The sequence below is a fragment of the Pipistrellus hanaki genome (genome assembly GCF_964339955.1).
Source record: "Pipistrellus hanaki genome assembly, chromosome: 1".
Classification (NCBI taxonomy): Eukaryota; Metazoa; Chordata; class Mammalia; order Chiroptera; family Vespertilionidae; genus Pipistrellus; species Pipistrellus hanaki.
The window spans coordinates 73,544,884-73,689,062 of record NC_140503.1 but is presented as its reverse complement, the minus strand read 5'-3'; the positions used below and the strand labels follow the sequence as shown (position 1 = coordinate 73,689,062).

Sequence of the window (144,179 nt, the reverse complement as noted above, 5' to 3'; positions counted from 1 at the left end):
TACTGGCTCAGCCTTGAATGAAAATCTAGGCTAACAACAGTCAAAGTAGGGGGACTTAATAATGAGAGAAGAGATAGAGCTTGTGATCTGAGACCCTGTCAACTGAGCATTAAGGCTTAATCCTTAGCATCCAGCTGAAGGGGACCAAGGTGAGGATCAGTTCTCCCTCACTAGAGAGCTGAACTCAGAGTCACCAGGACTTAGAGATCTGAGCAGGTCACATTGTAGACATCAGCCAAGTTATATATTTATTCTGACAATGTTTACAACAGATCTCAGTTGTACTTGACCTAACTTCACCCAGACAGTGTGATAATTTTCAGAAGGAAGAAAACTATTTTGATGGAGGAAGACTAGCTGACAAGATCAGTGAGAGGGGCTGGGCTTCCCAAGAAGGCTGCTCAGGGTAGGGGCTTCTCTGCGCATGAGGGTTTATCCCCAGAGGTGGAAGTAGAGTGAGACCTCAGTGCCCACAGCTCTCCCAGCTCTAATATCTCACTGCTCCTTGCTATATTATTCTTGCCCTGCTGTCTTTGTTGGCAGAAGCAAATAATGAAAGAAACCAAGAGCTTTGTTTCCAAGGCAGTGCAATGACCAGGTTGAGAAGCCATGGGAGGAGTCTGGAATCTGTCTGAGTTAAACTACAATAGGTGAGTTTGGTGGTATAAACTATGAGGGGAGCAGTAGTGATGTGGTAGCTTTTTATCTGGTCTGCATTAAAACTTATAAATAATTCTATTATCAGCCATCTGCAACATTTTTATTATTCTCCATTTTAAAAATTGTGTTGTTTAAGCGGCTGCCAGGCTGGGAGCGGCCAGGCCCGGAGCAGTGGCTGCCAGGCTGGGAGTGGCCAGGCCTGGAGAAGCGGCTGCCAGGCTGGGAGCGGCCAGGCCCGGAGCAGCAGCTGCCGGGTCTGGTGCGGCCAGGCCCGGAGCAGCGGCTGCCAGGCTGGGAGCGGCCAGGCCCGGAGCAGCCGGGTCTGGTGCGGCCAGGCCCAGAGCAGCGGCTGCCAGGCTGGGAGCGGCCAGGCCCGGAGCAGCCGGGTCTGGTGCAGCCAGGCCAGGAGCAGCGGCTGCCAGGCTGGGAGCGGCCAGGCCCAGAGCAGCAGCTGCCAGGCTGGGAGCGGCCAGGCCCGGAGCAGCCGGGTCTGGTGCGGCCAGGCCCGGAGCAGTGGCTGCCAGGCTGGGAGTGGCCAGGCCCGGAGCAGAGGCTGCCAGGCTGGGAGTGGCCAGGCCCGGAGCAGCCGGGTCTGGTGCAGCCAGGCCCGGAGCAGCGGCTGCCAGGCTGGGAGCGGCCAGGCCAGGAGCAGCAGCTGCCAGGCTGGGAGCGGCCAGGCCCAGAGCAGCAGCTGCCAGGCTGGGAATGGCCAGGCCCGGAGCAGCCGGGTCTGGTGCGGCCAGGCCCGGAGCAGTGGCTGCCAGGCTGGGAGCGGCCAGGCCCGGAGCAGCCGGGTTGGGTGCGGCCAGGCCCGGAGCAGCAGCTGCCAGGCTAGGAGCGGCCAGGCCCGGAGCAGCAGCTGCCAGGCTGGGAGCGGCCAGGCCCGGAGCAGCCGGGTCTGGTGCGGCCAGGCCCGGAGCAGCGGCTGACAGGCTGGGAGCGGCCAGGCTGGGAGCGGCCAGGCCCGGAGCGGCCGGGACCGGAGCAACCGGGCCCAGAGCAGCCGGGTCGGGTGCGGCCAGGCCTGTAGCAGCAACAGCCAAGTCCAGAGCAACTAGGTCGGGAGCGGCAGGGACCAGACCCGGAGCAGCTGGTTGTGGAACGAACCAGAGCAACAGAGGCCAGGCCCGGAGCAGCCAGGCCCGAAACAGCTCGCTCCTCGCCTGTACCTGCCCACGGCTGCCTCTCAGACATGGCTGGAAACTTTTGCGGGAACTTGAAGGTCTGCTGAATCAAGTGATGAAGGCTTAGATCTGGATGTGTTGAGTTAGTATAGCGCTGGGGTGTTGATCTGTGAATGCCTTGGGTGGGGCCTGGATGAGGCTGGTTGACCTATTTGAAAATGTCTTTTGTGTGAAGTGTATCATTGGGCATGTGGAGGTATTATTGATATGAGAAAATGCTAAGTAACAGATTTACTATCTGAAAAGGGATTTACTATCGGGGAAAGGGAGGGAGGAAGAGACTGAACATAAACTGTGCACCTATGGATGAGGACAATGGGGGATGGGGAGGGGGCAGAGGGTGGGGTGGGAACCTGGTGGAGGGGGGAAGAAATGAGGAACCTTTGTAATAATATGAACAATAAAGATTGATTTAAAAAAAAAAAAAAGAAATGGATTAAACAAAAAATAAAATAAAATAAAATAAAATAAAATAAAAATTGTGTTGTTTAATATATTTACTTGATGCAAAATTTAGGTTCCAAAAGCATAAATAAACAAAAATACTTTTATCACCTCTGATTCATAGTCATCCTATTTTCCTCACTGGAAGAAACAAAACAATGATATATTTTTTTAGTTTTAGCCATCTAGATACATGTAGCAATAATTCGTTCATTTTAATGGGTGCATAATATTCCAATATATCCAGACAACACAACTTATCCATTCTCGGGTAATTTAGGTTGTTTCCAATTTTTTATAATAAAGAACAATTGCAGTGAGCATTCTTTATCATACTTCTATGTTTATATGTACAAGAATGTCAGTTGGGTATATCCTTAAAGTGAAATGGCCAGGTTATAGAATACACGTGCCTTCAGTGGTCTTTTATTGTTCAATTGTTTGACAAAGTAATTGTCCTCGTTAATACTCCTAACACACTTAGTATTGTAAAGCTTAATAATTTTGGTCAGTCTACTTGCTGTGAAATGGAAAATCATAGTGGTTTTTATTACCACTTCCTGACTACCAGTGAGGTTCCTTATCATTTCAGATACTTATAAGATATTTGAAATTGTTCTGAGAATTGTATGCCACATCCCTGTTACATTTACAATTGATTTTCCTTAAGGTTTTTAAAGACTTCTTTATATATTTTAGATACCAATTTTTCAACAGGTTATTGAAAATATCATCCACCAAACCAGGCTTTTTGCATTATTATTATTATGATGCCTTTGGTTAAATAGAAGCTTTAAATTTTTAAAGACTCCAAATTACTAATTTCTGCCTATTGTCTTAGAATTATGCATGTTTTCTGGAAATACAAAAGTTAATTGTTGCCAAGATTTCTCATTATTTCTCATAATGCTCAGACACTCCAGTCCTCCAAGTGTGTGATTGCCTTATGATAAATACCTGAACATATAGGGAACATTTCCATTTTCACCTGTATGTTTGCATGACTGGCAAGTGTTGCCTCCTCAGCAAAGTATTCCCCAAACCCTATGACCAGTCACATTCTCTCATAATTATTTCCCTCCAGAGTACTTGACACCATCCATAATCATATACACATGTGTTTATTTGGCTAATGTGTGTCTCACTCCTCAAGACTAGGAACTAAATCTGTTATTGCTTACCATCTAGTTCCCACTTGTTTGGTAGAGTACCACACACAGAGAAAGTACTTAATACATCCTTTTTAAGTGAAACAACTGTCCAGGCATGGACTTTCTATCTCTACCTGTATTATGTAAAAACCCCTCCCTTAGGGACTCTTCCTCTGGTGTTCCTACGATTGGCTCCCTCTTGTCAGTTCAAACCATGAAGAGTGTCAGAATTTGCAGAAAATAACATCTCTGATTTTGATCTCAGGTGCACAGTCATCTCTCAATGAGGTTCTCACCATAGCTATAATGCCAAGAAAACAAAGATTCTTAGGAAACAGTGAACAAAGGAAAGCTGGTTTGTGGTGAGAGCAATTAATTGCAAGTCTATGGTGATTGACTAATCAAAATGAGTTCTAAGCCTTAACTCATCCCCCAAGCTTTTCACTTCTTTTTTCAATGTCACGGACTATTTTGTTTTTTATTCTATTTAAGGCAATGAAAGGACTGTCAAGGTTATAGTATGACTAAGTCAAGTTGGAATGTCCACTTCTGGAAGCCATGGCACAGGGTTATCACGTTGGATCCAACCATAGTGCTCCCCTTGTTTGCCTGTCCCAGATTTCCCTGAGTACATCATGTGTGCCTGCCTCCCCTCAACTGGCTACAGTTTGGGTTAGAGGTGGGATGTCAGATGATAACATTGGTGGAGAGCATGAGGTATGTGGTGTACTATCATTTATATATATACATCTGTATATATAAAAGGCTAAGCAACTGATCGACTGGTCAACCTGTTGACCGATCACTATGATGCACACTGACTACCAGGGGCAGACACTTAATGCAGGAGCTGTCCCTGGTGATCAGAGAGCTCCCACAGTGGGAGTGCCACTCAGCTGACCGACCCAGCCCCGAGGCAGCCACTCACTCCCTCAGTAGTCCTGCAGATCCAATCTCCAGAGAATGGGCCAGGCATCCAAGTACCTGGCATTGCGGGCACAATTCCAACAGTGCCACCAGCCTCTTGGAAGTCAGCCTTGGACATCATGGCCTTATTTCCTCCATAGATGCTCTGCAAGGAAGAAATGATATAAAACCGTCTGTCAGGTGGCTCCCAACAACTAGCGTTAATGTCAGCAGGATATCCAGATCCCATGCCAGCAGGGGCATCCCACCGCCTGCCCAGAGGGCTGATTGTGTCCTGGTCCCCCCACCTGCAGGATGGGTGCCAGATGCATGGCTCATGGCTGGTGAGTGCCACTGCAGTACAGGAAAGCCTCTCCTGATCAGGACTGACTGGGTGCAAGCCCAGGGCAGGTACAGCTGGGCCTGATGAGCAGGAGTGGCAGGCAAGAGCATCAGGCAATATTGGACTGCTGGTTTTGGCACAATCCCCACAGGCCATGGCAAGGGACCCCACCCATGCATGAATTCATGCACTGGGCCTCTAGTTTTATATAATGAAGGAAAAATTAGGATGCAAATCCTAGAGAGAAAGTCTTGTGAGATTCCTAAGGATGAAATAATTCTTCATATGAAAAGGCATCACCGAAAATACAAAGTTATCCTCCACTTTTAGAATGCCATGTTCCTAGAAAGGAAACTTAATCAGGGGAAGGTAGTGATATGCAAGAAGGGGCATAACACCACTTTAAAGTAATTTTTGAATGATTAAGGTGATGTGAGCAAAAGCCAGAAATGAAATATAAAGACAAAAAAAAATAAGAGAGAAAGCTTTTCATTGCATTGACAAAAGTGTACTTGGTGACAACTGATCAGTTCTAAAAAAAATTCCTCCAAATCCCATTCCCTGGAGATCCCAAAAAGCTCCTGAAAAACCATTATCTTTTCTATCCTTGATTCTTCAACAGTCTCCTATCTACTAAGTCAGTGGTCGGCAAACTTATTATTCAACAGAGCCAAATATCAACAGTACAACAATTGAAATTTCTTTTGAGAGCCAATTTTTTAAACTTAAACTATATTAGTAGGTACATTGTTATTAACTTAATTAGGGTACTCCTAAACTGGCCTTTGCTAAAAACTCAAAGAGCCAAAAACTGCATGTGGCTGTCAAGCCGCAGTTTGCCAAACACTGTACTGAGGAATTTATGAATTATCAGTTTATGTCTTACAAGGCTTCTCCTTATACCTCCATGGTCATTCATGCCCTAAAGACCGCACCTTCTCTATTTTGCACCATGTCTTATCATCCCCATCACTCCCTGACAGCGTTAAATGAAGCTCTATGTGCTTATTGTCCCCAAGGCTGTCATTGAGCACATGACAGTGCACATTCAGTTCTCCTTTGGCTGTGTCACTATCTGGTTAGATCACCACACAACTATAAAACAGGAAGAAGGGCGTATGTGGAAGAGTAAAGGAAAAACCACTCTTCTGAGGCCAGCAGTTTTTCCCGGGGATTTTGTAGAATTGAGCCCCAGGTTTTCCTTTGTTACTAAAGGATTTGCCATGTGCACATCTCATTTTCCCCATGAGGTGCTTTGCCTTCAGAAGCACGGAATAAGCCTTCTACCCTCTGGGGAGCTGAGAATCTCAGATTGCTCTTTATAAGGCTGCCATGCCAGCTTTACCAACAGAACGTATTTAGGTGAAATTCCTGGTCAGTCCCCCAGAAATTCATTGTAAAAAGCAAGGAAAGGCATCATAAACCTTGATTAAACCAAGGAGAGAAATATCCAAAGGTGGCCAAAAGGGAATACTATGAGAAGAAAACATTTCAATGGACAAATATCCAGGAAGGTTATCTTGTTTGTAATTTCTGAGAAGACTCTCTGAGCATAACTTTCAGCCTGAGATACAGGAGAAAAATATCCCAAATCCTACTTCCCTGCTCTGTCCTATTCTGACTCCTATAGAAACAGAGCCTGAAGCAAGGATTGCAGTGCCAATGATTTGTTAGGAGGTGCAAGCCCAAGCAGTAATAGAAAAGAAAGAGAAAATAGTTCAAAGTCAGATGCAGTGCATAAGATAGTGATATTATCCCAGTTGGCCACTACTTCAAGCAAGTTGCTAAGAGACAAGGCAAGTGGCTCAGCAAGCTTGGTCACTCAGCATATGGGACTTCTCCAGAGCCATTGTGAGGAGTGTCACGGGAAGGGGAGAGCATTCAGTGTCTGACACAAAAATCTGAATGCATTGTTTGCTAGTAGGAGAGAACTGTATTTGTGAAGAACAGTGTCTCTCAACCCAGCAAGAGCTAGTCTTATATAAGATCTGGGAAATGGGAAATCCAGAATTTTGTGGAGTTTCAGAAGGGGGAATGTTTGGGGGTTGGCTGAATTTTAGCTGTGGGATTATGGGAGATCATAGCTGTTTGGTTGTTGTCATCTGACCTCTCAGGAAGCCAAGTTCCATGCCTCTGAGTCCAAACTGGAAGGGCAACTGGAAAAAAAAAAGAAAAGAATTTGTAGCCCCTGCCAGGTTGTTCAATTGGTTGGAGTGACCTCCGGTATACAAAAAAGATTGGGTGTTCAATTCCAGGTCAGGGTGCATGCCCGAAATTGCAAATTCAATCCCCCATCAGGGTGCAAATGGGAGGTAATGGATTGATGCTTATATAATATCTCACTTTCATGTTTTTCTCTGTGGTGTGTGTGTGTGTGTGTGTGTGTGTGTGTGTGTGTGTGTGTCTGTTTATGTCTCTCTCTCAAATCAATAAATACATCCTTGGGTGAGGATTAAAATAAGGGACTTGGAGGGTGACTTAGAGAGCCTGGCTCTGGACAATGAGGTAATAACATCCCAGAATAACAAATTCTTTTTCAGCTTTTTTTCAAAAGTAAGTAGATCTCTTGAGCCCAAATGGCTACCCCCATGCTGTCCTCATAAATTTCTGATTCTGGTTGTCTAAAGCGTGGGGGAAAAAAAAAATCTATCTTCACAGTCAAGCTCAGTGAGGGGTCATCACAACAACCTCTCTCTCTCTCTCTCTCTCTCTCTCTCTCTCTCTCTCTCTCTCTCTCTCTCTCTCTGTCTCCCTCTCCTTCCCTCCCTCCCTCCCTTCTCGACCCCCACAGAACAGCTTTTTTCAGGAGAGAATATCAGAGCAAAACTCAGCTTGGCTTCTGTGCCCTGATGATCTCCCCTGGACAAGAGAACCCTAGGGCCCGAAACAAGAGCAGACATCAGTTAGAGGACCTTGTCCAGGGACCTGGGATTAAAAGTAGAAAGTGCCCATAGACCTGCACACCTTCTTCATCTCCGCCCACCCTGGGTTCCCCTTGTATCTACTCCTCATCACCTACTCCTTTCATCTGTGTACACGGATGCCATTTCGGATCATTTCCAGACACAAGCCTCCCAAGGAGCAGAGCTGGGAGAAGACTATCTGTATCACACATTTCCTATGTAAGGCACCTGGAGAGAAGGGATTTCTAACTTTCTCCTGGAAAACATGGAAACGTTTTTTTTGGTTTCCATGGAAATCCTAGATGAGGATTTCATTAAATCATTTTCATGGTTATACAGATATTGTTTCATACATTAAGGAAATTTCTTTCCCTTTTGAACTACTAAAAGGTTATATTTATTTTCATGTATGAATATTAAATTTTACCAGATGTTTATTGAGACATTTCTGACTTATTTTCTCTTATTGAGATAAGATTTTTCTCCAGTTTGTGTAACAAATTACTTGATCTTTCTAAAGTTAAATGAGATCTGCATTCATAGTATAAACCTATTTTACTCATATTGTATAACCTTTTTTATATATTGATGGGTTAATTTTGATAGTTGATACATTGTACAGGGTGTTTGTGACTATAAATGTGATGAAAATTTCAAGATTATGTCAGCCTTATAAAATGAGATAGTGTCTCTTCTTTTTCTCTTTCTTACAAGAAAAATAAGACCATTTAGGTCAGTTCTCTATGTGGAAAATTATTGATTGCCAATACAATGTCTTTGATAGTTCTAGTATTACCGAAGTTTACATTTTTTCCCCCAAGTAAGTGTTAGGCAGTGATGTTTCTATTTTGTCTAAATTTTAAATGTATTAATGTGTGTTTTTTAAAATAATATTTTGGCTAAGCTTTTAATGGTCTGCAAAATTTTTAAAAATATTCACTTTTTAGTTCCTAGTTCCTAATAATAAATATTTGCACCTTCTCTTTTTTATCTGGATTCTCCAGAGGTTTGTCAATATCATTAGCCTTTTCAAGTAATTAATCTTTGCTTTATTAGACCTCTCTGTTGTATGTTTGCCTTTTATTAACCTCTGTTATCTTTTATTATTTCTTCCTTCTACTTCACTGAGTTTATTTCACTTACAAATTTCTAACTTCTTGGGCTATATAATCATCTCAATACTTTCAGTTTTTGTCAAAAATAAGTTTTAAGACTAAATTTTTCTCTATATGCTTTAGCTGCATCCCACAATTTTTAAGTACCATTATTGGTCTTATTCAATTCAAAGTATCTTCTATTTCTTTTTAAATTTTGGTTTACTTGTGGGTTATTTCTACCTTTTTAATTACCATTTTATTGATTTCTCATATAATTATTTTTTGGCCAGAAAGCATTCCAAAGATTTACATAAATGATAAATTCATTTATAAAAATATGTATTCTGCATTTGATGGGTGCAATGTATTGATACTAGCTATATCTAGTGGGACCAAATCTGGAATAGAAAGAGAGATAAAAACCCCCTCACCAGTCCTTTGAACTTACAAGGATAGGTTAAGCCTCTTATTTCTCTTCATAAATTGCTAGCACTTGAAAGGAACTCTGGCTCTATTTACCCATGTAAAGTTAAGGTCCTAAGGATGAGAAATGCAATGGTGCAATGGTATTGCACTGTAGTAATGACTGGTAAGAAAAGAGAGTGTTTGATGGGCCATGATCTTAGATGTCTTCTTTCCTTCATAAGTTTCTCAGCAGCAAGAAGAAACAGTTAAATGACACATATCTCCATTACTGGGAGGATATTCCAAAAACAGAACTCAAAGCAAACAGCAAATACACACATACACTCACACACACATACACACACTATATGCAATAAACAATATACTGTGAGCATAATGATGTTCATCTCAACATTATTTAAAATCACCAAAGTTGGAAACACTTTAAATAATAAACTGATATATCCACATCAGAGTATAATGTGATATATCCACTTCAGAGTATAATAAAATATGATATAATATACCCACATCAGAGTATAATATGATATGTCCACATCAGAGTATAATAAATATGATTTTTGGATCCCTATAGAAAACCAGGTTAAAAATATCAACTGGTTATTTGCATCCTCTCATTGCCAAAATAGAAAATCATTAAAACATCAAGTAACACTTTAGCCTTTTGGACTGGCAATGATTTAAAAGAATAACAGTTTTCAGGATAGGCATAGGTGTGAAGAAACTGCCAGACACATTTTCTGAGCCGGGACCTGTTTGGCTCAATGGATAGAGCGTCAGCTTGGGGACTGAAGGGCCCCGGGTTCGATTACGGTCAAGGGCATGTACCTTGGTTGCGGGCATATCCCCAGTAGGGGGTGTGCAAGAGGCAGCTGATCGATGACTCTCTCTCTCATTGATGTTTTGAACTCTCTATCTCTCTCCCTTCCACTCTGTACAAAAATCAATAAAATATATTTTTTTAAAAAAGAAAGAAACTGCCAGACACATTTTCTGAAATGTAATATATAAACTGGTAAAAACCCTTTCAGCTAGTAATTGCTAATGTGTCTAGTAAGTTGTTAAAAATCTAAGTATGATTTGAACTAGCAAACCCACTTTAAGTATTTATCCTCAGAAAAAATGGGATAACTACATAAAGGTTATTCACTACAGTGCTATATATACCAGCAAAAAAAGAAAGAAAAAATGGTAACAATCTTCATATGAAACAAAAGAAGAGTCATTAAGTAAACTGTTGTACTTCACATGTTACCTACAAATTACAAAATAGCAGTGGCCATTAACATAATGATTAATATTTCCTGATAGTCATATATAATTAAGTAACAAAAGCAGGTTACAAAATCTTATGTGTAGAAGAGTGACATCACCAAGATGGCACACAGGTCATCCCCACTTTTTCCCTATCACAAGAAGAACAACTAATGACTGTGCATTAACAAGACACCACACAAAAAATCCTCAAACACAGGGGTGAGGTTGAAGCATCACATGCACCACAGAGAGCAAGACAAACCACTGCAGGGATGACGGCTGCTAACTAAACCAACTGTAGTAAGCACTTCACAATATATGCAAGTTGAGTCATTACACTGTACACCTTGGACATACACAGTGTTATATGCCAATTATACCTCAAAAAAATTCAGGAGTGATCCTACATGTGGCATTCTCCCATTTTTATTTTGCTAAGTATATGTATTTACATAGGGGAAAGTTCTTATTAAAATACACACTAGACTATGGCTGGGACCTCTCCAGAGATACAGGTTCAGACAGAAAACTGCTCCATCTTGCAAAGGAAAGTGGATCTTATCAGAGGCCTGAAAACCCACAACTGGGCAACCACTGAATAGCTGTGAGTCCCCAATCAATGCAAACATGCGGATTCAAGGGAGCTCTTCACTCCAGCACTCAAAGGTCAGATTTTGCCAGGGATAAGGAGAGAGAGACTACATAACTAGACATCCTGAAAAGAGAGGCCATGGGAAGACAAATAAACAGCCCGCTGATGAAAGAAGAGCAGGCATCACCAGAAAAGGAAGTAAATGAATTAGAGGCAAGCAACCTATTAGACCAAGAATTCAGAGAAATAGTCATAAGGTGGCTAAAAAGAATGGAAGACAAATTCGACAATATAAGTAAGAACCAAGAGGAAATGAAGAAGAACCAAGAAGAAATGAAAAATGACACCACTACTGTAAAGAACTCAATAGAAAGCATCAAGAGTAGACTAGAAGAAACAGAGCACCACATCACTTAGCTAGAAGACAAGATGGAAAAAAATACCAAATTAGAGCAGTTTCTAGGGAAAAAATTAAAAATCAGGAGGAGAGCCTAAGGGAACTTTGGGACAATACAAAAAAAAAAAAAAAAAAAAAAAAAAAAAAAAAACACTATTTGCATAATAGGGGTACCGGAAGAAAAGGAAACTGAGCAAGGAATAGAAAACCTGTTTGAAGAAATAATGACAAAAATTTCCTGGTATAAGGAAAAGTGACAAGCAAAATGAACCCCAAAAGACTAATGCCAATGCACATTATAATTAAATTGGCAAACACCAACAACAAATTCAGAATTTTAAAAGCAGCCAGAGACAGAAAGTTACATACAAAGGAACCCCCATCAGAATATCAACTGATTTCTCAACAGAAACTCATCAGGCCAGAAGGAAATGGAATGAAATATACAAAGTCATACAAAAGAAGTGTCTAAATCTATGAATACTGTACCCAGCAAGGTTATCAAAAAAAATTGAAGGTGAAATCAGGAGCTTCACAGATAAAAAAAAGATTAAGGAAATTTATCACAACCAAACCAGCAATGCAAGAAATGCTTAAGGGCCTGCTATAAAAATAAAAGGAAAGAAGAAAAGAAGGAAGGGAGGGAGGCAGGGAGAGAGGGAGGGAGGGAAGCAGGGAGGGAGGGAGGGAGGAAGAAGAAAGGAAGAAAGGAAGAAAGAAAGAAAGAAAGAAAGAAAGAAAGAAAGAAAGAAAGAAAGAAAGAAAGAAAGAAGACAAAGTGAAGAAAGAACACAGGGGTATAGAATAAAAGTGGCGACAAATAAGTACCTATCAATAACAACTTTAAATGTAAATGGGTTAAATGCCCCAATCAAAAGACATATGGTAACAATTAGATAAGAAAACAACACCCATATATCTGTTGTCTAAAAGAAACCCACCTCAGAAAAAAAGATGCACACAGACTGAGGGTGAAGGGAAGGAAAAAAGTTTTCCAGGCAAATGGAAATGAAAAAACAGCTGGGGTAACAATACTTATATCTGACAAATTAGATCTCAAAGTGAAGGACATAACAAGAGATAAGGAAGGACACTTCATAATACTAAAGGGAACAATCCAACAAGAAGAAATAACTCTGGTAAACATATATGCACCCAATACAGGAGCACCCAAATGCATAAAAAAAAAAAAAAACTCCTGGAGGATAACAAAGGAGAGATTAACAGCAATACAATCATAATAGGAGACTTTAATACCCTACTATCACCATTGGACAAATCCTCTAAACAAAATATCAGCAAAGAAACATCAATCCTAAATGACTCACTAGACTAGATGGAATTAATCCACATCTTCAGAATATACAAAACAACAGAATATACAAAGCCACAGAATATACATTCTTCTCAAGTGCACATGGTTTATTTTCAAAGATAGACCACATGTTGGGACATAGGCAATTCTCTGCAAATTCAAGAAGATAGAAATCATATCAAGCATCTTCTCAGATCACAGTGGCAAAAAAAAAAACTGGAAATCAACTACGATAAAAACAATCCAAAGAAATCAAACACATGGAGACTAAACAGCATGTTATTAAACAATGGGTGGGTTACCAGAGATCAAGGAAGAAAAAAAAAGCATCATGGCAACAAACAACAATGAAAACACAACAATCCAAAAATCTATGGGACACAGCAAAAGCAGTCTTGAGAGGGAAGTTCATAGCTCTACAAGCCTACTGCAAAAAACATGAAGCAAAGGTAATAAATTACCTAACCCAACAACTCAAAGAGTTAGAAAAATAGCAACAAGAAAATCCCAGTGTAAGCAGAAGGAAGGAAATAATAAAAATCAGAGCAGACATAAATGACATAGAGACCAAAGAAACAATACAAAAGATAAAAAATAAAAGTAAAATAAAATAAACAGGAGCTGGTACATTAAAAGGATAAACAAGATTGATGAACCTCTATCCAGGCTCACCAAGAAGAAAAGGACCCAAATAAACAAACTCAGAAATGAAAGAAGTGAAATAACAACAGACCCCACCAAAATACAAAGGATTGTTACAAAATACTACAAACAACTCTATTCCAACAAACTGGACAACCTGGAGGAAACGGACATATTTCTAGAAAAATATAAACTTTCAAAACTCAATCAGGAAGAATATAAACAGCTCAATAGGTCAATAATTATGAAATAAATTGAAGCAGTCATCAAAAAGCTTCCAGCAAACAAAAGCCTGGGGTCAGATATCTTCACAGGAGAGTTTTACCAAACATTCAAGGAAGAACTAAAACCTATACTCCTCAGACTATTCCAAAAAATTCAAGAAGAAGGAACACTTTCAAGCTCCTTCTATGAAGCCAGCATCACCCTAATACCAAAACCTGATTAAGATAACACAATGAAAGAGAATTACAGGCCAATATCCCTCATGAACATAGATGCAAAAATCCTCAACAAAATTCTAGCAAATTGGCTCCAGCAGTACATCAGAAAGATCATACACCAAGACCAAGTAGGATTTATCCCTGGAATGCAAGGATGGTACAATATCCTCAAATCAATGAACGTGATACATCACATAAACAAATTGAGAGATAAAAATCACATAGTCATATCAATTGATGCCAAAAAATCATTTGATAAAATACAACACCCTTTCCTGATAAAAACTCTCAACAAGGTGGGAGTACAAGGATCATACCTCAACATAATAAAAGCTATATATGATAAACCCACAGCCAACATCATACTCAATGGGCAAAAACTAAAACCATTTTCTCTAAGTACAGGAATAAGACAGGGATGCCCACTCTCACCACTCCTGTTTGACATAGTACTGGAAGTATTAGCCATTGCAATTAGACAAGAAGAATAAATAAAAGGCATCCAAATTGGAAAAGAAGAAATAAAACTATCTTTATTTGCAGATGACATGATATTTTACATTAAAAAAAAAAATAAAAGACTCCATCAAAAAATTAATAGACTTAATAAATGAATTCGGCAATGTAGCAGGATACAAAATTAACACCAAGAAATCTATGGCCTTTCTATACACCAATAGTGAACGTACAAAAACAGAGACTAAAAAAGCAATCCCATTTACCATCACACCAAAAAAAATTAAGGTACCTAGGAATAAACTTAACTAAGGAGGTAAAAGACCTATAAGTGGAAAACTATAGGACACTAAAAAAAGAGATAGATGAAGATGTAAACAGATGAAAGAATATACCAAGTTCGTGGATTGGTAGAATCAACATCATTAAAATGTCCCTAGTACCCAAAGCAATCTATAGGTTCAATGGACTCCCCATTAAAATACCAATGGCATTTTTCACAGACATAGAAAGAACTCTCCAAAAATTCATCTGAAATAAAAAATGACCTCGAATAGCCACAGCAATCATGAGAAAGAACAAAGTAGGTGGGATCTCAATATCATATTTCAAGCTGTATTACAAAGCCACTGTTCTCAAAACAGCCTGGTACTGGCACAAGAACAGACATATAGGTCAATGGAATAGAATAGAGAATCCGAATATCGACCCAAACCACTATACTCAATTAATTTTTGACAAAGGGGGTATGAATATACAATGGAGTCAAGACAATCTCTTCAATAAATGGTGTTGGGAAAATTGGATAAATACATGCAAAAAAAAAAAAATGAAACTAGATCACCAACTTACACCATACACAAAAATAAACTCAAAATGGATACAGGACTTAAACATAAGACGGGAAACCATAGAAATACTAGAGGCATCCATAGGCAGCAAAATATCAGTCATATGCCGAAAGAACTTCTTCAATAATATTGCCCCTAGAGCAATGGAAGCTAAAGAGAAAATAAACAAATGGGACTACATCAAAATAAAAAGCTTTTGTACAGCAAAAGAAACCTTCAACAAAACAACAAGAAAGCCCACTGTATGGGAGAAAATATTTGCAAATATTATCACTGATAAAGATTTAATCTCCAACATATACAGACAGCTTATACAACTAAATAAATGGAAGATAAATGATCCAAATAAAAAATGGGCAATGGACCTAAATAGAATCTTTTCAAAAGAAGACAGAAGGAAGGCTAAGAGTCACATGAAAACATGCTCAAAGTCACTAATTATCTAAGAGATGCAAATCAAAACTACAATGTGGTACCATCTCACACCTATTAGAATGGCTATCATCAACAAATCAACAAACGACAAGTGTTGGCGAGGATGCGGAGAAAAAGAAACCCTCGTGCACTGCTGGTGGGATTGCAGACTGGTGCAACCACTGTGGAGAACAGTATGGAGTTTCCTCAAAAAACTGAAAATGGAACTCCCATTTGACCCAGTAATCCCACTCCTAGGAATATATCCTAAGAAACTAGAAACACCAATCAGAAAGGATATATGCACCCCTATGTTCATAGCAGCACAATCTACAATAGCTAAGATTTGGAAACAGCCTAAGTGCCTGTCAGCAGATGATATGATCAGAAAATGATGGTACATCTGCACAATGGAATACTATGCTGCCATAAAAAAGAAGAATTTCTTATCATTTGCAGCAACCTGGATGGAACTGGAGAACATTATGCTAAGTGAAATAAGCCAGTCAGTCAAAGAAAAACACCACATGATCTCACTCATTTATGGATAATAGAGAATATTATAAACTGATAAACAAAAGGATAGATACAGAGACAGTAAAGCAACAAATAGACTGTTGAATTACAGCGGGAAAGGTGGGGAGATATGGGGGCAATAGAAGATCAACCAAAGGACTTGTGTGCTTGCATATAAGCATAACCAATGGATGCAAAACTCGAGGGGGGGTGCATGTATGGGAGTGGAGGGGGCAATGGTAAGATATGTACACATATAATACCTTAATTAAAAAATTAAAAATAAAATGAAATATACACTAGCTCAAGCCTGTTTGGCAAAATGAATAGAGCATCAGTCTGTGGACTGAAGGGTCCTTGGTTCAATTTCAGGTTAAGAGAATGTTCCTTGTTTGCAGGTTGGATCCCAGGCCCTGATGCTAGAGGCAATCAATGTATCTCTCTTACATCATGTTTTTCTGTCTGTCTCTCCCCCTCCCTTCCACTCTCTCTAAAATTCAATGGAAAAGTGTTTTCGAGTGAGGATTAGCTATATATATATATATATATATATATATATATATATATATATATATATATATATATGGAGAGAGAGAGAGAGAGAGAGAGAGAGAGAGAGAGAGAGAGAATCCAAGATGGAGGCATAGGTAAACACCTAACTGCAGCCTCACACAACAATTTCAATAAAATACAACTAAAATACAAAATGGACATTACCCAGAACTACAGGAAAGTTGACTGACTGGAAATTCTACAAGGAGAAGGAAAGAGAAAACCAGAAGGAAAATCAGAGGAGCTGTAAAAGCCTAAGGTATGGAGACACATTGCATGCGCGGAGAGGACCGAGCCAGAGAGGATGGGGTGGCTGATTGCCTGACTGGCATTCCCTAGCGGGAAGGAGATAAAAGCTCCGGAATCCCAGATTCAAAAGCACTGAACCCCAGTTCTAGGCCAGACCCTGGGGACCCAGGTACATACAGAGGGAGCCTGGGCAGTAAGGTGAAATCTCAGGGGAACTGCAAAAGGCAATCCCAGAGGTGCGTACACGTGGAGGACGGACTGCGCAGAGGATGGACCGTTGACTCTGCTGCTAGATTGCCCTGGTGGGAAGGAGACAAAAACTCCAGACTGTGCTGAGCCCCAGTTCCAAGTGCACTGAACCCCACTTCTAGGCCAGACCCTGGGGACCCAGGTTCATACAGAGGGAGCCTGGGCTATAAGGCAGAAACCTAGGGGAGCAGCGAAATGAAGTCCCGGAGGTACACACATTGAGCACAGAGAATGGACAGTTGACTATGCCGCTGGATTGCCCTAGAGGGAAGGAGACAAAAGCTCCACACTGCTCTGAACACCACTTCCAACCCCACTTCCAACTGAACTGAACCCCAGTTCTGGGCTCATTGGGGGAGAGCCTAGAGTGTTTGGTAGCAGGCAAAACTCGAGGGCACCTTTCTCGCAGAGGTGCTTGCAGTGAGTAGCAAAGGACACTGAGGAACACTGAGTCTCAGGAGCCTCATAGGGCGGGGCTGACGGAATCCAAGGCTGTAGGCTCCACCCTGAAACTCCACCCCATCCAAGCTTGACACAGAGACTTTTAAGGCTATCAACTCAGGGAAGCTTCTAAAATGCCGAGACAAGTAAACAGATCACAAACAAAAGAAATGAAGGACAAAAAGCAACTGGATATAGAGTTCAAAACCACGCTTATAAGGTTTTTCAAGAATTTCCTAGAAAAGGCCGATAAAATAAATGAGACCTATGAGGATATGAAAAGGGATCAATTAGAAATAATAAGGGATCAACAAGAAATAAAGAATACATTATCTGAAATAAAAAATATTATACAGAGTCCTAAAAACAGAATGGACGATCACAAGAATCAAGTCAAAGAATTGGAACATAAAGAGCCAGAAGACACTCCTCCGCAGAAGCAAGAAGACAAGAGAATCCAGAAAGTTGAAGATAATGTAAGAAACCTCTGGGACAACTTCAAGCGAACCAACATCAGAATTATGGGGTCCCAGAAGAAGAGAGAGAGCAAGATACCAAAAACATACTGAAGGAAATAGTGACAGAAAACTTCCCCCACCTGGGGAAAAAATTAGACTTACAAGTCCAGGAAGTGCACAGAACCCCAAACAAAAGGATTCCAAAGAGGACCACACCAAAACACATCATAATTAAAATTCCAAGAGCAAAAGACAAAGAGAGAATATTAAAAGCAGCAAGAGTAAAGCAGTTAGTTACCTATAAAGCAGCACCCATACCACTATCAGCTGATTTCTCAACAGAACCATGCAGGCCAGATGGGAATGGCAAGAAATATTTAAGGTGACGAATAGCAAGAATCTACAGCCAAAAATAATCTACCCAGCAAAGCTATCACTCAGAATCGAAGGCCAGATAAAGAACTTCACTAATAAAAAAAAAAAAAGCTATGCAGTCCATCACTGCCAAACCAGAATTATATGAATTGCTGAAGGGGGTTCTTTCGGAAGAGAAAGAAAATAAAGGTAAAAATTATGAACAACAAATACGTAACTATCAACAAGTGAATCTAAAAACCAAGGGAATTGAAAAAATCGGATGAACAATATTAACTGGTGAATATAATAGAATCAGAGGTATGGAACAGGAGTGAACTGATAATTCTCAGGGAAAAGGGGAGTGAGGGGTATGGGAAGAGACTGAACATAAACTGTGCACCTATGGATGAGGACAATGGGGGGTGGGGAAAAGGCAGAAGGTGGGGTGAGAACCTGGTGAAGGGGAGCAATGGAGGGGGAAAAAATGATATGAACAATAAAGATTTATTTTTAAAAAAAAAAAGAAAAGAAAAGAAGGAAGCTTTAGTTCAATAAACAGAAAAGGGATTTGTATATATATATTGGCAAATATATATTGGCAAATATATATTGGCAAATATATATATACCAAATAATTGGTTTAACTAGGAGGTGAATATCAGGTGATATTAATTTTTGCCTGAATATTGGATTATTGGGGGGGGGGGGGTTCATTTTATTTTTTTATATTTTGAAGATGGAGGAAGAGGCAGTGAGCCAAGAAATGTAGTTCCTGAAGCTGGAAGAGGTAAGAAACTGATTCCACTTTTCATTCCCAGAGGGGAAACGACCAGCTGACACCTTGATTTTAGTCCCATGAAACTGGGGTCAGACTTCTGGCCTCTGGAACTGTGAGAGAACCAATTTCTGTTTTTTTAAGCCATCAGGTTAATGATGACTTGTTACAGTGGCCACAGGAAACTGATACACCACCTTATCTGGAAATTACATTGAGTCCCGAAAGGTAGTTGCCTCAGAAAAAGCCACATCCTCTTAGAGGACAAAATAAAGATAGGCACTCTCCATCACTAGTGTGGCTACTGGTTATTGAACTAAGGTTTGGTGTGCAGAAAATTGGGCCATCCCTCGAGCTCTGCAGTTCCAAGCCTGGATTCCCAGGGAGAGCCAAGGTCAAGCTCACACTTGTGTGAGACCAGGGCCTGCACAAGCCCAGGTAAGCAGCTCCGGATACCGCGAAGCACAAGCTCTGTGGGCAGGGCCTCGGCCATGTAGATTTGGAAGAACACTCAAGGCCAGGACCCCAGGACTTTCCCTGATCCCCACACAGCCCCCTAAAAGAGGCACCCACCTGGAGAGTCAGGGAGAGCAGGACCACGAGCAGGCCCGCTCAGTCTTGCTCCTCCCTGCCTACAGGAGGCTCTGAGGCCCCTTGTTTTTATCAACATGGCCCAGGCATGGTCTTCTTTGGATGAAAAGTGGAATAGCTCCAGGTCTTCACCAAGACCTGAGCTTCCTGTCCTGGAGAAAGAGATCAATCAGAGCAGTGGCTGGGCCCTCTGTGGCTGACCATTTTCCTTTAGGGAAGCGTGTAGACTGCCCTGTGTGGAGGCTGCCATGGTCATAATAAATATCCATTTCTATATAGAAACCACTGACTTCTCTCCTTTATTTATTAAACAACAGTCACTGGGTACCAGCTGTGGGCAGGCCTGCCTCTGTCCTCTCTGCTCTCATTTCTCCCAGTTTCTATTTTCTGCTCACCTCCACCTCCTACCCTCTCCTCACAAACCCTTGCTGCGTTATGACCCAGCTTGACCCTTCTCCACACCTCCTGTAACTGAGCCCCTCACATCCAGCCCCATGTTCCCCAGGGGCTGGGAGTCCCCTGATAAGCCTTTCATTCCCAGCCACAGCCCCTTGATCATCCATGGTAACCTGGCTTCTAGTCTGAGACCCGTGCTGCCCACCTGGGCTACAGCTACCAACAGAGTAAGGAAAGGAGTCTTTGCAGCAGGACTGGATGGCACTACTTTGCCATCAATTAGCAAACAAGTAGATATTGAGCACCCACTATGTTCCAGGCACTGGAGTCTCAGAAGTGAACATGGCAGGCACTATCCTTGCCCTCATGAAACTCACAAACTAAAGGACTTCCATCAGAGTTTCCCCAAGTCACTGACACCAAACTCATTTTCATACAAGTTGGTCAGATGGCTCAAATCTGGGTGGAAATCCACACAATAAAAATCATCCTGTTAGATGATGTTACTCTTTTGTGTTACCACTTCCAATTTTCCTGTGCATTGTCACTTTTACCTTCAGAACATCAATGTTTGGGACTGAAAATCCCTTTCCAGTTCTGTGGTCAGTGGAGCCCCATCTCTGGATAAAGGGGAGGTACAGGGAATTAAAATACAACCAGGTCAGCCATTTCTTTATGTTTACATAAAAGGTAGCCAATGGGGATAAACTTCACTCTAAACTCTGACATGGAAGAGATGCCGCATTTCCTCACATCACATCAGATCAGGCTGGCTCATGTGCTGCCAGAAAAAAAAATGAAAAACAGCCTCCAACCACAGGCTATCGTGGTACAGCCACATCCTTAGATTCCAAGCCCATGGTGATCCTCAAAGTCATCCAGCTCTTAGCTGGAAGGCTTCATGTGTGGCATAAGATGCTTTGTTGACACTGGTCCCCCTGTGGCTGGGTCAGTCTAGCCAGGCATGCCCAGCAGCCATTCCTTCCCAGGTCTTGATGCCGAGCTGGGTGTGGCTTTGGAGTTAAGTTCAGTGACAGTTATAGATGAATACGCCCCAATCAAACACACACACACACACACACACACACACACACACTGATACCAAACTCATTTTCAAACGCGAGAAATATCTCTTTCTGGGTTTGCATCACCCTCGAGGGTGTGTCTTCTCAAGTCTTATTGCCCACAAAGACCTCTGTAGCAGAATATCTTAATGATCTTGGCCACTTTTGTAATGAGGAGAGAACAGATGACTTCACACAGCTTCTATCTGGATGCTGAAAGTCCTGAAACAAAGATGTACCAAGATCATGCTCAGAAAAAGAAAATGAAGAGATCAAAGCAAACAAAAATATACAACCATGACCACAAGCACACACAAATATACATATGTGTGCATGTATTCATATAAAATGTACACATATGTAAATATATAAATATGTCTGCCTGTGCCCATGTATATGGCTATAGATATAGGTATAAACATCCTATATAATAAAAAGCTAATATGATAATTAGACCAGATGGTGGAACGACCTTCCCAATGACCTTCCAGGTGAAGCCCAGGCTTTGAGGGCCAATCCTCTTGCATGAATTTCCTGCATCAGGCTTCTAGTACAGTGGTCAGCAAACTTATTAGTCAACAGAGCTAAATATCAACAGTAAAATGATTGAAATTTCTTTTGGCAGCCAAATTTTTTAAACTTAAACTATACAGGTAGGTACACTGTTATTAACTTAATTAGGGTACTCCTAAGCTGGCCTTTGCTAAAAACTCAAGGGGCCAAAGAACCGCATGTGGCTCGAGAGCCCCAGTTTGCTGACCACTGTTCTAGTAGATATATGATTTCATAAAGCTACATTGACTCAAATATAATCCATTCAAGGAAAGGTTTCTATGGTTAGCAATGTTTTGAAAGCCTCTGCATAGCCCAATCTCCTTCTCATAGATGAGGACAATGAGACCCAAAAATTAGCAACTGAGCCACCTAACAGAACTGGAGCCCTGGGCTCCTAATCCCCAGGTCAGGTTTCCTCTAGCAGGCTCAGAACTGTAAGGGGTCTTAAAAGTCATTTTATGCACACACCCATGAGAAAGTTTCAGGGCCCCTAAGAGGTTTTCCAGCCTCAGTTACAACAGGTGTCCAGAAAGAAAGCAACTGGGCTACCTGAGCAGCCATTCCAAGAAACACACTTTTTGCTGAGCTAAAATCTGCCAGCTATGGCTCCACCACTTATTAGAGTGGAATAAGGATTGTTTGCCGTTTGGCAGGCACGTGTTTTTTTTGTTTGTTTGTTTGTTTGTTTGTTTGTTTGTTTTTGTGTGTGTGTGTGTGTGCACTTTCTATAACTATGTGGCCCTGAGCACCTGACAGTATCTCTGAGTCTGTTTCATTTGAAAATATGATTAATGATAATGCCCATGAAGAAGGTGGAGATTCAATGAGATAACATATAAATTACATATGTTCTGGAACATAGTAAGGTACAGATTAATATTCATGCCCTTTGAGTTCCCTCTTTCCCCCACACTGTACTTAAGTTAAGAGAGAGAGACAGAGAGAGAAAGAGAGAGAGAGAGAGAGAGAGAGAGAGAGAGAGAGAGAGAGAGAGAGAGAGAACAGCTCCCAAATGACAGACTCAAATTACTTAAATACAGTTAAGTCTTCTCCCTACATGAGTCAGCGGGGAGCTAAATTGTCAGTGGAATCGACTAGAACATCGACTAGTCTCCTCTGGGACACTCAGCGGACCCCAGGGTGGACTCTCTTGAGACAAGACTTTTCTCCTGTTATCTATTATATTCTCTATGAGGTCAAGAAAAAAGCCTAACCTTCCGTTCCTGTGACACTGTGACAAGGATGAAATTTCTGAAAGAAAGGGGCCAAGTCATAGACACAAACCAGTGCTAATTTCACTGATTCTGGTCCCCATTATCTCCTCGGGAGTTAAAGGACCACTTATGAGTTAGCACTATGTGTAGACAATTAAAATGCTTGTAGCTTACAGCCTAAATATTCATATAGGATGCCAAAGGGGGGCCAGAAAACAAACTTCTAAAGACTTAGTGAATTAATTATGGTCCAGTAACAGGTTCAGGCTTCCAGGCTTAGGAGCCTGAGACAAGGGAACATAAAAAATGTCTAGTTTTGCCATCACACACTAGAGGTTCTGGCAAAGGATTGCACATGGAGAATACAGAGAGAATAGTATAGTCATTGGTATCACAGTCAATCCTCCTGCCACAGTTTCACTGGTAAACGGCTTTCAGAGGCCCAGCAGTCACTGCAATACCTGAGTTCTGGGCGGACTCTGAAGAGCTGGCTGGGATGCTCCAGCTCTTCTGCTTTGTTCACATCTGGCTCCAGTGTGGCTTCCTGGAATTTGGTCAGAAACAGAGGAACTTACCAGCAGGGGAATATCTACAACTAAGAGATGTCAAACCAAGACTCAAGGACAGATGGGGCTGTGACACATGCTTCTATAAGGGTAAATTAGATTTTCCAAACATGACACTTTGTTACATCTGCCCTAAACTGTGAAATTGAAAGAAACACCTATCAGTTTTTCAGTTATATACTAGAAATGATTCAATAGCATCCCTCTTACCTAGCCAAAACCAAAGCATTGACCACATCCAGTATATATGTGGTAAGAAACAGTACACCCTGAGTGAGATGGGAAGAGAAAGAACCCATTCAATCCTGAATGGTGTGGTGTGATCTTTTGGCCTTAAGGAAACTACTGTAAATGTTTTGGGGGAAAGAAATGGCCCTTTGGGCCAAGTTTCTGGATAGGTAAAAAAAAAACCTCATGTAAGGAATGGGGGTTGGAGGAGAAGTTGATGCAAGGTCACATCATAAGCAACAGCATAACCCAGAACATGGCTCCATTTCAACTCTCTCTAACCCAGAAGTGCAATCAACACCAATTGATTTGAGGGGTTTCTGTTGTTACACTTATCTTATTTAGGTAGGGGTAGGCATGCAGTCTTCATCAAGCTCACTTCCCCTTTTCTCTGTAGTCCCCTCTTTACTCATGACCCAAAACATTTGCTCACTCCAGAGTTTCATTGAATTATCCCCAACCAAGCATTCCATCCTTGCTCTTCGTTGCTGGCTGGGCCATAGGAAAAATTAAGGAGTATTCTAGTGGATGCCAAAACTCTGGGAATGTCACCAATGTGCATCTGTCCTATAGACCTTTTTCTCTCCCCATCTTCACTACTACAGGGGCCAGATAAAAGCACAATCTTCTCCACACCAACATATAACCCAGGTTCTCCTTCACTGACTGGTCTCTCCCTCAAAGCTGTTTTTGATGTCATGTAAACACTCCAGAAATTCTGAATGTCACTCTACTCTCCTAATAGGAATGTATAGATAACCTCTAACTATGGGAAGAATCTCTTTTCAGCACCACAGTGGAGTCTGATGGACAGATCAGATCAGTCAAGTTCTGGTCCCTTATGCCTGTAAGTTCAATTGTAGCATAACGTGAGAATGAGCAGGCTCAGGGAAATTGGTTTATAGCAGCAGCCTCAAATGCTATGTGTGAGTGTGGGAATGTCATGTCATTGTGCCATTGTCATTGCTTATAGGAAATGACCCTGCCCACTTGCAATAGGAACTAGATGTAATTTGGTGAGAGGGTAAGGCCCAAGGGGATTGACTGACCATCATGGGCTGAACAGAACATTCTCCTGCATGTTGAGGAAGATCAAGGGTGCAAGCATGTCAAACTCACGGCCTAAACAAGGCATGCAGCTTGCCACCCAAGGTTGGAAAGGATAAGAGCAAAGGGAATATGTGATATAAATGAACGTTTCCATCACAATATGGTAGCCACTGAGATAACTTCCTTTTCTAAAAGAACAAGAGTCCCACATTAGACATATAGACAGAAACTTTTACTCTTCACACCCTTTTGTTTTCCCCCACATTCCTGGAACAATATAAGAAATGATGATATTTATAGAACTATGGATAAGATCTCAGACTATGGAACCACATGCCTGCATTCTAATCAATGTTCCCCTTCACTCTTGTGATCTGAGTGATATAGAGCACAACCCCTACCTTCTAAGGGTCTTAGATTTCTCATTTGTACAATGAAGGAAATAAAGTAGATCACTCAAAGTGTGAAGTGAGGATCTATGGTCAGATATTAATCAGTATTAGCCACTATTAAGTTGTTAGGTACTATTTTCATATCTTCTCTTCCAGATATATGATTATTATTAAATTATACTTGGACTCAGGTTCTTAAGATTACAAATCACAGATGAATTTCACCATCTTTTAGTTTGACCTAACTTTGGACACATCTAGAAAGAAACAGTCTCTGCAGTGAAGTTCTTCCTAGGTGTGGTTCTTTCTTAGGAAGGTGCCTGTTTCACACCCTTTTCCAAGTGTCTGCCACCTCAGTAACATCCTCTAACTTGGTATCTCTACTTCAAAATTTGGGAGAACTTTTCTACATGGTCTTGGCCATTTAACTATCCATTGAGGTTAAAAGAAAAGTTTCACTGAACTCCCCACCCTTGCATTTTCAGCCTAATCGGCATAGCGTGTCAAGGTGTCTATGTTCAAGATTCCAGAACAACTCTTGAAAAACCAACCCAAATAGTGAGGGACACAGGAATGGGGATGGTGAGAAAGGTCAACATTTATCCAAAGAAGATACACAAATGACCAGAAAACCCTGGGAAAGATGCCAAACCTCATTAGTTTTTAATAATATGTAAACCAAAACCTCAATGAGATACCATTCCATACCTATTTTAGAATGATGGCTATAATAAAAACAATAATAATAATAATAATAATAATCAGTGTTGGTGGGATGTGAAAAAAATGGAAGTATTTGTATGTTGCTGGTGGGAATATAAAATGATGCAACCACTGCAATGAACAGTTTAGCGATTTCTTGAAAACTTAAATCTAGGATTACCATCAATGACCATCAATTCCACTCCTAGGTATACAGCCAAGAGAAATGAAAACATATTCACACTGAAGTATTTTGCTTTCTTTGCGGGAAGGGGAGGGTGTTTATTTTTTAAGTCCTCACCTGAGGACATATTTTCCATTGATTTTCACACAAATAGAAAGGGAAGAAGGAAGGGGAAGAGAAAGATAGAAACATTGACGTGAGAGAGACACATGGATTGGTTGCCTCCAACACACAACCTGACTTGTGCTGGGGATTGAACCACAGCTGAGGTACATGCACCTGTCTGGGAACCAAACCTAAGACCCTTTGATCCAAGTATCAATGCTCTAACCATTAAGAAAACTGGCCAGGGCCAAACGGAAGTTTTTACACAAATATTTATAGCAGCATTTGTCATAATAGCCAAAAGGTGGAAATAATCCAAATGTCAATTGACAGATAAAGGGGTAAATTGTCACACACACACACACACACACACACACACGCAGAAAATTATTAGCCATAAAAAATACTGATATATGCTACAACTTGTATGAACCTCAAAATCATTACCCTAAGTGATAGGAGCCAAACACAACAGCTCACATATTTCATGACTCCTTTAATATGAAATATACAGAATTTGCAAATTCATAGAGACAGCAATAATATTAGTGGTTGCCAATGGCTAGGAAGAGGTGTTGTTAGAAGAGGGAGAATGGAAAGTGATTAAGTACCCATTAATTTGTGGATACACACAACTTAATGGTTAACAACTTAATGGGTGTGGATGAAATGTTCTTCTGGCATGAGAAGGCTTGGAAACCAGAGAGAGCTGGTGGTCGCACAACGTTTTTAATACACTAAATGCCACTGAATTATACACTTTAAAATAATTAATTTCATGCTGTGTGAATTTCATCTCCATATTTAATAAAGGTTATAATAAAATCTTATATTTAACATAATCCGCAGTTTTTTAAAATGCAGATACCCATGAGAGTAAAATATGTTAGTTGATACCTCAATACAGTAAAGAACAATTCAAAATCATGATCATTTTAGCTATTCCTCTTAAATTGCTTTTAAAATTTTCCAATGATTACAAAAATTAGTTGCATGACAAATTTTTAATAACTAGGAAAGAAAAGTTACAGTGGTATTGAATAATAGATTTTTAAGAACATAGGGAAAATTCTTATGTTGTAGGGTTAAAAGAAGATAAAAGAATATTGTATTGTATGTATAACGTGATCCCAAGTATTTAAAATGCACTTCTTGCGGAAACTGGTTTGGCTCAGCGGTAGAGTGTCGGTCTGTGCACTGAGGGTCGGGTTCGATTCTGGTCAAGGGCATGTACTTTAGTTGCGGGCACATCCCCGGTAGGGGGTGTGCAAGAGGCAGCTGGTCGATGTTTCTCTCTCATCGATGTTTCTAGCTCTCTATCTCTCTCACTTCCTCTCTGTAAAAAAATCAATAAAATATATTAAAATAAATAAATAAAATAAAATGCACTTCATATGGTAACACTGTCTGTTCGCGATGCACAAATGAGTAAAATTTTTCGTTTCTACTTTCCAAATTTTCTTTCTTTTTTAAATCAAATTACTGGTATTTCGTTATTAAATGAGTCATTTTATATAATATGAGCATCAATATAATTATAATTATAAAAAAACTATAACAAGAATGATCTGATTTTCATATTTAGAGTCAACTGTACATTTACACAGAACTGTCTTTCCCTGAAGCCCAAAAAGTCACAACATAAAATGAGTGATCCTGTAGCCCCTGTACTTTTGCTGATTAACAGTTTTTTAGAAAAGCAGCTTCAGGTTTTCACCTAAGGTCTGAGACTGTAGAAGCAGACGATTCAGTCTCAGCAGAAAAATGCCAAAACAGGAGCTGGACAATAGAAGAAACAAGGACATGACCAGAGGCTCCTGCCAAAGCTGCCTTAATAGACACCTGCACTCTCTGCAGGACAAAAGGCCAACTTTCTTAATGAGCATATTTACCACTGTCATCAGAAAGGTTCTTTATTTTGTAAAGGTCTCCTACGAGGCAGGCTGACTTAATCAAGGAGATGTTTGGAATATAGGTGGTATGACAGGGAAGATGTTTACACTGAAATTATGTATTTTGATACATAATATTCTTCATAGAAATATTGTTTAAAAAAATCAATAAATAAACACAGAAAATGTAAACGTGGACATTTAAATTACCAGACTAACCACTCAGAGAAGCTTAGTCAATCTTTGAACAGAATTGGGCAAAGGCCATTTAGAAGCAACAGTCCTTCACAGAATAGCGAGCTCATCAGCATAGTTTGCTTAGCAGGTGTGAGCCTATAATGTGCCAAGCCTGCTCTAGCAGAATTGTGTCTCTGCACAGAGCACAGAGGATTCTGAAAGGACAATTATCGGTCTTTGGTTGACAAGCACGTTTTCTCACTTCACTCAATAACAACAACTTAGAAACCTGAACTTCCTTTGGGGAAACTGCTCTTTCCAGTCCTGGTTCATGTGGTTTGGGTGGGACTGAACCCAGCCAACCCAAAGTAAGGATGACCTAGGATAAGCCAATCAGTGGGTTCAACTACAAGGGCCACAGTGATTCCTTACTCTAGGCCAATGCATGTCAAGGACAGTACTTTGGTTAAAAATGTTGACAAGACACATGGATTCTATCACTGAGCATTTGTAAATAAAGTCCCTTGGGACGAAACTGTGATGATGAATGGGTTGCTATGTCAGTTTGGTAGATGGTGGTGATGCTCTGTTCCTCCCCTGTGTACCATTCTACCATGGCCCTTCCCACTCAGTACTCTGCTCCCTGATGTTTCTGTCTCCCCCATCTGATGGTCAGCTCTTTCTAAAGCAGCGATTTTCAACCAGTGCCCCAGAAGAACCTTTAAAACATCAATACCAGACTATTTAGTCAGGGTCACTAACCTATTTTCCCTTAGGTCAGCAAATAAAAATATACCAACAACCTAGCTGGCGTGGCTCAGTGTTTGAGTGCTGACCTATGAACCAGGAGGTCATGGCTGAATTCCTGGTCTGTGCACGTGCCCAGGTTGTAAGCTCAATCCCTATTGTGTGGCCTGCAAGAGGCAGCTGATCAAAGATTCTCTCTCTTCATTGATGTTTCATGTCTCTCTCCCTTTTCCTTCCTCTCTAAAATCAATAAAAAATATATATTTAAAAAATAACAACTGTTATCTGGTATGAATGTCATGCCTTGCCCTATAAACAATGGGTCATATAATAAAGTTGTATTTTATTGACCACATTGCATAATAAGGTTGTGTATGATTAGTTAATTTTTGGTACCAGAAATTCTTATATACAAGGATAGGCAACTGATATTTTTTGTCACTTTGGATCAAAAAGGGTACTTAATTACTTTTTATAAATTAATTAAAAGTATAACTATGTTATGAGAGATCTGCAAAATATATATATATATTTAATGTGCCACTGGATTTTAGTAATTAGTTAATGTGCTACGAGATGAAAAAGTTGAAAATCGCTGCTATAAAGGAAGGAGACATATATCTACTATGTTTGGCCATTGGACACAGAAGGACCAAAACAAACACAAGCAAAAGAAATTACCCTGATGGATTTAGTTGCTTGGAGATGAGGCACTGGGGGTTCTCTCACTAGGGACTCAGGTTTCTGGGCTCCAGTACCTCTGCTGGTCAACACCACATCCCCACCTGCACCCTTGGGTTCCTGCTTAAAGGTGGAGTCTGCTCTTCTCTAAGTTATCTGCTGTGGGTACTGATGTGGTCACTGCATATTTCTCACACAGCCACACAGAGACCATCATCAGGCAGGAGGTGTGGGGGCGGAGATGCTTAATAAAAAGCCTTTTGGGATGAAGCACTGCAAAACCAAAGGGGACTCAAGTCAAGGAGTTCACCCACACCTCCTTCCTCTTTTGGGTGCTACCATAAAAATTCTCTTTCCTTGTTGATGTTTCATTTCTCTCTCCCTTTTCCTTCCTCTCTGAAATCAATAAAAATATATATTTGAAAAAAATGACAACAGCCAACACAAAAGTTATCTTGTATGAATGCCATCTCTTGCCCTATAAACATATAGGTCATATAATAGAGTTGTTTTTGTTGGGTTTTTTTTGTTTGTTTTGTTTTGTGGTTTTTTGTTGTTGTTGTTGTTTTGTATTTTATTAGCCACATTGCATAATATAGTTGTGTGTGATTAGTTAATTTTTGGTATCAGAAATTCTTATATACAAGGATAGATAGGCACCTGATATTTTTTTTAAGCTACTTTGGAGCAAAAGGGGTACTTAATTACTTTTTATAAATCAATCAAAAGTATAACTATTTTTTGTGAGATCTGTAAAAACTATATATTTAGTGTGTCACAGGATTTTAGTAATTAGTACATGTGCTATGAGATGAAAAGGGTTGAAAATTGCTGCTATAAAGAAAGGAGACAAATCTCCACTATGTTTGGCCATTGGACAAAGAAGGACCTAAACAGACACAAGCAAAAGGAATTACATTGATGGACTTAGTTGCATAGAAATGAGGCACTGGGGGTTCTCTCACTAGGGACTTAGGTTTTTTGTTTGTTTGTTTGTTTTTGTTTTTTAATATATTTTATTGATATTTTACAGAGAGGAAGGAAGAGAGATAGAGAGTTAGCAACATTGATGAGAGAAAATCATCTATCAGCTGCCTCCTGCACACCCCCTACTGGAGATGTGCCCACAACCAAGGTACATGCCCTTGACTGGAATCGAACCTGGGACCTTTCAGTATGCAGGCTGATACTCTATCCACTGAGCCAAACCAGTTTCAGCAGGACTCAGGTTTTAGGGCTCCAGTACCTCTGCTGGTCAACATCACATACCACAGGCCCCACCTGCACCCTGTGTTCCTGGTAAGGGCTGAAGTCTGCTCTGGTGTCTACTCTGAGTCATAAGCTGTGGGTACTGATGTGGTAGCTGCATACTTCTCACACAACCACACAGAGACCATCATAAGGCAGGAGGCGTGGGGGTGGGGATGCTTAATAAAAGCCTACTGAGATGAATCACTGCAAAATCAGAGGGGGACTCAGGTCACAGAGCCCACCCACACCTCCTTCCTCTTCTGGGCGCTAACAGACAGCACAGAGAAACAGCAGCAGCTCCCATCTGAGCAGCCTTCCTGGGAAGATGCAGCCACCCCTGCTCGTGCTCCTGCTGGCCTTTTTCCTACTCCCCGGGGCGGAGGCAGGTGAGTGACCAACCCCACCCTCACAGGCACAACCCATCCCACAGTGGGCACAGACCTGATGGCCCTTCTGCACATCCCTGATCCAGTCCTCCACCAGGAATGCTCTGAACCCCAGCTCTCATCCCACCTTAGACCCCACACATGATGCTGGATGAGCCACAGGCAGAAATGACAGGCAGAAGCCTATTCTCAAGAAAAGCCAAAGGGGACGATTCCCTTCCCAGGCCCTACCTGTGCCACGTGGAGAATGGAACTTCCTAGAAGTGCATGGCGGAGGCTAGGAAACTGCAGAGGGCAGAGCAGTCCTGGCTTCCATGCCTGTGATGAGACAGGTGCTGTCCTCAGGGTCTGCTTGGGAGAAAAGCCCAGAGCTCAGCACCCCACAGTTGGTGGGGTCACCATCCCCATAAGACTGCTACTTCCTCTGCTCCATCTCAGTCCCATTATTCAGCTGGGCTTTTGTTCCCAGACCTTTAGCAGTTCCTCTCCTTAAAGGATGAGCGAGTGAGGATGGCAACCCCAAACTTCCCTGTTTTTTAGAATCCCAGAATCCCACAGCACTGGCTTACCAAATCTCCTCCAGAGGCCCATTGGGAGCAAGTTCTTCCAGGCAGTTAACAAACACTGGGAACTTCTCATGTGTCAGCATCTAGATACATAAACTTAAATCCTGGGCACTGCAAAGTGCACTGCCCTGGACATCATAGCACCACCGGGGCCTCAGAAGCTCACCCAACACTAAGCGAAGTCAGGAGAGGAATTTTCAGGAGCCTTCAGGCCTTCCCTGTTCCTAAGACCTGTATTCTCACCTGCAACTATGTGGCAGACCTAGTCATGGACCCAGCCTGTTGCTGTTTCCTTTTCCAGAAGAGAAAGTTGAAGCCTATCACTACCTACTCACAGCTCTATGCCACCATAGGCTCCCAAGTGCCCAGCCACATGAGTCATCAAGCCGATGCCAGTCTGGTGAACTCATTGGGTGGTGAGCAGGCGGGTGGGGGTGGGGGGAGCCTACAAAAGTACAACAGGATTTTCCTATAGGTGAGATCATCGGGGGACATGAATCCAAGCCCCACTCCCGACGCTATATGGCCTTCCTTCGCTTTAGAAATCAGAAGGGGGAGTTGCGTAGGTGTGGCGGTGTCCTTGTGAAAAACAACTTTGTTCTGACAGCTGCTCACTGCAATGGAAGGTGAGAGGTTGCAGCCAAGCTACACCTCCTAAGACCCCTACAGGGATCCTGTCCTTCATCCCAGGAGCTGAAGTTCAGGGCAGATCCTCAGGCTCCTGGTAACCTATGCTCATGAGACCTCATCAGAGGAACCCTCTGAGATCATGTCAAAACAATGAGAGCCTGAGAAATAGGACAGGTAAGCTTTGGACTCAGAGGATCAGAGGTGAAAGCAAGGAACACAATTGAGAAGAGAACAAACACACTGGCCAAAAAAGCAGCTGTGGACTATAAACACATGCATTAGGGTCAAAATGCAACCGCAAGTAATTTCATGACATTTCCTGAGGGCAATAGAGAGCTCCCTATCCCTGACCTCAGTATGGTTGAAAAGCAGAATCACCAAGTCCCTGGCCCCATGCCCTTCACCAGCTGTCACCTGCCATTCATAATCCTTGGGATGCATCTCCTATGACTCTACCTCCCCCCTCCACCACTATCAAACTAACCCACTCTGTTCTCTGTGCAGATCAATCACTGTCACCCTGGGGGCCCACAACATCAAAGAGAAGGAGAAGTCTTGGCAGAAAATCCCAGTGAAAAGAGCCATCCCCCACCCAGACTTTAATGGGAGTAAAGCCTCCTGTGACATCATGTTACTGAAGGTAGGAAACCTCTTGCTGCTCTTGCAGTTTTGAGATCTCATTGTTTCTCTTCTGACTGTGGCCTGCCCCTTCCATTTCTTTCACTTCAGTCACCTGATTAGTCCCAGGAACTCAGGTGTCCCATCATGGTCTCCAGGCCCTGATGCACTGTCTGACCTGGGCTCCTTTGTCTCTTCCCCATCAGCTGGAGAAAAACATCAAGCAAACTTATGCTGTGAAGCCCCTCCTGCTGCCCAGGAGAAAGGACCTGCCAAGACCAGGAGATAACTGCATTGTGGCCGGCTGGGGGCAGGTCAAAAGGGAGGGCCCTTGCTCAAACACTCTGCAGGAGGTAAAGCTGACCTTGCAAAAGGATCAAGAGTGTGAAATGCGCTTTGAAGTTTACAATAAGACCATTCAACTGTGTGCCGGGAATCCAAAAAAAAATAAGGCTTCCTTTAAGGTAATACTGAACATCTGCCTAGCTTGGCTATGGGAAGAGGGATGTTTGGATACAGACTGGGATGTGAGGAAGGAGGGGAATCCTTCACCCTCTAGGCTGTGATCTTTCTCCCCAAGAGGAAAAGAGGGGAGCTGCCAGAGCTGTGAGGAATTGGCTCTCTTAGAGGCTACAAGGGCTATGGTCACTCTAAACATGGTGCTTCTCCAGATGGTGAATTTGCAATACTGGCCCACGCTGGGACACAACAGTTAGATAACTATTCCCTGGGTGTGCAGAAGTTATGCCTGGTGTCTCCTTCTCCATGCTAAGTGTCAGCCTAACCTGCCTGCTCCTGAGTCCTTATAAAGTAGATTGTAGTCACAGCCCACAGCACCTTCATAGCCAAAAAATCAGAGATCTGGGGGAGCAGAGGGAGCCACCACCTGAGGTGAAGTGAAGCAGTGACAATGTCCAGGCTTAGGGGACCACAGTGACCTACCTTTTCGCTTATCTCCAAGGTAGAAACCATGCAAGGCAGCCTTCTCTGAGAGGGGCTTGGGGGTGAGGGGTCAAGGGCAGGGCCAGGAGAACTGGCTCAGTTCTTCACTCTCTGTCTACAGGGGGACTCTGGGGGACCGCTCCTGTGCAAAAATGAGGTCCAGGGCATTGTCTCCTATGGAAGCAAGGATGGGAAACCACCGCAAGTCTATACCAAAGTCGCCAGTTTCCTTCCCTGGATAAAGAAAACCATGAAAAAACTCCAACTGCAGGACCAGACCATCTTCTCTGGAGTTAATCCAGGATCACACTGACGGGAGGGAGGTGGTGCCAGCAAGTTAATAAATGTCTCTCAGCTGAAGGAAGAGCTGGATTGTTGTTTATTCTTGGACCCTCATTCGCAGGCACCAGCTCTGTGCTCAGAAGGTCAATAGCACAATTCTCTGTTCTACTTCCTCCTCTTCCCCTCCTCCCACCCACCCCACCCCCCCCCCCCACACACACACACACACACACACCCAACCACCACCACTAAACCGCATGCAAAGCTGTTACCAGCTCCTTCTTGGCCACATCTGTACCTGCACAGTCTGCCCTCTGCCAGGGCAGAAAGGAGAACCATTAGGAGAAAACAGGAATCTCTCTGGTCCTGGGCTCAGTATGAAGGTCTTATTTCTTCCTCTGTATTATGTGCTGAGAGGAAAGGACTAGCACTGTGCATGCTGGGCACCAAGCAGGCACAGCCTGGGCTGCAGCACAGGAGGCCCCACTACACTGGGGAGAGGAGGGCCTTCCTGAGCAGGACATTGTTCTCCCACAACCAGGGAATGGCAGGTTTTGGGGGCCTGCTGAGGAGAGATGGGGATGGAGGAGGGAGGGAAGCCCTGAGAAGCTCCTCATTCCCTCCTGGGCTGAATTTCTCTCCCTCCCCTTATCTTCCCTCCTCTGAGCTCAGGGCCTAGCTTGGCCTCCAGTCTCGTGGATGCCCCTTCTTCTCATTCCTGCTGACCATTGAGCATCCTCAGAGTCCACCAACCCCCGCACCCCACAGACCACACTGATCTGAGCTCCTTGCTTTCCCATATCCCCCCCACCTAGGACACCCAGAGTGCCCAGGTTTCAGCAGGGCCTGGTCACTGAGTTTCCACCCAGCTTATGCCCTGGCACAGGGTGTCCGGGGGACCAGACCTGTGCTGGCCCGTTGCAGGGCACTGGAGTACAGGGTGGCAGGGTGTCTATAGAACACCTGGCCCCGTCTCTCACTGGGCAGAGCCAGCTCCACCCTCACATCCAGCCCAGTGACCCCACCATGTACTCAGAGTCCGCTGACTGCTGGTCACTCAGGGGCCTGAGTCCCCTGCAGCCTGTTCCTCACTGCTGACCTCAAGGCTCAGGCTGTGGGGAGGGAGGCCACATGGGCTCCACCTGCCTTTTGAGTAAGAAAGTCACCTGAAGAGTTGAGTTTGGATATCTCCCACTTTAGACATTAGTCCTTCTCTGTATTGGGTTCAAATCACTCAGGCCTTCAGGAAACAAACACCAGCTCGATTAGAAGAAACATAGACCTTGATAGAAACAAAAAGTTCCTGAGCAGGAAGAACTATGAGTAGGCCAAAGGGAACCTAAGAACAGGGCTCACCCGTCCAACCAGGGATGTTAGGATAGAGTGGCCCCAGGCCTTAGGAATCACCAGATATCAGCAGAAGGTCAAGACATCTAACAGGTTTTCAGTGAGTTAAGAAAAGAACAATTTTCTGGGGAAGAAAGATGGCTGCTGACGGGAAGGCAGGCTGCAAGATAATGTGAGTGAGACAACGAAGGGACAGGGTGTGGACCCATGGGGAATGTTTGTTGTGAGTTGAGAGACAGTTATACTCCAGGGGAAAGTGGAGGATCTCTGGACAGGGCTCCCCTGACCGGGCAGCCTCCACTGCTGCTTGAAACCCTCCATAGCAACCAGCTCTGACGTGGAGACACACCATCTTGACAGAAGCCTGAAATTCCTGGGAATATACAACAATTGCACATAAAGACCAATGGAATAGAATAGAGAACCCAGATATCAACCCAAACCACTATGCTCAATTAATATTTGACAAAGGAGACAAGAACATATAACTGCACCCAGGGAACAGCTGTGAACCCGGGAACACTGGTCCCAAGTGGTGTGAGCACTCGGATTCGGAAGAGCTCTACACTTCCTCACAGAAAGGTCAGATTTTGCCTGGGATAAGGTGAGGTCTGTGGTCCAGGCAGGAAAAGAAAAATGCATGCGGGAGCTGGAGGATTCGGGGAAGTCTTCACCAAAAAAAATTCACAGCTATTGGGGCTGGCATGATCTGAAAATGTGGAAGGGGATCTGCAAGGCTGTCAACAGAAGGGAACTCTAAAAAGCAATCTATAGCTGAACTGGGGCAAAAGGCCAGTCTAAAAATTTTAACACTCTGCCGGCTGCTTAGACCCAAGGAGTAAAAAGACTGCAAAGACTTGTGCCACCACACTACTCTGGCTTTTTCCTTTTCTTCTTTTTTCCTCTTAAAATCCTTGGTTTTGATTACTGAGCCCAATATATAGGATCACCCTATTGGGGAAACTCTAAGAAACTGCAGGGAAAATTGTTTTCGTGGAACCTGGGGATCATAGAGGGTAATAAAGATCAGAGAACCTGCCATAGGGCAGCCCATTACCCACGCTGGTATTAAGTGCCAGGGAAAACAAAATCTAAACACTAGCTAAAGAGGACCTATAGACCCAGAGGTTAATCCAGAAACACTGCCACCTAGGGGTTGAAGCACAAATTGACTCTTGTGTAAACACAAAGGAGTATAAGAAACAAAGTATTGACTGCTTGAAAATCAGGAAGGATTGTGGCCTACAACACTGAGGAACAGTGGAACGCAGGGTACTTCAATACTGTCCTGACTAGAAAGCAGGTGAGCCAAAAAGATCAATAGAGGAAGTGAATGACCTTCACAACTGAACATTTTTATTTTTATTTTTATTTCATCTTTTATTTAAGAAACTAATTTTTTTTGTCCTCACTTGATTTTACCTTTTTAATTATTACATTTTTATTTTTAATCAGTATTATTACTACTACTTTTTTTTTTACCTTTTTATAAAAAGTGTCATTGTATTTTTCCTTTTTAAGAAAAATGTCATTTTATTTTCTCTTTATTTTATTTTGGGATTAGTGTTCTACATTCCATTTTCATATTTCCTTTAGCATCATTTTACTCTATCTCAACTTTACCTTTATGCCAACACTCTCTTCCTCACTTTTACCATTTTGTTGTCCTGCTTTAGATTTTCCCTATTCCTCCTTTTTACCCCCTATTAAAATTTCACCGTACTTATATATCTAATTTCCAACCCCCCTACGTTAAGTCCATACACACCTCTCTCTTCTCTTACTTCATTATCCAAATTTTTTTCTCTGTGTCCTTTTGTTGTTGTTTGCTTGATTATTGATTATATTGATTTTTTATGCTTGTTTGTGAGGTTGTTTCACTTTTTATTTTTGTTTTATTTTGTTTTCTTTTTGTTTGTTTCTTGCTTCTGTTTTTTCTTACCTCACTTGATATTAGTTGTTGTTTGTAGTTTGCATTAATTTCTAGGTCTTTGTTTCTGGCATTTATTGGGATTAGTGGCTGTTCTATTGGCGTTTTCTCCTCATATAAATAGTTCTTTCCCTCTTTTTTTCTCTTTCTTTTCTCTCTTACTTTTTTATCCTTTTCCCAATTTCATTTTTACACTCTTTTTTTGTTTTTGTTTTTTTTCTCTTATTCTTTCTTTCTTATCCCCTAATTATCTTTTTTCTGGTGGTCAACTTTATTTGGGCTTCTTAATATCGTGAATAAATTTGTGTTCAGTGTCTTGTGTGTTAAGCCTTGTTGTGTTGTATTTTGTGGCTTTAAATCAATGCAGGAGAGAGAGAACTACATAACCAGACATCCAAAAAATAGAGATCATTGGGAGACAAAGAAACAGCCCACATATGGGGGGGGGGGGGGGGGGGGGGGGAAACAGGCATCACCAGAAAAGGAAGTAAACAAAATGGAGGCAAGTAACCTGTCAGAGAAAGAATTCAGAGAAATGGTCAAAAAGGTGGATGAAAAGAATGGAAAACAGATTCAACAATATGTGTATGAAACAAGAGGAAATGAAGAAGGACCAAAAAGAAATAAAAAATGACATCACTACTATAAAAAAAAAAAACTCAATAAAAAGCATCAACAAGTAGACTAGAAGAAGCAGAGGACCACATAAGTGAGCTAGAAGACAAGGTAGGAAAAATTACCCAAGCAAAGCAGCTTCTAGGGGAAAAAAAAAATAACTAAAAAACATAAGGAGAGCCTAAGGGAACTTTGGGCAACATGAAACAAAACAACATTTGCATAATAGGGGTGCCAGAATGAGAGGAAACTAAGCAAGGAATAGAAAACCTGCTTTAAGAAATAATGACAGAAAACTTCCATAATATAGGAAAGAAAACTCACACAAATCCAAGAAGCTCACAGAGTCCCAGACAACATGAACTCAAAAGACTGATGCCAAGGCACATTATAATTAAATGGCCAAACACCAAAGACAAAATAAGAATCTTCAAAGCGCCAGAGAGACACAGAAAGTTACCTACAAAGGATCCCCCATCAGACTAGCAACTGATTTCTCAATAGAAACACATCAGATAACAAGAGAATGGAATGAAATATACAAGGTCATACAAAGGAAGGATCTGAATCCAAGAACACTGTACCTAGCAAGGCTCTCAATCAAAATTGAAGGTGAAATCAGGAGCTTCACAGCCAAAAAAGGACTAAAGGAGTTTATTACCACCAAACCATCAATGCAAGAAATGCTAAAGAGTCTGCTGGGGAAAAGAAAGAAAGAAAGAAAGAAAGAAAGAAAGAAAGAAAGAAAGAAAGAAAGAAAGAAAGAAAGAAAGAAAGAAAGAAAGAAAGAAAGAAAGAAAGGAAGGAAGGAAGGAAGGAAGGAAGGAAGGAAGGAAGAAAGAAAGGAAGGAAGGAAGGAAGGAAGGAAGGAAGGAAGGAAGGAAGGAAGGAAGGAAGGAAGGAAGAAATAAAGAAAGAAAGAAAAGAAAGAAAGAAAGAAAGAAAGAAAGAAAGAAAGAAAGAAAGAAAGAAAGAAAGAAAGAAAGAGGAGGAAGTGAAGAAAGAAAGGAGGAAGTGAAGAAAGAAAGAAAGGAGGAAGTGAAGAAAGAAAGAAAGGAGGAAGTGAAGAAGGAACACAAGGATAAACAATGAAAATTACAACAAACAAGTACCTATCAATAATAACTTTAAATGTAAATGGATTAAATACCCCAATCAAAAAACATAGGATTACTTAGTAGATAAGAAAACATGACCCATATATTTTCTGTCTACAGGAAACACACCTCAGAAAAAAAAAAAAAAAACCACACACACAGACTGAGGGTGAGGGAATGAAAAAAGGTTTTTCAGGTGAATGGAAATGAAAAAAAGCTGGGGTAGCAATACTTATATCTGACAAATCAGATCTCTAAGTGAAGGACATAATAAGAAATAAGAGAGGCCACTTCATAATACTAAAGGGAGCAATCCAACAAGAAGAAATAACTCTGGTAAATATATACACACCTAATACAGGAGCACCCAAAAACATTTTTTAAAAACTTCTGGAGGATATTAAGGGAAAGATTGAAAGTATACAATCGTAGCAAGGGACTTTAATACCACACCATCACCAATGGACAAATCCTCTAAACAAAAAATCAGCAAAGAAACATCAATCCTAAATGACTCACTAGACCAGATGGAATTAATTGACATCTTCAGAACATTTCACCCCAAAGCCACAGAATACACATTCTTCTGAAGTGCACATGGGTCATTTTCAAAAACAGACAAAGTCTCTTCAAATTCAAGAAGATAGAAGTCATATCAAGCTTCTTCTCAGATCACAGTGGCAAAAAACTGGAAATCAACTACAATAAATCAATTCAAAAAAATCAGACACATGGAGACTAAATAGCATGCTATTAAACAATGACTGGATTACCAGAGAGATCAAAGAAAAAATAAAAAACATCATGGCAACAAAAAACAATGAAAACACAATAATTCAAAATCTATGGGACACAACAAAAGCAGTCTTGAGAGGGAAGTTTATAACTCTACAGCCTACTGAAAAAAAAAAAAAAAAAAAAAAAAAAAAAACAACGCTAATAAATTACCTAACCTTATAATTCAAAGAGTTAGAAAGAGAGCAACAAAAAAAAAGCCCAGTGTAAGCAAAAGGAAGGAAATAATAAAGATCAGAGCAGAGATAAATGAGCCACTCATAGGATTATATCCCAAGAAACTAGAAACACCAATCAGAAAGAATATATGCACCCCTATGTTCATAGCAGCACAATCTACAATAGCTAGAATTTGGAAACAGCCTAAGTGCCCTTCAGCAGATGATTGGATCAAAAAACTATGGTACATCTACACAATGGAATAAAAAATGCCACAATGCCATTAAAAAAAAAGAATTCTCATCATTTGCAGCAACCTGGATGGAATTGGAGAACATCATACTGAGTGAAATAAGCCAGTCAATGAAGGAGAAACACGACATGGCCTCACTCAATTATGGATAATAAAGAACATTATAAACTGATGAGCCAAAAGATAGATATAGAGACAGTAAAACAACAAGCAGACTGTCAAATTACAACGGGGAAGGTAGGGAGATCTGGGGGGATAATAGATCAACTGAAGGACTTGTATACATGCATATAAGTATAACCAATGGACACAAAACTCTGGGGAGGGAGGGTATGTATGGGGGGGCAATGTTAAAATATGTACACAGATAATAATTTAATTTAAAAATGTAAAAAAAAAATACAAAAAATCAACAAAATTAAGAGCTGGTTCTTTGAAAGGATAAACAAATTGATGAAGCTCTAGCCAGGCTCATCAAGAAGCAAAGAGACAGGACCCAAATAAACAAAATCAGAAATGAAAGAGAAGAAATAACAATAAACCCCACAGAAATACAAAGGATTGTTGAAAAATACTATGAACAATTCGATTTCAGCAAACTGGGAAACATAGAGGAAATGGACATATTTCTTGAAAAATACAACCTTCCAAAACTCAATCAGGAAGAATCTAAAAATTTCAATAGGCTAATAACTATGGAAGAAATTGAAAAGTCATCAAAAAGCATCTATTCACATGATCTCACTAATTTGTGAAATATAATGAATAACATAAACTGATGGGAGAGGGGAGAAATATATATATATCCAGAGACAGAGAAATGCCATCAGAACGTATAACCTCAGGGAAGAAATTGTGAGGTAACCAGAAACGCAAGCATGCCTGAGAACGCCTGTCTAGCCATGCTAGCAATCATCAGATGTATGGTAATATTACCTGGGGCAAATAGAGAAGTATTTTGGACTTATGCTCCTGACGCTTTGCAGGTAAGACTCCTTACATGGGCTGATCGCCCACCTAATGTAGTCACCAATAATACCAAACACCTTAGTCATCCAGGAGGACAATGGGAGAGGCAAGAAACTGTAAATACATAGGGGTCTCCACCCAGCTTCCCTTTTGTATGATACAAAAATCAAAACATTTCCCTTTTGTGTGTAAAATTAAAGAGCAGTTTCTGGCTTATGTGGACACCAAAGAAAGGGTGTCAGTACTATCAGTACTAGCACCTTGGAGAGGTCCAGAAATGTAACTAAGACCTGGTCCATAGAAAAAGAAATGGACAGCCAGTATGAAATGGAATTGCCATGGCCTAGAACAAAGAATATCCTTACATAATATTATTCTACAATGTCATTAAAATTTTTCCCAGATATGTGTTATCCTGATTACTTATAGTAGTACCTGGAACCCTTGGGGATCAATAAAAAAATCATCTTTTTGGTGCTTGGAGACAAAGGTAACACTTCTCTTAATATTCTAAAATTACAAAAGCATAATATACAATTATCCCAAGCAAACTTACAAACCAATTCTTTGAATGTCTGGTAGCAATTTAAAAGAGACATGAAAGGATTTAATCCCTTCCATTGTGTAAAGGGCCTCCTGAGAAGGCACCTGAGCATTCTATATTGGCCCTTCTTGCTCCTTTGGCCAAGAGGGACCCTCTTCTCACAATCCAATTGCCCACAGCTGATGCCTGAGCTTTCTGTTCATGTCAAGGTTGAAGCCTCATGATTACTGGTACCATGGATCTGTCTCTCACCCAGTGGGGCGAGCTAGGCCCTCCCTGGAGAAGAAACCTGGGTTCCCCAAGAAATGTGATCAGTGCTGGGGCCCCGCCAGCAGCCATGGGAATCCTAAGGCAGGAGCTGGATGTGGAAGCCACAAGGGCATTGGATACCAAGGAGACAGAAGTGAACCACACATCATCCTGTTTGGCCCCAGAAAATGGCTGGTTAGCCAGTGACAGGTAAGATTCCTCAAGGAAGGAACAACCTAAGACGGGCACAGTCGAAGAGGGGCCATCAGGAGAGAATTTGGGGGTCAACTGAGGTGGAGCACAGACCCTCACTCCCCCAACTTTGCAGGGGCCTGAAAAGGGGGTCTCACCCCTGCTGAGGGGGTCTCCTGCCCCCATGGCTGCTTAGCTTCCCATGCCCAGCTCAAATGGGGACCCGGGTAAAAGACAGACACTTGGCTGATAGCAGCTGCCCTCGCACTACAAGAGTTGTTTGAGTTGTCTTGTAAACATGGTGTGGGGGAGTGGGTTTTTGATATCTAAATCCAGCCTACCACCAGGAATGCTCAGGGCCTACTCAAGAAGGCAAATAATCCTTTGCCCTAATATTTACATGGCAAAATAAGATTGTTTTAGAGTAATAAATTTGTCAGTAAAATAGTAGAGAAATTTTCAGGCTAATTTAAATTGGTTAATTGAAATAAGCGAATATCCTAGAAAAACTAATTGCACTTGACAAAAAGCTGTTCCTAAAGTGTTAATAAAATTTTTATTGATAGTTCATCTCAGGATAAAATCTCACAACAGGAAATGAACCTAAAGTAGTCACACTATATATATGTATAACTGATTTTTTTACAGAGAGGATCAGAGAGGGATATAGAGTTAGAAACATCGATGAGAGAAGAATCAAGACCAGCCGTCTCTTGCACACTCCCTACTGGGGATGTGCCCACAACCAAGGTACATGCCCTTGACCAGAATCAAACCCAAGACCCTTCGGTCTGCAGGCCAAAGCTCTATCCACTGAGCCAAACCTGTTTCAGCAGCAGTCATATTATAGTGCAAAAAATTAAAATTCAAAAGCTATCAAGACTACATTATAAAATTTTCAAAAGCTTCCTAATATTTAAATTAAAAAAGGGGGAAAGTAAAAAAATATCATGTAAGGAAAAATATCCTGAAAGTAAATTACATCTAGAAAATTTATACGTTAGAAAATTAATTGTAATGCTATCAGCAAGACACCCATGAAAAACACACATGGTGTCAAAACAAGCCAAAGGAAAATCATTTGGGCAAAAAATGAAAAAGGATACCAAGTCAAATTTATAGAAAATATTTCTTTATTAAATTTTGGTCGAGAATATGTTTGTATATTTTCAGAAAACAACTCTGAGACAATGTGGATTCTGGCAACAGAGAGCAATTGACAGGACTGCTCCAACCATGAAGACAGAAGAGAAGCAGTCCAGAGATGAAAGTCGCTGATGACACCTTACCGTAATAGCAGTCAGCAGCTGTGTATCGCTGCAGGGTGCCCAGGACCAAACCAGAGAGGGTTGGACCTGCATTACCACCATTTGCCCACCATCCAGAGCTGAAATATCATTGCTGACATGTACACATAAGGAACTGTTTGACATTGAAATTGGGTCTCAAAAGAACTGGTGGCCCAGAAAGAAGCTCACTACAGACTGACTCATATGCTTTTAAACATAACGATTATTGCTTGTCTCAGTTTTTATTCTTTATGTGTATTTCCAGGAGGACATGATCTCACTCATCTAGAGGAAATGATGAACAACATAGACTGATGAACAAGAATAGGCCCAGAGATAAGGAGCCATGGGTCAGACTGTTGGACCTCAAAGGGAGGGTGGGGACAAAAGGGAGAGATCAACCAAAGGACTTATGTGCACACATATGAGCCTAACCAGTGGTCAAGGACAATAGAGGGTTGGGGGCATGAGTGGAGGTGGGTGGGGGAGTAGAATGTGGGGGTTGAGGACAAATATGAGATACCTTAATCAATAAAGAAGACATTCAAATTGGAAAAGAAGAAGTAAAATTATCATTATTCACAAATGGCATGATATTGTACATAGAAAACCCCAAATATTCCAAAAAACTACTGGACTTCATAAATGAATTTGACAGTCTAACAGGAAACAAAATTAATACAAAGAAATCTAGGGCTTTTTATATACCATAATAAACTCACAGAAAGAGAAATTTAAAAAATATTCTATTGCACTGAAAAAATTAAGATACCTAGGAACAAACTTAACTAAGGAGGTAAAAGACCTATACTTGGAAAACTAAGGACTTTGAAAAAAGAGGTAGAGGAAGACATTAAGAGATGAGAGAGCATACTGTGTTCATGGATTGGTAGAATCAACATAATTAAAATGCCCATATTACCCAAAGCAATCTATAGATTCAATGCTATCCCCATTAAGATACTAACAGAATATTTCACAGACCTAGAACATACTCTCCAAAAATTCATCTGGAATGAAAAAAAGACTCCTAATAGTTGTAGCAAGCCTGAGAAAGAAGAACAAAGTTGGGGGATCACAATACCAGATATCAATCTGTATGACAAAGCCATGTTCTCAAAACTGCCTGGTATTGGCACAAGAATAGATATATAGACCAATGGAACAGAACAGAGAACCCAGAAATTGACCCAAGCCATTATGTTCAATTAATATTTGACAAAGGAGGCAAGAGCATACAATGGAGTCAAGACAGTCTCTTCAATAAGTGGTGCTGGGAAATTTGGTCAGATACATGCAGAAAAATGAAACTGGATCACCAACTTGCATCATACACAAAAACAAACTCAAAATGGCTAAAGGACTTAAACATACAATGGAGAACCATAAAAAATCTTAGAAGAATGTAGCAATATCTTTACTGATACGACTCCTAAGACAATGGAAACTAAAGAGAAAATAAACAAATGGGACTACATCAAAATAAAAAGCTTCTACAGAGCAAAAGAAACCATCAACAAAACAAGAAATCCCACTGCATGGGAGAACATATTTGCCATTGTTATCCCTGATAATGTTTTACTATTAATCTCAAAAATTTACTAGGAACTCATACAACTTAACAAAAGGAAGATAAACAACCCAATAAAAATGTGGCCAACGGACCTAAATAGAAATTTTTTTGAAAGAAGGCAGAAGGAAGGCCAAGTGACAAATGAAAACATCCTCAAAGTCACTAATTATCCAAGATATGTGAATTATCCAAGAAATGCGGTACTATCTCACATCTGTCAGAATGGCAATCATCAACAAATCAACAAGTGACAAGTGCTGGCGAGGATGCAGAGAAAAAGGAACCCTCATGCACTGCTGGTGGGAATGCAGACTGATGCAACCACTGTGGAGAACAGTATGTAGTTTCCTCAAAAAACTGAAAATGGAACTTCCATTTGACCCAGTAATCCCACTCCTAGGAATATATCCCAAGAAACTAGAAACACCAATCAGAAAGGATGTATGCACCCCTATATTCATAGGAGCACAATTTGCCATAGCTAAGATTTGGAAACAACCTAAATGCCCATCAGCAGATGAGTGGATTAGAAAACTGTTTTACATCTACACAATGAATACTATGCTGCCATAAAAAAAAAAAAGAAGGAATTCTTACCATTGCAGCAGCATGAATGGAAGTGGAGAGCATTATGCTAAGTGAAATAAGCCAGGCAATGAAAGAAAAATACCACATGTTCTCACTCATTTATGGAAAATAAAGATCATTATTACCTGATGAACAAAAAGATAGATAAAGAGGCAGTAAAGCATCAAACAGACTGTGAAATTACAATGGGAAGGCAGGGGAGTTTGGGGAGAGAGGGAAAGGCATCAGCCAAAGGACTTGTATGCATGCATATAAGCACAACCAATGGACACAGACACTGGGGGTGCGGGGATGGAATGAGGGCATGTGACAGGGGTTAGGGAAGGCTGGGGGAAGGTCAATGGGGAGTGAAATGAGATATATGTACTACTATGTGTAATACTTTAAACAATAAAATAGATTTAAAAAAGAATAATTTTCTTCTCCATCAGCTTCTCTAAGAAGTTTGAAAATTGCATCCAAAGTAAGGGAAAATCGATGCTAGTAGGAGGACTTAATAGAGAGAGAAGAGATTGAGCTTGTGATCTGAGACCCTGTCAATTGAGCATTAAAGTTTAGTCCTTAGCATCCAGCTGAAGCAGAAAGGGAAGGGTCAGCTCTCCCGCACTAGAGAGCTGCACTCAGAGTCACCAGGACTTAGAGATCTGAGCGGGTCACAATGGATAGAGCATCGGTCTGCGGACTGAAAGGTCCCAGGTTCGATTCCGGTCAAGGGCATGTGCCTTGGTTGCGGGCACATATCTCCAGTAGGGGGTGTGCAAGAGGCAGATGATTCTCTCTCATCGATGTTTCTAACTCTCTATCCCTCTCTCTTCCTCTCTATAAAAAAATCAAGAAAATATATAAAAACAGTATTCTTAAAAAGAAGAAAAGGCATCATAAACCTTGATTAAACTGAGGGTAGGCCAGGAGAGAATACTATGAGAAGAAAATGTTTCAATGGACAGATATCCAGGAAGTTTATCTTGTTTCTAATTTCTGAGATGACTCTCTGAGCATAACTTATAGCCTGAGATAAAAGAAGAAAAATATCCCAAATTCTACTCCCCTGCTCTGGCCTTTTCTGACTCCTATAGAAACAGAGCCTGAAGCAAGGATTGCAGTGGCAATGATTTGTTTAGGAGGTGCAAGCCCAGGCAGTGACATGGAGGACAAAGAATGGGTCAAGGTCAGACGCAGTGCATAAAATAGTGATATTACCCCAGTTGGCCACTGTTTCACAGCAAGTTGCTAAGAGACAAGGCAAGTGGCTCAGCAAGTTTGGTCACTCAGCATATGGGACTTCTCCAGAGCCACTGTGAGGAATGTCACAGGAAGGGGAGAGCATTCAGTGTCTGAGACACAAATCTGAATGTATTGCTTGCTAAGTAGGAGAGAGTTGTACTTGTGAAGAAAAGTGTCTCTAAACCCAGCAAGATCTAAATGTATATAGGATCTGGGAAATGGGAAATCCAGAATTTCGTGGAGTTTTAGAAGCGGGAATGTTTGGGAATTGGCTGAATTTTAACTGTGGGATTATGGGAGATCATAGCTGTTTGGCTGCTGTCATCTTATCCCTCAATGAAGGGGCAACTAGAAGAGAGAGAGAGAGAGAGAGAGAGAGAGAGAGAGAGAGAGAGAGAGAGAGAGAGAGAGAGAGAGAGAAGAGGAGAGAGAGAGAGAGAGAGAGAGAGAGAGAGAGAGAGAGAGAGAGAGAGAGAGAGAGAGAGAGAGAGAAGCCCAACTTGTTTAGTCATAAAAATGGGATTTGGAGCCTCGGCAGGTGGCTCAGTTAGTTGGAGTATCGCCTGGTACACCAAAATGTTAGTAGGTTGGATTCCTGGTCAGGGGAAATATGTAAGTTGCTGGTTCAATCCCCAGTAGGGTCATTTAAGGGAGGCAATCGATCAATGTTTTTCTTTCACATCTCTCTCTCTCTCTCTCTCTCTCTCTCTCTCTCTCTCTCTCTCTCTCTCTCTCTTTCTCTCTCTCTCCATCTCCCTTCCCCTTCTTCCTTCCCTCCTTCCCTCCTATTCCTCTTTCTCTCTCAAATCACGAAATATATCCTTCAGGACTTTCAAAAGGGAAATGCAGCTCTGACCTGTGTGCTGAGTGGTTAGTAAGTCTGCACTGCACCAAATGGTCATGGGTTCAATTCCCAGTCAAGAGCAGGTAAGGACAGTATTTGAGTTGCAGGTCAACCCCCATTTCTTGTCAGCATGGGTGCAGGAGGCAACCAATCAATGTGTCTCTCTCACATCAATGTTTCTCTCCTCACTCCTCTGTCTCTCTCTGTCTCTCTCTGTCTCTCTCTGTCTCTCTCTGTCTCTCTCTCTCTCTCTCTCTCACACACACACACACACACACACACACTTCCTCCCTCCTTCCATTCCACTCTCTCTGAAAATCAATAGAAAAAAATATCCTCATGTGAGATTACCAACAAAAAGGGGGGTTAGGGTTAGGGTTAGGGTTAGGGTTAGGGTTAGGGTTAGGGTTAGGGTTAGGGTTAGGGTTAGGGTTGACCTGGAACTTAGCTCTGCACAGTAGTGATAAGGCAAAAACCTTTCCTAGTGAGAGGACCAAGAAGAAATTATTAACAGGTAACATCCAAAAATAACATCTTCCTTTTCAGTTTTTCGAAAAAATTAATAGATCCTTTGAGCCCAAACAGCTATCCCCATGCTGGCCCCATAAATGTCTGACTCTGTCTAAAGCATGGGGAAGAAAACAAAGCTTTTTCACTGTCCAGTTCAGTGAGGGGTCATCACAACAACCTCTCTCCCACCTGGACCCCCCATGGAACAGCAATTTGCAGGAGAGCCTATCAGGGCAAAACTGCAGCTTGGCCTCAGGGCCCTGATGATCTCCCCTGGACAAGAGAACCCTAGGTCTCCAAACACAGGGCAGACATCAGAGTTAGAGGACCTTGTCCAGGGACCTTGGATTAAAGGCAGAAAAGTGCCCATAGACCTGCACACCCTCTCCATCTCTGCCCAGCCCTGGATTCCCCTCGGATCTATTCCTCATCACCTCCCTCTTTCATTTGTAGTTTTATTTATTTATTTATTTGTTTGTTTGTTTATTTTATTTTTTTTACAGAGAGAAAGAGAGAAGGAGAGAGAGTTAGAAACATCGATGAGACAGAATCATCGATCGGCTGTCTCTTGCACACCCCCTACTGGGGATGTGCCCACAACCAAGGTGCATGCCCTTGACCAGAATCGAACCAGGGACCTTTCAGTCCACAGTCTGACTCTCTATCCATTGAGCCAAACCGGTTTCGGCATCCCTCTTTCATTTGTGTAGACGTCCCTGAAAGGATCACATTTTGGATCATTTCTAAACACAAGCTTCACAAGAGGTATCACAGTTTGTGTGTAGGGCATGTGGAAAGAAGGGATTTTTAACTTTCTCCTGGAAAACATGGAAACGTTGTGTTCTTTCTAGATGAGGGCTCCATTAAATAATTTTTGTAGCTAATGTAGTCTTTTTTTTTTTAATCCTCACCTGAGAATCTACACCAATAAAAGAGAAAGATACAAATTGATCATACCTCAGTGATGACCCATCAGCCAAACAGAAGTGAGTATGCAAATTAACCCAACAAAGATGGCATGTTAATTTGTATACACAGGCACCAAGCAGCCAGGAGATGGGTGCCAAGCCCTCAGCCTCTCAGGACTATCGCTCCCAGGGAGGCGAGAGCGGCAGTGCCAAGCCCTGCCCACAGGGCCCTGGGACCATTGTAGGCTATGGGGTTGCTGAGACCCAGGCTAGGCCTCTGGCCACAGATCCACAGCTTCATGGAGACTGTCTCTACCAGGCTGCCTGGAGGCCTTGTGGCTGGTACGGATGGTGCCCATTCAAGATGTGACACAGAGAGGAGGTATGCGAGGGAATCCAGAGAATGGGATATGGGAGCAAGATGCACTTACTTTGGGCTTTGTCTTTCTTGGTCTTGGTCCTTTGCTTTTGGGCCTGGAGTGCAAGCACTGCAGTAGAGAGGAATGGATGGAGGCAGAATGTAGAAGAAGGGAGATGACCTAGGTGAAGGTGGATACCTAACAGAGACACGAGGCCTGACTGATCTCTGTCCCTCTATGAGGACACCCCACACAGCCGCTGCCTTCACCAGCAGACTCTGGGTCACATCTGCAAATGCTACTGCAAACTCTAACATTCTGGGCAAAGAACTGACCCTGTGCCCCTCTGGGTACCAGGTTTGCTGTCATCAATGCCATAGATCAAAGCAAAAACCTGGAGAGGTGAGGTGCACTGGAGGGGGCCCCGGCAGGGGCAGGGGCCTGAGGGCAGGGATCTGCCTCCCCTGTAGAGAGAGAGGTTCTGCAGTGGCTCCAAGATGCTGGTGGGCCTGGTGGGGGATCAATGGGCATGAAAGGACACCCAGGCAGAAGGACAAGGAACCACAGCCCTTAGGCGCAGATTGAGGGGTGGTACCACCTCAGTGGAGGGGTGCCACACTGCAGGGTACCTGATGGAACCACACAATTCAGAGAAGCTACAGGTTCTAATCAGCTAACCAGGCCTCACCCAGGTGGCCTTCGCACTTCAGAGGCAGTGACTCCTGCTCCTCCCTCTGCCCAAAAGCAAGTGCACTCGGACCACCTATTCCGGAGAAGGGGGGAGCAGTAAAGAAAGTGGGCGGGGGACCAGGGAGAGGAAAGAATATGGGGCATCCACATGAAGAGGTGCTTGAGAAGAGGCTCAGAAGCCTGATGGGAAGGTTTGTTCTGTTTGTCCAGCGGCTGTCCCTTAGGAAGGCCAGAGAGCATGGTTCTGAGGGCTCCCTGGGTGCTGAGTCAAGATCCACAGCCAACTCAGTTTCCTGGTCTGTAAAATGGATTAAGCGTGTCCCAGTGCCTTCACTGAGCTTTGATGGCCAATTGAGATACTATATAAGGAAAATGAGGGAAGAAGTGAGAAAGAAAATAAATGAACAACACAAAAGAAAGACTGGAAGGAACCTGCAAACCCATTGTCACTTAGAGAGGGAATATAGTCAATAGTGTTGTAATGATGGTATGTTGCCAGGTGGGTACTGGAAATATTGGGGAACTTTGTAAAGTATATGATTGTCTAAGCACTATTCTGTAACTAATATAAAACCTGAACATGATACAAAATAATATTGAATGTAAAGAAATGAAAATAGAATTGAAATTTTTATAAATTTCAAAGTTTAAATATAGGTTGTAAAGTAAGAAAGGGGGAAAATAAGAATGGGGTTTTCATTTTACCACTGTATTGTCTTTTTAGTATATGAAAGAGACAGTTGTCTTTATATGCTGCTTTTACACTTTTCTAAGTCACTATCTCATTTGAATTTCAGGGCAACTTAAAGATAAGATAATTATTCCCCCAACTATTCATAGAAGGGAAATCTTGGTGTCTGGCCCCAATGATTTAATCTTCAAGCCCTTATTGTAAAGCAAGGCTGGTGAAATTTTCTGTGAAGTGTCATATCTATACTAATAAAAGCCTTGGGGGTGATCAAGACAGCAGGGGAGGTCAGTTGGGGGCAATCAGGCTGGCAGAGGAGCAGTTAGGTGTCAATCAGGCTGGCAAGGGGGCAGTTAAGGGACAATCAGGCAGGTAGGCAAGCAGTTAGGAGCCCGTGGTCCCAGATTGTGAGAGAAATGTCCAAGCAGTCAGACATCCACCCAAGGGTCCCAGATTAAAGAGAGCGTAGACCAGGCTGAGGGACACGTCCCCTCTGTGCATGAATTTTGTGCACTGGGCCACTAGTATGTTAATGGTTTTAGAGAGAGATGAATGGGGTGAGGGAAGAGAGAGAGAGAAACACCTAGCAGTTGCTTCTGTGATTTTAGGGAAGATGGAACCCTCAACCTAGGTTTGGGTCCTGACCAGGAATGGAACCCACCACCCTTTGATGTATGAGTCAATACTCTAATCAACTGAGCAACCCTGCCAGGGTTATACAGAAATGTTTATTATATTAAGGATATTATTTCCCCTTTTGATCTGCCAAAAGGTTATGTTTGTTATCATGTGTGAATGTTGAATTTTTTTTCTTTATTGATTAAGGTTTTACATATGAGTCCTTATCCCCCCAGTGAATGTTGAATTTTAACAAATGTTTATTGAGATAAGTTTCCTCTCTTACATCTCCCTTATTGAGATAATAAGATTTTTCTCCAATTTGTGTAGCAAAATATGTTACTTGACCTTCCTAAAGTAAAATGATATCTACATCCTTAGTATAAACCTAACTTGGTCATATTGTATTAACTTTTCCTATATTGATGGGCTAATTTTGACAGTTGATACTTTGTGTAGGCTGTGATTATAAATTATCATGAGATTGGGCTGTAAATTTCCTTTCTTATTCTGTTGTTTGAATCAAGGTTACACCAGCCTTATAAAATGAAACAGTGTTCCTTTTTTTTCTTTTCTGCAAGACGTTGTAGCTGAAATGTTTTCCTTTTTGAATTTCAGTAGAAATTAACAGTAGAGCCATCAAGGTCAGTTCTCTGTGTGGAAAATTATGGATTGCTAATGCAATTTCATTGATGGTTCTAGTGCTACCTAAGTTTGCAAATTTTTCCTGTATAGGTGCTAATCAGTGATGTTTCTGTTTTGACTAAATTTTAAATGTATTAGTATAAGTTTTTTATAATATTCTTGGCTTAGCTTTAAATGGCCTATTCCCTTATTAGTTCCTCATAATAAATATTTGCACCTTCTCTCTTTTTTCTTGATTGTATTCTCCTGACGTTTGTCAATTTTATTAGCCTTTTCAAATAACCTTTGCTTTACTAAAACTCTCTGTTGTATGTTTACTTACTTCATTAACTTCAACTACCTCTTATTACTTCTTCCTCTGACTTATCTGCTAGCATAGTAAATCCTCCTGCCACAGCTCCACTAGTAAATGGCTCTCTGAGGCCCAGAGGTCACTGCAATGCCTGAGTTCTGGGCAGATTCTGAAGGGCTGGCTGGAATGCTCCAGCTCTTCTGCTTTGTTCACATCTGGCTCCAGTGTGGCTTCCTGGTATTTGGTTAAACACAGAGGAACTTACCAGCAGGGGAATATCTATAACTAGGAGATGTCATACCAAGACTCAGGGACAGATGGGGCTGTAACACAAGCATCTGTAGGTGTGAATTAGATTTTCCAAACACAACACTGCTACATCTGCCCTGAACTGAGAAATAGACAGAAAGAAAGACCCACCAGGTTTTCAGTCATATATTAGAGGTTCTGGTAAATGACTCAGTAGCATCCCTCTTCCCTATCCCAAAACAAACCATTGGTCACATCACATATAGACATGGCAAGAAATTGCACACTCTGAGTGAGATGGGAAGACAAAGAACCCATTCACTCCAGAAGATGAGGTATGACCTTCAAGCCTTGAGGGAACTAAATGTTTTGTGGGAAAGAAATGGCCTTGATGGGCAAAGTTCCTGGGGAGATAAAGGTCCTCAAGTGGGGAATGGGGGTTGGAGGGAGTAGGTGTTGTGATCCAAAGTCACATCAAAGGCAACATCACTACTCAGAACATGGCTCCATTCCAATTCTCTCCCGCCCAGAAAAACAGTCAGCACCAATTGATTTGTTATACTCACTCCAGATTGGTGAGGATGAGCACACTGTCTTCACCCGAGCTCATTTCTCCTCCCCTTTTCTCTGTAGTCCTCTCTATTCATCGCCCCAGACATTTGCTCACTCCTGAGTTTTACTGAATTATCCCCAACCCAACATTCAAGCCTTGCTCTTTGTTGCTAGCTGGCCATAGGAAAAATTAGAGTGTTCTAGTAGATACCAAAAGTCTAGAAACAAACAAATATCTATTGAAGATAAAGAGATAAATTAGGATATATACACACAAACACAAAGAATACTATTTAGCCATAAAATAATACTGATATGTGTGACAGCTTGGATGAATCTCAAAGCCATCATGCTAAGTGAAAGAAGCCAATCACAACACTCACATATTACATGATCCCTTTCATATTAAATATCCAGAATATGCAAATCCATCAGAGATAGGAATGAGACTAGTAGCTGCCAGAGGTCAGGGTGGGGTGTTGCTGGTAGAGTGAGAATGGAAAGTGATTAAGTACCAATTAATTTGTGGGTACACACAACTTCATGGATATAAACAAAATGTTCTGCTGGGGTCATGAGAAAGCTTTGACACTAGAGAGTGGTGGTAGTTGGACATTTAAATACTACTGAATTGTACACTTTCAAATAGTTAATTTTATGTTATGTGAAGTTCACCTTAATATTCAATAAACATAATATTAAGTTTAACATAATTCTCTTTTAGTTTTTTTTTTTAATATATTTTATTGATTTTTTACAGAGAGGAAGGGAGAGAGATAGAGAGCTAGAAACATCGATGAGAGAGAAACACCGACCAGCTGCCTCTTGCACACCCCCTACCGGGGATGTGCCTGCAACCAATGTACATGCCCTTGACCGGAATCGAACCTGGGACCTTTCAGTCCACAGACCGACGCTCTACCACTGAGCCAAACCGGCTTCGGCCTCTTTTAGTTTTTTAAAATGCAGATATACATTAGAGTAAAATGCTAGTGTGTTAGTTCATAACTCAATACAGAAAAGATGATTATCAATGAAGAATCTGAAATCAGGTCATTTTGATTATTTTCTCTATGATTAAATTGTTTTTAAATTTTTCCAATAACTTCAAAAGTTAACTGCATGTTAAAATTTTTAATAACTAGGAAGCAGAAGCTACAGTGGAATTGAATAATAGATTTTTTAAAACATGGAGAAAATTCTTACAGCATAGGGTTAAGATAAAAGAAAGTGGTCTTGTATACATAACATAAATATAACAGTTTATATATAACATAATCCCAAGTACTTAAAATGCATGTCTTATGGTAACACTCTATGGGGGAGGTGGGTTGGGCAAATGAGTGATATTTTTCTTTTTTACTTTCCAAATTTTCCTTGTTTTATAAATCAAACTACTGCTTTATAAAATTAATCATTTTATATTATATGAACATTAATCTATAATAATAAAAGCATATTATGCTAATTAGACCAGAGAGCCCAATGACCTAGAGGAAAATCTGGATGAAGCCAGGGCTGTGAGGGCCAAGGCAACCACCACAGCTACAAGGGTCGAGCCCCTTGCATAAATTTTGTGCATTGGTCCTCTAGTACTATGTAATAAAGATGTAATAGCAAATTGATCCTCACACCCTTGCACAAGATGGCCACCCCCATGCAGTCAAAGATGGCCACCACAAGATGGCCAGCAGGGGAGGGTAGTTATGGGCAATCAGGCCAGCAGGGGAGAGTAGTTGGGGGCAACCAGTAAGCAGGGGAGGACAGTTTGGGGTGACCAGGCCAGCAGAGGAGGGCAGTTAGGGGTAACCAGGCCAGCAGGGGAGGGCAGTAAGGGGTGACCAGGCCAGCAGGGGGTTTAGTGAGGAATAACCAAATGACTGAACAAGTAGGCTGCATGGGGTGACCAGGCTGGCAGGGGGTTAGTGAGGGACAACCGAACAACTGAACTTGCAGGCTGCATGGGGCAACCAGGCCAGTAGGGGTGGCAGTGAGGGGCAACTAGGCTGGGGTGGGAGGCAGTTGGGGGCAATTATGCCAGCAGGGGGAGACAGTTAGGGGTGACCAGGCCTGCAGAGAGGGGCAGTTGGGGTGACCAGTCCTGTGGTTGGAGGAGGGGGGCATTTAGGAATGACCAGGCCAGCAGGGAGAGTGATTAGGAGCCAGCGGTCCAGGATTGTGAGACAGATATCCCCCAAGGAGTCTCGGATTGGAGAGGGTACAAGCTGGGCTGAGGGAACTCCCCCCAACCTCAATGCACAAATTGCATGCATCATGTCTCTAGCTTGTAAATAAAACCCTTCGGGAGGACACTGTGATGATGAATGGGTTGCTATGTAGATTTGGTAGATGGTGGTGGATACTCTGTTCCTCCCCTGTGCATCACTCTACCATGGCCCTTCCCACTCAGTACTCTGCTCCCTGATGTTTCTGTCTCCCCCATCTGATGGTCAGCTCTTTCTAAAGCAGTGATTTTCAACCAGTGTGCCACAAGAACTTTTAAAACATGCAATACCAGACAATTTAGTCAGGAGCACTAACCTATTTTCCCTTAGATCATCAAATTAAAAAATGACAACGGCCCAGCTGTTGTGGCTCAGTGACTGAGCATAGACCTATGAACCAAGAGGCCACAGTTCAATTCCTGGTCAGGGAGCAAACTTAGGTATCAGGCTCCATCCCCAGTGTGGAGCATGCAGGAGGCAGCCAGTCAAGGATTCTTTCTCATCATTAATGTTTCATTTCTCTATCTTCTTTCCTCTCGAAAATCAATAAAAATTATATTTTAAAAAATTACAACAGCCAACACAACAATAGTCATCTGGTATGAATGCCCTTTGTGGAACCATAAATATATGTTATACAATAGAATTGAATTTATTGGTCACGGTGCGTAATATAGTGTCTAATTGTTTAATTCTTGGTACCAGAGGTACTTAACTACAAGTATAGGCACCTAATTTTTTTAAGTCACTTTGGAGCAAACAGCATTTTGCAAAACAATCAAAAGTATACCTATTTTTTGTAAGATATACAAAATATATATGTTTTAGTGTACCACAGAATTTTAGTAGTTTATGTGCCATGAGAATAAAAAGCTTGAAAATCAGTGCTCTAAAAACAGGAGACATATCTCCACTCTGATTGTCCACTGGATAGAGAAGGACCTAAACAGACACGAGCAAAAGAAATTACCCTGATGGACTTAGTTGCATGGAGATAAGGCACTGGGGGTTCTATCACTGAGGACTCGGGTTTCTGGGCACCAGTACCTCCACTGATCAACACCACATACCACAGGCCCCACCTTGTGCCCTTGGGTTTCTGTTTGGGGCTGGAGTTGACTCTAATATCTGCTCTGAGTCATCAGCTGTGGGTACTGATGTGGTAGCTGCATGCTTCTCACACAATCACCCAGAGACCATCATCAGGCAGGAGGCCTGGGGGTGGAGATGCTTCACAGAAAGCCTTCTGAGATTAAGCACTGCAAAATCAGAGGGGGACTCAGGTCACAGAGCCCACCCACACCTCCTTCCTCTTCTGGGCGCTAACAGACAGCACAGAGAAACAGCAGCAGCTCCCACCTGAGCAGCCTTCCTGGGAAGATGCAGCCACCCCTGCTCGTGTGCCTACTGGCCTTTTTCCTACTCCCCGGGGCGGAGGCAGGTGAGTGACCATCCCCACCCTCACAGGCACAACCCATCCCACAGTGGGCACAGACCTGCTGGCCCTTCTGCACATCCCAGATCCAGCTCTCCACCAGAAATGCTCTGAACCCCAGATCCAATCCCATCTCAGACCCACACACATGAGCTGGATGAGCCACAGGCAGAAATGACAGGGCAGAAGCCTATTCTCAAGAAAAGCCAGTGGGCACAATGTCCTCTCCAGTCCTACCTGTGCCTTGTGGAGAGTGGAACTTCCTAGAAGTACATGGCAGAGGCTGGGAAACTGCAGAGGGCAGAGCACTCCTGGCTTCCATGCCTGTGATGAGACAGGTGCTGTCCTCAGGGTCTGCTTAGGAGAGAAGCCCAGAGCTCAGCACTCCACAGTTGGTAGGGTCACCATCCCCATAAGACTCCTACTTCCTCTGCTCCATCTGAAGGTTCCTCAGTCCCTTTCTCAAACTCTGATTTTCTTCCCAGGCCTTTAGCAGTTTCTTTAAAGGATGAGCCAGTGAGGATGGCAGCCCCAAACTTGTCTGTTTTCCAGAATCCCAGAGCACTGTCCTTACCAACCCTCCTCCAGAGGCCCATTGGGGGTTATTCCTTCCAGGCAGTTAACAAACACTGGCAACTCCCCACCTGTCAGGCCCTAGGACAGCTCTGCAACATCTAGATCCCTAAGCCTAAGTCCTGGATACTGCAAAGCACACTTCCCTGGACGTCACAGCACCTCAGAAGCTCACCCAACACCAAGCAAAGTCAGGAGAGGAATTTTCAGGATGCTTCAGACCTTCTCTGTTCCTAAGACCTATATTCTCACCTGCAATTATGTGGCAGGCCAAGTCACAGACCCAGCCTGTTACTCTTCCCTTTTCCAGACTAGAAAGTTGAGTCTCCCCCATACCCGAACTCCCTCCCAGCTTGAGGCCATCCTAGGCTCCCAAGTGCCCAGCGCATGAGCATCAAACAGATGCTTGCCTGATGGACTCCGGGGAGCACTCAAGTAAAACAGAATTTTCCTTCAGGGGAGATCATCGGGGGACATGAAGCTGAGCCCCACTCCCTGCCCTACATGGCCTACCTTCACATTAAAGATGAAGAGGAGGAATCCTGGTGTGGCGGTGTCCTTGTGGGAGACAACTTTGTCCTGACAGCTGCTCACTGCAATGGAAGGTGAGAGGCTGCAGCCAGGCTACACCTCCTAAGACCCAGGGCAGCTCCCCAGTTTCCTGGTAACTCAAGCCCATGAGAACTCACCAGAGGAGCCATCAGAGATCATGACTGAGCAATGAGAGCCTGAGAAATGGGGCAGGTAAGCTTTGGGTCCTGAGAGTCAGAAGTGACAGCAAGTAACACCATGGAGAAGAGAAGTACCACACTCGGCAAATACAGCAGCGGTGGATCATGAGCACATGCATTAGGTCAAAATGGAAATGCAAGCAATTTCATGACATTTCCTGAGGGAAAAAGAGAGCTCCCACAAGCCCTACTCTGTGTGTCAGTGGGAACCAGAGTCACTCAACCCCTAGACCCTATGAACTGATATCCCTAGTCTGTAGCCCTGCTCTGCCCAGATGCCACTTGCCCTTCATGGCTCCTGGGATGATCTGCTGTGACTCTACCTACCCTCCCAGGCCTCACACACACACACACACACACACACACACACACACACACACACATGCACACTCATCCACTCTGTTCTATTTACAGGTTAATCATTGTCACCCTGGGGGCCCACAACATCACAAAGCAGGAGAAGACCCAACAGGTCATCCTGGTGAAAAGAGCCATCCCGCACCCAAACTATAATGAGAGGAAAATCTCCTCTGACATCATGTTACTGCAGGTGAGGAAACCTCGTGCTGCTCTTGCAGCTCTGGGATCTCATTGTATCTCCTCTCTCTGTGAATTGTTCCTTTCTTTCCTCCCATTCTGGCCACCTGACCAGTCCTAGTGACTCAAGGGTCTCTAGGTGTCCAGGCTCAGAGACCACTAGCTGACCTGGACTCCCTTGCCTCTTCCCCATCAGCTGGAGAGAAACGTCAAGCAAACTTATGCTGTGAAGCCCCTCCAACTGCCCAGGGTCAAGGACCTGCCAAGTCCAGGAGATAACTGCATTGTGGCCGGCTGGGGGGAGGTCACAAGTGAGGGTCCTTCCTCAGACACTCTGCAGGAGGTAGAGCTGACCCTCCAGAAGGATTTGAAGTGTAAAAGGCATTTTAACCATTACAACAAGAACATTCAACTGTGTGTGGGGAACCCAAGAGAAAATAAGGCTTCCCTTCAGGTGATGCTGAACATCTGCCCAGTTTGGTACTGGGTGATGGGTGTTAGGGTAGATTCAGGACCTGGGGACCCAGGCAGGGCAGTGAAATCCTTCTCACTGTAGGTTGTGATCTTTCTCCCTGGAAAGAAAAGGAGGAGCCACCAGAGCAGAGAGAAATAGGATCTCCAAGAGCATACACAGGCCTCTGGTCACTCCAAACACAATTCTCCACCCAGGGGCGGGGGCGGGGGCGGGGGGATTTGTAACACTCTGGAAAGCTGGGGCAATGCAGTTAGATCACTATTCCCTGGGTGTGCAGAAATTATACCTGGTGGCTCCTCAGAGCTGGTAAATAGTGTCAGCCCCACCTGCCTGTCTCAGGTCCTTACACAGTAGACTGCAGCCACAGCCCTGCAGCACCTTCACAGCCATAGGATTGGGGTCCTGGGGGAGCAGAGGGAGCCACTACTACCTGTGTAAAGTGAAGCAGTGACAATGTCCAGACTGAGGGGACTACTGGGGACCTGCCTGCATGCTTTTCTCCAAGGTGGAAACCATGCTAGGCAGCCTTATCTGAGAGGGACTTGGGGTGGCAAGGAGGGCAGGGCAAGAAGAACTGGCTCAGACCTTTCCTCTCTCTTTCCACAGGGGGACTCTGGGGGACCGCTCCTGTGTAAAAATGAGATCCAGGGCATTGTCTCCTATGGAAGCGAGGATGGGAAACCACCAGAAGTCTACACCAAAGTCGCCAGTTTCCTTCCCTGGATAAGAGAAACCATGAGAAAACTCGAACTGCAGGACCCAGATGTCTTCTCTGGAAGTAATCCAGGATCACACTGACCACTGACAGGAGGGAGGTGGTGCCAGCAACTGAATAAATGTCTCTCAGCTGAAGGAAGAGCTGGATTGTTGTTTATTCTTTGACCCTCATTCTGTGCTCAGAAGGCCAATAGCACAATTCTTTGTTCTATATCCCCCTCTTCCCCTCCCCGCCACCCCAAACCTCATGCAAAGCAGTTACCAGCTCCTTCTTGGCCAAACCTGCACTTGCAGGGCCCACCCTTCTGCACCATTAGGAGAAAACATGAATCTCTCAGGTCCTGGCCTAGGTGTGAAGATCTTACTTCTTCCTCTGTGTTATGTGCTGAGAGGAAAGGACTAGCACTGTGGGTGCTGGGCACCAAGCAGGCACAGCCTGGGCTGCAGCTCAGGAAGCCCCACCACACTGGGGAGAGGAGGGCCTTCCTGAGCAGGACATTGTTCTCCCACAGCCAGGGAGTGGCAGGTTTTGGAAGCCTGGGGGATGGTGAGGAGAGATGGAGTGGAGGAAGCAGGGGAAACCCTGAGAAGCTCTTCATTCCCTCCTGGGCTGAATTTCTCTCCCTCCCCTTTTCTGCCCTCCTCTGAGCTCAGGGCCTAGCTTGGCCTCCAGTCTCCTTCTTCCCATTCCTGCTGACCATTGAACATCCTCAGAGTCCACCAACCCCTGCACCCCACAGACCACACTGGTCTGAGCTCCTTGCTCTCCCATATCCCCCCCACCTAGGACACCCAGAGTGTCCAGGTTCCAGCAGGGCCTGGTCACTGAGTTGCCACCCAGCTTATGCCCTGGCACAGGGTGACCGGGGGACCAGACCTGTGCTGGCCCCTTGAAGGGCACTGGAGGACAGGGTGGCAGGGTGTCTGCAGAACACCTGGCCCCATATCTCACTCTCACATCCAGCCCAGGGTCCCTACCATGTGCTCAGAGTCCACTGACTGCTGTCACTCAGGAGCCTGAGTCCCCTGCAGCCTGTTCCTCACTGCTGGCCCCAAGGCTCAGGCTGCGGCGAGGGAGGCCACATGGGCTCCACCTGCCTTTTGAGTTAGAAAGGGCTGCTATCCGCAGTAGAACTAGAAAGCACAGTTTTTCCATCCATCAGTGAACAAATTCTGTGAATAAGTGCCAGGCATTGGGAATGTACAGTGAACATAATACAGGTTCTGACACCTGAACACGAGTGAAGCTGACAGTGTTGATTTCTATCTGAATGGAATTTCCTCTCCCTCCTTCACAGGAACCCACAGAGCCCAGAGCCCACAGGAGTATTTGTGTTTTATTTTTATTGCTCATTACACTCTGTTTTAATTGTTTTAATCACTTGGGTCTCTAGAACAGCAAGCAGCATGCGGGGTTTGGAAAATGACTTTATTTCTTTCGTTTCTAGACGTGCAGCCCCCAACTGTTCACTGGCGCATCCTCTTCACCTCGGGGAGAGGGCAGCAGGTGGGGAGCAGGCAGGACGGCAGCCTCATTTCCATGAGCCATAAAAGCAGCAGATATAATCGGTGACAGCATGGATGGACCTAGGGGTATTATGCTCAGGGAAATAAGTCAGACTGAGAAAGACCAATACCATATGATTTCACTTATATGTAGAATCTAAAGAACAAGTTAATAAGCAAATAAAATTGGAACAGAACCGTAAATAAAAAGAACAGATTGATCATTGTCTGAGGATAAGGGACTTGGGGGACTGGGAAAAAACTGAAAAGATTAAGAAGTACAAATTGGCAGTTAAAAAATAGTGACTAGGATGCAAAGTACAGCAAAGAGAATATAGTCAATAATATTATCATAACTATATAAGGTGCCAGATGGGTAATGGAAATATTGGGAGCAACACTTTGTACAGTATATAATTTATCTAATCACTATGCTGTACACCTGAAACAAACACAAAATAATATTGAAAGTGGACTGTAATTGGAAAATAAAATTTAAAATATAGTCAAAGTAGCAGACATGAATGTCATTGTAATACTGTTATAATTATACCAGTTGTTAATTAATTGACAGGGACGGAGCAAAGGTAAGGCTTGATAATATAGGCATGCCACGTGTGCCAGAAAGCTGTAGTTTCGCACTCTCCAGGTCTGTTTACCACAGATCCTAGGGGAAGGAACTGGACCATGAAAGAATAGAATCATGCCCAGTGAGGTCTAAATGCAGGAAAGGTGGTTACTGTCAGTCACACCTGGGAGCAGATCATTAGCCAGAATAGATGTGGCCCCTTCAATGGCACCAAATCTGAGCTACATAAGTTCCCAGGAAAACAGAGTTCCTTCTCCCGCCCTCTTTTGCTCCTGGCTCTCTTGTGACAGAGGGCCTGCTCCCCTGCATGGCCCCCATGGCCCACAAACAGCGAACTGATGGATTACAACTAGCCTGGTGCTCTGTAGGACTTCACTCTGCCGTGGAATGCAACCTCTGGGCACTGGCTTTGCTTCTAGCTCTGCTGAACCCCCAGCTGCACCTTTTCCAGGACCAGTTTAAAGGAAATGAGAACTTTGCAACTGAGGGATATAACTCCATGCAAATAAAATTCACTCATTTGCCCATGCAAGTCTTAGAAAATTCCTTTTCTAAAGCTATCATAAGAACCCTACCCCCAGCACCCAGTTGGGAAAGGTATCCTCCACTTCCGCCATTGGACATCCCATTTTCACCAATTCACAGTTGTACAGAATCAAATGGTAGGACAATCCTACAATGTATTTGCTAATTGCAGTTAGAATCTGCCTCTGAACACCCATCCGATTGGACAGACGATCCCATGGTCCCTATTGTTACCAAAAGCTCCTGCCTGTGCATACTCCAATACAAATTAGGGAGGCTCACGTGGTCAGGAAAGTGGAGACTTGTAAAAATTACTTTTTCATATCAACATGTATTTATCAATCACTTCTTTTAAAGTTTTTGTAGACTCATTGCTAGAAAGGCTTTACTGCTTCTAAGTTTATAAAGAAATTCATCCATGTTTATTTGTTGTGCATGTATGGTTTCATTTTGTACTAGAGGCCCAAAGCAAAAAATTCATGCAAGAGGCTCAGCCCTCACAGCCCCAGCTTCATCCAGGATGTCCTCTGGACTGTTGTTCTGCTGTTTGGTTTAATTAGTATATTAGCTCTTTATTATATAGGATATATAAATGTCTTATCTATTTGTATTTCATTTTGGTGGTTTATATAAATATGACTCCAACTTAATATCTTTTAAAAGAAACTTTGTCAACTCTGATTGGAAAATAAAACAAAGAAAAAATATTTTCTGGTTGTTCCAATATCATTGATTAGAAAGTCTATCTTTTTCCCAATGATTTAAAATGTCACATTATAAATTACATATCTTTATGTACTTGGAAATGTTTCTAGGTTTTCAACTCTGTTTAATGGTCCTTTGTCTACTCATGAATCAGGAGAGAGGTTTTATTTATTTGTTTGTTTGGTTTTTTTTGGGGGGGGGGGGGTTGGAGTTTACCATTTAAATTTATTTCACACATGTAGTATGGCCTTTACAATGTGTTCTTTTTTTTTTCTTTTATCTTTTGTTTTGTAAATTTAATTTTTAACTATAGTTGACATACTGTAATACTGTAATACTGCAATATTATATTAGTTTCAGGTACACAATATAGTGATTAATCATTTGTATACCTTATGAAGTGATCACCAAAAGTGTAATACCCATCTGTCACTGCACATAGTGATTATAGTACTAGAGGCCTGGTGTATGAATTTGTACATGGGTGGGGTCCAGCCAGCCTGCCCTGATTGGGCCAATTGGGCTGGGCTGGTCAAACTTCTGGCCTGTCAAACTCCCACCCAAGGAGACAATTTGCATATTAGCCTTTTATTATATAGGATTAAGGAAAGAGGTTTTATATAATGTTTTTAATATATAAGGCTTACCCTCTCCTTTACTGTCTTTTTTTTTTTTTGTCAAAATTCTCAGAGCTATTCAAGCATGTTTATTTTCCACATATATTTTAGAAATTGTCTAGAACTTGTGTAACACTGAAAGAAAAAATGATATTTTTATTGGAATCAAATTTAATGCATATATTAGCTTGGCATAAAGATATTTGAAATGTAATAGTCTTCTGGACAGTGCTGGGAAAATACTATTTGGCTTCCTGGTATTCATTACCACTTCACAAAAGAGTGATTGTTGGGAGAGTCAACCCTCCTTCATCCTCATACACGTGGTTTGGACAGAGAAGACCCCAACTCTCCAAAGGCTGTCACCGCGGCTTACAGGGGTCCGTGGTTTCAGCTCCTCTCACTGACTCTACATGTGCTTCAGCAGAGGGCAGACTGTGCGCTGCTTTGACTGCAACCCATCCCAAAGACTCTATTACATGACTGCAATGCTCTTTCTTTTTTAATCTAGGTGAGGGCTTTTGATTGCCCCCAAGGTGTAGAATAAGGCAGAAAATATACCATATGGCTACAAAAGCCTAGAAAAAGAAAAAGAATATGTCTTCCAGGTTTAATTTGGAAGAGAGGTTCACTCTGCGGAAGCCACCATCATGCTGCAAAGAACACTGAACAATCCTATGCAGAGACTGCATGGCAGGCCCTCACAGAGGGGAATGGGCATGCCCACAGACATCTGGCACCAACCACTGGGCAGGCTCAAAGCTTCAAGCCTCCTCTGCCATCAAGGGGAGCTGAGGGGAGACATCCACACTAAACCCAGCCCAAATGCAGATTTCTGAGCAAAATAAATGTTTTTGTTGGTTTTGGTAAGCCATCAGCTCTTCTGTCACTAGAACAAGCCCACTTCGGCATCACTGCCATACCATTCTGTCCATCCCTCCACCCACAGCCCTCACCATCATTATCTGATCACTGATGTTTTTGTCTCCTCCAGCAGAAGCAAGAAATCTTCATCGGCAATACTGCTGACCCTCACAAAATGGAAACCTCAATAAACAATTCCCTCACTGTCAAGAGAGAGCCAAGGAAACGTGGGATCCTTGCATGTTATGAGATTTGGGTTCCTGGGGCTCAGACTCCTCCTACTGGCTGATGCAGCATCAGGAACCACCCTATCTATAGCCTGTGGTTCATGTTTCCAGCTGGCATAGTCACCACTGAGTCAATGGTGACCATAACCAGTGCTTATGTGGTTACTGAGAGAGCCGTGTGTGATAAAGGCCACAGAGAACCCTGGGCTCAGCAGACCAGGACGAAGCACCAGCAGCTCTGACCTGACAGCTTCCTGAGGAGATGCAGCCACTTCTGCTCCTGATGGCCTTTCTTCTGGCCCCCATGGCACAGGCAGGTGAGTGACTGACCACCACCAGAAGCCCAATGGCACGTGACATGGGCACCGCCCAGCTCACATGCTACACTCAGACACACCCTGGCCCTGGTCCACCCCCAGGCACTTTCTCAACACTAGATCCCATCTCCCACAAAGACCAGCAAGACTGATGCTGAATGAAAACGCAACAGGAATAGCAGGGCAGATGGCTGCTCCTGAGGAAAACACATGGGTACTCTCCCCATTCCTTGATATCTGGAAAGTGGGCTTTTTTTCAGACATTTGAAAGAAGGTTGGACGCTTGAAATGAGAAATAATTCCACAGTAAATCGCAGCTAGGCGAAAGGGGCAGGCTTCTGTAATCAAAGCAAGGCACACTAACGTTTTAACTCAATATCTTAAAATCTCCCTCAATCTCCACCCCCTTCTCCAAGTTTTGTAAAGAAGCTGGGGAGCCAGTTGATCCCAGAGTTGGTGGCATCCTGGTCCCCTGAGGCTGGTTTGATCTCAACTTCTCTCTGGTAATTTTTCAGTCACAATATTTTGAATGGTACAAACCAGTAATGGCTCTGAATTTGGGGGAAAGAAAGGAGAAAGGCCCATGGAGCATGGCAGAAAGAATTTTCCAGGATGTACAGGCATGAAATTTCTTGTTCCAGACACAAGTCCCACTGTCCACATGCACAGCTGCAAGAGGAATGAAAGGATTGCTCTTCTCTTTGTCAGAGGGAGTATCTCAGTTGTGGGTCAGGTCATATAGCAAGCCAGGAATGTTGCCCAAGGAACCTGTAGGACGTCTTCCTGGTTATGGCTGATGACTATAGAAATCACTATCTGCCATCCAAGTCCTACCCACCCCTTTCTATCCCAGTCTCCCCCTCTCCAGCCTCTGGCTCCATGGGCACAGCAGGCAGAGTAGATTTTTTCTTGCAGTAAAAATCATCGGGGGTCATGAGGTCAAGCCTCACTCTCGTCCCTACATGGCATTTCTTCGGATCAGGAGTTCAAACAGAAAACGATGTGGGGGTTTCCTTGTGCGTGAGGACTTTGTGCTGACAGCAGCTCACTGCTGGGGAAGGTGAGGAGCACAGCCTGGGCCCACCCTTCTGCAGACACCTCACAGGGAACCGTCATCTCAAAGGCTAAAGACCTAGGGGCACAGAGGGGAACTTCAGAGGACAGGTCAGTTTTGGGCAGAGGGACCAGTCAATGCAAGTGGCTTGTTGAAGACTGGAGGGACTGATCAAAGGGGCTTAGGAAGAAGACCGAGGTTGTGCCCTGAAGACCAGGGTACAAATGTGAGAAATTCACAATTTTGCTTAGAGACAGGCAAGCTCAGGGTGTGACTGAGCACCGAAGCACTGCTCCAGGAAATGACACCTGGCCTGAGCTGCCAAAAAGCACAGGGCACAGGCATGCTCAGTTCCCCGCCCCATCCCCTAGAATCCCTCTCCACTCCAATCCTGCACTGCCCCCAGCTGCCCTCTTCCCTTCCTGGCCCCTGTACTGTATCTGCTGTGCCTCCACATCCCTGGCTATTGATGTACAGGTCCATCACAGTCATCCTGGGTGCCCACAACATCAAGAAGCGTGAAAGGACCCAGCAGGTCATCCCGGTGAAAACAGCCATCCCCCACCCAAACTATCATCCCAAATTCAATGACATCATGTTGCTGCAGGTAGGGCTCATCTTTCCACTGGCTCTTGCACACCTTCAGCCTGGGGTTTCTCATCTCCTGTGACCTCCTTCCTGTTGTCTCTCCTAGTGTGAGCCCTTCCCTTGTCCCAGGGCTATGACTATCCTGGTGTCCTGGGCCCTTGCTCAATGAAAATTCCTGTCCTCTGCCTTCAGCTGAAGAGGAACGCCACCCAGACTGCCGCTGTGAGCCTCCTCAGGTTGCCCAGGAGTGGAGAGCAGGTGAAGCCAGGGACGGTGTGCAGAGTGGCCGGCTGGGGGCGACTCAACCTGAACACCTCCACAGCCACACTGCATGAGGTAGAGCTGGAAATCCAAGAAGACAAGCAGTGTGTCTCCTGCTACAGACACCGTTTCAACAGAGCCAAAGAGATCTGTGTGGGGGACCCAGGAAAGGATCAGTCTACTTTTAAGGTAAGATCTCCAGCATTGTCCAGGCCCGGCCCTGGCCACAAACAAGCTTGCAGGCAACCTGAGGCAATGGGAACTGGCCGCAGCCCTATGTCCTCTGCCTTTCCACCGTCCAATCTCTGGTTCTGTCTCTCCCGGGAGCAGAGAAGCTGTCCCACAGCTATGGGTGGGCAAAGGCTTTCTAGAGGGGGGAAAAGAGACCTTCAGAGTCAAATGGAAAACCCCAGACCTAAGGAGGGGATAAGGCCTACCCTGACCTTGATCTCCCATACAGCTCCTAACAGGGACCACACACCCCGGGGACAGCAGGGAGGACAGGGCCAGGAGAAGGCCCAGCTCAGTGTTTCCTCCCTCTGCCCACAGGGCGATTCTGGGGGCCCCCTCGTGTGTGACAACATGGCCCAGGGCATTGTCTCCTTTGGGAGGAAAAATGGAAAACCTCCTCGTGTTGAAACTAAGATTTCCAGCTTTCTGCCCTGGATAGAAAGAACAATGAAACGTTTCCAGAGTGAAGCACCACAGTATTGACCTATTCGTCTCCTCTGGGGCACAGGCCAGAACTGCACTCTGCAGAGGAGTTAGGGGAGGCTGCCAGACACGTAATAAACTTGCATCCTCTAGAGTGGACATCACTGAATCCTCCTGTATTCACCAAAACATGTCTTAGTTACCTGCTGTGTGTATGACAGCCATCTGTTCACATTTCCCAGCTGTTAGAACTTCCCGCTTCATGGAACCGCACCTTCAACCTCTTCCCAGCTCCTTCTCAATACTCCTCCCAGTGCCAGCTCCTCTGCCAGGCCTAATGTAAGCTCTATCGGAAAAGAGATGACATCTGTCCCCCAAAACTGACCCTCTTCTAGAAGACCCTCTTATCTCATCCATATTGCCCTCCTTCAAGCCGCACTTGTACCTTACCCCCGTGGTCTGCAAACTGTTGCTCGAGAGCCACATGTGGCTCTTTGGCCTCTTGACTGTGGCTCTTCCACAAAATACCATGGCCTGGGCGAGTCTATTTTGAAGAAGTGGCATTAGAAGAAGTTTAAGTTTTAAAAAGTTAGCTCTCAAAAGAAATTTCAATCATTGTACTATTGATATGTGGCTCTGTTGACTAATGAGTTTGCAGACCACTGCCTTACCCCATGCAGCCCCAATGCTAATATGCAGCATAAAGGAATCCGGAAATTAAATGGAGGATCCTATATGAAGCCACTTCTCCACCCAAAGAGCAATGGGTGGGAAGGTTATGGAAAGATATAGCTCATCCCGTGCAGCCCTCCCCCGCCAATCAGAGCAGATTGAGAAGGTCAGGTCAGCAGGCCTTTCATTACTCCCAGGCCCAGCTCCAGTGCCTGGCACAGCCCTGTTGGGAACCCAGAGCCCAGTGCAGCCCCTGGTGTCCTGGCAGCCCACCCACCTGCAGCCAACACTGACCTTGATGCTGCTCTTTCATCTCGGTCTCAGCCAGTCTCTCTTCACCTCCCATTGTGTGTGGGTGTGTCTCAGTATTGAAAGGAAATCCAAATCTCTATTATATGACTAGATTAAGAACAGGAATTTCATGTTAAAACATTCAACTTCAGAAGGACAGGGGAAAAAGCAGTACTTTGTTACATCTGTCATTGATAGGTGTGCTTTGACTGTGGAAAAATGTCTTTTGGGTATAAAAAAAAAAAGTAGTACATACTCATCACAGCAAAATAGTTAAACATGGAACATGTAGATAAGAAAATGAAAATTACCAAGACCTCCACCACATAGAAATCATCATCCCTGATCCTTCGGCATGTTTTCCCACAGTTCTTCTATGTGCTCATCAGGTGCTGCTCCTTGCACAGAACTGGGGTTGGGCTGTTGAGAACTCCTAGTGCCTCCCTTTCCATTGCTCTTCCCTCTGTGGTCACACTGGTGAGAGCGTTGGGATAATGTGTTTGCAGATATATGTAACTGCTAGGCTAGGGACATCAGAGACAGGGTTCTCTGAACTCTGGAGCCAATGAATAAAATTCCAGGACTTCTGTTCAAAATTGTGCAGTAATAAAGGCCCCCTATGTCATACAATATTTACATCTACAAGGGAGAATGCTAAATATTCCAAAAATAAGAAATTGAAGTGGTGGTAATAGAGGAAAGGGAACTACTGTTTGGGATATTTAGGTGTGTGCAGGCCATCTGGTCCTCAGGCAAGTCCACCCTCTACCTCACACCACCGAGCAAACCCCTCCCCACATAGCCCTTCTCTTCTCATACATGCATATGTGCCTAGCCATTGGCCATGGACTCTCAGTGGACTGCAGCCGATGTCAGCTTCTCAAGGACAGGAGCCATGTCTCCCATGTGCCTGGACCTGGCCTGTAAATGATTATTCATGATTTCATCAGCATGGTAAAGAGCCAAGAGCCCAGACATGGAAACAAGCTTGGTTTAGTCACTGAGGGATTCTGAGGTTCCAGCCCCCTGCTGGCTGACCCAAGGCCCTCACATTCTTACTCCTTCTTGCACCTTGTGGCTTAGCAGTGGGAGTGAAAGTGTGGTGGCAATGCTATTGTCACTGAACCAAGCCTGAGAACTTCCCCAAACACCTGGCATGATAACACCCAGCAAAACTAGAAGGGTGCGGTCCAGGAGGTGCAGGAAGTCACTGAGCCACACTTCCCTGCTCCCCTCAGGGGTTTGTGTCTAGACACCAGAAATATCAGCAGCTCTGACCTGGGCAGGCATTTGGGGAAGATGCAGCCACTTCTGTTCTTTTTTTTTTTTTTAATTTTATAGATTATGATATCACATAATTGTCCTCATCCCCCCATTCCCATCCCAAACCCCTCCCCACACATGCCCGACCCCCTTATTGCCCATGGCCACTAGCTAGGCCCATATGCATGTATACAAGTCCTTTGGTTGATCTCTCCCCCTTTCCCTCACTCTCCCCTACTTTCCCTCTGGGGTTTGAGAGTCTGATCGCTGCCACTCCTGTTCTTGTTGGTCTTTCTCCCGCCCCACTCCTGCCTCCTAGGTATGACTGGTAAGTGATCATCCCCATTCCAGGGCCTGAGCCCCACCACCTCCAACAAATTCTGACCCTTCTGCCCAGCACAGGCAGGAACTTTTCCTCCATTTGTACCCAGGAACTTCCTAAATGCCAGGTCCATCCCACAGATTAACAAGTCTGATGCTGGATAGACACTCAACAAGGATGGCCATGTGAAAGGTGTGCATTAAAAGGTCTAACAGTTGTTAGCTGCTCTCTTATCACCAGAAAATAAGTTTTCCAGAAAAAGGCATTGTGAAACTACAAAAGACAAGTTTTCTTTTTTTGTTTGGTTTTGTTTTGTTTTGAGGATTTTTTTTTATTATTACTAATCCTCAGGACCCAAGGATATTTTTCCATTGATTTTTTTTTAAAGAGTGGAAGGGGATTAGTCCGAGTGGAGCGAGCGAGCTGACTGGTTGTGTAGTTGCGTCTCGGAGACCGGTAGCGCTTACAGCATGGCTGACCAACTGACTGAAGAGCAGATTGCAGAATTCAAAGAAGCTTTTTCACTATTTGACAAGGATGGTGATGGAACTATAACAACAAAGGAATTGGGAACTGTAATGAGGTCTCTTGGGCAGAATCCCACAGAAGCAGAGTTACAGGACATGATAAATGAAGTGGATGCTGATGGTAATGGCACAATCGACTTCCCAGAATTTCTGACAATGATGGCAAGAAAAATGAAAGACACAGACAGTGAAGAAGAAATTTGAGAAGCATTCCGCGTGTTTGATAAGGATGGCAATTGCTATATTAGTGCAGCAGAGCTTCGCCATGTGATGACAAACCTTGGGGAGAAGTTAACAGATGAAGAGGTTGATAAAATGATCAGGGAAGCAGATATTGATGGTGATGGTCAAGTAAACTATGAAGAGTTTGTACAAATGATGACAGCAAAGTGAAGTTATTGTACAGAATGTGTTAAATTTCTTGTACAAAATTGTTTATTTGCCTTTTCTTTGTTTGTAACTTATCTGTAAAAGGTTTCCCCTACTGTCAAAAAAATATGAATGTATAGTAATTAGGACTTCATTCCTCCATGTTTTCTTCCCTTATCTTACTGTTATTGTCCTGAAACCTTATTTTAGAAAATTGATCAAGTAACATGTTGCATGTGGCTTACTCTGGATATATCTAAGCCCTTCTGCACATCTAAACTTAGATGGAGTTGGTCAAATGAGGGAACATCTGGTCATGCCTTTTTTAAGTAGTTTTCTTTAGGAACTGTCAGCATGTTGTTGTTGAAGTGTGGAGTTGTAACTCTGCATGGACTATGGACAGTCAACAATATGTACTTAAAAGTTGCACTATTGCAAAATGGGTGTATTATCCAGGTACTCGTACACTATTTTTTTGTACTGCTGGTCCTGTACCAGAAACATTTTCTTTTATTGTTACTTGCTTTTTAAACTTTGTTTAGCCACTTAAAGAAAATCTGCTTATGGCACAATTTGCCTCAAATCCATTCCAAGTTGTATATTTGTTTTCCAATAAAAAAAATTTTACCCAAAAAAAATAAAAAATAAAAAAATAAAAGAGTGGAAGGGAGAGGGAGAGTCAGAGAGAGAAAAACATTGATGTGAGAGAGACACATCTATTGGTTGCCTCCTGCATGTACCCGACCGGAGCCAGGGATGGAGTCTACAACCAAGATAAGTGCACTTGACTGGAATTAAATCCAGGACTCTTCAGACCACCGGCTGATACTCTATCTATCCACTGAGCCAAACCGGCTAGGGCAGTGGTTGGCAAACTCATTAGTCAACAGAGCCAAATATCAACAGTACAAAGATTGATATTTCCTTTGAGAACCAAATTTTTTAAAATTAAACTATATAGGTAAGTACATCATTATTAAGTTAATTAGGGTACTCCAAAGCTGACCTTTGCTAAAAACTCAAGGGGTCAAAGAGCCGCATGTGGTTCGAGAGCCGCAGTTTGCCGACCACGGGGCTAGGGCATACAAAAGACAAGTTATTAAAATCCCTCACCACACCTGGTCTCCTACTCATCTTGAAAGTGAATGTAAGCCATGCCCAGAAGAGGAGCAAGGCGAGACTGACCTGAGATGTGGCTGGAAGACTGTACACAAGCACCTGGCTGCCTTGGCTCTGCCCCAGCCTGAGCTGCCCAGGTCCAGCCCCACCTCCCCTGCTTCCCAGGCCCTCTGCTGCTCCACTCTCTTGGCTGTGCCCTCTCCTCATCCCTGTGGCCTTGAATCCCATCAGACATCAGGCAAAAGCTAATTGGAGTCCATCATTCATGCAGCCAACAAATGTTTACTGAGAACCTAGGATGTATTAAGCACTAGGACAAGAGGACTTTAGAAAATCCAACTCCACACCCTGATATATCAAATCATTATGTTGTACACCTGAAATAAGTCACTAAGAGATTTTTATTAAAATTTTATGCAAATAACATTTGAAAAAAAAAAGAAAAAGAAAATCCAACTCCATGAGCTCATGGATAGATTATTAGAAACAGCACAAATCAGGTGTCAATACAGGTTCATAGCATCAAGGAGACTGAGTCCTGTTCCACCATCTGCAAGATAGGCCTTGTGTCTGAGGAGGACTTGGAGAGAAGCACTGTACCCCCATTCTTATAGGGAGGGCAGTTCCTGAGGCCTGAGGTTCAGAGAAAGTTTCTGGGCTAAAGGAGGATCTAAGAGATCCTCCCTCCATTGTCTCTAGGGCACCTAGACCATCCACTTCAATCATCTCCTTTCTAAGCCTTCCCTCCTGACCACAGACACTGCCAGTCACCTGCCTTCAAGCTTTAACCTTCAGGGAAGATCACTGGGGGACATGAAGCCAAGTCCCATTCCTATACGGCCTAAATGGGGTGTTTCCTTTTGTGAGTGAATTTGGTCCTGACAGCTCATCACTTCTAAGACCATTACAGGGAACCTATCCTTTCCTTACAGGATGCAGCCCAGGGCAGCTCCCCAGAGTCCTGGTAACTCAGAGAAGCCCTCTGAGATCATGACTGGGGCAATGAGAGGCTGGGAAATAGATAAGATTTGGGCTCAGAGTTGAGAGCAAAGTAACATAGTTAAGAAGAGAGGAAGGGACCACACTGGGCAAATAAAGCAACAGTGAACCAGGAATGCATGCATTTGGGTCAAAATGGAAATTTAAGCAATTTTGTGATGTTTCTTAAGTGCAAGAAAGTGAGCTCCCAGCTCCCTAACCTCAGTGTCAGTGAGAAGCTGAGACACTCAGCCACCATTTCCCCTAGCCCAAGCCCTCCCTCTGTTGTCACCTGCCTTCATGACTCTGGGGCTATATCTCCTATGACTCTGCCTCCTGCCCCACTCATCATTCTGCTCTCTGTGCAGGTCAATCAGTATCTCCCTAGGAGCCCACACCATCAAGGAGCAGGGAAAGACGAAGCAGGTCATCCTGGTGAAAAGAGCCATCCTCCACCCTCAGTATAATTCTAAGAACTTCTCAAATGACATCATGCTACTACATGCTACTACTGCTGTTCTTACTCTTATGAGTCCATATTGTTTCCCCTCAACTGCATGAAGCGCTTTCCTTCCTTCCTTTCCATCCTGGCCACCAAACCAGTCCCAGTGATTCAGGTATCCCTCGGTGTCCCGGTCCAGACACCACTGTCTGTGAAGCCCTTCAGCCTGCTCAGTGGTGAGGATGGGTGAGGCCAGGACAGAGGGCATGGTGGAGATGGCACTCTACCAACCACTTTGCAGGAGGTGGAAGTGACCACACACAGTGATGGGCAATGAATGCCATGCTTCCCCAGATACTACAGCAAGGTCACCAGATTTGGGAAGGACATATAGAGAAGAGAAAGACTGGCTTTGGGATCAGGTTTCCAACATTTACCTTGGCAAGTCCCAGGAGATGGAACTTGGGGAATAGCCATCTCTTTGTGCCTCATCCTGAGAGTTTGGACTTTGATATTTTCACCTGGGTGGGTCAGGGGTGAAGGTAAGGAAGAATCAGTCACCCACAACAGTGTTATCCCCAGAGTGTCCCTGAATATTCAAGAGAAAATCTTGGCATGGGTCAAGCTGGAGCCAGGGACCAAAGAAGACAACAATGCTGGCCCTGGCCCAGATCCCCCCACAGCCCAAACACAGACCACCCGCCCCTGTGCGGCAGAAAAGGCAGGACCCCAAAGAGTCCAGAGGGAGTTCAGCTCACAGCGAGACTCCAAGGCCCCCTCATGTTTAACAACAGGCCCAGGGTATTTTCTCCTGTGGAGAAAAGAACCTCTAGGAGTCTTCATGAACGTCTCAGACTTCCTCCCCTGGACACAGAGAACACTGAAGAGCCTCTAACAGCAGGCGTGAGACTGGCCTTCCTCTTGGCTTGACCATCCATCTGTGGGCAGAGGCAAGAATCCCATGGGGCGGGCAGTGTAGAGTACAGGGCCATAATAAGCACATCTCTAGAGCCAATGCCACAGAAGTCTTATTCAGTGAACTCCTTTCAATAGTCAACAACACTGCTCCACACGCCCTCTGCTGGCAATTCTGGGCTTGCTTCCTCCTTTCTCCCTGGAGCCTCCATCCTCCCTAAACCCCACACAGTTTAGTTTCTCATTCACTTTGCAAGCACACTTCTCTGGTGTTTAACCCTCTGGAAGGCCTGATTCTAAGCTCCATTATTAAAAAAAAAAAAAAAAAATCTCTCCCAAGAAATGGTCCTCTTTGGGCCTCGGAAATTTCTTATCTTCTTTAAGCCAAATACTATCATTAATCCCCCTCTTCCCCAACAAGTTGGCTGAAGGAAAATAACTCTAGGATCTAGAAGCCAGAAGGCCATGCCATGGGCACTGTTTCCTGTTTCCAGGGTCTCTCTCTCCTGTGGGAGCAGGATTCTCAGGAGGCTCAGATGCTATGATGGTCCCATTTCCCTCCCCGGCCCTGGGACAGCACTGAACTCAGTCAACCTCCTTCCTCCCTGGCCGACCTTCCCAGCTCTGTTTTCCTTCTGAGTGACCAGACACCAGATTCTTCTCCCACCACCACCCCCCACCCAGACCACCTATTTTGAGCAAGCCTCTCTCACACCTACTTACCACAGTTCTGAGTATCCAGCTTGAATTCTCCTCTATTGTTTCCTCACCTGAACTGCCAGCCCACCTGATACCTATCAGAAGACACAGAATCTACTTCCCACCTGGGCAGGATCAGCTCTGTGCCTTCCAGCCCAGCATCCCCCTAGAGCTCAGCCCTTTCATCCTGGCCTGGCCACAAGTCCTGCCTCCCCCTGCTGGCAACCTGGGTTATGGCACCTTTGTGAGCCAGAGGGCTTCAAGCTGCATAGTTGTAAAGTACCACTTTGCCATCCAACAATAGATCAAATGTCCTTCTATCTTTTGTGGCAGGAACAAAAAGGCTCTGTCTCTGCCATTGGGACACTTGCCTTGATGAGAAATTTTCTCTAAAAATTCCTGGTTCCTCTCATTCACCAGCCAGATCGGTTTAACACAAATAGGTCTGTATTTGGAATCCACAGGAAATTTTGTCTTTAAAATAATTAAACTCTCAGTGCTTTTTCTTTATTGCACATACAATTTCACATGCCTGATTGTGTTTGATTCCAGAATGACAGTGTGAAATGAACATCTACCTGTCCTGAGTTTTCCAATCCTACTCAGTGCAGTTCATGTCAGGCACTGAGGGAGGAGGCAGCCAGGGCAACCTTATCTTTAGTTACAGAACATGTAGGGGGCATTAGACTCAGCCCGCAAACCCACAAAATGCCACATTTCAAGTGCAAGGCAGTTCATTGTGACCCAGATGTCCCTCTGTCAGAGCCTGTATCCTCCAAACAGCACCACCGATGGCTGGAGTGACAGAACACAACAAATTCACAGCAGCTGCACAAACAAGGAATCAAGTGGGGCCCACATCAAAAGGAAAAACAACTTCCTTAAAAAGAATAGCAAATGAACCACAAGTATATGAGGAACAAAAACCAGCATACTTAAGTGTAAGCTGGAAAGTTCATTTTTCACTAGACCAGGTGTTGGCAACCTATGGCTCCAGAGCTGCATGCGACTCTTTTGAAGCTTTACCACGGCTCCTACAACTTGCAAGCCTGTGTGAAAATGAAGGTAACGTCTTACAGCCCTGATGTGCTGACACTGTGCACTGAGGTTCAGGAGCAAATATCCCATTGACCAGGTAAATTAAATATCTTAATTAGCTATTAATTTGCAAAAATATATTTTACATTGTTAAGTAAAAAAAGTCCTGTTTTTCTTCAGATTGACAGCTAACTGCACGATCCGGTATATAGCATAAAGGTAAGAAACAATATATGCAGTGTTATATTTGTTTTAAATGTCGCAATGGTTTTGCGGCTCCCAGGTTTTGTTTTTTTTTTCCTTCGGAAATGGGTCCAAGTGGCTCTTTATGTCTTAAAGGTTGCAGACCCCTGCACTAGACCATCCCTACAGCCATGTGCCATGTGTTCCTGGGGTTCCAGCCCTGGCAGAAGCACAGGTGAGAGAAGAGCTGAATGCATGTGTGAGCAGAGCAGGTGAAAGGGTAGATGGAGCTAAGGGGCCACTTCAGTCTAACATGACCGCCAGAAGGAGCCATCACACAAAAGAAATGGAGCCCCAGGCAGTCACCCATGAGGAGCTCCCTGGGGCCCAGGTGTAAGGCAGAGCCAGCAGCAGAGAGTCCATGGGTACCCAACCCCAAGGGCAAGGTGTGTGGCCTTGAAGGACAGCACTTAGTGGGTATGCCTTCCCCTGACATCTGATGAGAGTACTTGACATAGGATGATATACATTAGGAAGAAAAACTATTATAATGACTGAGCATAATGAAGACAGGGCTGCTCTTGACAGTATATGTTTCCTTAAAATGATCTCTAAGTATGTTTGAATTTATTCCTCCCTGTATGATGTAATGATTTTTATTTCTAGAACCTTTATTCTATGGAAGATCTAAAGTGTGTGTGTTTGTGTATGTGCGTGCATACAGAGGGACTTATCACATAATCTATATATATAAAAGCCTAAGCAACCAAAGAACAGGAAAAACCAGAACCACCAGAATGACCGGTCACTGTGATGCGCACTGACTCCCAGGGGGCAGACGCTCAATGCAGGACCTGCCCCCTGCTGGTCACTGTGCTTCCACAACAGGAGTACCGCTGAGCTGACAGACCCATCCCAGCAGCCCACAGGCCTGGTAGCAGCCATTCCCTCAGTTATCCTGCAGGTCCAATCTCCGAAGAACAGGCCAGGCACCTATGGACCAACACCATCAGCACAATCCCAACAGCAGTGCTGCCAGCCTTCTGGAAGTCGACCTCAGGCACCACAGCCACTTCCCTTCCTTAGATGCTCCGCAAGGAAGAAAGGATATAGAAGTGGCTGCCAGGTGACTCCCAGCAACCAGCACAAATGTTAGCAGGACGGATCCGAATTCCAGGCCTGCAATGGCATCCCACCACCTGCCCGGAGGGCCAATCATGTCCTGGTCTCCCCCACCCACCTCAGAACCCCACTTATCCATGAATTTTGTGCACTGGGCCTCTAGTTATTTAATAATAGACTCCAAATTGGAATCAATATAGGGAATTGGTAAAACATGGCACAACGTATTATGTATGTACTAGAGGCCTGGTACATGAAAATGCATGCACTGGAGGTGGGGGTCCCTCAGCCTGGCCTGCCCCCTCTCACAGTCCTAGAGCCCTTAGAGGTGGGAGGAAACCCGACAATCAGGGGAAGGCAACACTCCATCACACTTCTGCTGCTGCCACTGCCGGCAGTGCAAGCCTCAGCCAGCCCTGGTTACCTGAGTCTTGGGCTGGCCCTGGGAAGCTGGGCAGCTGCCATCCAAGGCTTGCCTATGCCTCAAGTCAGCCATGGGCAGCTAGGGAGCTGAGGAGACTGGAGGACTCTGAAGGCAGGCGCCCAGATTGTCTGAGGGGACTGGGCCGCCATCTTGTGGCTGTGGGCACTACCATGTTTGAGGGCGGGCAGTCAATTAGCATATTTCCTCTTTATTAGATAGGATTATGCAAGCCATTCACAGCTGTATTACCCACTGCTCTAGAGAACTAGGCTAAAAAAATTTTAAAAAGAAATAAAACTAGGCTAAGAATATTAACTAAAGAAAAACTAAATAAACATTGGAAAAATCAAAGCACACCAACTAATCAAAGCAAATTAAAATAATAATAATAATATTTTACTTTTCTGGTTAGGAAGAATTTACAAAAGTAATTACACTCAAATTCAGTTGAACATTGAGAAAATGGCATTTTCATATCTTGTATATAAATCTCCTTCTTAAAAAAAGTATAAAGGAGTCTTTTACCTAGCTATCAACCACACCAAGAACTTTGGACCAGATTATTTCTTATAGATTTGTTTAAAAATAAAATCTTAGAAACAATGCCAATGTCTAGCACTAATTTGGGGATTCGCTTAAAAAGTTACATATGAACCCAGCCAGTGTTGCTCAGTGGTTGAGTGTCAACCCATGAACCAGGAAGCCACAGTTTAATTCCCAGTCAGGGCACATGCCCAGGTTGCTGGCTCAATCCCCAGTAGGGGGTGTACAGGAGGCAGCCAATGGATGATTCTCTTTCATCATGGATGTTTCTTTCTCTCTATCCCTCTCCCTTCCTCTCTCTGAAAATTAATTAAAACCTTTTTTTTTAATTACATATGATCAAACACTATGGGAACTATAAAGTTATGACATAAATTACATTTTGTCATAGGGAAGAATGGTATATTTAAGGCAAAAGCAGGTTAGACATCAGTATAGAGTTATATGTCACTCAGTGACAGGGATACAGTGACAGAGATTTTATTATCTTAGTGCACTTACACAAACCTTGCCCACCACACACCTCACAAAACACAAGACTGAATAAAACACCAGAAAAAAAGGATGCAGACAAGAGATGTGGTACATGTGAGAGGTATAAGGCTGCAGGCCTAACATGCACACAGTTTTATAGAAAACTTTTTTAAAGGTAGAAAGAGCACACTCAAAAAATATGACTATCCAGAGCTTCCAAAATGTCCTTCAAAGAGTGATATTAAGGCAGTTCTGAGGATGTACAGGATCCCTCAGAAGTACACAGCCTCCCACTGAGCCAAGGGCAGCTAAATGACGGTTGACTAGAGCAGCATCAAAGGGGAAGTGACCCAGCATCAGCTGGCAACTGCTTTCCGAGAAGAACTGCATTGTTGGTGGCATGTGGGCCACAGGGAGGAGGTGGGAAACAGCCTATGTTAATGTCCCAACATCCCAGAGGAGAAAAAAATTGTAACTGACAGAAATGTAATGAATTAGTCCAACCTAGGCATAACTAGCTATGGGTATTGTGAAGCATATCACATTCTTACTAGTACAAATATTATAATTTTATTAAAATAAAAATAGAAATATTAAAAACTTGCTTGCCCCATCTACTCTCATACTGCTCCTCCCATCTAATTTTTTCTCTATCTCTATTCTTTGACAAACAGACTTTTAAAAAAAAAAAATTATTGCAAAATATCCTATATAATAAAAGTCTAATATGCTAGGTGTCTGGTCATCCAGATGGCTATTCAGCCAATCAAAGCATAATATGTTAATGATATGCTAAGGCTTCTCAACCACTCGCTATGAGGTGCACTGACCACCAGGGAGCAGACGCTCCAACCAGCAAGTTAGCTTGTTGCTGGGGTCAGGTCGATCCCAACTGAGTTAAATGGGCCAGACATGCCCTGGAGCCCTCCCACAATCCCTCCCTGGCTGACCAACCTCCCATGTTTCTACCCAGCCCTCAGACTGGTCTGCACCCTCTCACAATTCGGGACCACTCTGGGGATGTCAGAGAGTGGGTTACAGACCAATCCTACAGGCCAGGTCAAGGGACCCCAATGGTGCATGAATTTGTGCACTAGGCCTCTAGAACACATATGAAAGTGCACAAAACATAAAGGTACAGTTTAAAGAATAATTATAAGGCAATCACTACAATTAATGTCAAATAGACCATGTGATATTCCAGAAATTGTCCATATGTCTCCCCTGGTTAAAATGCCCTCTCTGCTCTCCAACCTGACTTAACACACTGTATTATTCTGCCATACTCTACTGGATCTCATTCTCAGTGTTGAATGAGTGGCTTCAGTTCTTTAGATTTATGTTATTATAGGGAGCACAGCAAGGATGTACCTTCTAAATCATCCCCATCCCTGGATAGAGAATGGGGATTTGGATCATGGGACTCATATCCTGGATAAGATCTTATAAGTTTCAAGCCAGGTTCAGACAGCTCTCAAACAGAGAACCCTCTGAGACACAAAGGTTCTCACCTTGAGGAGGAAACAGCAAACAGAAGACCTCAACTGTCCTACCTTTTACTGAGAGTTCCTTCAGGCTCAAGTGACCTAAGAAAGTTGCCATCAGGGGCACAGCCTTGTGCTTCCATTTTCCTTCTCTGCCAGCACCCTCCACCCACCCACCACAGAAAGCTACTCAATCTGCCTTGACAGCTTCTAGAAAGAGGTGGGAGCAGCCAGGGTTTCAGCAGGTGGCCAGGGCCCAAAGGGTGAGTTCAGGCAGGCTTCCATCCCAGAGGGATAGGAAATGAGGTCGTAGGCAGCTAGCAGCTTCTGTGCCTTCTTGGGATATTATTGAATTAGATGGGTTTAGGGTCCTGTGATGCCATGCCCAAAGCTTCTCTCCTTGCGCCCTGGTTCCCATTTCTGCTGAACATGACTCAGCGGCTGTGGGAGATCCAGTGTTGCCTTCCCTCAGGTCACTGGTGGTTTGTAGACGAACCTCCTGCCAGTCGAGGGTGATGAAACCTATTACACCAACAGAAAAATTGGAATGGGAACCCTCAAGTTCCCACCCTATCCTTCCTTCCTCTCTTGGGGATTAAAAGCCTGGCAGGAGGAAGCACCAGCAGCATCTGACTGGTCAGCCTTCCTGGGAAGATGCAGCAACTCCTGTTCCTGGTGGCCTTTCTCCTACCCGCAGGGGCTGGGGCAGGTGAGTGACCTTCCAAACCCACAGAGGCCCAATCCCATCCCATAGACTCTGGGCCCAGACAGCCTCAGCACTTCCTCACTGTGTGTCATTGGGCACAGTAACTGCATTCACGGTTCCCAGGTATTTCATCTATAAATAGAAATAACAGCAAAGCCACCTCGTGGAGTTGCTAAGATGGTTACATTAGTTAGTGTACATGGAACTCTTGGAATTGTCCCTGGCATGTAGAATGTGCTCTGTAACTTTGCTCTATGAATTTTTCTGCAGCCCTCTGCCAAAGCCAAGGAGACAAGGATATGCAATAACAGTCCCCTCAGGTCATATCTAGATTCCTAAAAGGCAGTCCGTGCTGCTCATGAACTGGTCATGAGCTGGACTTAGAAGGATCAAGAAGAGAAAATACCAGGAAACCTCTGGGAGAAGCCACTCCAGAAGGCTCTGGTTGCAGACAGCAAGCTCTCCCCCACCTGAGAGGCTCAAATGGCCTTGCCTGGAACAAGGGTTGTTCTATTTTGGAAAGGAGGGGAGCTAAGTTCTGAGATGAGGACCCAGCAATGTTTCCTATAAAACCCTGAAGCCTCTCCAATAATGTGGTACCCTGCGAACCTCAATTCTCAATATCTAATCCTAATCTTCCTTTCCCTGCATCATCTCTGCAGCCTCCTCAAATCTTGCCTTTCTGAAGTCACCACGCTAGTGCCCTCACCCCACGCTAGTGCCCTCTCAGGGAGCACAGAGATAAGTGTTGAATACTTCATTCCAGGGGAGATCATCGGAGGCCAGGAGGCCCGGCCCCATTCCCGCCCCTACATGGCATACCTCCTGATACAATCTCCAGGGGGACGGAGCGCTTGTGGGGGGTTCCTGGTGCGAGAAGACTTTGTGATGACAGCAGCTCACTGCTATGGAAGGTGAGCAACTAAGGAGCTCTCCGGCGGATATTAAGCAGCCCAGGAATTAGTGTTCATGAGAACATATGGCTGAAAGCAAAGTTCTAGCATTGGCAGTGAGGGAGTGGGGGGTGGAGAGGTGTGAGAAGAGGTTGGGATAAGTCCTGGGGGACAGGTAACAGGCTAGTATAAATTCTGGAGAAGAAAATGACACAAAAAGCATGCATTAAAACTCAGAATATGAGTTAAAGCTATTTATTAATTTATCCTATTTATCAATTTATCCTTTAGGTCACTGTGTCCCCTACCACCACCAGTTTAAGGCTTTAGAGAAGCAGAGGACACAAAGATCTCAACCCCAAAGACTTCCTCTCCCCTCACTTTCTTCAGCTGCAGTTTTGCTACCCTGGGTTCTCACCTGCCCTGCACAGCTGGTGGACTTTAGCACATGCAGCTCATACCTACCCCTAAGCCACCATTTCTTTGCAGAACTATAAATGTCATCCTGGGGGCCCACAACATCAGGAGACAGGAAAGGACCCAACAGCGCTTGTCTGTGCTCAGAGCCATCCGCCACCCTGGATATAGTGAGCAGAGACTCCAGAATGACATCATGTTACTGCAGGTACCACCTGCCTGACCCTCTGGTCCTCCACCTGAGCTGGCTCCTTCCCAGCATTGGGGGGGGTGGGGGGCTTCATGGAGGAGGAAGCAGAGGCAGAGTCCCAGGGGTGGTGGGTGAGGGCTGCATAGACATTCCCTGAGTGCCTGCACTCTTCCCTCCAGCTGAAAAATAGAGCCAGACGGAATCGATTTGTGAGGCCAGTGGCTCTGCCTCAATCCCAGACCAGACTGCGTCCTGGGTCCTTGTGCACTGTGGCTGGCTGGGGCCTGGTCAGCCAGAACAGGAGGACAGACACACTTCAGGATGTGCAGCTGAGAGTGCAGAGGGATCAGGAATGCAGCCGTCGCTTTGGGCCCTTCAACGGGCAAACACAAATTTGTGTAGGCAACCGGAGGGAGAGGAAGTCTGCCTTCCTGGTAAGGTCACTGGCATCTGCCTGAGACCGGGGGCGGGGGGCGGGGGGGGGGGTGGCGACTGGACAGAACAGGGCAGTGGGAACAGACTACATCCCCACAGCCTGTCTGGGGGCCAGACCAGAGTAAAGTGGGGGAGGTTCCCATCAACCCAGTCTCTGAGGGAAGGGGAGGAGCATGGGACACACAATGGATACACCTACAGTGTTTTCGTGGGAAAAGGCAAGGTACCTTAACCTGGGTTGAGCTAGAGACAGTCACCACAGCCAGGGTTGAAATCTAACAAGTGAGAGGCCCAGGAGCTTGACTTCTTCACCTGCACCAGCCTCCCTCCTCTGAGGGCCAGATCTTAGGGCCCCAAGCATGGGAGGTATGAAGTGCAGGGGCCTGGCTTAGTGTCCCTCCCTCTCATCACCCACAGGGGGACTCCGGAGGCCCGATGGTGTGCAACAATGTGGCCCAGGGCATTGTCTCCTATGGAAGTAATAATGGGACTCCTCCAGGAGTCTTCACCAGGATCTCCAGCTTCCTGCCCTGGATAAATAGAACAATGAGACGCTTCACACAGCAGGGGAATCAAACTGAGACCTCCTATGACTGACTTTCTTCTGTGGGACAGCCGAGGTTGGCATAACTTAATAAATGACCATATCTAGAGTCAAAATAACTGACTTTGCATCATTCTGTACAAAACAAATGTATTCAGGACTGGGTCTGAGCTCCTTCAGGAAAATGGGGTCTTTTCTTCAGGGCAAATGGACCTCCCACAATCCATCCTGGCGGACAGGATGAGCCACTTCCCAGCCATCCTTTCCCCATCTCTCCTCCCCACACAGCTTTGGGGAATGTGTTCAAATGGGACAGAGAGGCCTGGACATTTTGTCCTCTGCCTTTTCTACAAAACTCAATGTCCTGAGAAGAATGGTTGGTGCAATGGAAATATTAGGGCATTGGTAATGGTTGCAAAACAATGGGAATGTATTTAATGCCACTGAACTGTACACCTAAAAAATGGTTAATAGGTAAATTTTTATGTTGTGTATACTTTACCACAATTTAAAAATTAAATTTCAACACAAAAGGGACAAATCTCTAATGATAGTAGACTTGTTTGGGAAAAGCGGGCAGCAACCTCCTCTGCCATGACCAGCAATGTTGGAGCAAGTTTCCCCTTCTGAGTTCTCGGGTATCTGAGTCAAGAAGAAGAGGCACCACATCTAGCTAACGTCACAGACTCCAGAAGTAGCTCCATCCCAGCATTTTCCTCCTGTGAGCATGACCCTAAAAGCAATAACAAATTACAAACTCATTAATAACAACCTCACAAAAGCAGCCAAGCTTCTGTCCCTAAGGCTAAGCTGAGGCACAGATGCCTTCTGCCCTTGGTCAGAGAAACAGAATTGTGATGAGCAGGTGTGAGGTCAGGTGAGATAGAAGTAAAGTGGGGAGAAAGGAGACCAGAGAGAGGCAACTGCCTGCCAATATTTACTGGATCCATGGGGAGAATGGGGGCCTGAGCCATGTCCGGGGATGGGGGGGTGGAGGGAGGGAGGGGCAGGGGGGGTAGCCAAAAGGAGCATCCCAGTAACTCAGAGGAAATAATCTATCAGAAAAATGTGATATCTTAAGCAAATGTACAAGAAATTAGCTAAGGAAGTTGCTAGAACTCATGGTTCTATGTGACAAGATTCACTTAAATACACATTTGCTTTGGGCCAAAGGTATATCTTCTTATCTTTTATATTCTATGCTTCTAGAACTTCATAAATATTATTTAATAGTACTTATTATCCCACATTTATTTCATAAATCACTACAACATTGCAGAACATACTTGTGGTTTCCAAACTGAAGTTGGGGAAGGGGCATAAATCATCAAAGGTAAGAAAGCAATGACAAACCCTCAAAGGAACTGTCATGCATGAAAATGAGAAGACACTTCACATGTTCCACCTCTGGGGAATACTGTCCAAAAGATGCAGAAGCAGCAGAAGCATTTTGTCCAGTTGGAGATAAGATTTCAGAAGTCTTCTTCTATCCATTTTATAAAAGAACAAAGAGAAGTCATCCAAACTCTTAGGCTGATTGCTTGTATTAAAAGTAGAATCAGTCCTTGAAACTTTGCCCTCCAAAAGCCCTTGAGTACCTCTGTGAGGAAAACTGTGTGAGCAGCAAAGCTCAGTTCCTCACCAGGGACAAGGAGCCTAGGGGACAAGATCTCTGCATACATTACAGTCTTCACTGATTACTTGGTTTGGAGGACAGGAGTGACCTGAGTGTGAAAGCCACACAGCGTGGCTTTCAGATTCAAAGGCTTGGAGAAAAGGTTGACGCACAAATTGAAACACAAATCAAGAAATAATAATTTCGAAATTATGGGGGAAGCCAGGGAAAACGTAACTGTAGTTGTCAAGTTCCCAGCTGCTTTTATTTACTAGAATGCACAATTGCCTTTTAGGAATGCAAACAGATATATCAAAGGTAATTATTTAGTAAACAGTAAGATTATCGGGTTAGGAGAGAGTTTGCTTTAGGCCATTGTGTCAGCAGTAGGTAATAAAATGCAAATTTACCCTATGAATATCAAAGGAGCCCAGGTCAGCCTTCTGATGGACTTCTCACATTTATATTAATTACTGTTGATCTTGGTTTCCAGCAACTGAGAAACTGAAAGTGAGTGGCAAAGCTTTGTTTTTTCTCTTTCAGTCTCTACCTGCATGTCCCACAACTACTTTATTATTAGGGTCTTTTTTTTTTTTAATACTTTATTGATTTTTTACAGAGAGGAAGGGAGATGGATAGAGAGTTAGAAACATCGATGAGAGAGAAACATCGATCAGATGCTTCCTGCACACATCCTACTGGGGATGTGCCCACAACCAAGGTACATGCCCTTGACCGGAATCGAACCTGGAACCTTTCAGTCCACAGGCCAACGCTCTATCCACTGAGCCAAACCGGTTTCGGCTATTAGAGTCCTTTAAATCTTTGAAATATCAACAATCTGAAATAACATTGGCTTTAGTGGGATGACCAGAAATCACAAAGTGAACTCAAGAACATTTGTTTGTCAAACTCCTTCTCTCAAAATCTCATTCTGTCATTTCCTTATCTTTCTAGTGCTCTCATCAACATCCCACCTCCACTTCATCCCCAATACTGATCCTCACCCCCATCTCCAACAGTTTGCAGTTGCCTGAAACAACCAAGAACTTGATGGATGGCAGGGCTCTTGGTTAGTGTATTTTAGGCAAGATCAGTGTTTGGCATTTTTGCATTTATACCTCCTAAAAATGGGGGTTATAAAAAAAAAAATGACATTTAGCAAAGAGTAGGATTGGATAGCTGCAGGCTCCTCCCCAACCTGGGCCCTGGCCGGAACTTGTGCAGGAGGCAACCAATTAATGTGTTTTTCTCACATTGATGTTTCTGTCTTTTCCTCTCTCTTCCATTTTCTAAAAAGCAATGGAAAAAAGAAAAAGAAAAAGAAAATGAGGACTATAACTCCTCATTCTGCAAGCTAAGAGTGGTTATCTATTCCAGATGCTATTGTCTGAGCCAAGAATGAAAGAGCTTATATCTTAGATGTCACCTTCTCCCTGTGTCCACTCTCACGAGCCTCTCATCTCTACCAGGGCAGATACTCAGAACCTAACCAAGCCATTAAAGTGGTGCCTCAGCACTTCACCCACGGCCCTACTGGAGACTGGCTTCCACCCAGTCTCCTCCAGTTCATTGCCCCCTCTCACTCTGATTTCTAGTCCTTTGTACTCTTTCCTCTTCATCCTGAGGGTAAGTGCCCTGGAATGGTAAATCGAGTTGGGGCTCAGATTACATTAGGCCTGCCCCTCTCCAGCTGCTAGACAAAGCACATTTGAGGACGTTCATTCACATAGTCATTTGTGGGTGGTTTACTACCTGCCTGACTCAAGATGGGGGAAAAGAATCCAGTGTGTTCTGCTCAATGAGCTCAAATCATTGAGGTCTTAGATCAGACCCTTCCTGGAAGTAAATGGGACACAGGGGTCTGAGAAGCTTGGGAACAAAGAAGCAACCTGGGTAGGTCAGAGAGAGTAATTAATTTCCAGGTCTTCTAGGACAGTCTATCCCTTAACATTGATTTGAAGTGTGTTTGATTCAGAACAAGGGCTAGGCTCTTCCTCTGTAGGGGGGGGGGGGGGCGGGGGGAGAGAAACACACCTGAGAACTAAGCAAGGCAACAAGTCATGCTGCAGCCTGCCTTGCTGCCCACAGAAGCCTGAAGACCACTACAGACTACCCCAGCCTCTGGTCATCCCACTGTCTCAAGCCACCAGGCAGTGCCTATGAGCAGAGATCCAGGGCAATTTTCTCTTTCAGGGGAGATTAAGTGGGGCAGAGAGGCCTGCCTGCACTCCAACCCTACATGGCATCTGTATGTTTCTATCATAACAAACAAGGCTGGAGCAGATGTGGGAGTTTCCTGGTAGGAAATGACTTCATGCTGGCAGCGGCTCACTGCAGTGGAAGGTGAGACGCACCGATGAGTCTCTGTCTTCCTGCGGACCCCTGATACTATCCCAGGGCCTGTAAATCAGGAAGGTCTGAATATGCAGAGCCAATGTCTAGTCAGAGGAGCCATTTGATCTGCCAAGGGGGCCAGGGCAAAGCGAGTGTGGATACAGGGGTGGAGCGAGTGGAGAGAGGCCTGGGTGACAAGACAGGCTGCTGAAGAACTAGGCCTGGGTCACCACTGCAAATCAAAGAAAGGCCACACTGTCCACTTTTCCCTGCTCCTAATCCGGCTCGCTGTCAGTCTGCCTTAGGCCTGCCTTTCAGGGATTGAGTTATAGCTCCCGTGACTTGTCCTACCCCCCTTTCCTTTACAGCAAACATGGGAAACCTCCCTGGTTCCACACTAGGATCTCGAGCTTTCCACACCAAATAAAAATAAGAAGTACTTCAAACTGCAGAGACCAGACTGAGGCACTCCAGGATTGACTCACCCATCATCACTCTTGAGGCAAGGCCAGAACTACACTGGGAGCGGGAGGGTTCTGCCAGAGATTTAATAAGCTCCCATTTCTAGAGTAGAAATCAATGGTCCCTTCTTTATTCACTAAATAGCCTATAGCTAATTGAATGAATTTTTCTATAATCTCTGAATCTTTTTGAAAAGATTGGATTCAGGGCGGTAGCCTCATATTTTAAACACCCACCTTGGAGAAGTCTAGGCTGACAAGAAGCGGCTTGCTGAATGTCTGTCATTGATGAGTGTGTTTAGACTATGGAAAAGTGTAGGTTGGATATAAAAGTAATTTATATTCATCATATAAATGAAATTAATCCAGAACATACAAACAAGAAAAAGAAAATTACTGAGAATTCCACCACCCGGAGATGATCATCACTGATGCATTTAAGCATGTTTTTCTATGTGTTCATAAGGTGCTGCTTCTTGCACAGAATTGGGATTGGGCTATTTAGAACTCACTGAGCCTTCCTTTCCATTACTCTGCCTTCTGACATTACACTGATAAGTGTTGGGATACTCTGTTTTCAAATGATGTAACTTCTAGGCCCAGGGACATCAGAGACAAGATTCTCTAGACACTGGACCAGCAAAATGTCACCCACAATATAAACTGGGGGACATGCAGCAGGTCACCTGTGCTCAAAGCCTTCCCTCTCAAGGATTATAATTATAAAGGACAGCCACAACCTACTACTGAAGGTACCACCTGGCTGAGTTTCAGGTGCACTTGTACAAGATCAAAGAATTTCTCCAAGGACATCACGTTACTGCAGGTAAGGAAACCTCCTGCTGCTTTTACTCTCCTGGGTCCTCATTATTTCTCCTCCCACCAAGACCTGTCCCTTCCCTCTTTCCTGTCCCGGCCATGTGACCACTGCCAATGGCTCAGCGAGGAGAAAGACAATGCAGCCCCATTTCAGTATCCAGGCCCAAAGGCCATTGGCTGACCTGGACTCTTTCCCCATTGGCAGTTGAGAAAGGCCACAAAGACCAAAGGCGTGGTGTCCCTGCCTGTTCAGGAGGAGACCGCAGTAAGCCCAGGACAGAAGTATGGGGAGCTGGTGGTGGGTCACAATAGGCACTTCAGGCACTTTGCAGGAGGTAGAGCTGACCGAATAGGAGGACCCTGAGTGTGAATCCCACTTCTCCAGGTGCTAAAGATTTGTGTAGGGGACACAAGGAAGATGAAGACCAGCTTCAAGGTCAGGTCAGGTTTCCAGCGTTTACCTAGACAGGTCCCAAGAGAAAGGAATTTGGGGAGCTCTAGGATATGGGAGTGACCATACCTTCATGCCTCAGCCTAAAAACAAGCACAACCTGGGTCCAAGAATCTAGTATTTTTTTAAATATGTATTTTTATTGACTTCAGAGAGGGAGAAATGAAACATCAACGATAAGAGAGAATCATTGATCAGTTGCCTCCTGCATGCCCCCCACTGGTGATCGAATCCACAATCCAGGCAAACCTCCTGGTGCATAGGTGGGTGCTTAACCACTGAGACACGCTGGCCGGACAAGAATCTAGTCTTTCCTAGAGGGTTAGGAAAGATCAGCCATTCCCACAGCACAGTGAAATTAAAGAGACTTGGAGATATGCAGTTCCTGCAGATTCCAGTCCACTCAGTGGAGTCCATGTAGGGAGGTGAGGGAGGAGACAGCCAGGGCAGCCATATCTTTACTTACAGATCATGTAAGGGGCATTAGACTCAGCCCACAAACCCACAAAATGCCACATTTCAAGTGCAAGGCAGTCAGTTCATTGTGACCCAGATGACCCTATGTCAGAGTCCTGTATCTTCCAAACAGCACCACCGATGGCTGGAGTGACAGAACACAATAAATTCACAGCAGCTGCACAAGCAAGGAGTCAAGTGGGACCGACATAAAAAATAATAATAAATAAATAAATCACAAGGATATGAGGAACAAAACCCAGCACATTTAAATGTAAGCTGGAAAGCAAATAAAAGCTCATTTTTCACTAGACCATCCCTACGCCATGCACCATGTGTTCCCTGGAGCTCCCAGCCCTGGCAGAAGCACAGGTGAGAGAAGAGCTGAATGCACATGTGAGATGAGAGGTGAAGGTAGATGGTGCAGGTGCTAAGAGGCCACTTCAGTCAAACACAACCCCCAGGAGGAGCCATTACACAAAAGAAATGGAGCCCGAGGCAGTCAGCCATGAGGAGCTTCCTGGGGCCCCAGGTGTAAGGCAGAGCCAGCAGCAGAGAGTCCACGGGTACCCAACCCCAAGGGCAAAGTGTGTGGCCTTGAAGGACAGCTCCTGGTGGGTGTCTTCCTCTGTACTTGACACAGGATGACTGAGCATCATGAGCACAAGGGTGCTCTTGACAATACACATTTCCTTAAAATGATTTCTAATTATGTTTACATTTATTTCTCTCTCTTTTGATGAAGTGATTTTTATTTCTAGAACCCTTATTCTATGGAAGGTCTAAAGTGTGTGGGGTGGGGGAGGGGGGGCGTTTACTTACAACAATGTTCATCACACCATTATTTAATAGCTAGAAGACCAGTGCACAAATTCGTGCATGGGTGGGGCCCCTCTGGGTGGCCTACAGGGATCGGGCCAAAACCCACAGTACAATGCCAGCTCCTACCTGCCGCTCCCACTCATCCCAGCCACACTGCGCCTGCCACAGGCTCACACCCAATCAATCCCAATTTGGAGAGGCTCATGATGCTACAGCAGCACTCACCAGCCCTGAGCCCTGTGTCTGACACTCTTTTGAGGGGAGTGGCCTGTGGGATCAGGCTGAAACTGGCTCTCCGACATCCCCTGAAGGGTCCCAAATTGAGAGAGGGCATAGACCAGACTGAGGTACCACACCAATGACTGGGGAAGGATCGTGGGAGGGATTCAGGGTGTGTCTGGCCCATCTAGCTAAGTCCCGATTGGTTGGACCCCAGGAGCAAACTCCTATCTGTGGAGCATCTGTCCCCTGGTGGTCAGTATACATCATAGCAAGCAGTTGAGCAGCCTTAGCATATCATTAGCACATTACGCTTTGATTGGTTAAACAGTTGACTGGTCTCTGAATGACCAGACACATAGCATATTAGGCTTTTATAAGATAGACTACAAATTGTAATTATATTAATGTCCAAAACAGGGAAAAGCTAAACTATGGTACATCACATTATGTATGTACTAGAGGCCCGGTGCACAGCATTCATGCACTGAGCCTGGCTTGCATCTGCTCGCAGTCCAGGACCCCTCAGGGGATGTCCGATGGCTGGGGAGCAGGTCTAAGCTGGTCGTTAGACATCCCCCCAAGGGTTCCTTAACACAGCCGCAGAGGCAGGACAGGCTCCTGTCAACACCACTGCGCCAGCCATCTGGCTTATGCCTGAGTAGCGCTCCCCCTGTGGGAGCACACTGACCACCAGGGGGCAGCTCCTGCATTAAGCATCTGTTCCCTCGTGGTCAGTGCTTGTCATAGCGACTGGCCATCCTGCTGTTCGGTCAATTGCATATTAGGGTTTTATTATATAGGTCTAGAGACCCAGTGCATGAAATCGTGCAAGACCCAGACCACCCCTCCACGCAGGCAGAACCCAGACTCCCTCCTACCATGCCACGAGACCGAGACCCGCAGTGCTGCAAGACCCATCAATACACCTCCTGGTGACTGATTATTTGGTCGTTCCAGCATTCCAGCATTACGGCCACTGGTCTTTTATAATATAGATTATGCAAGCCATTCATACCTGTATTATCCACTGCTCCAGAAAACTAGGATAAGGAAATGAAATAAAGAAAGAAAACTAAGCTTAGAACATTAATAGACAAGTTATAAGAAAAACTAAAGATTTGGGGGAAAGTCAAAGTTTACTAATTAATGTGGTTTCAAACAGCATTAATTTTTTGTTTTTCTGGTTAAGAAGAATTTACAAATAATAATAATAATACTTAGCTTCAATACGGCCATTGAGAAAATAACAATTTCACACCTGGTACACAAAGGTCCTAAAAATAAAAATAAGAAAAGGCAGTCTTTTACTTAGGCATTAACCACTCCAAGAAATGTGGACAAGATTATTTTTTATACATCTGTTAAGTAAGTCAAATCATAGAAACTATACCTATGTCTAGCACAAATTTGGGGATTGGCTTTTTAAATGTTACATATGATTGAACACGGTGGAACCTTTATTTTTTTTTTAATATATTTTATTGATTTTTTTACAGAGAGGAAGGGAGAGAGATAGAGAGCTAGAAACGTCGATGAGAGAGGAACATCGACCAGCTGCCTCTTGCACACCCCCCACCGGGGATGTGCCCGCAACCAACGTACATGCCCCTGACCGGAATCAAACCTGGGACCTTTCAGTCCGCAGACGGACGCTCTACCACTGAGCCAAACCGGTTTCAGCATGGAACCTTTAAAGTTAAGGCATAGAAGTACAATTTGCCACATAGAAGAATGTTCACCAGGTATGATTAAGTCAAAAGCATAGTTGAGAGCATATACAGGCATGCACAGCTTAATGACGGGGATATACTCTGAGAAATGTGTCATCAGAATATTAGTATTAGTATTGGGTGTGTGAACATCAGGGAATGTACTTAGACACACCTAGATGGTATAGCCTATTACACACCGAAGCCATATGTCATAGTTTATTGCTCCTAGACTGCAAACCTGTATAGCAAGTCACTGTACAAAACAACACAAGTTAAATCAAGCATAAGAGAAAATGTTGTAATCAAGAGATTTGGTAAACAAAAGATCTATGAGGCTGCTGCCTGCATAATACGCATACTGTTTTGCAGTATAAATAGAACACACTAAAATAAAAATAGAAAGTACAGAATAGTAAATATACAAACCAGTAACACTTGTTTATTATCATTATCCACGATTATGTTCTGGGAATTGTATGTATTATACTTTTACAAGACTGGCAGCCAGTAGGTTTGTTTACACTGGCATCACTACAAACATGTGAGTAATGCCTTGAGCCAGGGTGGCTATGACATCACTAGGCAACAGGAATTTTTCAGCTCCATTATAGTCTTACGGGACCACCATTGTATATGTAGTCTGTTGTTGACCAAAACATCATGGGTCTCATGAATGTAATCAGCAATCAAATTTTTATTATACACATATTTTCCTTTTAGGCTTTTTTCTTTTTCCTGCATATTCATTTTTCTAATTTTTCTACAACTTTTATGTATTATTTAGAAAACTTAAATGGGTAGTTGGGTAGTGGGATTAAAGCTGACATTTTCTTCTACATTTTAATTTATTAAATACTCTAAATTTTATCATTTTAAAAATAAGTTGGTACATACTATAGTTAAGCTAACCTAAGGATTCTAACACATAAACTTAGCATTTCCTTGACTAACACAATAAAAAGTCTTTTTCTTATTCACACACAGTCCAAAATGAGCAGTGTCCCTATTTACCTCAAGTGTCCCAGGTTGGACAATAAGTTACATGGTCAACCTAAGCAAAGGGTCCCTAAAATAGCTTCCAAGTTCCCCAGGTTCATCTGCATCAAAAACTGGAAGGGGATAGTCAGGCATGAGAGCATGTTATGGGCCAGAACTAGAAGGTGTCCACATACTATCCACTCACATCCCATTTGCTGACAGTCACTCAGCCACACTTGGCTTTAAGTGACGCTGGGTAATGTAGTTCACCTATGTCCCCTAGAAGGAAAGGAAATTGTTTTTTGCCAAACTGTTACCTCTTCTCTACTACAGTGTTTAACAGTGTTTGCTGTCTATAAAGATTAAGAGCCCTAAATATTATTCTGCTCATAAATGGAAACTAACATTTCCATTATAGAAAAAACATAATGGAAACTAACATTTCCATTATAGAAAAAAAATGTAATATAAAGGTGAAAAAGAGTCGCATAAAATAGTTGTTCTGGTTTTTGCCCTTTTTTAACAGGATTAGTATCAACTCACAACATTTTACATTCTACATTTTCCTCTTAACATTAGATGAAGCAAACTGCTCCAGGCCATGAAGCATTCTTCTAAACCTGGAAGCTTTTAATAGCTGGATAGCATTTCATCCCATAAATATATCATGATTTATCCCACGATTTATATTTTGTAATATATCATATTACCATCTCCTATTGTTGAATACTTGGATAGTCTGAGCAGTTTTGGAAAAGGGTCTCAGGGAATATGTCCACCTCCAGCTCTTTCTCGCATGTACCCAGGGCCCCAGGGTCAGCTGCTCAAGCTCCTAAGTAAACTTTTCTGAGAGCCTTGAACCTTTTGTCAAATCTTCCTCTGCCACATCCAGGCTTTGCAGTCCCCCTTTCCCACTAACTATGATGGGAAGGTTTTATGCAGATCCCATTAGATTTCCTTTGTCACCTGCTCTCCCTACAAGGAAGTGCCTCAGTAGCACTGGCACAGTCTTCTCCCTGTACAGACTCTCCATGTAATAATCACAAGCTTGTCAGTAGAGACTTCCCAAAAAGTTTCCAAAATACCCTTCAAAGGGTGATATTAAGGCAGCTCTGAGGATGTCCAAGATCCCTCAGAAGTACACACCTCCCACAGAGCCAAGGGCAGCTACATGACGGTTGACTAGAGCAGCATCAAAGGGGAAGTGACCCAGCATCATCTGGCAATGCTTTCCCAGAAGAGCTGGGCATGAGGGCCCCAACAGGAGCTGGGAAACAGCCTACGTTAATGTCCCAACATCCCATAGGAGAAAACGGTTGTAACTGACGGAAATGTAATAAAGCAGTCCAAAGTAGATGTAAGCAGCTATGGGTATTGAGAAGCAAAGTGCTGTTATTAGTACAATATTACAATTTTTATTAAGATAGAAAATAAAAACTTGCTTGCCCCATCTATTCTCATATAGTCCCCTCTTTCTCAAAATGTTCTCTCCAATCCCCACTCTCGGGCAAATAGGCTTTTACATTGTTTTATTGTAAAATATACAGACATGAGCTGAAGCCGGTTTGGCTCGTGTCAGCCTGTGGACTGAGAGGTCCCAGGTTTGATTCCAGTCAAGGGCATGTACCTTAGTTGTGGGCACATCCCCAGTGGGAGATGTGCAGGAAGCAGCTGATCAAAGTTTCTCTCTGATTGATGTTTCTAGCTCTCTATCCCTCTCCCTTCCTCTCTATAAAAAATCAATAATACACACATACACACACACACGAGGAGTGCACAAAACATAAAGATACAGTTTATAGGAAAATTATAAGGCAAGCACTACAATTTATGTCAACTAGACCATGAAACATTCCAGAAATCACCCATATGTCTCCTCCTGGTCAAAAAGGCCCTCTCAGTTGAAACCGGTTTGGCTCAGTGGTAGAGCGTCGGTCTGCGGACTGAAAGGTCCCAGATTCTATTCCGGTCAAGGGCATGTACCTTGGTTGCGGGCACATCCCCGGTAGGGGGTGTGCAAGAGGCAACTGGTCGATGTTTCTCTCTCATCGACGTTTCTCTAATAGCTCTCTATCTCTCTCCCTTTCTCTCTGTAAAAAATCAATAAAATATATATTTTTAAAAAAGGCCCTCTCTGCTCTCCAACCCCAGATTTAACTATTATTGTGACTTTTGTGATAACTCCTTCCTTGCTTTTCATCATAATTTTCCACCTATGTATACATTTCTATTCAATGATGTTTCATTATTGCTAACATTCAACTTTATATAAAGAGAATCATACTGAATGCAGTCTTCTTGGGTTCTTTTGCTCAACATCATGTTTGTGAGTTTCATTTGTGAGCTGCCTGTGCAATAGTCATTCCTTTTCATTGCTATATAATATCCCATTATATAAATAAGAGTAGTTCGGTGCATGAAATTCATGCACAGGGGTTGGGGGTCCGTCAACCCGGCCTGCACCATCTCCAATCTGGGACCCCACAGGGGATGTCGGACTGAAGGTTTAGGCCTGATCCCTAAACCAGCGGTCAGACATCCCCCTTGCAATCTGGGACCACTGGCTCCTAACCACTCACCTGCCTGCCTGCTGACCTGCTCACTCCCAACTTCCCCCTCACCAGCCTGCCCACCCCCAACTGCCCCCCTATCAGCCTGGTAACCCCCAACTGTCCCCAATGCTGGCCTGCTTAACCCCAATTGTCTCCCACTGCCAGCCTGCTCACCCCCAACAGTCCCCCCACTGGCCTGCTTGCCCCCAACTGCCCCTCATTGGCCTGATCACCCCCAACTGCCCTCCCTTCCTCGCCTGATCACGCCTAACCACCTCTGCCTTGGCCCTGCCACCATGGCTTTGTCCAAAAGGATGTCTGGAAGGTCTCTCAGAAGGTATCCTGGTCTAATTAGCATATTACCCTTTTATTAGTATAGATGCCACAATTTGATTATCTGTGCTGGTGGTGACGGACCTTCCAAGTGCTTTCAGTTTGGGGTTATCATGAATAATGCATGACCTTTTTGGACATGTATTTGATGGAAATTTGCACGTGATTCTCTAGGGTATATACACAGGAGAGGGAACATAACCAACCTGGTGACTGTAACTGGTATCTCACGGTGATTTAAGGGGGAGGTTCTAACTACTGAGAGTAACACCTTTTCACATGTTTATTGGCCACTTGGATTTCCTCTTTGGAGATGCATCTGTTCCAGTCTTTTGCCCATTATTCTACTGACTTGAATATCTTTTCTATATGTGTGTTATAAGCATTTTGCCCCCTCTACAAAGTATCTTTTATTGCTCTTGATTTTAATGATCAAATTAATAGTCCTTTTTATGATTAGAATTTTATGTACAGGGGTAGACAAAAGTAGGTTTACAATTGTGAGTATGCAAAACACATTGTTTATCCTTATATTATTATTTATTAATGATTGTATTATTTATTTGTATTACCACTGTAAATCTACTTTTCCCACCCTTATATATAGCATTTAACATTTTTTACCTATCATAAACACATTATTACATTACTACAGGCCTGGTGCATGACATTTATGCACTGAGGGGGGGCGGGACAGGGGGGTTCCTCAGCCCAGCCTGCACCCTCTCCCAATCTGGGACCTCTCAGGGGATGTCTGCCTGCTGACCCAGGCTGATCCCCTCAGGGATCGAGCCTAAGCCAACAGTTAGACACCCCTCTCGCAGTGCCCACCTGCAGTGAAGACGGGAGAGGCTCCCCCCACCACCGCTGCGCCTACCAGCCGTGAGCCTAGCTTCTGGCTGAGCAGTGCTTCCCCTGTGGTAGGACAGGCTCCCCCCACCACCGCTGCGCCTACCAGCCGTGAGCCTAGCTTCTGGCTGAGCAGTGCTTCCCCTGTGGTAGGACACTGACCACCAGGGGGAAGCTCCTACATTGAGTGTCTGCCCCCTGGTGGTCAGTGTGTGTCATAGTGACCAGTTGTCCCTGTGTCTGGTCCATTTGCAAATTAGGGTTTTATTATATAGGATATATTCAAATATTTATTCACAACTAAAATGAATTATTAGATATGGTGTGAGTAAAGGACAAGTTTTTCTTTTCCACATAGAAAATGTGTCCCTACAGGACACCATAAAGATACCTATTGTCCTAGCATCATTAATTAGAGAGGAAAAAAAGTCCTTTCCCTTCTATCTGTCATGAAACCTCCATCATAATTCAAGTGTCTATATATGTCTGTATCTGTCCAAATGGGTGTGGAATCTCTATTTCTGGTCCATTAGTCTATGTCTCTATGCCCCCATCAATACCACCCTAGCTTCATCAATATGTCTTTATTTGCTAAAGCAAGTCCTCCCATCTTATTCTCATTTTTAAGAGTGTCTTGGCTATTATTGGCCATCTGTTTTTCCACATATACCAGAAATCATTTAAGTTCTATAAAATCTCTCTCTAGTGCAATGAAGCTATAGATCACTTTTTGGAGAATTGACATTTTTAAAATATTTTGTCTTGCAATCCACAAACATGGAATATCTTTATATTTACGGTAGGTCTTTTTAAGTGTCTCTTAATAAAGTTTATGAGTTTCTGCCGAGACCGGTTTGGCTCAGTGGATAGAGCGTCGGCCTGTGGACTGAAAGGTCCCGGGTTCGATTCCGGTCAAGGGCATGTACCCTGGTTAGGGGCATATCCCCAGTCGGGGGTGTGCAAGAGGCAGCTGATGGATGACTCTCTCTCATCGATGTTTCTAGCTCTCTATCTCTCTCCCTTCCTCTCTGTACAAAATCAATAAAAACATATTTTTTTAAAAAAGTTTTAAAAAATAAATAAAGTCTATGAGTTTCTTCAAATAAGTCCTGCACACCCTAGGTGGTTTTGCTCCGTGGTTAAGAGTGTTGGCCAACATCCGAAGGGTCCAGGGTTTGATTCTGGTCAAAGGCACATACCTCAGTTGCAGGCTCATTCGGGAGGCAACCAATCAATGTGTCTCTCTCACATCAATATTTCTCTCTTTCTGTCTCTCTCCTCCCTTTTACTCTGTCTAAAAATCAATAAAGTGAGGATTTTTTTAAAAATCCTGCACCTCTCCTTAAATTTATTTTTTATTATTCGATCACTTTCATGCCATTTATATTATTCTTTTCAAAATTGAAGTTTCTAGCAGTACTTATGTATATATAGAAATACTAGGAGCCCATTGTGCAATATCAGGCACAGTAGGCTGCCCGCTGCTTCCGCGGAAATCAGTGGTAACCAGGAGCCGTGCTACTTCCGCAGGAGGCAGAAGCGAGCTTCCCATGCCTATGGGAGCCAGGAGGGACCCACGCTGCTTCCCTGTGAGGTGGGCCCTCATCTCCTCTCCCAGCCTGTGCTCAGCCATGGAGGCTGCTGGCCAGTCCCGTTATCCCCCAAAGGCTCCAGCTGCTCCATGCCCGCTGCCCATAGGCCCTCTGCGGGGCGGGGGCAGAATGGTTGCCTCTCCACCATGGTGACAAAGCAAGCATTCCGTCAGGCTGCTCATGAGGCCCACTCTCAGCAACCACCCTCCCCCTCAGAATTGGGGGACTCCAGTGGGGCTAAGCGGACTGGGCGCAGCCATCTTATGTGACAAAGTGATGGTTAATTTGCATATTATCCTTTTATTAGATAGGATGTTTAATCTATATATACATAAATTTCTCTAGCAATTTTGTTAAACTATACTTTTAATTATAATAATTTATCTATAGATTCTCTATGTACATATCATGTATCAATTCCTGTCCTTATATCTTTCACTTCTATTTCCTGCTTAAATGCACTCACTAAAATCTATAGCATAATATTGAAGAGAAATGATGACTATGGCTACCCAGGTGTCATTGAATTATTTCACTCTCAAACATTAAACATTTCACCATTAGGTATAATCATTGTTGTGGCACTTTTGTGGATAATTTTTACCATATTAAAAATATTTTTCTATATTATTTTTAAATGAATGAGGATAAATTTCAGTAAATGCTTTTTTGTTTTGCTTCCATTAAATAACCACATGGTGTATCTTTTTTCATCAATTGATGTGATGTGTTATAGCAATTGAGTGTAGAATGAAAGATCACCCATACCTACTGTGAACCCACATTAGTCATGATATAATATCTCTTGCTAATTAATTGATTTGGTATCAATATTCAAGTGGCCTATAATGTTTCTTCCCATGTTGTCTCCATTGGCTTTGTCATTGAGGTTTTGCTAGTCTCATAAAGTAAATGGGTAGCATTTGCTCTCCAGAAGAAATTCTATAGCCTTCTTTGCATATTCTGTATAGATTTTCAGTGCAGCCATATGAGCTTCTGGTTGTCCTTGATGAGATGTTTTTGATAACTGAATTAACTGATTTCACCTTTATGAAAAAAATTCAAACTTCTTGAGTATGTTTTCTAGGGATTTGTCAATTTTCAAAAATATTGGCTTTCTAATACTTGTAAGACAACATACATAAGATTTATATATAAAGTACATATACATATATCTTCCAGGCACAAACCCCTTCCCAGTTATTGCAAATACTTTTGCCCATTCTGACTTTACTTTTCACTATCTTAATAGTACCTTTGAAAATAAGGATTTCTGAATTTTTACATAGATCAATTTATCCACTTTTCCTTTATAATTTTAAATGGTTAGTGTTTTGTAGGTCTTGTTTAATTTTTTTTCCTACCTTATGTTTATACAGAAATTCTCCTATCTTATATTTTAACATTTATATTTTAAAATTAATTAATTTCAGGTATAATCTATATATATAAGCCTAAGCATTCTTTATGACCGAATGACCCAAACGACCAGGACAATTGGTAGCTATGATGCACACTGACCACCAGGGGCAGATGCTCAATGCAGGAGCTGCCCCCTGGTGGTCAGTGCACTCCCACAGCCAACCTCCTGTGGCCCCTCTGCCCTCCCCACCACCACCACCAGCCAGCCAACCTCCTCAGCCCCTCCCCTAAGCCAAGCCAGCCAACCTCCTGCAGCCACTCCCACTCAGCCAGCCAGCCTACTTCTCATGGCCCCTCCCCTCAGCTGGCTGGCCAACCTCCTGCAGTCCCTCCCATTGGCAATCAACCTCCTGGGGTCCCTCCCCCTGGGGTCCCTCCCCCTGGCTGCTGGTCCCCCTATAGGCCTTGATTGCCAGCCAGGCCAAGTGACCCCACCCATGCACAAATTTGTGCACTGGGCCTCTAGTGTTAAATAATTGGGCTTCATCTTTATACATAACAAACACATTTTTATATAAATTATCTTTATCATTATTAATCATTTTAAACTCACTTTTGATTTCCATTATGATTTAAACTTTGACTCATGATTTCTTTAACATTCTATTTCTCTAGTTTTAAAAATAGAAGGGAGTAGACTGGGTCTTGCCCTCTAGTGTGGCCTCAGCCAGGACAGTGTTTTATAATAAAATCAAACATCATGATCCAGAGCTCATGTGGCACTGCAGTGGGGTGGACCCAGAGTTCAAACATAGATGAAGATCAGATACTAATCTCACATTTCTGTTAGTGATGATTATTGCAGTATAAAATGAAGAATTCAGAAACCAACCATAGACTCAGATCAACTGCAAAAGCAGGAATGAAGCCAGGACCGGTTTGGCTCAGTGGATAGAGCATCAGCCTGCGGACTGAAAGGTCCCAGGTTTGATTCCAGTCAAGGGCATGTACTTTGGTTGCAGGCACATTCCCAGTGGGGGGTGTGCAAGAGGCAGCTGATCGATGATTCTCTCTCATCAATGTTTCTGGCTCTCTATCCCTCTCTTTTCCTCTCTGTGAAAAATCAATGAAATATATTTAAAAAAAAATAAAGAAAAAAAAAAGAAAAGAAAAGAAAGAAAGAAAGAAAAGAAAAGCAGGAATGAAAATTCAAAAACCTTGGAACAGAACTCCAGCGACATCAAACCAGCAAGCAAGGCCTTGCTTGTTGTTCATAAATCCAGGCCATCCTCCACCACATCCACAGGCAAGCAGAGGGCCCTTCCCACCATCACCAGCTCTGCCAGCACCACCCACCACCTCTACCCACAGGAATTGCTCCTGCTTCTCATATATATGTAGATTTTCTGACCATATTTTGTTCTGCATTTCTAGCTTAAATTCATTGTGGCCTACAATAAATGATGTGTAATTTTAATCCTTTAAACACTTGTTAAGACCTAACCTATGGCCTGATCTATGGTTAATATTTTGTAAATATTGTACATGTGCTTGTAAAGTATATAATCTTCATTTGTTGGCAAGGTGTCATTTCACTTCATCAGCTATCCATAACTTCTATATAATTACTAATCAATTTATAAAATGTGTCTAAAAAGCCTAAAGGACTATGAAGTTGTTTCTTCCTGACCTTTCCTCATTATTGCTATTTAGAATTCAGCCTTTAATCACCATTCAGTTGAAAGTCCTCTTTATTTCTCATTATCTCCATTTATAAATATAATCTCCAATTATAAATATATTCAACCTTGTAATTGGGCTGTTTAATATATTTTTGTCTTTGTGACTCTGTTCTTTATTCTTGACAACTTTTTCTGAGCTACTCCACATTACAATTAGATCTTTGTCTAATCTGTTAACTTTACTCACTATGACGTTAACTTTGCTTATAACATTTTTCACTTTTAGAAAGCATATTTAGTTTTTCAAACAGAATGTCTCTTTTTAAAATTCCATATTCCCTGCAACTCCACTTAAAGCTTGTTTTTATATCAGCACACTTGTTTTGTAATCTGTATCAGATTATTCTTATAATATTATCCCATGGTTTCCTAGTCATGGAGTCATATTTCTTTGTTTGCCTGTTGATCTTGTTTACATTTGACAATATGCTTGTCATTATAATTGAAATTACCCTATCACATCTCTATTCAAATCATTGGATGCATGTATGTTTCTCCCCTTTACCATTATGCAAGCTATACTTTATTCTTCTGTTTTTAATTTAATGTTTCTAAAACAAAATTAAGTTGTGAAAAATAATTTAAGTAAGAATGAATTAAGATAGCCCAAATGCTAAGAGACTAATGAGCTATTATACTATTACTAGAGGCCCGGTGCACAAAATTAGTGCATGGGGGGTGGCGGGGTGTCCCTCAGCCCAACCTGCACCCTCTCCAATCTGGGACCCCTTGGAGGATGTTCGACTATAGGGCCTAAACAGGCAATCGGACATCCCTCTCACAGTCCTGGACTGCTGGCTTCCAACTGCTCGCCTGCCTGCCTGATTGCCCCTAACTGCTTGTGCCTGCCAGCATGATCACCCCCTAACCACTCCCCTGCCAGCCTGATCGACACCTAACTGCTCTTCTGCTAGCCTGATCATCCCCAACTGCCCTTTTTTGACAGCCCAGTCACCCCCAAATGCTTTCTCCTGCATATTTCCTCTTTATTAGATAGGGTTTTTTCTTTAACATATTGGACAGCCCTAACTGGTTTGGGTCAGTGGATGGAGCAATGGCCTGCAGACTCAAGGGTCTCAGGTTCAATTCCAGTCAAGGCCATGTACCTTGAGGGTATCTACCCAGTGGGGACTGTGCAGAATGCAGCTGATCAATGTTTCTCTCTCATCGATGTTTCTAGCTCTCTATCCTTTTCCCTTCCTCTCTGTAAAACATCAATAAAATATATATAAGAAAAGAAACATTTAAGATTTCTCCATATATGCCTGGCTGGTGTGACTCAGTGGCTGAGAACCCAGGCTGGACCGGAGGGAATTTCTGCGTGGGTGTGGGCACCACTGCTGGCCTCAGCCCAAACCACCGCTTGGTGCTAGAGCATTTCCAAGTGGCTGTAGGCAGGGAGGGAACGTCCCCATGTCACTATGGTTCCCACCCCACCCCCAGCTGCTTGGCACCGGCACTCATAGGCTCCAAGTGGCGAGGGGGCATTCTGGGACCCCTGCCGCTTAGGGCCTTCAGGCCTACAGACTAGGAGCAGCCTGGGTCCAGAGGATGTTTCTGTTGCCTGAGAAAACCAAGCCTTCCTCCTGCTCTCTGTGGCCGAAGCCATCTTGGTTGGGTTTATTTGCATACTCTCTCTGATTGGCTGGTGGGTGTGGCTGGTAGGTGAGACTTGTGAGTAGCAAAGTGATGGTTAATTTGCATATTACTTTTTTATTAGGTAGGATACTATTTCTCTTTTTTTCTCTTTGTTCTGTATAGTGCTATTCAGATGTATAAAAAAATTTCATGATGTTGCAGTCATGGAGATGTATTAGAAAAGGTATTAAATTCCTTACAACTTTGAAAATTAAGTGAAAATCTGTATATCCTATGTAATAAAAAGGTAATATGCAAATTGACCCTAAAGGCAGAATGACCGGGAATGACTGTTAACTATAATGTGCACTGACCACCAGGAGGTAGATGCAGGTGGTCAGTGCCAGAAGCTAAGTGGCAGTGCTAAGGAAATTCGACTAATGGCTTAGACCCACTCCCTGAGAAGTGGGCATAAGCCGACAAATGGACATCCCCTGAGAAGTCCTGGACTGTGAGAGGGCACAGACTGGGCTGTGGAACACCCTTCCCCACCCCGAGTGCACGAATTTTCATGCACTGGGCCTCTACTATTTATATATAAGTAAAGGACACTTAACTTGTATAAGATTTTCAGGTGGACTTATCACAAACTTTAAGGTTTAAGAATTATACTACTTTTTAATTCTGATGTACTTTTTGCAAAAATTACACTGGATTATACTGTTTTGTTGAATATATACATAATCTCCTATACAGTTTTAAGAGTGTCTCACAACCCACTGCATTATTCTGCAATACTCGGCTGGGTCTTAGTCTTAGTGTTGAATGAGTAGCTTCAGTTCTTTGGATTTATGTTATTACAGGGAGCACAGCAAGGATGTACCTTCTAAATCAGTGTTTCCCAAACTTTTGACATATGTGTACCCCATCTATAATTTTCGTAATGCTGAGTACCCCTCGTACTCATGAGAACATAGAATTAGGCACAGCTAAGCACGTTACTGGCATATTCCCACCAAACTCCAGTGCAACGCGTACCCTCACCAAACTCTTCCTGTACCCCTGGGGGTATGCATACCACACTTTGGGAAACACTGTATCCAGATCCCTGGATAGAGAATGGGGATTTGGATCATGGGACTCATATCCTGGATAGGGTCTTATAAGTTTCAAGCCAGGTTCTGACATCTCTCAACAGAATCCACCCACCAGGCCTTTCCTGCATACAAAGAACCCTCTGAGACCCAAAGGTTTCAGGAAGCTGCAAACAGAAGACCTCAACTGTCTTAACTTTTACTGAGCGTTTCTTCAGGCTCAAGTGACCTAAGAAAGTTGCCACCAGGGACAAAGCCTTGTACTTCCATTTTCCTTCTCTGCCAGCACCCTCCACCAACCAACACAGAAAGCTACTCAATCTGCCTTGACAGCTTCTAGAAAGAGGTGGGAGCAGCCAGGGTTTCAGCAGGTGGCCAGGGCCCAAAGGGTGAGTTCAGGCAGGCTTCCATCCCAGAGGGATAGGAAATGAGGTCGTAGGCAGCTAGCAGCTTCTGTGCCTTCTTGGGATATTATTGAATTAGATGGGTTTAGGGTCCTGGGATGCCATGCCCAAAGCTTCTCTCCTTGTGCCCTGGTTCCCATTTCTGCTGAACATGACTCAGCGGCTGTGGGAGATCCAGTGTTGCCTTCCCTCAGGTCACTGGTGGTTTGTAGACGAACCTCCTGCCAGCCAAGGGTGATGAAACCTATTACACCAACAGATAAAAAAATGGAATGGGAACCCTCAAGTCCCCACCCTACCCTTCCTTCCTCTCTTGGGGATTAAAAGCCTGGCAGGAGGAAGCACCAGCAGCATCTGACTGGTCAGCCTTCCTGGGAAGATGCAGCAATTCCTGCTTCTGGTGGCCTTTCTCCTACCCGCAGGGGCTGGGGCAGGTGAGTGACCTTCCAAACCCACTGAGGCCCAATCCCATCCCATAGACTCTGGGCCCAGACAGCCTCAGCACTTCCTGTCATTGGGCACAATATCTGTGTGTCATTGGGCACAATATCTGCATTAACAGTTCCCATCTATAAATAGAAATAACAGCAATGCCGCCTTGTGGAGTTGCTAAGATGGTTACATTAGTTAGTGTACATGGAACTCTTGGAATTGCCCCTTGCCTATAGAATGTGCTCTGAACTCTGCTCTATGAATTTTTCTGCAGCCCTCTGCCAAAGCCAAGGAGACAAAGATATGCAATAACAGTCCCCTCAGCTCATATCTAGTTTCTTGAAAAACAGTCTGTGAGCTAGTCATGAGCTGGACTCAGAAGGAGCAGGAAGGCCCTTGAAAAAGAAAGTCCCCGGGAATTTCAGGGAGAAGCTACTCCCATGGGCTCTGGATGCCAGTAGAGATCTCTCCACACTGTGAGAGGCTTAGGTGCCTTGCCTGGAGCAAGGGCTGTTCTCCTTTTGGGGAGGTGGGAGGAAGCTGAGGTGTGTGGTGGGAGCCAGCAGTGTTTCCTGAAGAATCCTAGAGCCCTCTCTCATAATGTGGTACCCTGCAAACCCCAATTCTTACCACCAAATCCTCCTTTCCCTGCATCATCTCTGTAGCTTCCCTATCTTCTAGCCTTCAAGATCAACCAAGCTGTGAGTTCAGTGAGCAGAGATAAGTGCTGAATACTTCTTTCCAGGGGAGATCATTGGAGGCCAAGAGGCCCTACCCCATTCCCACCCCTACATGGCGTATCTTCTGACCCGGACACCAAGGGGTCTGAGCACTTGTGGAGGATTCCTGGTGCGAGAAGACTTTGTGATGACATCAGCTCGCTGCTGGGGAAGGTGAGGAATTAAGGATCTTCCAGGCAGCCAGTAAAGCAGGTTCAGAAGAGTTCAGAAGACCATGCAGCCAAAAGCAGGGTTCTAGCAATGAAGGGATGAAGAGAGACTAAGTAAACCCTGGGAGGCAGGGAATAGTCTAGTGTAAATGTGGTCAAAAGGAAGAGATGGAAGGCATGCATTAAGCCTCAAAATATGACTGCAAACTATTTCTCAAGTTATTCTAAGGGAGGCAAAACTTAAGGTCAGTGTGTACCCGACCATCCCCAGTGCAAGGCTTTGGAGATGCAGCAGAACCAGAGATCTCAACCTCAGGGCCTCCCTGTCTCCTCATTTCCTTCAACTGCAGTTCTGCTGCCCTGAGCTCTCACCTGCTCAGCACAGCTGGTGGACTTTAGCTCATGCAACTCACACCTACCCCTAAGCCACTATTCCTTTGCAGCCGTATGCATGTCATCTTGGGGGCGCACAACATCAGGAGACAGGAAAGGACCCAGCAGAGGATATCGGTGCTCAGAGCCATCCGCCACCCTAGATATAATCAGCAGAACCACCTGAATGACCTCATGTTACTGCAGGTACCACCTGCCTGAGCTGGCTCCTTCCCAGCATGGGGGGAGTGGGGGGGGACTTCAGGGAGGAGGAAGCAGGGGCAGAGTCCCAGGGGTGGTGGGTGAGGGCTGCATAGACATTCCCTGAGTGCCTGCACTCTTCCCTCCAGCTGGAAAATAGAGCCAGACAGAATCGATTTGTGAGGCCAGTGGCTCTGCCTCAATCCCAAACCAGACTGCGTCCTGGGTCCTTGTGCACTGTGGCTGGCTGGGGCCTGGTCACCCAGAACAGGAGGACAGACACACTACGGGATGTGCAGCTGACTGTGCAGAGGGATCAGGAGTGCAGCAACTACTTTGATACCTTCAATGGCCGAAGGCAAATTTGTGTAGGAGATGAGATCGAGGGGAAGACCACCTTCCTGGTAAGGCCACTGGCATCTGCAACACTACCTGAGACAGGAGGGCTGGGCAGAACAAGGCAGTGGGAACAGACTACATCCCCACAGCCTGTCTGGGGGCCAGAGCAACGTAAAGTGGGGGGTTTCCCATTAACCCAGTCTCTGAGGGAAGGGGAGGTGCATGGGACACACAATGGATACACATGCAAAACTTAAGGTCAGTGCAGCCTTTTCACGGAAAAGGGCAAGATACCTTGACTTGACTTGAGCTAGAGACAGTCACCACAGCCAGGGTTGGAGCCTAAGCAATGAAAGACCCAGGAGCTTGACTTCTTCACCTAGCCCCCCTCCTCTAAGGGCCAGACGTTAGGGATTAAGCATGGGAGGTATGGGGTGGGGGTGGGGGGTTGGCTTAGTGTCCCTTCCTCTCCACACCCACAGGGGAACACTGGAGGCCCCCTTGTGTGTAACAATGTGGCCCAGGGCATTGTCTCCTATGGAAGAAGATTCGGGGCTCCTCCAACAGTCTTCACCAGGATTGCTCGTTTCCTACCCTGGATAAATAGAACAATGAACCAACTTAACCAAAAGAGAGCACACTGAGACCTTTCTTCCCCCTGTAACTGACTTCTCTGGAATGGAAGCCAGCTCCAGTGGGGTTGCCAGAGCCTTAATAAATGACCATGTCTACAGTGGAAATAACAGATTTCTCGTGTTATTAGACATCTATTCTGTACAAAGCAAATGTATCCAGGACTGAGTCTGACCTCCTGCAGGAAAATGGGATCTTTTCCTCAGTGCAAATGAACCTCCCACAATCCATCTTGGGGGACAGGATGAACTAGGTACCTCCTCCAAGCCAACCATTCCCCATCTCCCCTCCCCACATAGCTTTGGAGAGTGATGGAAAGCCAGATATCTCAGCAGGGCAAGGGTCTCTATTCTCCACCCTACCAAAAACTCTCCTACCAGACATTAAAGTATACTCTAGAACTCTGTGCCACTGGTGTGTGTAGCATAGGCCGACCAAAGGAAAGAATTAAAATTCCATACAATGTTCAATTTAATATATGGCAAAAGTGCCATCTCAAATCGCTGGGAAATAATGAATTTTTAACACAAGGCATCAAAACAACTAGATAATTTGGTGGCGAGTGGCAATAAAATTGAATCCACTCTTCATACCATAATCCAAAATAATTCTGAAATAGACCAGAGATCTAAATATTTTTTTAAAATGAATAATACAAGGCCTAGAATAAAGAAAAGGATCTGCTTGCTTAAAAATAGCCAAGGAACCTGGCCACTGTGGCTCATGAGTGTCAACCTATGAACCAGGAGATCATAGTTCGATTCCCGGTCAGGGCACATGCCTCGGTTGTGGGCTTGATCCCCAGTAGGGTCATGCAGGAGAAAGCTGATCAATGATTCTCTCTCATTACTGATGTTTCTATTTCTCTCTCCCTCTCCCTTCCTCTCCCTAAAGTCAATAAAAACATATTTTTAAAAAATAGCCAGTGAGCACCCATGTTCACAGCAGCACTATTCACATGGCCAAGAGATGGAAACAATCCAAGTGTTCATCGATAGCCAGAGTATCAAATCCCCATGCCAACCAATATAGACCAATGTCCTCATTTTCAATATGACAGGGGCCTGATTCCTGTTTTCAATACTCTAAAATTTATCAAACTCAAGCCATATGTTGACTAAAATAACATGACTTGTACCCTAAAGATTATTCCAGGACTGTCTACATTAATATTATATTCAAAATGAAAGATTACTGAAGTCACATGACTTAAAATCACACTTTAAACACGTTCTTAATGTGACTGCACAGAATCAGCCCGGGAGGTTCTTCTATGTCCATCAAAATGTCAATTATTCCCTGTAGTCTGGCATTTACCATCTGAACTTCACAGTTTCCATCCTCTAAATGGAATTATCATTGAACACATAGCAAATCCAACTGGCTATGTACATAAATATTTTGGTAAATTCCAAAGTTCTTATTAAAAGTCATTTGTCTAATATTCAGTATAAACTATTTGGCAACAAAATTTTAATCAACAATGTATCTTTAACAACACAGTCATTCTCTCTGTATGTGTTACAGCCTAACCATAGGAATTCCACCACTGCATGTTCTGGGAGATAACAGTCTCATTTTTCAAATGTTTGCATTGCCAAATGGAAAGAATACTTTATGATAGACCTGGGGAGGAGAAGGGGTGGAAGAGCCCTCATCCAGCCCTTACTGTCTGTGACAGGTACTGAGATTCCCAGAGCCCCACCCAGTGTCAGGATTCAGTCCCCAGGAAATGCCCAGGGTAAACCCATCTCACTTCCCCATCTTTTCTCTGACACTCAGCACTTCTAAGGCAGCTCTCTGCCTCCAGCTGCTCTGCTGGAAATGTTTCTATAGACCTTATGGTACTCACCTCCAGAAGACAATTTCTTTCCTGACCATCCCAGACTCAGCCGCATCACTTCCCAAAGCTCTGCACGCTTCCCCACTAAATATACCTCAGCAACAGAGCTTTGGCAAGAACGTATTTTCAAGGCACATTGAAGATAGTGCAAAAGGACAACAATTCCTCCCACTTTCTTTTTCCAGTTACAGACTCTGTGCATTAGGGGCCCTACTGACTGGATTGGCATATCATAAAACCAAAACAAGCTCTTGTGCAGTAACCTCATGAGGAACCACTCTCCCAACCCAATAGCCAAGGCAGACTTCTCATCTACAGAGGTTACTGCCCCTGGCCCTGCACAGAGTATCAAGGTCAGGAGAGACTAGACACTGCTTTCCCCTGCAGGCCTGAGTTCCCCAACTGCCCTTCCCCTCAGGCCCAGTCTCCCCCAATTTCCCTCCTCTGCTGGCCTGGTCACCCCTAACTGCCTTCCCCTACAGGCTTGATCACCCCCAAATGCCCTCCCTTGCAAGCCTGGTCCCTCCCAACTGCCCTCCCCTGCTGAACTGATTGCCCACAATTGCTCTCCCTTGCAGACCTGGTCCCTCCCAACTGCCTTCCCCTGCTGGCCATCTTGTGGCCACCATCTTGTGTCCACATGGGGGCAGCCATCTTATGTGTTGGAGTGACAGTCAATTTGCATATTACTCTTTTATTAGATAGGATAGAGGCCTGGTACATGGATGGGGGGCAGCTGGTTTGCCCTGAAGGGTGTCCCAGATCAGGGTGGGGATTCCCTGAAGGTGTGGGGTGGCCTGGGAAAGGGGCCTGTGGTGGTTTGAAGGCCAGCCATGCTCTCCTCCCTCCCTCACCCCCTTGCCCCCGCAACCCAAGCAGAGGTCCTGGTATCTGGGATTTATTTATCTTCTATAATTGAAACTTTGTAGCCTTGAGAGGAGTCCAGGGCAGGCCAGAGTGTATGGGAAGCTTGGCTTCCGTCATTGCCAAGGAAACCCAAGTCTCCTGCTCACTTCATGGCCACAGCTATCTTGGTTGGGTTAATTTGCATATTTGCTCCTGATTGACTGGTGGGTGTAGTGGAGATATGGTCAATTTGCATATTACTCTTTTATTGTATAGGATAAATATGTGTCTATTTATTTAACATTAGAAATCCGGTGCATGAAAATTCATGCACTGGTGGGGGTGGCCCCTCAGCCTGGTCAGCCCCCTCTCATAGTCCAGGAGCTCTCAAGGTCAGGAGGTGACCCAGCAATCAGGGGAAGGTGACGCCCTATCACACCTCTACTGCTGCCACTGCCTGCAGCACAAGCCTCGGCCAGCCCTAATTACCTGAGCCTCAGGCAGCCCTGAATGTCTGGGCAGCCGCCATCTGAGGCTTGCCTGCACCTTGGGCCAGCCCTGGGCAGCTGGAGGGTTGAGGGGGTTGGGGGACTCTAGCGGCAGGCTCTCCAGCAGGTCTGAGGGGACTGGACACCACCATCTTGTGGCTGTGGGCACTGCCATCTTTGAGGGCATGACAGTCAATTAGCATATTCCCTCCTTATTGGCTGTGGGCGCCGCCATCTTTGTGACTGTATGGGAGTCAATTAGCATATTCCCTCTTTATAGGTAGAATTCTTTTTTAATTTTTTTATTCTCATCCAAGGATATGTTTTTATTTATTTTAGAGATAGAGAAAGGGAGGGGAAGAGAGAGAGAAACCTCAATGTGAGAGAGAAATATTGATTGGTTGCCTTTCATAGTATGTGCCCTGACCAGAGTTCAAACTGACAACCTTTCAGTGCACAGGACAACACTCAACCAACTGAGCAACTCCAGCTAGGGTATATAACATTATTGAAATAACATTATAGACAAGAGATTAATGGTTGCAAGGGACTAGGAAAGGGGTAAGGGACCACAGTGGGGGAGAAGTGAGGGTGGTTATAAAATGAGATCCTTATAATAATAGAACTGTTCTATAACTTGACTATTGTGGTGGGTAGATGAACCCACACATGATAAAATTACATAGAATTAAATATTACATGTGCATGCACACACGCAAGCTCACATATATTTTATGAGGTAGATCCAGGCCAAAAGCTGATAACTTCATAAGCCCCTCCTCTGACTGTCATTGCACAGAGGCCTTGTGGGTCTTTAGAAATTAATATCAATCAGAGCCAGTGCATAGTAACTGAACAAAAAGACATAGTTATTTCTCAGGATTTTTTTTTTTCTCTAATTCAGTCACTCTGGGAGATGGCCACAGGTAGCTTTGGGAAGTCATGAAGGAAATGTACTTGACACCTAGTTCCGATATTCATTGGTTATGAAATCTTCTTAAGTGACTCATTTTCTCTGAGCCTCCATTCCTCATCGGTAAAATGGAAACCACAGTACTTCTCAGAGTTGATGTTAGGGTGAATGAGATAAAGTATGTACCTGTATTATGCTATAGTTTGTAATATTTCATTGATTCTAAAGTGCACAATGTTTCACATTTTAACCTCTTTTCAAGAATGAATCCTGTAATCAATGGCATGTTCCTATCTAATTGAGAACACATTTTCCTTTCTTGGTGCACATCTATAAAAGGCAATATGCTAATTAAACCGGGTCAACTGGACATCTTCAGGGCGCCCAACTTCCTTCCGGACAAAGCCACAGTTGCGTGGGCAGTTGGGGACAATCAGGCCTGCAGGGGAGCAAGCAGTTAGGGATGAGATCAGGCCAGTGAGAGAGGACAAGCAGTTAGGGACATAATCAGACCAGCACAGGGGAGCAAGCAGTTAGGGTCAAGATAAAGCTGAAGTGGGGGAGCAAATAAGTTAGGGGGCAATCAGTCCAGCAGGGGAGGGCAGTTGGGGTGATCAGGATGGCAGGGGAGAGCAGTTGGGTATGATCAGACAGGTAGGCAGGTGAGTAGTTAGGAGCCAGCAGTCCCAGATTGCAAGAGGGATGTACGACTGCTGATTTAGGCTCAATCCCCTGAAGGTGCAGGCTGGGCTGAGGGATCCTCCCCTCCCATGCATGAATTTCATGCATTGGGCCTCTAGTAAAATAATAAGAGCTCAAAGTAATATCTCAAGTAATGACAGGTGCAGCCCTGGTCGGTTTGACTCGGTGGTTAGAGTAGCAGCCTGAGGGCTGAAGAGTCCTGGATTCAATTCTGGTCAAGGGTACATACTTCAGTTGCAGGCTCAATCCCCAGCACCAGTCAGGCCACGTGTGGGAGGCAACTAATCAGTTCTCTCTGTCACTCCCCCTCCCTTCCATTCTCTCTAAAAACCAATGAAAAAAAATATCCTCGGGTGAGGATTAACAAAAAGAAAATAATACTGACAAATGCAGATATCATTTCATTATCAAACGAAATGTGACTCTCAGTGCACCAGTAGGAAACCTCAACACTCCCTAGAGAACACTAGTGTTCTCCTTTACACATTCCATTCCTTTCTCCATTCATTATACTAACCCTTCATTCCACATCCCTTATTATTCAGTTTAGTGGAATGAAAAAGTATGAGTTTTAGAATCTAACATATTACATTTTCAGTCTTAACTGCTATGTGACATTCTGAGCATCAGTTGAGTGCTCCATAATTGTGTATAATAATATTTACCCAAAAGGATGTTTAACAGATTAAATGAAATGATACCCGTAAAACTCTTATCAGTGCCAAACATATTGTGGGTGTTCAATATCTAATCTTCTGCTGATTAATTGCCTTGAAGGAAGGGCTGATCTTCTAGATGGGGAAGTAGGGCAAATACACCCACTTCCTGTTTTTGTAAATAAAATTTTCTTGGAATACAATCTTACCCACTGGTTTACATTTCTTTTTTTTAGGCCCAGTCAATGCCATTTATTAAACATGTTGAACAGCCAAAGGCTCCCATATAAGGTTTTTTGTTTTTTTTCTTCCTGTTTTGTTTTGGTTTTGTTTGTTTTTTTGTTTGTTTGTTTGTTTGTTTTTTTGGCATTAAACAGTTTCTTCCAAGAGCTTGCTCACAGGAAAGACAAAAGCAGAGTAATCCTCAATAAGATAAAACAAACAGGAATAGCTGAACAGTCTACATATGAAAAACAAAGGTTAAAAAACTCAACAGACAAAAATGACACCAAACACTCATCCCATTTAATTTTATGTTACATGCACTGAGGAAACCAAGAACATCAGGCCCCAAGACAGTAATGCTCTGAGGTTCTGGTTTAGGCTCCTTCTATGTAACAGATTCATGCACACACATTCGCACATATTACTGACCCAGGCAGAAGTACACATGCATGCACAGGTGGCCAAAGAACCACAGTGGGGAATTAGGAAACGGGGGAGTGGTGGCTGGTCAAGGATATAACATCAGCTGGACACTAGGGACCCAGAGAACCTTTCTGTTACAGTAAGAGTCAACATTAAAACAAAGGCAGAAAACATGCCTTAGACAGTTTGGCTCAATGGATAGAACGTCAGCCTGAAGAGTCCCGGGTTCAATCCAGTCAAGGGCACATGCCCCAGGGTTGTGGGGGCATGCAGGAGGCAGCTGATCAATGATTCTCATCATTGATGTTTCTATCTCTCTCTCCCTCTTCCTTCCTCTCTGAAATCAATAAAAATATCTTTTTTTTTTTTTTTTAAGGCAGAACACAGGATAAATGTAGGATGCTCAGAGAAGACTAGAAAGATGAAGAGGGAAAGATGCAGGGGAAGTATTGAGAAAACAGCCTCAGAAGAGGTTTTTTTAATTGGGAATGCAGATGAGCAGAGGGAGGAATATGCTGCAGCATTACCACTGCCTCCTGTGCTTACTCTCAAGGTGGAGGAAAACTGCAAACACCCACTCTCTAGTCCTTCCCATTGCCACTCAAGGACTTTCCCAAGAACCTCTCCCCCCCCGCCAAAAAAAATGACCCGCCCATATTCAAAGTTAAGCCCAGCAAAGGGCCAAGCACAGAAAGCCTCAGTAACTAATCTTGGTGGAACCCAAGCCAGAGAAGCCCATTACAGCTGCATCTCACCATCCCCCTCAAATGTCAAGTCCTCCTCAGCCCTCCTTTCCTCCTTTTTACATTTCTCTTTCTTATAGGCTTTGGCCTTTACCTCTTCTTCTCTAAGCTCTTTCCTCCTTTCCTCAAAATCATAATCCTTTTGTTTCTCTTCCATCTTCTTGCTGACTTCAAAACATTTCTTCACCTAATGTAAAGTGGAAAGTTCCACACCCATAGACATGCCCAGATTTTGCTGATGTTTCTTTCCATTAATGTGATCCAGGAAGTTGGATTTTTTCCATTAATGTGATCCAACACAGTCACAGATATTACAGCAATATCCTCCCACCTCGGATCGCGGTGGTCTTGGTAATGACAATTGTCTTCCCAAGCTTGGATTCCAGGTCCACTTTGTAGTTCCTATGCTGGAGAAGCTCCTCCTTAACTGGCTGCACTGATTTTCCATACTTCTTTTCTCTCTCTTCTATGAGCCTCTTCTCAGCAAACTTCTCATATTCATCTTTGCCCCACTTGTGGCAAAAGTCCAACTTTTTGGCTCACTGCTCAACACCATCTTCCCACTTGTTTACATCTTGCCTATGCCTGCTTTTGTGCTGTGATGGCAGAGCTGAATAGCTGAGACAGAGACAGTATGACTCACAAAGCTGAAAATATTTACCATCTTACTATTCATAGGAAAAGTTTGCTGATCCCTGTTCTAGATTCCTACAACATCTAAAACATGTGCCCCCTACAATTTGTGATACTATTAGGCCTCTAGAGAGCTGCGTTAGATGAGAAAGGTGCATTCCTCACCCTAGAAGCCAGGACTCTGGGGCTCTGACCACAGCTTTCACACCAGCCAAGCAGAGAGGAGAACTATGAGAATCTCTGATTAGGAAGATAAGCCAGGCCAGAGTGAACAACAAAAATGTGGTTCCCAGTCCCCCCTCACCCCCTTCACCCCACCCAACCCCCCCCACACACACACACACCCCCACACACACACGCACACACTCTCTCTCTCTCTCTTCTATTACTGGGGTTATAAAAGCAGGAACAAGAGTGGGGAGAGACAGGAGAACCTTCCCATGAGCAGCATCGCTGGGAAAATGCAGGTTCTACTCCTTTGGTTGGTCTTCCTCTTGCCTCCTGAAGCTGGAGCTGGTGAGTCTATGATATAACTCCCTGTCCTCTGGGTCCTTAACTTCTATTCCAAATTTACTGGCCCAAGTTAAAGAAGACCCTAAAATGAGAATGCAAGATCCCATTGTAAGTGTTCCAGGGGAAATCTCTACCTGAAAGAGTCATATTATTTCCCAGAAGTTAGTAACAGTTTCCAGAGGGCGGGGGGGGGGGGGGGGGGTGCATAGAAAACTGGCTTTGAAAGTACTTCTTAAGCTGCTCTCCTCAAAATATCCATAATTCTGATTCCTGGTCCTTTTCTCCTCTGTCTTTGCTCTCATGTGGAAAAGGTCAGGATCAGGACATGAAGAAATGTTTAAATGACAATTCAGAATCAAGACTATCCATTGTGTTCTGAAAAGTAGGATTGACAGGGTGGACTGGGATAAGGAAAGCCAATGAAAAGGATATGTGGAGGGGCTGAGTTACACTACAGGTAAGGGTGAGGCTGGGGATGAGGGGTTGCCTCAGTTTTCAACTCATTTTCCTTACCTAGTGCTCTGTCTGAAGGCTTAGTTACCCTGTGTTTGGGAACCTTGGATTTTCTATTTCAGTGAAGATTATCAGTGGCATTGAGTCCAAGCCACACTCCCGTCCCTACATGGCCTATCTGAAAATCACCATGGACCAGGGTCATGTTATTAACTGTGGTGGATTTCTCATAAGTCAAGAATTTGTAGTGACAGCTGCTCATTGTAAAGGAAGGTAAGAAAACTTTGATTTGTTCTCTTTTCATGTGAGGAGTTGTAGGAATCAGAGTTAACACAACTTTCAAGTGGCCTCAGGAGAGATTTTTGCCTAACGATCTTAAGATGGTCAGTGATGTATATTGGGAGGAACTGGGCCATTGTGATTGATTAGTCATCTCCATCCCCAAAGGTCAGGGCTTTACTAATGGGCAACCCAGATCAAGACAGGGCAATACTGCCCCCCTTGTCCTGGTGCCAGAGAGCTCTCTCAGTCTGCCAGGGCCTGGCCCTTCCTAAAACAGCTATGGTACCTGGGAGGAATGGCTTTCCTCAGTAAGAACTGAGTTCCTCAGTTGGCTATACACTGATAAAGAGGGCCTGTTGTCACTCTGCTCAAAATAGGCCCCTCTCAGGAGACCAGCACCTTTCCTGACTCTCTCTTCCCTCTCCACAGAAAAATTACTGTCATTCTCGGAGCTCATGACATAAAACAAGAAGAATCCACATGGCAGAAGCTAGAAGTCAAAGAACAATTTGTTCATCCGAAATACAACGCTTTGACTGATGTCAATGACATCATGTTACTCAAGGTGCCATTCTCTTTCTTGGACTTCTCAATTCCCCCTTCTTAACCTTCTCCTGACTTGTACATTTCTCATTCTCTTCCAACCCACTTCCTCAGGTACCACCCCCACTCCATGTCATCACCACCCCATTTGGGAAAAACTCTAGGCCCTGCCCAGGGAGCCTCTTCCATTCCACATCACCCACATTCCCTGTGACTGGCAATCATCTACTTTTCCTCCCTCACAGCTACAAACGAAGGCCAAGCTGAACCATGCCGTGGGGACAGTCCCCCTGCCCACCAAGTCTACCTTTATTCAACCTGGAAAAGTATGCCGAGCAACTGGCTGGGGGAGAATAGGCGTGGAAAAGCCAGCGTCAGATACTCTGAGAGAGGTGAAGTTAAGACTCATGAAGGCCAAGGCCTGCAATCACTTTATGTTTTACAATCATAACTTGCAAATCTGTGTGGGCAACCCCAGGAAGAAAAGATCACCATATAAGGTACCACAAATTTACACTTCCTCCTCATAATCAGTTTCTGGGAGACAGGGTCCTGCTAAGAGGGGGTGGATCAGAAAGTCCCCTGGTTCAGTTACTGGTGTCTACATTCATGGGTTTCTAGAACTATGGGAACTGGAATCCTCCTTCTGGGTTCCATCCTTCCATATTCAAGTCCTGCCTCTAATCTTCCCATCTAGTCTGCATATAAGATATCGGGGGCAGGATCTATGTTCTATGCTAGAGAGAGAAAGAAGATATTTAAATTATGACTCCTGACTTATGACTCCATTAGTAATCAAGATTCCTGGCCTGACTTGGGTATCTTGGGGCTAGCCTGGGTATGATAGAACCAGGATGAAGTAATAGTAGGGAGAGAAGAATGATCGCTGCTCATGATCTGCTTTTTTTAACCCACAGGGTGACTCTGGGGGCCCCCTTTTGTGTGCTGGAGTGGCCCAGGGTATTGTGTCATATGGACGTACAGATGCAAAGCCTCCTGGTGTCTTCACTCGAATCTCCCCCTATGTGCACTGGATTAATAAAATCTTAAGGTGCAAGTAGACACAGAAGCCTGGCCAGACTCAGGAAAAATCCCAAAGCCAGAGCTCTCCCTGGGTAGCCCCCAGGTTCCACAGGAGCCTGGACAGAGCCTAAGACCAGGGAGGCTCCCAGAGGTAGCCAAAACCCCTGCTGGTTGTATCCCCAGCAAAATTCAATAAAATTCAGCCTCTGGCACATGTGTGTGAGACTGTTTCTTCCCCAGAGCTCCCCCAAAGACCAACTGCTCCAAAGGGAGGAGTTCAGGTCCTCTTCTCTAGTGGGAATGAAGAATTTTGCTGGGCTCCTTTCTTGCCAGACTAATAAACAAGCCTATCAATTTCCATAAACATTGTGTGGTGCTATGGATTATTATAGAAAATATTTTAATCTGTACAATACCACTTAATATCCAGAGTAATATTGGTACTGAGTGACCTTCTTTCTCCTCTTTCCCCTCTTCCTCTTCCTCTTCCTAATCCCCTTCTCCTCTCACTTCTCTTCTTCCCTCAAACCCATGCCTCAGCCACTGCACTACAGGACACAGATGAGTCATAGCAAATTCTCCATGACTATTTCTGAAGATGTGCCAATGCCTGGGTTTATGTCTTTACATCCACCTCTGCCTCATGATCGTCACCTCAATAGTGTGTTTACAGCCTCAGAAGCATCTGCCAAGTGGGGGGAAAAAGAAAATTTCCCAAGCATGAGAGCTCAGGATAGTAAGGTGAAGGAAAGATAACCCTTGGAAGTCTTCAGGATGTGTCTGAAGAACAGTCACAATGGGCTGTATAAGGGTCAAGGCCATTCTAGCTCAGGAGGGAGATCCCCAAGAACATCAGAGTGAGCCTCATCCCTGAATTACATCAGAGTCACCCAAATTCAATTGTCATCTTCCTTCAGATATGATATGGTGTCTCCAGGTCTTCCAGAAAAAGAATACCTGAGTTAGGCAAAGTCCTCCAAATTTTCCTTCCATATGGCCTTGAATGCTCTGAATCCCATACCCACCAGCATCTGAGCTGGGTGAGTACACTCACAGCTCTGCACATCAAATACAAGAGGAACAGAGCGTGACCTCCAGCTACCTCTCAGGAGCCTGCAGTGAAAGGACCTCTTACAGGCCCTTGGTCCCTAAGAGGCCTAAGAAGATAGGCCTGGCCCCATGCAAGAAAGAGTTGCTACTGTTGGTCCCAGATCAGGAACTCCAGAGCTCCTCCACTTTCCCCACTGCCCACCAGCCCACAGATCTAAGCTTCCAGCTTTGCCAATGACCAATACGTATAAGAATTTTGCTGGGCTCCTTTCTTGCCAGATTAATAACCAAGCCTACCAATTTACATAAACATTGTGTGGTGCTATGGATTATTAAAGAAAATAAAAAGAGAATAATATGTACAAGCCTGATTATAGACTGACTCTACGCAAAAAAAAAAAAAAAAATCATATGTACAACAACAAAACTGGAAGATCTCAAAAATAAGAGAACATATGCTGAAATGATAATATAAAGATGTTTTTTCTTTTTATCCTAACTCATGTTTTACACTTGTATAACTAAATAAGAATTTTTAAATGTGAGATACAAGAGAAAGAGACACTGTGTAATATTTTCTTAGGACAGTGTTTTTCAACCTTTTTTGGGCAAAGGCACACTTGTTTCATGAAAAAAATCACGAGGCACACCACCATTAGAAAATGTTAAAAAATTTAACTCTGTGCCTACATTGACTATATATAAAGTAATTCTCTTGAATAGGAATCAAATAAACACAAAGAAAGTATTTTATAATTACTTTATTATGAAATATTAAGTAAACAAAATAGTGAAAAATTATAAAATTCTTGTCTTGTCTGCACCTACGGCACACCAGGCAACATCTCGCGGCACACTAGTGTGCCGCGGAACAGCGGTTGAAAAATGCTGTCTTAGGAGATCAGAGCACATACTGAATTGCAGCTAAAACCCCATCCATTCTTGATCCCCATACCCTAAGGACAACACATCCACAAGGCAGCCCTTGTTCCCTCAAAGCTCGATAATGGAGATGTGAGGAGAGTAGTCAGCCTGTCCTGCCAGCCCCAAGAAGTAGCAGGGCCAATGGAGACTGCAGGGAGCTTGACTGAGCCCACAAGCTATACTGGACTCCAACAGATTGACAGGCACTGACTTCAGTACAGCCACCGCAGAAGACCAAGTGAGCATCACATGGTCCCCTGACATGGAAAAAGGCAGTTGGTGGCTGTCACCCAGAGAAGATAAGGGCATCAACATCGCCATGGTGTTAGTTCTGCCATGCAGATAGGCCCACAGAGTGTGTCCGCCTGACCGACATCAAGAATGATAAGTCTCAGCATCACAGGGTCAGCAGAAGAAACTGTCCAGATAAGAGGGCTTTGCCCAAACTCATGGGAAGTGGGCCTCAGGACAGCTGAAGGCGGCACACAGGGAAATAAATGACACAATAAGTAAATGTGCCTCCTCCCATGACCACATCAAAATTACAACTAAACTACAGAAAAACCATCATTGAGAACTGCCTGTAAGCTAGAAGTACAGAACTCTTATAACTGAAAAGAAGCCATGTAGAGACTGGTAGGAAGGATGGAGACACTGAATGGGCTGATCTGGTTAAATATCAGGAAGGATATCTGGACTGCAGAGGTCCCCCCACCCTCCTGAGGAGCCAGGAGTCCCAGCCCCTTATTGGGTTCCCCACCCCCGGGTTCCAGTGCCACAAATGATGCAAACAAAGGACAGACTTGGCAGGCACCAGGGCCCTGCTCAAGTGAATTCTGCTCTATAGGGTTAGCCCCTGCACAACTGCTCCTCCACTACAGTCACAGCCAGTTCTTACAACCAATCAACCTGACGGTCAAGCCCTCCCATTGATGTGTCAACAATGATCAAAGCTAAACTGTCAGGGCCAGCTGAGGTAGGGAGGTGGGAATTGAGAGAAGAAAGAAAGACAGGAAAGTGGGGTTGGGAGGGTTGCAAGCCATTGACAGACTGCAGCAGCTTTATTAACTGTGCAATGCTTTTTATACACAAAACACTGAATAGAAGGTCTGTCAAGAGGAATGTATTTTTTGTTTCTCTTAATCTCTAAGGGAGAGATAGAGCAGAAGGGCAAATTCTCGATACAGCAAATCTCAATAGTTACAGACTTCTTGGTAAGCCAGGAAAGGTGGCTCTCATTCTACTCATAACTGCCATCCAAACAAGCCTGGAAAAACTGTGTGGGTAGGGGAGCAAGCCCTGCTAGTCCTTTCGGGTGCAAAGACTATGTCAACTTATACCTGGTCTCCAACACAAAACTACAACAGAAGGACACACACAATCTACCCAAGGGACACACCTGGAGAACCCGCTCAGGTGACCAGGGAGACTGCATCACTGGGCCCCAGTGAACACCAACTATTGGGTCGGCAGCTAAGTAATTGCGGATTTTTTAAAGAAAATCAAAGACAATTTTTTCATGGAACTAAATAACTTTATTCTTTAATGTATTGCCCATTTTGATCAATGACCTTTTGCCATCTTTCAGGCAGCATCATAATCCCACGTTCAAAAAACTTCTGTTTTTTATTAGCAAAAAACTGAATCAGGTACGATTTGACATCATCATCATTATTGAAATTTTTACCATTCAAGGAGTTTTGTAAAGATCGAAACAAAAAGTAATCAGATGGTGCAAGGTCAGGACTATATGGTGGATGTGGCAAAACATCCCAACCAAGCTCCATTAATTTTTGCCGAGTGACCAAAGATGTGTGTGGCCTTGCATTGTCATGATGGAATACAACACCTTTTCTATTTGTCAATTCGGGCCACTTTTCTTCAACTGCATTGTTTAATTTCATTAGTTGTTCAATGTAGACATCAGAATTGATCGTTCGGTTGGGTGGTAAGAGTTCAAAGTAGACAATTCCTTTGTAATCCCACCAAACTGATAACAAAACCTTCTTTTGATGAATCTCAGCTTTTGATGTTGTTTGAGTTGGTTCACCTGGCCTGCTCCACGATCTTTTCCGCTTGATATTGTTGTAAACAACCCATTTTTCATCGCCAGTTATCAGTCGTTTTAAAAATGGATCATTTTCATTACATTTCTTTAGCAAATCGCAGCTGCTAATGCGTTGCGTTAACTGTGATTCTTTCAGTTCGTGAGGAACCCATGTATCGAGTTTTTGAACATAGCCAAGTTGTTTTAAGTGATTTTCAATGCATGTATGTGATACATGAAGCTTCTCTGCAATCTCACGTGTTGTACTGTGACAGTCCGAATTGATTATTGCTTTGATTAGGGCGTCATCAACTTCAACTGGACGACCAGAGCGTCTTTCATCTTTGAGTGAAAAATCACCAGAACGAAATTTGGCAAACCAATTTTGACACTGCCATTCTTTTAAGGCTTCGTCACCATAAACAGCACATAACTTTTTATGAGCTTGTGATGCGTTTTTCCCTTGCGGAAATAAAAAAGCAAAATATGACGAAAATGTTCCTTTTGATTTTCCATTTTTCAACGAACGCCAAACAAAAACTACAAAACAGATCAAAAAACTTTTTTTACTGATTAACAGCTGAATAGCCAACTATCAAATACAAAATGTGTTTTACATTTGTACTACGTCTGCAAACCTAAAAATTCAACTGAAGCCATATATGTGTGAAACCCGCAATTACTTAGTTGCCGACCCAATATATAAGACCACTCTACCAAGACCAGGAGACATATCAGCTCTACTTAATACATAGAAACGAATACAGGAAGGAAGCCAAAGTGATAAGAAGAAGAAGAAGGAGGAAGAGGAGGAGGAGGAGGAGGAGGATACAACTCCAGAAATAGAACTAAACAAAATGGAGACAAGCAATCTATCAGATACAGAGTTCAAAATACTGTTTATAAAGATGCTCAGTGATCTCAGTCAGAATTTCAACAAGGATATAGGAAACATAAAAATTAAGATAAAAAACATAAAAAAGAGCAAATTAGAAATGAAGAATACAATAACTAAAATGAAGAATATATTAGGGGGGTCCTGGCCAGTATGGCTCAATGGTAGAGCATTGGCCCACAAACCAAAGGGTCATAGGTTCAATTACCAGTCAATGGCACATACCTGGGTTGCAGGTCGATCCCAGGCCCTGGTCAGGGCACATGCAGGAAGCAACTGATCAATGTGTCTCTCTCACATAGATGTTTTTCACTCTCTCACTTTCTTCCTCCCTCTCTCTTTTCTTACCTCCCTCCCTCCTTTCAAAAAAAAAAAATCAATGGAAAAAAATATCCATTGGTAAGGATTAACTTAAAAAAGAATATATTAGAGGGAATCAATAATAGAAGATAAAGCAGAGGATCAAATCAGTGATTTGGAAGATAAGATAGCAGAAAACACCCAATCAGAGCATCAAAAAGAAAAATGAATTCAAAAGAATAAGGACTGTTTAAGAGGCCCTTGGGACAACATTAAGTGTTACAACATTCACATGATTGGGGTATCAGAAAGAGAAGAGAGGGAGAGCAAGGAACTGGAAACCTATTTAAAGAAACGGTGATAGAAAACTTCCCTAACCAGGTAAAGGAAATAGACATACAAGCCCAGGAAGCACAGAGAGTCCTACAGAAAGTGAACCCAAAAAGGCCCATATCAAGATACATCATACCATGTGTACCAGTTAATAATGCAGATTTTTTTCAATAGATGGAGTTATACATATGTTGATATGCAATTTGATAAGTATGCTATTTTGTTGATTGACAGCAAGCTTCAAAACTTCATATGTCAAATTTTTTTAAGGTGTTAACATCATAGATATTTTTATGCTTAAAAATGTCAAATTTCATGCCAAAAAAAAAAAAAAGCATTTTAATTCATTACTTAATTTTGAAAAAAAGTGGTGCTGAAAGTTATTGTATACTTCAGGAAGCTTATGGTGAACACCATCCAACAGTAGCTATTGGATTTGTGGTCGCACACACAAGCAGTGAGAGAGTGTCTGAACTGTGGGAGTGCATTGTGAATGGGGTCTGAGTTGCATGTGTGAGTTGAGAGTCAGCAGACACCCGCCCTACAAAGCTGCTTCCCACGGGTAGGCCTGGCTGCCCACTTTCAGGCAAAGAAAGGAAATTGCAGAGCTCTTCCACTGATTATACTTCCAAATCTTGCTTCTCGTTGCCCTCGGAGTTGGCTCCAGTAGCATATTATCCGTAGGACAAGAGCTATTGCAGTAGAAATACAGTTTACTCTGTGACTGAACCCCAGGAGGGGTGTTTGAGCTGGACCTATGGAGGTCAGGGGTTGCCAGTATTATCAGGGAAAAGTAACAGAGGTAGTATAGCCCTATGAAAGCTTCAGAAGCTCAAACCTGTGAGGCCACAGAGGATAGAAATCTTGCAATTCAGGGCCATTTACTGGAACAGAGCAGAAAGACCTCCTCAGGAATAATGGGAAAGCAAGGAGAATAGCAAATGCCATGAACAACCATAACAACAACAATGATCAGAAATAAAATGAGAAATCCCCAGAAAATAGGTTGGAACATATGGAATTATGCAAGTTGAATGACATAGATTACAAGATTGCAATTCTGAATACTCAATTAGATGTGAGAAAATACTGACAGGCAATTTAACACACTCAGAAAACAAATTAATGAACAAAATGAGCATTTCTCAAAAAAATTTGAAAATTTAAAAAAGAAGCCAAAATTCTGGAAATGAAGCAGGCAAATGAAAAAATAAAAAATGAGCTGATGAGCATAGAAAATAGAACCAACCAGTTAGATGAAAGAACTAGTGATATTGGAGAGAGAATCAAGTTGGCGGCATAGGTAAATACCTATACTTGCTGCCTTCCACAACCATGTCAAAATTACAACTGAAATACAGAATAACTATCATTCAGAACTGCAGGAAAAATGGTTGAGTGGAAGTACTACAATAAGAGAGGTAAAGAAGAAATCACATTGAGACTGGTAGGAGGAGCAGAGGTGAGGAACAGGCTGGTCTGGGACCAGGGTGTGCTGCTTTTTTAATCAGGAGGGAGATTGCCTCTTTGGAGGCCACCTGGAGGAGCAAGGAATCCCAGCCCCACACCAGACCCCCAGCCTGGGATCCCAGGGGAAAGAAGTCCCTACAACGATAGGCCATAAGAACTACGGATTGTAAAAAAAAAAAAAAAAAAAAAAACCACTGTGGATTGTAGCTGAGTGACACACAGGATGCTGGAGACCCAATTGTTCTTCTTAAAAGGCTGGCCCCATTATCTGAATTTACAAGCTCTCACTTGCTCTGAGCTCTAGTGTCAGGTGAGGTTCTGGGGATCCAGACACATACGGGGAGAAACTGGACTGTCTGGCATCAGGGTAGGAACTCAGAAGCAGCTTTCTTCCAGATGGAGGTGCTCACAACAGTCATTGTTCTCATGCTGGGACCTCTTCAGTGTAGGGCTGACAAAGCATTTGTTTGCTCTTCCCTAGTGATTCCCTGAGACCCCACCCCACCTAATTTACAACCCCACCCAAGCTGGCCACAGTGGGTTTTGCATATGAATGGCCTGTACTTTCTCAGCCTAAAACCTGTCAAACAAGCTGTAGCTGGATCAGAAAGCCCCAAAGCTATCAATAAAATGCCCAAGGCCAGCACCAGCATCAGCCTGCCTTGCTTCACAGCTGGGCCTTGCATGGACACTTCCAAACCCTACACAAAGAAGAAGAATATACAGATCTCTCTGTAGCTCCTGCTGGGTGGCCCCAGGTAGTGGCTGACTTTGCACCTACCTGGAGGCCCAAGAGCCAGTGTACCCAATGGTCGGTGTGAGACCATACCAGATTAAAACTCCTCACATTCATAAGTGATACACTCAAGGGGCAGATTTAGTGAGCACCAAAGCCCTGCTGAAGCAAGTCCTGCTCCAAAAGGGTGCCTCCAGCACAGCAGCTCTTCCACCCTAGTCACAGCTGGTCCCCACAGCCAATTGGCCTGGAAGTCAATTCCCCACAGTGACACCAACAGCAATCAATGATTTAAGAAGAGGAAGAAGAAGAAAAAGGTAAAGATTAAAATAAAATTATGAACAACAAAGTGACAAAAAATACATATCTATATTTTATATTTTACAGATGCAGTAACTACTTCATATTTTACAGATGCAGTAACTACTGCTGAGAACTTAAGGAACTAAGAGTTCAGTGTTAGAAGCAGAATATAATTGCCCCATCTAATCCCAAAGATAGCTGCAAGCCTCAAATGTCAAAGTGAATAAGGGCACAGAAAACATGTTTCAGGAACTCAGAACAGGAATGATCCCTCTGCATTATAGTGGCTAAGGGATCACTGCCATCATTAAAAAGTCAGTTCATTTACATCAAGTCCAACCCTCTCCTTTCTTCTAATTGTGAATCCTAAACAAGAATCTGTACAACATCTACTTCAAATATCTCTAGCAAGTAGGAAATCACTTACCTTCCCTGAATACACATTCATGTTTTAATAACTGATCATTAGTAAATTCTTCTTTATACAGACTCAACATCTGTTTGCCAAGATGCTGTAGAATCTGATCTGGACACAGCCTGGTCAAAAACAATATCTGAACTACACCATGAGACTGTTCAGCAAAAGTCTCACTGCCCGCTGGCTTGGTCCAGACACTGTAGACAACACCAGACACCTAACCCATGACTAATTGTGTTCCCAAAGCAAGGTCCCTTTGGAACTTACTTTCACCATAAAAATTAATCCTACATAATGCCTGATATATCTCATGTTACCCCTTCTAAGCCAAATTTTACATTTATTCACATGGGCCTCGATGCAAGACAATCAGAGAAAGAAAATCTATGGATCTACCTTAAGGAAGGCAAGAATCATAATTGAGAATTCTCCTAATACTGAAAGGGTGTTCAAAAGACATTAAGGATCCTTTGGCTGCCCAACATGAATGTGTGGTCTTTTTCCATAGTTTACATTCCTTGAAATAAAATGTATCCCATTGAATATAACTCTCACTGTCTTTTGTACAAAAGAAAAAAAGGCTTGACTCTACCTCGAAAAATTAAATAACCCAGTCTCTTCACTTACTGCTTTCAACTCCAAGTACAGGAACTCTATGTGATATTCCATTCCACTTCTAATCTAGTCACACTCCCAATTGGATATTCTGCAAACTATGTATAAACTGTAAACTTCACCACCACCAACATAACACATATACAACAGCAGAGGGAGAGAAGAGGGTGGAGAAAAGGAAATCTGTTAAAATACAGAAATGCACACATGACATTGCAAGGAAGAAATATGGACAGAAGTGCAGTCCTCATTTCAGAAAGTGGTCACCTGACTGACACTGTACCTATTCCATTCCCTTGTCCTCAGCCAGTGCAGGTGAAACAAAACTTAGTCTTGGTGAATCTGAACCTTAATGATGCTGTGGAGCTATCATACTTGCCCTGAATGCCCTATCTCTCAACTTCTCATTACATGAATGAAAAACAGATGCCCTTCATTTGTTTACCCCTCTGCTTTTTGGTCTAACTGGTGTGGGGCTATAGGACAGGACTTCTCCAACTCCAGATTCTCCCCTACTCTGCTGAGGGTAGAATACAGATGGCAACAAATAAAAATACAGGATTCCAGTTACGTTTGGATTTCAGATAGATCGTTTGTTTAAGAATAAGTATGTCTCATTCAATATCGGAACTACTGCCTAAAAACGATTTGTTATTAAACACAGATTTCACTGAGCAGTCTGTATTTTAAACCAGCAACTCTAGAAAGTGAAAGAATTAATGCAGGTACTCCTTCAACATGAAGAAAAATGTGTAAATGTTCTATTCTAGACAGGGTCAGTGCTGAGGGCAACAGAGGACTCAGCCAATATATACTAAGAATTGGATCACCCAATTACAAGCCCAAGCTGAGTCCTGGGGCATGATAGAATGACTTGGGGAGGTATTTATCCCTGTGCTTCCCCGACTCTGAACTAAATGCCTTACAAATCTCTAAGAGAAATGACACGCCACCATGTTACCCCACTCTTCCCTGAACTCCCTGCTTCTCCAACTCTGGGGAAACAACAGATATGCACTTGAAACCCAGTTATGATAGTTAGGAGTTGTGTGATCTTGGTCATGTTTGTGTCTGAGTCTCAATTCTACATCTGTAAAGTGACAGTAATGGTATTTCCAAGGTTATATGGGGGGGTGGGGGGTGGGGGACCTCATATACTAACATCTGTGTGTTCATATTCTTTTTCAGCAAAAGCAGCTTGATTCCTAATGTGAAAAAAGGAAACTCCAGCCCCGCAAAAGCAAACATCCTTCTACATCTATATCCCTATCGACAGGACAAAACTTCTCTATTTCTCTTTGGTGGTAAAGCAGAAAAGGGCCTTAATTTATAATCAGGAAAGTCTCATTCTGGACCATAAGCCTGGATACATAAAATTGAAATAGTAATAACTACTTCACAGGATTGTGATGAAAATATATCAAAGAATTATGACAATAAATGATATGCATAGGCTCTCAAAAAGGCTACTTCCAATCTCCTTTGCTCTTGTGATAATGTGTGTGAAATCCTAAAACAAGGATTCACTTCCCCCACCTACTCTCCTTGGATCTCTCTTCTACCAATGAACATTTGATTCAGAGGAAGCGAGAGATCCAGATCAATGTTTTTCAAATTGCAGGAAATAATCGTTTAAGTCGATGCTGCTCCCATTTTTAACAGGGAATGGAACGGAATGGAATGCAATGCAATGCAACGAAATTGAATCAAATCAAATTGAAACTAACAGAGAGCATTGTACATGGTAAAGATAAATAGTTTCCTGAAACTTTTGATTCATTTGTATGTGTGTATGTTTGGGCTCATGTACTCACATATAACATGTATGGCATTGAGTCATTTTGCAAAATGCATTTCCTACTATGAGCTCGATAGCCATAAAAGTGTATATGCTTCTGAATGCTCAGTGTAACAAATCTCCCCCACCCATGTTTCTTATGGGCCTCTAACAAACTGCCCTGAGAACGACATGATTCCCCCATAACCCCTCTCCAGATAAGGCACCATGGTGGAGAATTCATCCTGGAAACCAGGACTCACCTTTAGCAAAACAAAGAGAAACAGCTTAGAATAAGAGAAAAAAACATGACTGCCTATTCCTGTGGTTGGTTACCAGCCCTGCCCTTTCCTCTCTTGCTGGGAGGTATAAAGCCCAAGACTGGAAAACAGAAGCGGAACTTGCCATGGGCAGCCTCTCTGAAAAGATGGGTCATCTTCCTCTTTTCCTCTCCCCCTGCTGGTCTTCCTCCTATGCTCCAGATCTGAAGCCGGTGAGTCTCAGGGACCTTCCCTCTAGAAGATTCAGGATCAGTTCCTAAAACAAAATTGTATCTGAATATAGCCAACTCTTAAACAAGAGAGGGGCAAGCTATCTCTTCAAGAGTCCAGAGTGATATTTCCACTTGGGATGCGCCCACCCATTCTATGGTAGTTCCCATAAACAAGGAACCCCATGTTAATTGGAAAAAATTCCAGACCAATTGGGAGGAAAGGGGGTATCTTCTCTAACATGTGTGATCATGTGGATAAAGTCCTATGTTCTCTTCACCTTCTGAGTTTTGAGGCTCCACATTACCTTATATTTTGACTCTCTTGTGTCACAGGTCAAGGACAGAAGCCTGAAGAGCTTATGCTGCAAGATGACAGAAGAGGGTTGAGGCTGAGGCAGAATGGGGGTGGGGAAAACCTGAGGTGAAAAATGGGGGTGGCATCTGAGGCTGGTTGGCTATTGTGCCAGAAGGAAGGAATGAAAATTCATGTAGAAGGCTATTGTGCCAGAAGGAAGGAATGAAAATTCATGAAGGAATGAAAATTCATGGTGGCGTGTCATTTCTCTTAGAGATTTGTAAGGCATTTAGTTCAGAGTCGGGGAAGCACAGGGATAAATACCTCCCCAAGTCATTCTATCATGCCCCAGGACTCAGCTTGGGCTTGTAATTGGGTGATCCAATTCTTAGTATATATTGGCTGAGTCCTCTGTTGCCCTTGGGAAAGCCGATATCAAAGACAGCTGAGAGGGAAGATGAGCAGAATGCAGGGTGAGGATGAGATTCAAGAGAAGACTCTCTCAGCTTTCACCCAGCTTGTGCATTTTCTGGAGAGAGTACCAATGTGTTCAGGCCTGTGGTTCTCTGTTCCAGGGGAGATCATCGGAGGCACAGAGTGCAAGCCTCATTCCCGCCCCTACATGGCCCACCTGGAAATTGTCACTCCCCAGAATTCAGTGATGCATTGTGGTGGTTTTCTGATAAGACGGAACTTTATGCTAACAGCTGCTCACTGTGCAGGGAGGTAAGAAATGGGGTCCTGTTTATCTCCAGATGAGAGATAAACATCCAGGGTAGCAACCAGGGACATTCCCACAGTGGGTGGCCTAGGGAGGGGCTCCTGGGCCTGGGTCACTTTAAGGAGAGGTAAGAATTGGAGCTAAGGAAATTATTCTTACAATTGAATGGATGTCCTCACCCTCAGTCATTGTGCACTCAGCTCCCCTAAATAGGGAACCCCATCCAAGCATTCCTCCTCTAAAAATAGTTCCCCCTTTCCCCAACTCCAACACATAAGATGCCCAACTCACTTCTCAGGGCTCCACCCAGTTCCCTGGGCCACTTCCTCTCTGCTCTTTCCAAGAACATTGGCCCTTAGTTCTCAGGGACCTAAACCCATCCTTTCCATGGGAGGCAGGAAACAGAGTCCACCTGAGACCCCACCTCTTCCTCTTTTTTTTTTTTTTTTTCTCCAAAGGGCTGGCCCTCATATAGGACTCCCTGAATTAGGAAGTGCTAACCCTGCCCCCTGGGTCCTCCATGGCCTGCTCAGTCCCCAGCATTTCCTGAGAGACTTAGAAATTTTCTCTTTGCCCTCAGAAAAGCTTTCCCTGAGTAAAACCTGAGACACCCCTCCCCCCAATGCCACAGTAACCCAGGAAAAGGAGAGTGGATAGAGTCCTGTGACTTACTGAGAGACTCCAGTCCGCTTATCTCAGAAAGGGTACATCTCAGGAGAAACTCCAAACTGCCACTGATTCTCCTTGACTTTCCTTCTCCATAACAAAGAAAGAAGACACACAGCAGAAGCTTAAGGAAACAAAACAATTCCCTCCATCCGAAATTTGATTATATTCTTGCTCATCATGACATCATGTTACTAAAGGTGACAATATTTTTCTTCCCCTTCTTCACCTCCTATTCTTTCATGCTTCTCCTTCAGGTCCCTGTTGCCCTGAAATTTTCCCAACCTCCCTCTGGACTACACCTCCCCTCAACTCAACTCTCGACATGGCTATATTGTGAAGCAATGCACACTGAAGCCAGTTGCTACTTATTTAAGAGATGTTAGGAAACTATGAAGTCTGAGCTAGGAGAGGCTATTCATATGGAAAAGCCATTGCAAACAGTGTAGATGGGGCTGAAAATTGGATGGGGCAGGGTCTCAAGGAATCACCAAGGTGGAGTGAACATTGTGAGCCAAGCTGATGGAAACTCAGATATGGCTGCCAATCAGCTCTGTGATGGGAGATATTCCAGCACAGGAACAATGATGCCTGTGAGCACCCCAGTCTGTGAGAAAGCCACCCTGAGTTCTTTCACTGATATCAAACAATCCAGTTCCTCCCCAAATGCACTGGAGCCTAGAGGGATAGAATCCAAGTAAGTCCTTGTGCCCAGCCTTTAAGAGGAACTGCCTGGGTCTCCAGCAACCACTGTGTCACTCAATTACAATCTCCACTGGTTACAGGAACTTCTCTTCCAAGCTCTGGAACCCTGGGCTAGGTGTCTGCTGTAGGGCTGGGACCACTTGCTCCTCAAGGAGCACCTCCACTGCTGGGATATCCCTCCTAGTTAAAAACACCAGCCTGTTCCAGGTCTTGGCCCCTTCTACCAGTCTCTATGTGCTTTCTTCTTTACTTCTCTAGTTGTAGGACTTCCACTCACCCAGATTTCAGGCAGTTCTGAATGATGGTTGTTCTGTATTTTAATTGTAGTTTTGATGTGGTTGTGAGAGGTGGCAAGTAGTGGCATTTACTTATGCCACCATCCTGTAATGCTTTTTAAAAGCAATATAAAACAATCTCTATAGCAGAATCTCAGTTTTGTAAATGTACACTGAGTGGCCAGATTATTATGATCTCTGAATATCCTATATCTGATCTTGGTATATATCCTATATAATAAAAGGCTAATATGCAAATTGTCCCCTCAACCAGGAGTTCGACCAGCAGGCAGGCCAGCCAACCACCCATGTCCCCTCCCCTTGGCCAGGCTGGCCAGACCACCCATGCACAAATTCATGCACCAAGCCTCTAACACACACACACACACACACACACACACACACACACACACACACTGAGTGGCCAGATTATTATGTGTTCGGAGATCATAATAATCTGACCACTCCGTGTATGTTTTATGTTTGCATAGAAAAAAATTGGAGAGTTTATAAGCCAGAAAGACCTTCCCAGAAGACTATGAAACCAGAGCACAGAGGAGCCAGATCCCCAGGGCAGAAAGTACAGGAGAGACCCAGGACTTTCTAGACCCAGAGCTGAGGGAACCACTCACAGTAGCAGCTATAAGGGAACCCCAAATAGACACTGTGTAGGCCTGCCACCCAGGGCCCAATGCCCTGATTTGGCCTAAGCTAAGGGAAAGAGAAAGAAGCTAACACTGCTCATGTCAAAACACATTGTCTGAGTACTGACTATATGTCAAGATGTAGTGCTGTGCATGTAATGAAAGGGGAGGAATCTGTGTCAGTATGGGGGCTTGTTTTTCCTGGGAAGACCCTGGACATTTCCTCTTCTCTCTGTAAAAGATCTCATGACTGCACACCCCATATCAGTGCCCCAAGCCAGAGAGAGGTTAGGTAGAAGATGACAGATCTCTGCCCAGATTATGTGATTTGTGGTTAAGACCACTATTTACTGAGTCCATGTTTTTTTTTTTAAATGATGAAAGGCTTCTGTCCTTACTCAACCTTTCAGTACTTTCAACTTATTTGGATAGTTGAAGTGTTTGAAGTTTTTTGGTTTTGGTTTTGTAACATGGCCTTAGGACTATCAGACATCACAGCTCCCAGAAGAGGAGTTTACTTTGGGTTGGTTTCTTCATCAATAGTTGCATCACTGGGCAGGGTTAGTCAGGAAGTGAAGATCTTTGTTAGTTTTCATTATGCTTTTCCTGATTAAAATCTTCTGATTTTCATCTCCCACACTGAGCTTATCTTTGCTGGGCCTGCTGGTTCTGAAAAGTGCATCACGACTAACTGCAAGTTTCCAATTGTCCCACTTCTGGACTGTGAAGTAATCATATCAACCTGTCTTTTGGGCTTTTATCCTCAAAGAGTCTGTCTGTCAGGTCCCAGTAGTGATCGATGGCATAATCACACCGGAGACAAGTTCAATGGAGGGTTTGTTTGCAAAGGGGGCAGAGTTACAGGAAACCAACAGGGAATAGTGATGCAAGAGTGTGAAGCCACCATAGTCTCTTGAGCATGAAACAGCCTGGAGAAGGAGTGGTTACTAGAACCCAGAAAAGGGGCTCTACTAGCCTCTACTAGCTCTAGCTATGACTACAGGACATGAGCTGTGGTAGAGGAAGGACCCACAGGTAGTCAGTGGTCTGGCACAGAGAGTATGTGAATAAATTCCACCATCCCACTCTTTTCCTGCCCCCACCCCCACCCCCAGCTCCTGACAGTGCTCATTTGGCCAATTCCCACTGAAAACCAGAAGGTGAAGGGGTGGGTTGAAACAGCCCAGAAGGTGGGCCACAGAGCAGGATAAAGAGTGGTTCAGGAGGAGTAGGGTCTTTTCCAGCCTATGCCCAATCCTTCAAAGAACCCTCCATAGGGTCCTTCAGCCTCTTCTCTCTCCTATATCTCTGATTGAAAGCTCTAAAGCCACATGCCATTCTATACACAGCAGCTCCTCACTCTTCCTCTTCAAGGACAGGAGACAAAGGAAAAGGTCACATCACTGAGGCTTAGATTCTTTTTTTTTTTTTTAATATATTTTATTAATTTTTCACGGAGAGGAAGAGAGAGGGATAGAGAGTTAGAAACATCGATGAGAGAGAATCATCGATCAGCTGCCTCTTGCACACCCCCCACTGGGGATGTGCCCGCAACCAAGGTACATGCCCTTGACCAGAATCGAACCCGGGACCCTTCAGTCCCCAAGCCGACGCTCTATCCACTGAGCCAAACCGGTCCCGGCGAGGCTTAGATTCTTAAGCCTGTACTAAAGTAACTTGTGGAGCAGGAATGGTAACAGGCCCGGAAAAGCTACTGTTGGGATTTACTTCTACATGGGAGGCACGAAGGGCTACTTTTTTAAGGCAAACCCCTCAAGAGGGAGACATCTGGTCCTAGCTGATCAAGGGGGGTGGTTAGAGCTATTGTACGAGCTAGGGCAATATTTTTGATCATCAGTAACAACTCACTCCCACCATTCCATCACATAGAGGGAATGCACACCTATGCCAGGGAATGTGAGGTAATCAGAGTTCAGCTTACAGTTTCAGACTCTTCTGCTTTGCGTCTTTCCCTCTGTGTTCAGTATTTTATAAACAGTTGCTCTAGTCTCTCACTGCCTGATTGCATCTGAGAGAACTGCTTACATCAGGGCCTCCCGCTACACTTGATCGGGAAATATTTTTCCAGCCCCTTTCTAAAGGGACCTACAAAATATCCAGCACCTTTGACGGCTTTTGTTTACAGGATCTATGTTGATACTAATGCTTGGGGATCCAAAATGCAATCATGGCCCATCTGTTAGAGTTAGTACTTAGCAGATGCGAACTGATAAATGGAATTCTCACCTACATCCATCTAAAAGTGGGTCATTTGGGTCCTTGACCCTCAGCCTGTGGTCAATTCCTAGACTTGGAATGTACATACAGTATTTAGACACTGACAGGCTCTCATATGAGTCTCTGATTTATGAACTAAGATCCATTTTGGTAGGAAAACCTGTGTAGCTGCCTCCCTACTTGTGGCCAAAGTGGATACTCAGGAACAATGCAACATCCTAGGTGAAATGGCTTAGTTTAGTGGCACCCTTAAATATGTAAAGCTTGCAGGGGATGGTGCCCTGAAAAGCAAGGTCTACCATGGAAGATAACAATCTACCATAAGCTTCACCAACTATAACCCCAATTGCCACTGCTGTTCTGCATGTCATATCTTTGCAACCGAATAAGGCAGCAACTCAAACCAACATATATACTTACCAAGGGGTGGAGTGGGGAGTGGGAATCTGGGAGTAGGAAGGTGCTAGAGGAGAAAGATAACAATTATTAATGATGACCCCAGGACCAATGCCAACAATAAGGACTATAGCTGTACTTATAAAGGCATTTTTAATTGATTTCAGAGAGGAAGGCAGAGGGAGAGATATAAACATCAATGAATCAATTATGAAAGAGAATTATTAATCAGCTGCCTCCTGCCCTGTGCTAAAAATTGAGCCCACAGAAACCCAAAATGGTGGTGTAAGTAAATATATCTAAACTCCAGGGGGCACAACAATTTCAAAACTGCAACTAAAAGACAAAATGTCTATCACCCAGAGCCACGGGAGGGCTGGCTGAGTGCAAGTTCTATGACCAGACAGAAAGAGAGGGGAGCATTCAGTGCACAAACGCTGAAAAACTGATGTATGGGGGAGAGAGATACGGACTGACAGCAGATTCCAGCTGGCGGTGGGCATTGCTTTCTTCAGCCCAAAGGGGAGATGCTGGACTGTCTGCCATCAGGTCCGAAAGTGAGGGTGGCTGGCTTGCAGAACTGCACGGAGGAATAATTGTTTGCTGCTCTGGGGCACAGACATGGGGACCCAGTCAGAGGCACAGGACAGCTCACTGCCAGCCATTGCTGTTTGCCACACCCTAGCCTAGTGATGCCCTGAAACCCCGCCCAGCACGATGTACAAACACATCCAAACTCCCTAGCAGCTGTTTTTGCATATGAATGGCCTTTACTATGGCTGCTAACTTGCAAACCAGTTCAGACAGCTCCATAATCTACAAATCCCAAGCAGGAGGAGAGGACTATAGTTCTTGCTGTAGCTCCTGCAGGATGACCTCAGACAGTAGCTGACTTGCACCCCATTGGAGATCCAGAAGCCAGTGTACCTAGTGGTCAGTGTGAGACACAGATTTCAACCCCTCACATCCATAACTAACACATTCAAGAGGCAGACTCAGTGAACACGAAAGCCCACTGAAACAAGTCCTTCATTATAAGCATGTCTCCAGCGCAGCAGTTATTCCATTATAAACACAGTGGGTCCCCATAGCCAAGTGGCCTGGAGGACAATTCCTCTCAGGGCACCAACAGCAATCAAGGATTAACTACACCAAGACTTTGCACTCAGCCCACAAAGGGGTGTATCAAGACCATCCACCTCGGGTGATTGGGGAGGCTGAGCTACTGGCCCCTGTGGTTCACCTACCATACAAAGCCACTCCATCAACACAGGGAGTAGCCAAAAGGCAGAGACACAGAGGCATGTCACAAAATGGGGCAATGGAGAAAAGCAAACTACGGGACGACATGGAGTTCAGGACCACATTTATAAGGTGACTCAAGAATCTTCTAAAAACTGCTGAGAAACTTGATGAGACCTTCAAGGACCTTAATGAGAATGCCAAAAAAAAAGGAAAAGGATCAGTCAGAAATTAAGAAAACACTGTCTGCCGAAACCGGTTTGGCTCAGTGGTTCGATTCTGGTCAAGGGCATGTACCTTGGCAACTGATTGATGATTCTCTCTCATCGATGTTTCTAACTCTCTATCCCTCTCTCTTCCTCTCTGTAAAAATAAAAAAAATTTTAAAAAATCAATAAAATATATTTTTTAAAAAGAAAAGAAAACACTGTCTGAAATAAAGAATTTACAGAAACTCAACTGTACATCAATTTTACTATATTTTATTTAAAGGTGTGTTTTTACTTACAACAGCCAGCCTCCTGGACTATCCTGGTTAATCACTAAGGAGGAGGATTTTAAGTGCCTGAAAACATTAATCCAGGAATTTTAGTTCTTAATTTACAGGGTTCTTATGGGTTGCTGCCTTTTAATATTCTATGTTTACAATTTAATTAACTAAATTTCCTATTTTATTTCAGTTATCTCCCGCTTCCACAAGGGTGTTGGGTTTAATTGGGTGTAAACATTATTACTGAAGGAATTACAGTTAATACCTGGCTTAGTATATATTGCAATCTATTTGCACATCTTGAACTCTTAAGTAAAAACATAATTTCCACCCTAATGAGGTATTTTTCACCCTTTGTTTCCTCAACTAATACAGTTTATGTTCAATTAACAGCTTCTCTAACCTCACTTTTTACTCTGGACACTGGCAACAGCCTGCAGCCCTCCCTTTTAGTGGGTAGGAAATGGAGTTTCTGGACTAGTGAGGCCTCTGGTGGTGGAAGAGCTGCTCATGGTTAATACTTTCTTTCAGCCTGACCAAAAGCTAATATCTCTTTCATAACTCTCTCTCCTCCTCTCTTCTTTCTCTCTCTTATCACACACACACACACACACACACACACACACACACACACACACAAACACCAGCACTGACAGAGCACTTAGGAGGGTAACCCTTAACTCATTTCTCACTTACTGTTCTGGGAACTAAATGCAGAGAGATACCAGGCCCTAGCTGGTTTTGCTCAGTGGATAGAGCATCAGCAAGGGTCCCGGATTCCAATCTGGTTAAGGGCCCATGCCTAAGTTTTGGGCTTGATCCCCAGTATGGGGCGTGCAAGAGGCTGCCAATCAATGATTCTGGCTCATGGTTGATGTTTCTATCTCTTTCTCCCTCTCCCTTCCTCTCTGAAATCAATAAAAATATAAATAAATTTTTAAAAAATAGGGTGAAAGCAGAGAGCTATCAGGAGCATTTTTGTCATCACAGCAGGTACAGACCAAGAGCAGAAGAAGATGGGGCTGATACTAGAGGTGAGAAGGTATCAACTCCTGAGTAAAGCTCTACTGTGAATAGATGTCTGCAGGGTCTGACTAGAGAGGGTAGACTTTAGAAGTCTTCATGGAGGGGAGAGAAGACAAGGTGTAGCTCTGGGATGAAGCTAGCCTCTCCACAGAGGGAGAGGCTTAGGGAAACCTGCTTTTGTTACTATAAAGCTCAGGGTCAGAGGAGACTATCTTAAAGAGGAGAGGCAGGATATTCAAAATTTGTTGTGTCTTCATATTAGGATTTTTGTTGACTTGTTGGTTCTACCATATTTTAATTGAAAACCATGTGAAATGATTATTTGAATAGCATTTAGCAAGTAGCCTTCCCGAACCTAAGAGAAGTTGCAAAAATCTGTCCAAACAAAAAGAAGCAGAGGGCATTCACATAGTTAGGGGTGGATGGGGGAAGAGCAGAGGCAGCTGTCACCAGCAAACCCCCACCCTGCCCTGCCCTGCCATGCTGACAGAAGCAGCCAGGATCCCTTATAACATCCTGGCTTCCCGTCCCCGCCCAGTAGTGAAGGCCTGATCACCCAGAGGGACTGTGTTCAGCTCCTTTTACTGTTTCAGGAAACAACTGTGGGGGAAAGAGTCCAATTTCGATGAATGAAGTCTTTGCAAGTTTTGCAGACTTAGAAGGGACCCTTGACTTTCTCAAGGGCAAACCCACTGCATTTGCCCCCTACTCCAAGATATGTAGACAGAAATTTTTCTTATCTTGTGGTCTGTCACAGATTTGAATGTTTTAATTGCTAAAGTGTCAGATGAGCTATGAGAGCTAAAAATAGTTTAATGTTAAAAGAGAGGCTGAAGAAGAGTAAGTTGGTCCACCCATCCCCAGCACCCAGAAGAAAAAAAGACCTCAAGGCCTTTGAGGGGAGCTGAGTACACTCTGACAGATCCTGCTTTCCACCAGCCTCCCTGGAGAGGAGGGAGTTTGTTGCTAAGAGCAGAGCACTGTCCCTACGAATATCCCCTCTCACAAGGGCACAAAGCTCTGGAAGGGATACCTATCTCACCTCCGTGAGGATATTGATGGACCTCCACCCTCCTGAATCTGTAATCTAAAGGCATCTAATTTAACAGAAACTCTTCTCCCTCTCCCCCCAACCCCACCCCAGAAGCTCACAGGATTGTGCCACAATTCCCAGGCATTGCCTAGAGACTACAAGCCCCTCAGATGTGGGGAGCTGCCCTGAATGCAGGGGTCCTACATGCCTGAATGCAGGCATAAGTGTGGGACACAGCTCTCCATGTACCCTTTATATTAACCTAAGTGGGAAATTACTGCTCTTTTTAGGAATGCTGATACGTGCTTAATTGCAGAAATCTTTGCTTATTCTATAGGTTAAAGAATAGTCGGGAGCCTGTTGACGCAGAAGGAACTATGGTTAAGAGGAAGATAGTGTGTTTGTGCAAGGAAGTTGGCAGCGTGATAAGGTTAAAGAACCGGGTGGGCTTCGAAACCCATTGTGCTTACAATACTTGCCTAAAGGAAACACTTCCTCTTACAGAACTGTATAAGAAGGCTTTGAGAAATAAACTCGGGGCTGCAGACCTTGGTCTCAGTCCTCCCGACCCTATCTTTTCTTGTCTTTTTTCTCATCCTCACCCCCTCATTCAGGTACTGTTCGTTGCCGGCAGGTTCCGACAGGTGGCGCCCGAAACAGGGACCTGAAAACCTGGGACGAAGGTAGAGGACACTGCCGGAGGAGCAACAAGGACGCGTCTGGAATAAGGTAGGACTGGGGCAGTGAGTGTAATAGTCTGGAGTAAGAAATATGGGGCAAGGGAATAGCCGAGCGCTGTTTGTGCAAGTTCTTAAGAGTATGCTTCATTCTAGAGGCGTGAAGGCAGGGCAGAGAAAGTTAGAGAATTTTTTAAGCTTTATAGAAGAAGTCTGCCCTTGGTTCCCAGAGGAAGGGACGGTAGATCCTGAAACCTGGAAAAGAGTGGGGAAAAGGTTATAAGATTACTATTCTGCCTACGGACCTAAGAAGGTCCCAGTAGATACTTTTTCTTTATGGAATCTAATTAGGGATTGCCTTGATCCCAGGCATGAAGGACACCAGTGGTCTGCGAGTCTTATAAGGGGAAAGAGTACATCAACCTCTAGCATAAAAGAGACTGGGGAGTTGACCCCTACTGCCCCACAAGAACAGGGAGAATTAATGCCACCCCCTCCACCAGAAAATCCTTATCAGGAGGGACGCGCCTGCTCATTATCATGATGATGACGATGATGACCCAGGGCCCTGGATGCTGATGATGAGTGCTAAGCAGGGAAAGAGGGAGCCGGAGTGGAAGGCAGGACTAGATGAAGATCTTAGAGAAGTTAATAGGATGCTATTGATAAAAGAAGTAGTGGGAAGACTTCCTCCTGAGGGCCCTAGGGTCTAAAGGCTTTAACTGTCCCCAAAATGGATAGGATAGGGTCATATCCACCATCAGTGGCCATGGGGTTAGATTCTCCACCGCTGATTCCACTCGACCTTCCCCAGCCAGTCATAGCTGCCTTACAGGAGCGACCTGGCCTTAAGCCATTAGCCGTTCCAGCACAACCTGACAGGGATATTCCCTGGGCCCAGGGTCCATCCCCCTTACAGAGGGCCCTTCAGAAGGCAGTGGCTGCTGATGAGGACTTGGGAGGTTTTAGCTTATACCCAGTCTTTGAGGAAAATCAACAGCGGGTACACCAACCCATTCTATTTAAACAGCTCAAGGACCTGAAATTAGCATGTGCTCAGTATGGACCTACAGCTCCATTCACTGAGGCGATGCTTGAAGCGCTGGCTACTCAGGCGCTACCCCCCAATGACTGGAAGCAGCTGGCTAGAACCTGCCTAAGTGGAGGGGATTATCTGCTGTGGAAAACAGAATTTGTGGAGCAACGTCAAGCCACTGCAGATATGAATAGGTCACAGAACAACTCTATAGATTTTGACATGCTGGCCGGAGAAGGGGTGCAATGGCCACTGATTAGCAGCTACACTATGCGCCAGGAGCTTATTCTCAAATTAATGCGGCAGCTCAGAGAGCGTGGCGAAGACTGCCTAGCTCCAATAAAAAGACTGAAGATTTATCAAAAATAAGACAAGGTCCCGATGAACCATATCAAGATTTTGTTTCTAGGCTTTTAGAAGCTACTGGGAAGCTTGTTAATTTCAGTGATGCTGGCATGATGCTTGTAAAACAATTGGCTTATGAGAATGCTAATTTCGCTTGTCAGGCAGCCCTGAGACAGTTTAGAAAGAAAGGAAGCATATCAGATTATGTAAGGTTGTGCTCAGATATAGGACCTTCATATATACAGGGCATCACTTTGGCTGCAGCCCTACAAGGAAAGACAGTCAAAGAGGTCCTGTTCCAGCAACAGCAGAATAAAAAGGGAAAGCCTAGAGTTGCTGGTCCCCCTGGCAGTTGTTATTCCTGTGGACAGATGGGCCATCGAGCTGCCCAGTGTCCTAGTAGCCAGGGAGGCAATAACAACCAAGCAAAGATACGGGGGATATGTCCTCGTTGTAAGAAGGGAAAACATTGGGCAAAGGATTGCAAGTCAGTTACTGATTTGCAAGGGAACCGTCTGCCTCCCCTTCAGGGAAACAGGAATCGGGGCCAGCCCCAGGCCCCGCAACAATGTTACGGGGCAATCCAGGGACAGTCCCTACAGGGGGAGTCCCAAACAAACGGGGAAATCCGTTTGTGACTTGTTCAGAGCAACCCCAGGGAGCGCAGGACTGGACCTCAGTGCCTCCACCTATACAGTACTAGCTCCTGAGATGAGAATGCAAGCTCTCCCCACGGGGGTGTATGGACCCCTCCCTCCAGGGATGGTGGGGATATTATTAGGAAGAAGTAGCACAATCAAGAAGAGATTATTAGTAGCTCCAGGGGTAATAGATCAGGATTATACTGGAGAGATTAAGGTTATGACCCACTCTTCAAACTCTATAACAGTCATCAATTCCAGACAACAAATTGCACAGCTCGTCCTGCTTCCACTAGTAATAACTGGGCAAACAAAAACTGGTCACCAACAAAGGTGTCAGGGTTTTGGATCTTCAGATGCGTACTGGGTACAAGCCATAAAACAAGAAAGACCAGAATTAATTTTAAATATCAATGGAAAAAAATTTAAAGGAATACTAGACACTGGAGCGGATGTGTCTGTGATATCAGAACAGCATTGGCCTCCTCAGTGACCAAAACAGTCGGCTACTACATGTTTACAGGGGATCTGTCAAGCTCATAGCCCTGAATAGAGCAGTGAATTGTTATCTTGGACAGATGAGGAGGGTCATTGTGGGAATTTCCAGCCATACGTGTTGCCTGGTTTGCCAGTGAATTTATGGGGAAGGGATGTTATGCAGGAAATGGGAGTGTACATTTACAGCCCTAGTGCTGCGGTTACACAGCAGATGTTTGAGCAAGGGTTGCTACCTCAGCAAGGCCTGGGGGCAGCAGGCCAAGGAATCACAGAACCTTTACAGCCCAGGCCTCGACCACCTAGAGCAGGGTTGGGGTATTTTTAGGAGGGGCCTTTGACTATCCTGCAACCCAGGCTGACCCTATTACATGGAAATCTGATGCGCCAGTCGGGGTTGATCAATGACCCCTAAGTGAAGAGAAAATTCAGGCTGCTGAACTATTGGTACAGGAACAATTAGATAGCAGCCACATAGCTCCCTCAAATTCACCTTGGAATTCTCCTATATTTGTAATAAAAAAGAAATCAGGCAAATGGAGGTTACTACAGAATTTGAGGAGGGTTAACGAAACCATGGAACTTATGGGAGCTTTACAACCAGGATTGCTGTCTCCTATGGCCATTCCTGATAATACTTACAAAATTATAATAGATTTGAAAGATTGTTTCTATACCATACCCTTGGCTCCACAAGATTGTAAAAGGTTTGCATTTAGTGTGCCATCTACTAATTTTAGATAACCTATGAGGAGATATCATTGGCTTGTACTACCTCAGGGGATGGCTAATAGCCCTACTTTATACCAAAAATAGGCCCTCAGAGTTACGAGAAAACAATATCCAACAGTGTACCTAGTGCATTATATGGATGATATACTATTGGCACATACTAACGAGGGGCACTTGCTTGCTGCTTCTGCCTGCATAAATAAAGGACTTAAAAAAACAGGGCCTAGTAATAGCCCCTGAAAAGATTCAATGAAGCCCGCCATACTCATATCTGGGTTATCAGTTACAAAGATATTGCTTTAATTCTCAGAAGATACAATTAAGAAAAGATGATTTGAAAACGCTGAATGATTTTCAAAAGCTCTTGGGAGATATTAATTGGATTAGACCTTACCTTAGAATTACTACTGGAGAACTTAAACCACTATTTGACATATTAAAAGGAGATTCTGATCCAACCTCGCCCAGAGTATTGACTGATGAGGGGCGTGCCGCCCTCGCTAG

At 43.8% G+C, this 144,179-nt stretch overlaps 4 protein-coding genes and 2 pseudogenes across 12 annotated transcripts; 5 read left to right on the top strand and 1 right to left on the bottom strand.

The window, feature by feature from the left end:
* Positions 1–31,150: 31,150 nt before the first annotated feature.
* LOC311610225 (mast cell protease 4-like) lies at positions 31,151–118,868 on the top strand. 5 transcript variants are annotated; one of them, XM_084861255.1, is made up of 6 exons: positions 116,269–116,359; positions 116,668–116,813; positions 116,888–117,082; positions 117,521–117,656; positions 117,880–118,134; positions 118,552–118,868. In XM_084861255.1, exons 2-6 carry the CDS (start codon positions 116,776–116,778, stop codon positions 118,693–118,695), a joined length of 768 nt encoding a protein of 255 aa, XP_084717381.1. In that variant the 5' UTR covers positions 116,269–116,359; positions 116,668–116,775; the 3' UTR covers positions 118,696–118,868. The 5 variants fall into 5 exon arrangements, with proteins under 5 accessions (XP_084717383.1, XP_084717382.1, XP_084717384.1 ...); XM_084861257.1 differs by lacking the exons at positions 116,269–116,359; positions 116,668–116,813; positions 116,888–117,082; positions 117,521–117,656 and adding exons at positions 31,151–31,259; positions 32,301–32,451; positions 32,960–33,095; XM_084861256.1 differs by lacking the exon at positions 116,668–116,813 and having other exon boundaries at positions 116,215–116,359; positions 116,932–117,082.
* On the top strand, positions 56,913–60,303 carry LOC311610206 (granzyme B(G,H)-like). Of its 2 annotated transcripts, XM_084861213.1 has the most exons (5): positions 56,934–57,142; positions 58,167–58,314; positions 58,855–58,990; positions 59,174–59,431; positions 60,059–60,303. In XM_084861213.1, the coding sequence occupies exons 1-5, from the start codon at positions 57,082–57,084 to the stop codon at positions 60,248–60,250; spliced, it is 795 nt and encodes a 264-aa protein (XP_084717339.1). In that variant the 5' UTR covers positions 56,934–57,081; the 3' UTR covers positions 60,251–60,303. The 2 variants fall into 2 exon arrangements, with proteins under 2 accessions (XP_084717340.1, XP_084717339.1); XM_084861214.1 differs by lacking the exon at positions 59,174–59,431 and having other exon boundaries at positions 56,913–57,142.
* Positions 65,465–84,239, top strand: LOC311610216 (cathepsin G-like; the record flags this gene model as incomplete). 2 transcript variants are annotated; one of them, XM_084861238.1, is made up of 5 exons in its annotated part: positions 65,465–65,519; positions 82,414–82,561; positions 83,030–83,165; positions 83,327–83,581; positions 84,000–84,238. In XM_084861238.1, 5 exons carry the CDS (start codon positions 65,465–65,467, stop codon positions 84,177–84,179), a joined length of 774 nt encoding a protein of 257 aa, XP_084717364.1. In that variant the 3' UTR covers positions 84,180–84,238. The 2 variants fall into 2 exon arrangements, with proteins under 2 accessions (XP_084717364.1, XP_084717363.1); XM_084861237.1 differs by lacking the exon at positions 65,465–65,519 and adding an exon at positions 81,524–81,650 and having other exon boundaries at positions 84,000–84,239.
* Positions 71,022–72,178, top strand: LOC311610282 (calmodulin-like; annotated as a pseudogene). Its single transcript has one exon. The product of its transcript is annotated as a calmodulin-like (transcript).
* Positions 105,855–108,475, top strand: LOC311610246 (cathepsin G-like). The gene is made up of 5 exons (XM_084861304.1): positions 105,855–105,939; positions 106,683–106,830; positions 107,270–107,405; positions 107,549–107,803; positions 108,221–108,475. The coding sequence occupies exons 1-5, from the start codon at positions 105,885–105,887 to the stop codon at positions 108,380–108,382; spliced, it is 756 nt and encodes a 251-aa protein (XP_084717430.1). The 5' UTR covers positions 105,855–105,884; the 3' UTR covers positions 108,383–108,475.
* On the bottom strand, positions 115,100–115,874 carry LOC311612066 (zinc finger matrin-type protein 2-like; annotated as a pseudogene). The gene is made up of 2 exons: positions 115,790–115,874; positions 115,100–115,748 (listed from the first exon to the last, which is right to left on the bottom strand). The product of its transcript is annotated as a zinc finger matrin-type protein 2-like (transcript).
* Positions 118,869–144,179: the final 25,311 nt, after the last annotated feature.

Coding starts and splice junctions, on each gene's coding strand:
- LOC311610206 (XM_084861213.1), top strand. CDS start 57,082: ATGCAGCCACCCCTGCTCGTGTGCCTACTGGCCTTTTTCCTACTCCCC. Junction 58,315..58,854: donor GCTGCTCACTGCAATGGAAG/GTGAGAGGCTGC, acceptor TTCTATTTACAG/GTTAATCATTGTCACCCTGG. Junction 59,432..60,058: donor AAAATAAGGCTTCCCTTCAG/GTGATGCTGAAC, acceptor CTCTTTCCACAG/GGGGACTCTGGGGGACCGCT.
- LOC311610225 (XM_084861255.1), top strand. CDS start 116,776: ATGAAAAGGATATGTGGAGGGGCTGAGTTACACTACAG. Junction 116,814..116,887: donor GGGGCTGAGTTACACTACAG/GTAAGGGTGAGG, acceptor CTCTGTCTGAAG/GCTTAGTTACCCTGTGTTTG. Junction 118,135..118,551: donor AGAAAAGATCACCATATAAG/GTACCACAAATT, acceptor TTTAACCCACAG/GGTGACTCTGGGGGCCCCCT.
- LOC311610246 (XM_084861304.1), top strand. CDS start 105,885: ATGCAGCAATTCCTGCTTCTGGTGGCCTTTCTCCTACCCGCAGGGGCT. Junction 107,406..107,548: donor ATGACCTCATGTTACTGCAG/GTACCACCTGCC, acceptor TCTTCCCTCCAG/CTGGAAAATAGAGCCAGACA. Junction 107,804..108,220: donor AGGGGAAGACCACCTTCCTG/GTAAGGCCACTG, acceptor CCACACCCACAG/GGGAACACTGGAGGCCCCCT.